This window comes from Protopterus annectens, chromosome 9.part0 (genome assembly GCF_019279795.1).
Source record: "Protopterus annectens isolate FY-2018-M chromosome 9.part0, PAN1.0, whole genome shotgun sequence".
Taxonomy (NCBI): Eukaryota; Metazoa; Chordata; order Ceratodontiformes; family Protopteridae; genus Protopterus; species Protopterus annectens.
Genome location: NC_056743.1, coordinates 420546199 through 420690377, shown reverse-complemented (window position 1 = coordinate 420690377; position 144179 = coordinate 420546199).

Genomic DNA, 144179 nt, shown 5'->3' with positions numbered 1-144179 from the left:
TAGTAGTACCTGATATATACTGTAATCATATGTTCCGATAAATAGAGTATTGTGAACTCCTGCTGAGGTAAACCATGCTACTGTGTCTTTGCTAACTTTTGCTTGCTCTCTAGCTCACATATTGTTTGCCTCACTACCTTTTTTTCTCTCTTTCTGCATGAACCAGCCTTCTGTTCCTGTACCTCCCTGTACTAGTTCACCTGAATCCTCCCAGCTGGACGCCCAAGGAAAATAGTCAAAATTAAGATTTAACCTACCAGCTCCTTGTGAAACCTTACCTTGATAAGAGACAGTGAAAGTATGTATTGTTATAGCTTCTAGTAAACTGTAGTAATAATAAGTTGTTATACATACTGCTAGGTAGGCAAGCCTCACAGTCAGGTTAACCAGCAGCCACCTCCCCCCATATTTAACATTTTAAATAAACTGAACCTCCAGCTCATTCCCTCTTTATCTCTAACTTGTTTTATCTCCCCCTCCCCCCTGGCCTGACATCCCCTTTAGGAGACCTATTTTACTGCATTATAGCATCTGACCACTAGGTGGTGCCTCTATATTAGCTTCTGAATATTAGTTTCTTCTCACTTGCTTATCCATATCTCCCTAACTCTCTTCCCAGATTTCTTCTGACTCACTGTTTTTCCATCTTTCCCTCGACCCAAACTATCTCTAGTCACACTCTACTCCTCATACAATCTACCTCTATTCCTGACAGCCTCTCAACATTCCTCTATATTTTCTTACCTTCAGATTTACCCTCAGAATTTCATACTTCACTGATTGTCATCCTTGACAATCTACTCTCGTGTCTCTACCCGCTCAATTCGCCCTGCGGGCTCATTCCGCTGCCCTACCCTGCCCCCAATTTCCACCCGCCCCCAGTGGTCCTACATTTAATCATCTATAGCCACACCCACATCAAATTCACTCCAATCAAGCTACTCATATCATTAACACCCCACCCCCCATTATCTCAACACACCTTCTGTTACCCCTCCTCTCATCCCTCCTTGTTACAACACCCTACTTATTGACAACTCTCCTAACCTGCTCACAAAATGCTACCACCCATTTTTTCTCCCACTTCTCAAACTGATATAATGCCTACTTCAACTATCCCACACCAATTACAAGTATTTTTCTTACTCTCTCTCTTACCTCTTCTAACCATTGCCTATCTCTTAACATCCTATGAACATCCACTATACTCTACTCTTCTCTTCCCCTCCAAATACACTTCCACACCACTATTAACTATCTATCCAAACCTTAATAACTTTACATTGAAACCCAGCTACCTACTAGCCAAATAGACTAGCTCACATTAAGTATACTAACCGAAATGCTAAAAAATTAATAGACTATTATTGTAAGCCTCTCAACCCTAAACACACAACACTCCTCCACTCCCTGCTAGATGGGAACATTCACCCTAACCCTGGCCCAAGCTATAACCTTAACACTCCAAACGGCAACCCAAATAAAACTAGTACCCTAACACCTAGCAAAACCTTCCAACTCACTCTCTATAGCTCACCTCAATATACGCAGCATTTGCATTAAAATTACTCAACTTCATGCCCTTTTAGATGTCCACCTATTTGACATCATATGCCTATCTGAAACTTGGCTTAAACCTACTGTTAAGGACAATGAAGTCACCCCACCAGGCTACAATATCATTAGACTAGACCGCACAGCCAAAAAGGGAGGAGGGGTAGCAATTGTCAATAAAGCAGAGCTACAAGTTAGCACTGTAAATCTTAGCCCACCTTCAGACAATAGTGCTGAAATACTTATCACTAAATTTCAAATCAACACACATAAGGCTATAAATATTATCTGTATATACCTTCCTCCAGGAAATAATATCAGTACACTCGAGAATATCCTTAACTGGCTTTCCATAAATTTCCCACAAGAAACCATAGTCCTAGGAGACTTTAATATAGACTGGAAGACCTGTAGTACTACACACCCAACCACCCATATCAACCTTTATGGTTTCTCACAAACTATTAACTCCCCTACCAGAACTAATAGACCCAACAACAAAGAAAGTACCTTGGACTGGATACTTACTAATAGTCCCCATCAAGCATACAAAGCAGGAATCCTCCCAGATGACCTAAGTGACCATTCACTAACCTATATTATCAGACATAAAATCAACCTAACTTTCCCTTTCTCATACAGAACAATATGCACCAAAAAGCAATTTAACCCGGAACTTTTCCAAACTGAACTCAAACAATGTAATTGGTCACCATTAAAATCTCTCCCAATCAATGAAGCAGTAGATTACTTCAATTCTACATTCCTAACCATTCTGGACCATCACGCCCCATCACGTTCTGTTAGAAATAAAACTAAACCAGCCCCTTGGCTCACTAATAATACTAGGCAAAAAATCTTTCTTAGAAAGAAATCCTGGGCAAAATGGCGTTCTACTAAAAATCCTTCAGATCACCAAATCTTTAGACAACATAGAAATAATACAAAAAAGCCATCCTGTTAGACAAAAAGAACTTTTACCTTCAAATACAGCAAACCTACCACAAGGAACCACAAAAGTTTTGGACTAGCATTAACAAACTTCTATACCCAGGCCAATCAATCACTCCCAACCCACTAACCCTGACAATCCCTCTCAAACTGCTAATGCCTTCAATTCTTTCCTCACAGACGCTATCCAAAATCTTGCTAGCCATCTATCTCCTGATACCTCAAATCTGCCTACTTCTACCACTATCCCACCCCCACCATTTCATCTACAACCAGTGCCTACTTCCATTTGCTCCCTTCTCCAGAGATTAAAACCTACCACCCCTTCAGCAGACCAACTCCCAAGCAGAATTCCTACAAAAAGGAGCTAAAGCCATTGCTTACCCCATTTCCATTCTGATCAACAGAACCGTAAGTAAAGGAACTATCCTATCCATCTGGAAAATTTCCCATATTATCCCACTACATAAAGGGGAACACTCCAATGACTATTCTAACTTTCGTCCTATAGCTCTGCTGTCTCCTCTTGCAAAAATAATGGAAAAATGCATCCATAAGCAACTACTTAACCACCTTCTCCATAACAACTTACTTGCCAACTGTCAACATGGATTCAGACCTTTCCACAGTACCACCATTGCCCTTCTATCCTTCACAGACAGCATCAATAAAAACCATAAAAATAATATTCTTTCCTCTGCAGTCTTCATTGATTTATCTAAAGCCTTTGACATGGTTAATCACCAACTCCTCCTACACATACTGAAGTCCCTTTCACTTAATCCCCTAGCCATAAATTGGTTCAAATCTTACCTTGAAAACCGACAACAGGCTGTACTCTGGCAAAATAAACTCTCTAATAACCTTCCTATTTCCCCTTGGTGTTCCACAGGGCTGCATTTTAGGCCCACTCCTATTTTCCATTTATATTAATGACCTTCAATCATCAATCCCACACACCACCTGCATTCAATATGCAGATGACTCTACTATTATCTGTACAGCCACCTCTCAAACTGAACTTAAATCTCTTACCTAAAAAGCTTTCAACACTGTAGAACAATGGTTCTCAAACCACTGCCTCCTCCTTAACCCCCAAAAAACTAAACTGTTACTCTTCACACCAACCCGAAACTCCACCCCTATTCATCTCACACTCACATCTAATGATGGTACTGTTATTTCCCCCGACACAACCACTAAACTCCTAGGAATAACAATAGACAACAACCACAACTTTGATAGTCATATAAACAGCACAATAAAATCAGTGAACAAAAAACTGGGATCCCTTTACAGAATCAAGCCCTTTCTTACACCAGTGGCTAGGACCACTATAGCCAGAACCCACTTAATCTCAACTCTACTCTATGCTTCCCCTATATACACTAACCTTTCAAAAATAACCTCAACAAACTGGCAATATCCTATAATAATATTGCTAGATTTGCTACAGGCTCTCCCTTCAGAACTCATCACTGTCTGAACCTAAAACAACTAGACTGGCTAGAATTTCTTAACCATCTTCAATTTCTCCAGCTTGCCATTGTCCACAAGACCCAGCATCAACCCACCAACACTCCAATACTCTCTACCATCATTACACCTTACAAAAATCTCAAGAACTTACGTTCCTCAAACAAACTGCTGATCAACTCTTCAAGATCCAATAACTCATCAGTTGACTCCCTGTACTCTAACTCTATAGGAAAGCGTTGGAATTTACTACCCACTGAACTTACAACTCAAATTTCTCTTTCACTCTTTAAAAAGAATCTAAAGCTATTTCTTAAGACACACTGGCTATGCACCTGTACTAACCCTGACTAGCTTTTTTCCTTTTAAACTAATAATTACTCTGAAACTTTATAATATTACCCTAGACTAGCAAAATACCATATTATTGCACATACCATTTTTGTATATACTGCATATTGACCACCTCCTGTACATTACCCATTGATGCTTATTGCTAATGTTATCCTCACTGACTATTGTATTTGTATATATATATATATATATATATATATATATATATATATATATATATATATATAATTTAAATGTTTTTGTTACAATTGTATTTTTTAGTTTGATCTGTTATGACTTTTATAATTCTTTTTGTATGTCTTTCTTGGAGCTTTTCTCCCCAGCCCTCTACTGAAAATGGACATGTATCCAGCTAGATTAGCCCGGTCAACAAATGTAAAATAAAATAAATAAATAAATAAAATAAATATTGCTTTCACAAACTTAGAAAGTTGATAGAATAACAAGTATTGCATTAGCATGAATTTTCTGAAGGGAATGAAGTCTGAGACTCAAATGCCTGTCTTTATTTTCTGACTTCAACCATTAACAATTTACAAATGATTTGCTGGAAAGCCACAATTTTATGAGAAACAGACCAAAAATATAAGGCAAAAATCTGGACATTCTGTGAAAATCTGTACTGTTGGGAAGTATGGTTACAGGTAGATTCAGTAAAGAGATGCTCTTTGAGTGTATCTCTGAAGCATTTAATGGTATCTAGATTTTTGATTTCAGTAGGCAGGTGATTCCAGGTAACAAGTCCCAGCCTAGAGAAGGCTCTCTTATCTACAGCACTTTCAAATGGAGGGCATGCTAGAGAGACATTGTTGTCCTGTGTACTTCTGAGTACAAAAAGGTTGTCTTCTAAAGGTTTTTTCAATCTTTGGGGCAGGGGACACAGTGACCATGTTTTAGCACCTTGTAAATTAGACTACTTATAAGAAAAGTGGCCATATGAGGCACTGAAAGCCATTGAGAATTTTTTAGCAAACTGCTATGGTGCATTTGGTGATCTGCTAATAGAATGAATCTGCAGATTTTATTCTCAGCAGTCTTTATTCTATTAGTATTGTGGGCTGAATGCATTATGAGAAAAAGAAAGCCATATTCAAGTTTAGGTATTAAAATATTTTTAGCAGTGACCTTGTGAGCAGTGGGTAAAATGAGGTGCATGATCTTGTAACATAGTTTTAGTTGAACAAGGACTTTAATAGTTACAAAATCTGTATGCCTGGTAAAGGAAAGGGTAGGGCTGAGTATTAGATCTAGTATCTCTGTTTAGTGATATTAGGTATTATGATCCTATTAAGATCTGTTAAGAAAATAAGAGGAATAGTGGGTAGATTCTTGATTAAGTGAAGGCCATAATGCAGGTCAAAGTGGATAGTACTGGACTGCAGGAACAGCATATCATCTACATAAATTATTCACTCAACATTTGGTAATTCTAGGGAGAGATCATTAACAAAGCGAGAGAAAAGAAGAGGAACTAGCACAGCCCCTGCATGGTAAATTTGTATTAAGTTTATCAGCAGTACAGGATGAGACATTTTTATGGACTTGGAAGGTTCTGTCTTTTGTGTTTGTTTCTTCATTAGCAAATTATCATATAGAGTCTGTGAGCTTCTTGCACAAGTCTGACAAAACTGAAATAACACCCTACATTTGTAAGAGAGGTAGATGAGTAGAAAAAGTGGAAATGTTCGTGAGTAGAACTGAACTGCATGCAGACTATCCCAATGCAATCAGATGCAGCAGAAATGATACTATGCATTCATTTCATACTGTAGCCAGTAATAGTAAGAAACACTGGCGAAAATGGATGATTAAGAAGAGCATGTGTGTGTTCTTAAATTTTATATAGGACTGCATGCAATATCCTGTCTGAATTTACATTTCGGGTTTTGAATCTAACTAAATAACATGTACAACTCCCCATACATGTATTTGGATGTATGCTGTGCACAGATACCTTTGGGAAGGATTTGGCTGGACTGTGATTGCATGTGAAAAGATATGGATTAATTTTCCAAGTAATGCTCTTGGAAAGTCAGTTGGAGCAACAAAACATTTTGGGCTGCAGTATTTGTGAGACACTTGGTATGATTAATAAAATTCATGCTGTGTATGTCTTCTTCTTTTTCTTTCGGCTGCTCCCATTAGGGGTCGCCACAGCAGATCATCTGTTTCCATTTCTTCCTGTCCTCTGCATCTTGCTCTGTCACACCAGCCACCTGCATGTCCTCTCTCCCCACATCCATAAACCTCATCTTAGGCCTTCCTCTTTTCCTGTTACCTGGCAGCGTCATCCTTAACATCTTTTTCCCAATATACTCTGCATCCCTCCTCAGCATATGTCCAAACCAATGTAATCTTGCCTCTCTGGTTTTGTCTCCAATCCTTTCAATCTGTGCTGACCCTCTAATATACTTATTCCTAATCCTGCCTATCCTTGTCACACCCAGTGCAAATCTTAACATCTTTAACTCTGCCACGTCCAGCTCTGACTGCTGCCTTTTTGTCAATGCCACTGTCTCCAACCCATATAACATAGCTGGTCTCACTACCCTCTTGTAGACCTTCCCTTTCACTCTTACTGGTACTCGTCTGTCACAAGCTGTGCATGTACTAAGTGGTATAAATTTTTCTGTAAAAAAAAAAAAAAAAAAAAAAAAAAATCTTTGCTTGTTTCCTGCCTTTCCTGTAACTAGTCTAGTCCAGATACAGACTTGCTATATCCAAGACTGTTGGTTAGCTTCTGAGACCCCCAAGCCTTTTTGTGTTGGAGGGAAGCCTTCTAGCTTATCAGTGGGAGTGGTAAGCACTAGGTAGCCTATCTACTATGGGAAGAGTGGGTTTTGGCCCAGAAATTGTAGTTCATTGGCTGTTTGGGCAGTTTTTCCATCTCTTTCTACTTTCTGGTTTAAAAGCCCATTTTGCGTTTGGTCCCCTCCTTTCCTGTAACTAGTGTAGTCCAGGTATAGATTTGCTGTATCCAGAACTGTTGGTAAGCTTCTGAGCACCCCAAGCCCTTCTGTGTTGGAGAGAAGCCTTCTAGCTTATCAGTGGGAGTGGTAAGCAATAGGTAACCTATCTATCACAGGAGGAGTGGTTTCTGGCCCAGAAATTATAGTTTATTGGCCGTTTGGGAAGCTTTTCCATCTTTTCAACCTTCTGATTTAAAAGCCTGTGTTTGCTCTTGTTTCCTGCCTTTCCTGTTACTAGTCTAGTCCAGGTACAGATTTGCTGTATCCAGGACTCTTTGTAAGCTTCTGAGCCCTCCAAGCCTTTCCGTGTTGGTGGGAAGCCTTCTAGCTTATCAGTGGGAGTGATAAGCATCAGGTAGCCTGTCTACCACAAGAGGAGTGGTTCCTGACCCAGAAATTGTAGCTATTTGCTGTATGAGCAGTTTTTTTCCATCTCTTTCAACTTTCTGGTTTGAAAGCCGTACTTGCGCCTGTTTCCCGCCTTTATTATAACTAGCCTAGTCCGGTTACAGAGTTGCTGTATCCAGGACTGTTAGTAAGCTTCTGAGCCCCCCCCCCCCAAGCCTTTCTGTGTTGGAGGGAAGCCTTCTAGCTTATCAGTGGGAGTGGTAAGCACTAGGTAGCCTATCCTCCACGGGAAGAGTGAGTTTTGGCCCATGAATTGTAGTTTATTTGGCCGTTTGGGCAGTTTTCCATCTCTATCAACTTGCTGGCTTAAAAGCCTGCATTTGTACTTGTTCCCCACCTTTCCTGTAACTGGTCTAGTCCAGATACAGCTTTGCTGTATCCAGGACTATTTGTAAGCTTCTGAGCCCCCCAAGCCTTTCTGTGTTGGAGGGAAGCCTTCTAGCTTATCAGTGGGAGTGGTAAGCATTAGGTAGCCTATCTACCACAAGAAGAGTGGTTCCTGGCCCAGAAACTGTAGCTATTGGCCATTTGGGCAGTTTTTTTCCATCTCTTTCAATGTTCTGGTTTAAAAGCCGCACTTGTACTTGTTTCCCATCTTTCCTGTAACTAGCCTAGTCCAGATACAGAGTTGCTGTATCCAGGTCTGTTGGTAAGCTTCTGAGTCCCACAAGCCTTTCTGTGTTGGAGGAAAGCCTTCTAGCTCATCAGTGGGAATGGTAAGCACTAGATAGCCTTTCTACCACAAGAGGAGTGGTTCCTGGCCCAGAAATTGTAGTTTATTGACCATTTAGACAGTTTGTCCATCTCTTTCAACTTTCTGGTAAAAAAAAGACCACATCTGCGCTTGTTTCCCATCTTTCCTGCAACTAACCTACTGGGTAACACTAGAAAGCCTTAAACTGATACAAGCCTTCTAGCTTAGAAGAGAGACTTTGGAGTGATTAAGTATCAGTTTTCTGTACTTTCTTACTGTACTTAACTGTTTTCCACCTAAATGCAGATTTCCAGCGTTTATTGTGATTTAAAAGCTTGTTTTTTCACATATTGTACTTATTTGACTGCTTGCACTTTTAAAAAGTCATTTTTTGTTTAAATAATTTGTTTAACTGTTGTAGGCTACACACTAAAGTGCAATAGCCTTTTCTGATCGTTTGTAGTCATTTAAAGTTGTTTTAAGTGTATTTTTTACTGTTTTTGCCTTATCTTTTTAAAAAAAAAAAACAAAAAAAACAAACAAATTCCTTGTTTCCCGCCTTTCTAAGCTAGTATACTCCAGTTTTTGGGCTAGTGCTGAATTTAGGGCTGTGATACTAGTTTCTGAGTTGCCCATACCTTACTTGGATAGAAGACAGTTTTTCTGTTCACCTGTGAGAGAGGGGAGCTTTGAGCAGCCTATCTGTCCCTGGAGGAGTGGTTCCAGCCCAGAAGTTAGTAGTTTATTGGCCATTTTGGGCTAATTTCCCTACTATAAAAACCACATTTGCACGGTTTTGCATGACGGGCAGCGCCGGTTAGCTACGGTTAAATTATTCCCGGCTCCACTAAATCTCCTCTTCAGTTTTTCCCTTGAAACTAGAATAACTCTCAACCTAAGCAGTCAAAAAGCATCCTGCAGCCCAGCACTTGCACAGACCTAATAGCAAGCACTAATATACCCTTATTCTTGATTGCCCAGTAGGGAAGGCTCTTTATTCACCCCTCACCAACCAAGCGACTAAGCAGCTCACCCTGCTATTCAGGCATGACCAAAGGGCAATTTCAGGTGCACTCTCCAGTCCAGCTGGTGAATCTGGGTATCCTGAGACAATGTTACAACTGCATCATGTACACAGACAACCCTCTCCTCCTACCACAAAACACTAACATATGCAAGAGATGCAATTATACAGCCAAACTGGAAGCTAAGCTGTCTCCACCCAAGACTGGAACAGACAGTCAAGAGGAGAAGGTTAACACTTGCACCACACCTCTAGCCACACATAGACCTACTAAAACAGCACTGGCAAAAAATACACATAATTACACAAAATCATATTCGGAGGCTCTAAATAAAAACCTGCAAAAGCATGAGAGACCTCCAAAGCAGACATCCAAACAGCCTGCTCCTCCCATCACAAACCAGACAACACATAAAACACAAAATCAGTGTGCCACACAATCACAGCCCTTAAGGTGAAATAACATACCTAACACACTAGTAATAGGTGACTCTATAGTCAGGCACACTGACGTCCCACTCACTAGGCTGGACAAGCAGAAGGTTACTGTTAGCTGCCTGTTGGGAGCCAGAATCCGCCACATAACACAAGCACATAGGTCACTCCAGAACAAGTACAAATATGACTCTGCCATTGTTCATGTTGGTGTGAATGACCTAAGATGTACCTCCCTGGACTACATGAAAAGAGACATGGAAGAGCTCTCTGATCATGTAGTCCAGGCTGGTATGACCCTGACCCTGAGTAGCATCCTGCCCTCACCAAGAATGATACCTCAGTATAAAGAAAAAAATTATCATTTTCAACAATTGGCTAAGCTTCTGGTGTCATTCAAAGGAGATCCAGTGTCTGTCAGCCTGGAACGACATGCTCGACAAGCTGCGTTGCTTCGCAAGAGACGGCTTGCACCTGTCACCTTCGAATACTGGCCAAGGCTCTTGCTGCCCCATAGTGCCTTTTTTAGGCAATGCTCAAAAGTCAAACCCACTTCCATAAACAGCACAATTAACAAAAAACTGAGGGTTATGCTACTCAACGTCAGGAGTTTAAATCTCAAAATGCACACGCTCGAAGCACTCCTCAGTATGGAGAACATTGACATCTGTGCAGTAACTGAAACCTGGTTCATGGCTCCAGAGAGCACCCCAGCACTACCAGGCTACAACTCATACCACACATTAAGGCCGCAGAACACGGACTGAAACAAAGAAGGAGGGGGTGTATCCATATTCATCAAGGATACCTACACCTCCAGGTTAGTGGCACAGCATGATACATCTGAGATCATCCATGTGTAACTAACATCTGACAAATCTGCAATGCAAATTGTGGCCTGCTACAGATCATGCTCCATGACCCAGGACCACCACTCCACCTTTCTGGAGACACTGGAAAACATGAAGGTCCTACCGAACACCCTGATATTGGGCGATTTCAATTACCCTACCATTCACTGGGAAAACTACTCGAGTACAAACTCCCAGGCCCAGTGCCTCCTGGAATTCATCAACTCAAATGCCCTGGATCAGCTGGTAAACTCCCCTACCAGAGATGAAAACATATTGGACCTGGTCATCACCAACATGGGCAACAGGTGTTCCACACCGGAGGTCAACCCGTCACTGGTTAGATCAGACCATAAACTAATCACTCTGGATGTCCACACCCCACCATCACCCCCAACTAAGGAAATCACAATAAAAAACTTTTCTAAAGCAAACGTCACCTTACTTAAGACAGAGGTGGTAAGTTTCACAGCCACCACGCTAAAGGATAACGCTGCCCAAGATGCAGAAACCTTTACAAATGCACTCTATGAGCACCTGCAAGGATGCATGGATCATGCCATCCCTAGCAAAACCAAGACACACTCCCCTAAGAGAAGGAAACTAGTTTGGTGGACCCCTGCCATAAACAAGCTATACAATAGAAGGAGGAAACTAGTTCAGAAAAAAAGCAAATCCCAAGAAGGAAAGACATCCCTGATCAGTATCAGTAAGAAACTAAGGTCCCTCATAAAATCATCCAAGGCTAACTTTGAAAGAAAAATAGCCAAGGATTCAAAAGATAACACAAAGCCTTCTTTAGCTATGTTAAGAATCTAAGTGACAACTCGCAGATATGCATTGAACTAGTGTAAAATAGCACAAAAATATACTGAACCTACTGATATTGCCAACATCCTGGCTGATAGATTCAGTGCAAACTTCACCCCCCTCTCACCCCAAAAAGGGCCCACAACAATATTGGAAAAGTGTAGTGTTCCGGAAATCACAGATGCACAGGTGAAAACAGCCCTTTCAAAAGCCAAAAACACAGCGTCAATGGGGCCAGATGGTGTCCTAGGCTGCATCTTGCATGAACTACAGAACAAACTAACCCCCCCACCTAAACACGCTGTTCAATCTCAGCATCTCCACAAGCTACGTGCCCATAGAATGGTGCACAGCAACGGTTATTCCCCTCCACAAAGGTGGGGCTACAACTGACCCTGGTAACTATCGCCCCATAAGCCTGATTAGCCTGGTCTGCAAGGCTATGGAGTGCATCATCATGGAACTCATTAAGAAAGACATTGGGAACCTCCAAACCCTTGACCCGACCCAATTCAGCTTTGTTAAGGGCAGATCATGCCTACTAAACCTGGTTGACTTCTTCGAGACAGTCACCAAGGTCATAGATGAGGGAAAGGTGGTTCACACAGCCTACCTTGATCTCACCAAGGCTTTTGACACCATTCCCCACTCTGGTATTACAGAAAAACTGACCAGCCTGAACATAAACCCTTATGTTATGCGATGGGTTGCCAACTGACTTACAGACAGAACTCACACGTTAAGAATAGCCAACTCCAGGTCCGACTCTAAACCAGTCACAAGTGGTGTCCCGCAAGGCTCGGTCCTGAGACCCCTACTGTTTGGCATATACTTCTCAGAAGTACAAGCAAACACAGGAGGACTATGGCTAACCAAGTTTGCTGATGACTGCAAACTGGGAGCCATAATTCACTCTCCGGCTGATACGGACATCCTCCAAAAGGGCCTTACTGAGACGGACACCTGGTGTCAAAGTCATGGCCTCAAGCTAAATGCCAAAAAATGCATAGTCATCCTGTTTGGGAAAAACAAAACACCCACGAATTACCACATAGGTGGCAGCCCCCTTAATACAGAAGAGGTAATAAGAGATCTGGGGACCCAGGTAGATAGTAATCTCTCCTTTGACAATCATATTGCCAAAGTAGTTAGGAAATCCTTCTATGTGGCCCATCTAATTACTAAAGGGTTTGCATCTAAAATTAAAGAGGTTATAGTGCCCCTCTACTTGTCACTCATCAGACCTATCATAGAGTACAATGCCCCATTTGGGATGTACCTCACAAAACACTTCCAACAGCTGGAAAGACCACAAAAGTACCTCACCAAGAGGATTACTGGCCTCAAACATATGTCCTATGTAGCTTGACTGAAAAAACTCCGGCTGATCTCTGCCTGACTTACAAAGCCATGTCCAACTCAGAATTGACGGACATGCTCCACCTAAAGAAATCCAAGTCACTGTGAGCCACACTATCTAGTGAGCTAAACCTCACCACAACAATAAATAGAACATGCTGGAGGGATAAATTCCTGTCACAGAGACTCCCATGCTTTGGAACAAAATTCCAAACTACATTAGGCAGAGCCCCTCATTAACATTCTTCAAGAGAAACCTTGACGAGTGGATGGGTAACAGAAAATACACCCCTGGGATCATTTCATTGGCTCTGCTTGACAGAGGATCAGTTAATTAATCAATGGGGCAGCGAAGGCCGACACACTCTGGCTAGACTTATAAATGCCCTCGGGCAGATAGCCTACCTATGAACCTATGAACATAAGAGGCAAAGCCAGTAGTTAAAGCAGTAAATCAGATATTCAGAAGATCTGCGTTGTTGCAAAGTCTATTTGCAAAGATACCTCATATGCCCTTACATCACCACAGACTATATTTCACAGATGGAGTCATCTGTCATCATATGCTTAACTACATGGTGTCACGGGAAAGATGCATGTTGTTAATAGAAATGAGGATGTGGCTAGAAGATGCATGACTGCAAGTTGAGAAACATAATTTCAAAGTACTGGAGGCATTTTGCAAAGTACTGAAGGCATTTGCAGAAGAATTCTGATTGTATAAAGGCTTAGGTTTTCTGCAAGGAGAATAACACATTAAGATTTCCTCTCAGACAATCCAGTAATTCATTCCCTGAGACGAGTTCAAGTTACAATCAGAGCTAGAAATGAACAAGAATTAAAGTGAATGGAAACCCTAGAATCCACAGTTAAGCAAAATAAACTGAGTGAATTTTTAAATAGCATGGTAGCAGTTTTGACGTGTGGTAGACTGAGAACATATATAAACACTCAAGGTTAGAGAAATAGATCAAATGGAACATTATTTGCTTCAGACAACTGAAGTAGCTGCATCCATGACTAATGCTAAGTACTTCTCTGTACTTGATACTAATTAATAGTTTTGGGAAATTAATCTAGATGAAAGTAGTTTACAGGTATACAAATTCAATATATCTCATGGTAAATAAAAAATTGAGGTTACCATATGGAGTTTCTTTAGCTCCAGAGGTGTTATACAGAATTAAAGCAGGAAAGCTGAAGGTCTAGATGGTGTAGGCAACATAAATGATATTGTACACTGCAGGTGTACCAAACAGCATCACACCCTATAGCTGGTGAAACTATTAGACAAATAAAGGCAAAGAGACTTGAAACTAAACAAAAGTAAATTTCAGGTCTACCAACATCTAAAAAGAACAAGGGATATATACTGACTTCAGAATGCCTTAACCCCAGTGCTGACAAAGTTAAAGCAAATATAAATATACAAAGTTCTCAGAATAAATAATCTCTTTGGCATTTCCTAGGTGTGGTGGATTATCTTTTCAAGTTCATCCCTAATATGCCATATATAACAGTACCAGTCATTATGCTATTAAAGCATTTTATGGCATTATTTCAGTCAGTGGAACAACAGAACAACTTTGAAATGCGTGGTCAATATGTATATAAATTATATCAATGTTCTGTAGATTGAAGCTAGCCAACAAGTTCTGAGTGCAGTGTTATTGAGGTAAGGGAGTCCACTAACGTATGAAAAAAGCTGTAACTCATAGTTAAGCTGACTGCGTTCAAACAGAAAAGGTGTTGTTAGCCATCATTTTTGATTGCCAAAAATTCACTAACAGCTTATTTAGCTGTTTACAGCTTATTTAACAAATCTAAACACAAGTTAATTGTGAGACTCCATAGGATGTTGCAATTCTTTAAAATATGTTCTGCAAGTTTATTACTTAACTGCAAAACTAATGTATATTTCTGATACCATCTCCATAAATGTGAGGAAAAATTATTTTAGAAAAATCTAGAAGTCCTGTGGATTGTTTCTCAATTATTTATGCATGTTGAAAAAAATAGAAAATCTTGAAATTATGTACAAAGGAAGATTTCAAACCTCATTTTCTGTGTAGTATGTTTATTTTGGGATTGCTAGATAATCCTTATTCATCACACCCAATCATCATTATAGTATTTTCCCAAGAGTCAAGCTTTGTATTATTCAAGGCTTACTACACAAGGTGACAAAGTTATAATTTCTACCAAACTGCACGAAAACATGTCAAACCAAATTCTTGAGTCATATCTAGACATGAACATGTGTAAAGAAAGGGTGTCTGATGACCTGCATTGGCTTAACATGACTGACAAATAGACAATAGTGCAGAAATGTGAAGTGTGTAGCACAATCAGAAACCAATATCATAAAGAGGGAATTATACTACATACATTCAGTACTTACTTTGGAGGAAAATGGAGAATAACTTATTTCAGTACAAAGATGCACATTATGTGTAGACTGTTGTTCAGAATTTCCAGAGGTTGTACACAATCCCACAAATCAAAGTGTGTTGCAATTTTGATGTCAGTCTGAGCTAGATGTGAAATTCTTAATGACATGATATTCAAAAATGATCCTTGGAGTCTAAGCCATGCATTTTGTGGATGGATAGGAGTTTACACATGTTATTTCAAGTCCTAGGTATGGATAGGAGTTTACACATGTTATTTCAAGTCCTAGGTATGGATAGGAGTTTACACATGTTATTTCAAGTCCTAGGTATGGATAGGAGTTTACATGTTATTTCAAGTCCTAGGTATGGATAGGAGTTTACACATGTTATTTCAAGTCCTAGGTATGGATAGGAGTTTACACATGTTATTTCAAGTCCTAGGTATGGATAGGAGTTTACACATGTTATTTCAAGTCCTAGGTATGGATAGGAGTTTACACATGTTATTTCAAGTCCTAGGTATGGATAGGAGTTTACACATGTTATTTCAAGTCCTAGGTATGGATAGGAGTTTACACATGTTATTTCAAGTCCTAGGTATGGATAGGAGTTTACACATGTTATTTCAAGTCCTAGGTATGGATAGGAGTTTACACATGTTATTTCAAGTCCTAGGTATGGATAGGAGTTTACACATGTTATTTCAAGTCCTAGGTATGGATAGGAGTTTACACATGTTATTTCAAGTCCTAGGTATGGATAGGAGTTTACACATGTTATTTCAAGTCCTAGGTATGGATAGGAGTTTACACATGTTATTTCAAGTCCTAGGTATGTTCAGAGTTAAGTGGACTGAATGGCTCAAACAATGAAAATCTCATTAACAATATGACAGTTTTGTGTCATCAGATTTTTTATCTGTTTTCAAATAAAGAAATATGCCTTTGTAGACCGTGGGGTCATCTCTGACACAGCTGTTGATGGGTAGATGTCTAACATCCAAATTCATAGACTCAGAAATATTCCAAGGTTACCAGGTCTTATGACCATTTAAGCCTTGCCAGTACTCTCCCTCAGGCAGCACCTCCTTTCTCCGGGTGAGCCATACCAGTCGATCCCAGAGACAATTTGTGGATAATCATATTGTCATACTGCTTAACATGCAGGGGAAGTTTGATCCAGATGTTTGTGAGGCACAGAGTTATAGACCAGTCACGCCACCATGTTGTACTTACCAGTTGGTGAAGATTTATATTCCTGGTTCTAAGACTGGTGGAATTATTGGTCTTACAGAGATAAAGGATCTACAGGACAACTGGGTCTCTATTGGTATGTTAAGTGAAACAAAGATCTCCCCTCAAACATCTGTAAGACTGAATAAAGGCATAAATGTTCGAGCCTCTCTTGAAAGTTCCGGGACTTTAGACTTGTAATTTTTCAGGTTAGGAACCTTTGGGGGGGGGTCTTTCCAATTGTTTGATATGTTTAGTGAGATAGAAGCTGAAGGCAGCATTTTACTTGATAACCGGTCTGATCAGTGCTGAGTATAAGGGAGTGATTAAATTTGTAGACATTCATGGTATTCATTTAGTTTCATAGGGATTTATTAAGCCATTGATCTGTGAGGAGCTTTGGCTGCCCAGCCATGCACTCCCACCAAGTTTCTGCCCTTAGCCGTTTAGTGCCAAGTTCTCTGTATTTTTCAGAAGGCTTGTATAATATCAGATGAGATATTCATTTATTCATTTAGTATTGTGTGAAAACCCTTTGATCCACGGTGGTGGTGCTGCAGTAGCATTGTCACCTCACAGTAAGACAATGTCCGGTTCGATTCTCAGCTAGAGCATCTTCTGTGTGGAGACATGCGTGAATGGGTGTACCTTCATTGAAGGTTGTGCGTCAAGGCTGGTAACTCAGCACGTAAATATCAATTACAAATTATTAGCGGACTGGAGTTCCGCTGTGCCGACCCCTAACTGGGAAAAGTTGAAAGACACAACAACAACAACATTGTGTGAAAACCCTTTGTGTACTAAATATGAATAATCATAACCATGGAACAGGTATTTACATGTTCTACCTGTACATAAGGCATAGGCATGCCAAACCACAGATGAACTTATGGTTTCCCATCCATGCATTCAGGGTGAGCTTGAATAAAGTAAGTGATGTTCATAACTTCACATGGACAGAAAGGCAGTTTCAGAAAAGTATTAGTCAATGTGAAATACATCTATCCCTCCAGCATGTTTTATTTAAGTATGTATGGAGACTGTGGTCTTTAGAGCAAGTGTTTCTGTCATGCTTGAATGGTAAAGGCTCTGTTTGTGAGGCAGAAATCTTCTGTTAGTAGCCTGTATGACACTGAGAAGAGGGCCAGTGCTTCGAGGTAGTCGCTGTAGCGTCTGTGATGTAGTCCCGTGATTTTCATAGTTGCTGGAAGTTGGTCAGGTGATTCTACAGGTACATGCAGAATGGGGCATTATATTCAATGACTGGCCTAATGAGTGCAGTGTACAGTGAAATAATCGCCTCCTTAGATTTGGATACCATAGCTTTGCTAATAAGCTGTGCTATAAAGAAGGACTTTCTAACAATAGTCGACATATGGTAGTTGAATGACAAATCATTGTCTACATATGTTCCCAGGTCTCTCACTACTGGTCAGTTTTCAGGGGAGTGTGTTGTCAATGTGATAGTTGCAGGAGACATCTTGCTTGTTGAATGATACAATTATGACTTGGTGCTTAGTTTTAGGTCATGGTTTTGACACCAGCTATTTGTTTGTGACAGGCCTTTCTAAAGCATCTTGGTATCTTCTGGAGAGTTTATGATGGGACCAAGTTTACAGTCACCAGCAAACTTTGTCATCTATAAACCCTCAACTTTTACCATGTTCTCTGAGAAGTAGATGTCAAAAAGGAGTAGCCAAAGGACCAAGCCCTGGGGTACTCAGCTAATGACTGATCTCTTGGTGGAGGTAGAATCACCCACCCTAATTTCTTGGGATCTGTTTGTGAGCTAGTCTGCAATCCAATGAGTTACATAGGTATTTATATTTAGCTGAATGAGTTTAACTATGCCTGAATGGGAGATGGTGTCAGATATCTTTGCAAGGTCCAGATAACCAGAGTGAACAGATTTTCTCCTCATCCATTGCTTCGGGGACTTTCTCAAAGACGTCATCCAGGTTGAGTAGGCAGGATTAGCTTTTGCCAAAACTGAACTAACTACGGTCAATAGTTTGTAGGTTGCCTATGTCTTTGTTTATTAAATCCATACTAATCCTCATTATAGACTCATAGGTTCATAAGTTAGTACTAGCTTAGCTGCTCTTAAAGGCCATTTTAAGCCTAGCCAAGTATCTCATTTGGTGCTTAAATTAGGCTATTGTGTTTGATGTTAAGATTCCCCTTATCTTTTCCAAGATCTATACTTATACATTATTCTAGTTTAATTACAAGGGCGGCCACAGTGGTACAGTGGTTAGCATTGCTGCCTCACAGCAAGAGGTTCTCCGGTTCGATCCTCGGCTGGGGTGCCTTCTGTGCGGAGTCTGCATGTCCTCCCTGTGGTCGCGTGGGTTTCCTCCGGTGCTCCTTTCCTCCCACATCCCAAAGACATGCTGCAAGTGGATTGGACACTCTAAATTGGCCCTAGGTGTGCGTGTGAGTGTGCCTTCTGTGGAAGGTTGGGCGCGCTGGCGGCAAACGACACCGTAAAACTCCACTGCCATTCAATGTGCGGACAAGGTGATCCGCTGTGGCGACCCCTAACCGGGAAAAAGCCGAAAGAAGAAGAAGTAGAAGAAGAAGATTCTAGTTTAATTACAGGATCATACCATAGATATTAAGAGGGGCCCAATGCATGGGTTAAAGCTCTGTCCATTAGTAGTACTGGGGCAGTCCTGGGGTAAAAATCCTATTTTCCATCCACTGATCCAAGCTACACTTGAGTGTGGACAGGGATGAGCTTTGCTTTATGTGGATGGGGAGTCTGCTCCAGAGTACTGGTATCCTCTGTCACATATAGCCATCTCTCTGAAGTGTACTGCTAATGTTACAGAAGAGGTTTGGGTCCCTAGACTGGTAATTAGGATACCATCGGACTTGCTCTTGTGAAGTAAACCCATCAGTCATGGGTCAGAGGATGACTTGTATGCTGAACATGAATCAACCTTACAGATGAGATTGGTCAGGCTAATACCTCTCAACCTCATATTGCAAGAAATCTGGACAAAGCCCAACAAAATGGGGGGAGAAAGGCCCAAAAATAGGGACATATTTTAAATACTGCTCTTATAAACTTAGAAAGTTGCTATAGTAACATGGTTTGTTTAAACATACATTTTCTGTAGGAATTAAAGTCTGAAACTCAAATGTATGCCATTATTTACCTCAGATCATCCCAGTGATTTGCCAGAAAACTGTAAGTTTTATGAGGAACAAACCAAAAATATGGCTAAAAAATCTGGACATTCTGTGAAAATCTGGACAGTTGAGAGGTATTATAGGTCATTAGTGCCTGGGTCGGTTGATGCTCCATCTTTGTGAATGACAGTCCTCTGTTCATTTGGTACAAGCCATATTTGGAGGCTAGTACTGAAAGGCCTCTGTAGGGTCATGTTTCATCCTGACCAACAGGCATCCTGGTATGTTATCTAGCCCCATAGAAGCAGTGCTCTTGTCCTTGGATAGTGCCTTGAGAACTTGTTCATGGGAGATTTGAGGGGGAGATGTGGATGCTAAGAGGTCAAGGTAAGAGGGGGAGAGGAGGGGTGAAGTTAGTTAAATGTATTTGCTAGTAAAGTTTTATATCTTCAGGCATAGAATACATGATGTTTTTACTATTAGCTCAGTGTAATTTTTAAATGTTATTGTCAAGGTTTCTGACATAGTTAAAAAGTCTCTATGATTGTCCTTTGCTGGCGTGGTTATTTTTACCTATTATCTTGCTTTGCTTGATTTAATCAGAGTCTGAAGTTCTGTGTTAGCCTTGTGAACAGCATTTCTGGCATTTGTAGAGTTAGACTTGTTTTCATATGCAAAGAGCATTTTCCTTTTATTATAGACCCTATTTATATTAGTTGTCCACTATAAGGGTTTATTATTAAACTTGATGTTTTATTTATTTTGGAGCAGGACAGGTGCTTCTATGCATTTAATTATATGCTCAAAATATCTGGAGGTGAAAGATTCTGCATTTGAAGCAGGGCCCTCAGGGTGGAAGGGAAAGCTGAATTTTACCATTTCAACACAGCTTTAATAGATTTACTTTTGCATAAGCTCTGAATAACAAGTTATTAAAGGATGTCTCCAGATTCAATTTTATGGCAAATATGACTGATTTATGCTCTGAATTGACAAGAGAGGATGTTACAACTGGAGGGGAAAAGAGCTGCCCCGTATTGGTAAGACTCAAGTCCAGGATTTTATCTCCCCTCTTTGGTCCAGTGGGTTTCTATTTTTGAAGTTCTGAAATCTCTGGGCATTCATTCTTGGAGATATATAGGTTTCCCAGGTAATGGAAGGGAGGTTGAAGTTACCCAGAGAGAGAACAGTGTTTGGCTGAATGCTTAGGGCTTTCATATTACATAGGTTGGAGTCACAGGCCATGGGGAACATGGAGGGGGTCCTATAATTGGTAAAAGTGTGATATAGGGTTTTGTTAATGGTAAGTTGAACATGAAGGTCATTATTCTGCTTAACAAGTCTGGAGGTATAATTCCATTTTACGAGTATAGAGACACCACTGCCTTTAGTGCCTTCACCTAGTGCAGTGGGTTTGAACATGTGGTAGGTGTTTAAACCCTGCATTCATGGGGAGCTGTCAGTATCCTTTAACTTGGTTTGTGGTAGGTGTTTAAACTTTGCACTCACTGGGTGCTGTCAGTATCCTTTAACCAGGTCTGTGGTAGGTGTTTAATCCCTGCACTCACAGCGAGCTGTCAGTATCCTTTAACCAGGTCTGTGGTAGGTGTTTAAACCCTGCACTCATGGGGTGCTGTCAGTATCCTTTAACCAGGTCTGTGGTAGGTGTTTAAACCCTGCACTCACAGGGTCCTGTCAGTATACTTTAACCAGGTCTGTGGTAGGTGTTTAAACCTTACACTCACAGGGAGCTGTCAGTATCCTTTAACCAGGTCTGTGGTAGGTGTTTAAACCTTGCACTCACGGGGTGCTGTCAGTATCCTTTAACCAGGTCTGTGGTAGGTGTTTAAACCCTGCACTCACGGGGTGCTGTCAGTATCCTTTAACCAGGTCTGTGGTAGGTGTTTAAACCCTGCACTCACGGGGTGCTGTCAGTATCCTTTAACCAGGTCTGTGGTAGGTGTTTAAACCCTGCACTCCTGGGGTGCTGTCAGTATCCTTTAACCAGGTCTGTGGTAGGTGTTTAAACCCTGCACTCACGGGGAGCTGTCAGTATCCTTTAACCAGGTCTGTGGTAGGTATTTAAACCCTGCACTCATGGGATGCTGTCAGTATCCTTTAACCAGGTCTGTGGTAGGTGTTTAAACCCTGCACTCATGGGAAGCTGTCAGTATCCTTTAACCAGGTCTGTGGTAGGTGTTTAAACCCTGCACTCATGGGATGCTGTCAGTATCCTTTAACCAGGTCTCCTTGGTGTTACACACTTTGATGCACTCGTTGAGCAGCAATATCTTCATGCATTCAGAATTTTGCTTTTCTACGCTGGAAGCTTTTGTAGACTGACTTTATCAAAAAAAAAGGCAATATGGGGTGGATAAGGTTTTCGCCAATATATGAAAGCCTTCAGAGGACAGGTGCATGCCATTGCTGGCAAAGCTGTTGGGACTGAATATCATGTCCTCACAGGCAGATATATGTTGTACCTACTTCATATGACACTAGAAGCCAAGCCAATTGTTAGTCAGTCATTTTTTTTTTCATGCTTTGGCAACTAGCTACACTAAATAAAAGGATTTCCTGAAGACCTTTGTCACATAATGGCAAAAAAACAGGGAATTGTCAACCTAATTTCCTAGGTCCCTATCTGCATTTCCATTTTGCAGTGTTGTGTATAGGACATGAAGAGAGGAGGTTGTCTAGGAAAAAGGATGATACTATACTTTTTAGCATTTACAGTCCATTTTTAGTATGAGAAAATCTTACTATGGAGAGTTCATTCTTAAGGATTTGTGTGTCAGAGGGTGACTTAATAGCAACCTCAGTTTGCAGTCATTTGCAAATGTTAAGAAATCTTGTCTCTCTCTCTCTTATTTTTCCTTTGTTGACCGGGTTTGTCCAACTGGGCTAGTCACTTGTTTTCAGGGGAAACATGAGGTGGCACTTATATTGCTAGAGGAAATTTGGCCAGGACACCAGGGAGCTTCCTTTAGTCTTTTCCTGTGGGCAGAGCCAGGCAGCAGCTGCAAGGAAGCAGGCAACATGAAGGAGCAGGTGGAGGAAACTGTTGGGAGTAAAGAATCGGAATGAGTTTTTTTCCAAATACAGAAAGGAGAAAATGACAATGTAATATAGAGAAATGGTTTCTTCATTATCTCTGAATTTATCTGAGTCACAAACTAGTCAGACTCAAGTTATTCATTTAGCTGGCTGTGATTTGGAAGACACTATACTTCACTCTATGATGTCTGAGGATGAACCAAGTGACACTACTACACTATCTTACACTGACATATAAACAGTACTTTCCAGAGTACTGAGGAAGAACTTACTACTCCAAGCCAGAAGAAGGTAGCAACAACTTTTACTACACAGGAAATGGCAGTCAGTGGTGACCAGCATGCTAAACCAACCTCCTTATTATAGGCCAAGAATCAGGAAAAGTTATCTTGTTGTCTTAGCAGAGGGAGAGCTGTATGTGAAATGGAATGATTATATTATTAACAGGTGTGTTATCTGGGACATTCTTGTTGCAACTTTAGGTTTCACTCCTTTTATGATCAATTCTCTTATTCATTTAGGAGATGAAAATTTCTCCACATTAACCTTTGACACTTTTGAGTTTCTGTATAAATTTATGACTGTGCTTGAAACAAAACAAACTGTATATCTTTGGAATTCTTACATTTCACAGCTGTTAAAAGACTGAGAAAAAGGGGTTAGTTTGCAGTTTAGAACAGTCTTTTTGAAGAGGAAATTTTGCATTATTTTCAGCCTAAATGTAAAACATTTCACAGCATTAAGAACATTTTTGATGACAGGATGTTATGGACTGGTGAATGAGAAATGTCTTTTTCCCATTACTTATTAACATGACCCACAACTTATTTACCTTGTGTTATAAAACTTGATGGTATAAAATGGACTCTAGGATATGTAGAACAGTTTAAATGTGTTTTTTTTTTTGTGTGGAGGTGCTGCATTTAAATAATGCCTGTTCTAAATGGACATGTTCTACATGTGGTGAAAAAGACTACACTCCTAAAAACTGTCAGCCTCACTGTACAAAATGGGGGAGTGGGGGGACTGGAGATAGTGTACTCTTACTGATACTGCCATATAGGAAGATAACCAGTGTGTTTGTGATGGTACTGAGTGCTTATCAATACTCTCTGCTGACAGCACTCTTAAGTGATTTTGAATAGGGAGATAATGCAGACATAGGACATGACATTTACTGTGCACCAAATGATAATCTTTCATCATGACAAACTTTGACATTAATAACATTTTTCTAATGTTTTTATTAATAGATGATGCAGAGAAAATGTCCAGAAACAGATCTGCTTCATATAATTGCATTACCAGAACATGAAATGCTAAACATCGAGACTACAACAACAAAAATCCATATCTGCGAACATTCAGAAGATCGTAGTGCAGAATATCGAACTTGCAGTAAATGTTGATAGGGTAAGTGATTTAGTAATGTGCTGTTACTTTGTGTTTATAATAATCATGGTAAAACTTATGGTGGTGCTGTATTTGGAAAAGTTTGAGTATGTGTAAGTTTAAAGTTAATCTAGAACAGAACTTTGCAATTAAGGCATGCCAGTTTTGGAAGCGATAAGGTTGTTGTTTATCAAGTGCTAGACTGTTTTTCCTTTCTTCAATGTAGTGTGATCTTGGAGTTGATATATTTAATTTGCCGGGGGTGTGGGGGATGCCCCCCTGCAAAAGTCATGAAGGATACATTTGCTATGTGTAGGTTGTATTAATGTGTTTGATGTTTTGGGATAGTGTCTTTTATACTTTCGCTGATGTATGTAGTCTTGATTTTTAGCATTCGATGTTGTGGTAATGTGATTATATGAAGTAGATCTCCAGAAACGGATACACTAGACAATCTCGATGTACTGAAATGTCGAAATTCAGTATGTCGAGACCAAATAATGGAAAGTGCATTTACCCGACACTACAGCATGCCGAATCTGCAAATGTCAAATCCGCCGCTATCGTGGTATCGTGTTCGTGATGTGTGGTGCAGTTTGTGGCTTTATCTGGGGTTTCAGGTAAGTTTTGTGTGTTTGAAGATATTGGGTAGGGATTTTAGTGTGATGAGTGTGTGGGTTGTTTTTTTTTTTGTGTGTTTGTGTGTTAGTGCGACCTCGGAGTTAGAATATATAAGTGGGGGGATGTGGAGGGTGCAGGGGGGCTTGCTTATAGGTAGGTTAGGTGTGTTTGTGTGTGTTATATTTGTTTAGTTAGGTAGGTATATGCGTGTGTGTGATTATGTCCTGGTTTGTGTGTGTGTGTGTGTGTGTGTGTGTGTGTGTGTGTGTGTGTGTGTGTGTGTGTGTGTGTGAATGGTCGTGGTTGTAGTATTCGTGATTGTGGGTTTTCGTATATGTGGGTTTTTGACTATTCAGTCTCGAAATACTGAAATTCGACATTTCAGTATTTCGAGATTGTATAGTGAATCCCCAGAAACATATCACCCAAAACAGTTTCTGTAGTGTGGCATAAAAGTAGTGAAAAATGCTAAGGGCACATAGTATATTCAAAGAAACTTACTTTTTGTCAGGGTTTATAGATGTAAACTACGCAAGCATACAGACATAACATATTGCAGTACATGTGCTAGAACATCTTTAACATAAATAATCAAACCCAGTATCTATAAAAACAGGTAAAGATTTTTTTTACATCCTTCTGTAACTCGTTGATTCAGGTTCAGCTTGAAATATCTAAGCACTTTCCTAAGCCGAGTGCAGATCTCGGTCTCTAGTGTGGACACAGGTGCATGCGCAGAAGTGTTTCATTCCCTTACTAATATGTTTTTTACCAGTGAGGATATCACAAGTGAAACTTATATTTTTTTATAGTCCATGAATGAGGAACATCTTGCAGAAAGTCTCACTACTAGTGTGTTGCCGATATTATTATTATTATTATTATTAGGGATTGTAACTTAGCCTATGATATTAACAGAACATTTTGGGGAGACCTATATATTTCTCTAAGGACAATGCAGTGGTAGCATTGTCACCTCACAGCAAGAGGTTCTCCGGTTCGATTCTCAGCTGGAGTTCCTTCTTTGTGGAGTCTGCATGTCCTCCCCACGTTCGTGTGGGTTTCCGCCAATGTTACAAAGACATGCATTTGGAGTGTTTCTCCCTGGGCCTCCACTGAAAATTGGCTTTGTTCCAAGTCAGACTTTCCTAGTTAATAAATGTTAAATAAATAAAAAAAATAAAAATCTCCCAGAGATTGCCACTCTTCTGGAATAAACTTCTAATTCACATGAAGCAGAGCTTCTGACTGACCCTATTCAAGCACAACATAGCAAATAGATGGGAGACCACAAATTCACCCCCGGGGTGGCATCCATGTCCCTCATGGACAGGGGTAGCTGGTATTGAGCAAATACTGGTTCTGTGAATTATGTCCATCTAACCAAGGACAGTTGGGGTGACTTGGTATTAACATGGCTAGGCTTGTAAGGGCTCTAGGGCCACTAGCCTAATAACCTGCTATGAACCTATAACAGCTTGTGTTCATTTAGTATGTGCTCTTTCACAGTCCCAGAACATGTGAAAAATTATCGGTCTTGCTCTTCCACATCTCCAGCAGTTGTTTGTATCACTTCTCCCTGTTGTGTAAAAGTCTGATTGGCATCATGTACCAGAGGTGTGACACTATTATGTGTTGATCCCATAGGTTAATACACTTCAACAAACCAGTTACTCCACACTTCTTCCCATTGTATCGATGCCTTCTTCCATTGTGCTATTCAATGAGAAATCAGGCCAGCCTCACCATCTAGATTTAACCACAACTGTTGCCAGCCTTCTTTACTGTCGTGTTCCCCTCTAATGGCAGTCTCTGTCATATTATTGAACAACATCTTGTTGACAGTGCCGACCATTGAGCTGTTCTGAGATCTCGTTATGGTAGGGATCAGGAAATGTGTCCTTTCCCCATTGTAGTGTGATCACAGAGTTGGTTCCTATCTTCCTTTTGCTCAGACTTCTCCTTTTAAAGAAATGCACAGTTACAGAATCCAACTCTCTGTACCACACTCGTTACTCCTCCCACACTTCCATTGACCACCAATAAAATCCACTCTCTTCAGCCTTATACTACTCCTACCTTTTTCACATGACAATGTATCTAGAAAATCAGCATTCTTCATATTCTCTAACAGCCTACAATAACTAATACAATCCACCTTCGTTAGTGTGTCACCCCACCTCACTTAACCTTCCTCTACATCCCCTTCAACATCCTCCCCATAGTCAGGCTATGTAACCAAATTAAAATCTTCTTATCTTTACAGTCCACCAACCACCCAAACACCAACACTTCAAATTTCTAAAATGCATGATTGGACTCGTAGATCTAATCAATATATTCCTATTTAGAAACTGTATAGAAGCCAAGTCTGCCCCTCCTCTGCAACTCACCCTCGCAGATTAGCATCACCTAATCACATTTGCCTTTCTGAATGCTGGCAATATCAAAAAGAAACTGGAGCAAAGTCATTCATTTTCAGCAATCCACAACTCTAACATCTTGTGGATTACACAACCTGGGTTAAGACTGATATCCCTTAACCTCAGTCATCACTTTCCAAATGACAACTACATTTTCAGCTGCAGACCTGGCTCTAGACAAGGCAGAGAGACACTACTTCTTAACATAAACAACATAAAATACACCCTTCTGGTCCAAAACGTCTCAAACAATGCACATAATCCCTAACAGACAACTCAACTTACCAAAAGGAAAAGCAGTCAACATGGCCATAGCATACTTTCCCCTAAGCAACTGCACCACACCAGCTCATGTCATCTCCACAATAGTCTCACACTCTCCACTATAAGGAGAGTTTAGCACACTCCTTCTTTCTCAATCTCACTCAGACACTGTAGATTTCTTATCAAATCAAAGCCAGACTCAAATAGTCAAAGCCCCCTTCCAGACCCACTCTCCTCTCAGGCAACCCTTCCTATTAGACCTGGTCATGACTGCCATTCTACGCCTCATTTCTGATTTACAGATTCATACCTTTTCTTTTAGTGACCACTGTCCTGTCACATTTAATCTCCCTAGCACTAGTCCAACAATCCACATGACCTTTCACCCCAAATCCTAAGAAAATGTTATTGCTATATTATTGCTTTTGCCAGTGAGCTTAAATATATCAACAGTTTACATGTCTTTCAAATCACTGACCCCTACTCCTAAACTATCACATTCGCTAACACACTTCTCATGCCCCAAACTAAGTTTCTTCCCTCGACAATCTCATGTTGTTTCAAAGCCAGTTCATACTAGATAACTAAAGAGTGTAAAGCATTCTATAAGCTGAGAGACAAAACATAGTACATCGAGAAAAAATAGCCCACCCAAGAAAATACAGATTATTACATCAGCCTTCAGAATCTGGCCAAAGAATGTCTCAAATATATAAGGCAAACTCCCTAAGAGCTTCCCAATAAAAAATGCTCCACAAATCCTAACAGTTATGATACCTCATTAACTGCATCACCGATAGTAATTAAAAAAAATCTTTCTCCCAAGAAAATACATCACCATAAAAAGCTGGCCCCCTAGATCCCTCTTTATCTCTACAAGAATTATTCCAATTCCCACCCACTCCACACTGAAAAATCTTCCCAAAGCACCCACACTACACCCCATCATTTATCTTCAAAAACTGTCAGAAATAAAATCCAGTCTACAATCAAAAGAATCCCCCCTGACTTCCCTCAAGGTACAGACTATACCCTACAATGGTTTATTTACCTTTGCCAAGAACAGCTACTACTCCCCTTCATTACTTGTACAGCATCTGCATCGTCACCAACACTATGCCAGACCTTGGGAAATTGGCTCAAATTACACCCACTCCCAAAGTGCCCCAGCTGTCACTGCTAAAGAATTTAGCTCTGTTTCAATCTTCCCCTGTCTGAGGGTATCAGAGTCTCCTAGATCTGCTAGCGAAAGTGATTTTATCTGGACTAATCCTTTATATTCTGTCTTGGAAAATTGTTTGCAAAACTAGTATACTCCCAACTTTCTGATTACTCCTGTAAAAAACATCATACATGTCCCCCAATAACATGGATTTTGTTGCAGTCAAAGCACAGTGACAGCCCACTTCACCTTCACTGACGACATCCTGCAGAACATACACAATGGGCATTCACTGGATCAGTCTTCATTAACCTTATTAAAGCTTTCAACTTTATTTGTCACAACCTGCTTTCCAACTCTGAAATATCCAGCAGGATCAGCCAACATTTCCTCCCCAGTTCAGTAGCTTTGTACACATATTCAAAGTCAAACTTGGTCACATTTGATGCCTCCATTTAACTCTCAGCACAGAAGTTCCACAGGGATCCATCTTGGCAACTTCTCTGTTCTCATTATTTATCAACAGACTTTCAGCAGACCACTGCTAGCTCAATTATTTTACATGCTGATGGCATTGTCATCCACAGAGGAAGCTGTGATCTAGAACATAAAAACACACTTGGAGCAAGAGCTAACTCTCTACTCCTGGCTGACCAACAAGAAAGTTATCCTCACCACTTAAAAAAAAATGCTCTTTGGCTGAAAGCACAAACTAAAAGCACTCCAGAGTAACTGGATAATTAAGCACAAATCCAACAAAACATTAGAAACAGCCTCCAGCTTCAAATACTTTGGGGAGAAGGGGTTACCAGACCAGTCACTAGACTTCCACATATATAAAACTAATCCAGAAATCTTAAGATCAACTCTCTACAATTCTGAATTTGGAAAATCTCCCACTTTTTCTCACCTGAGGCAGAGCCACTATCAGGATAGGAGTTTTCTCAGCCCAGATCGAATATGGATGCTCACTCTTTGCACTCACCTCTGCCAAAAATCTCAACACACTACAGGCTACAGCTAATAATATATTGTGAGTCACCAAGCACCCAAAATGAACATTATTGCTCAGATATAGGCCACAGAAATACCTCACAAAGAGGATTATCAGCCTCAAACAGATGCCCTATGCAGACCGTCTCAAAAAACTCCAACTTTACTCCGTCGCATATCGCCTACTCAGAGGTGATCACTGCCTAACTACAAAGCTATGTCAAACCCAGAGCTGTTGGACATGCTCCACTTAAAGAAATCCCAATCCCTCTGAGCTACACGCTCTAGGGACCTAAACCTTGTCACCACAATACACAGAACATGCCGGAGGGATAGATTCCTGTCCCAGAGACTTCCCATAATCTGGAATAAAGTACCTATCTATATCAAACAAAGCTCCTCATTAGCACTCTTCAAGAAAAATCTTGATGATTGGATGGGAAATGGGAAATTCACCCCGGGGATCACCTCTGTGGCTCTGCTCGACAGTACCTTTCTGGCTGGGCTTGTATAGACCCTAGGGCCGATAGCCTAGTACCTACCTATGAACCTATATAGAAAAAGCCTTATTCCCCCATCATATAAAGAAGCCAATTTTGGCATCTCTTATCTATAAACTCCTCAACCTAAACACATTTTTTACTTTTCCCAGCAGACTTACAAGAACAGAATCTCATTACAGAGCATTAAACAGAAGCATAGTAAGGTTAGAGAGAAGAGGATTGCCATCCCAGGTGCAAGGTTTTTAGGGTGTATAACACCCCAGGTGCAAGGTGTTGGGTGTATGATTGAGAACTCTAGTTTATACATTCCTAAGCCAGTACAGAAATCAGAAATGCACTTCAGTTTTCAGTGTCTCACTGCGTCATGTGTGGCAGCTCTGTAGCAAGATGTTTGCTACAAATATATCACTAGGCTTGCAACAGTTCATTTTCACTTTATATTTTGTTTTTATTATTGTTTTCTTTGCTGACAAGATTAGTCCCACTAGGCTGGCAACCTATTTTCATGAGAGACCCAATGCAGTATTTATACTGCCAAGGGTGCCCTTGAAAAATGAATTGCCTAGGTTACATTAAAAAATGTTAAGCTTGTAATATTGTAATAGGGAATGGGTGGCAATCTGATAACAGGTTAATGGTTACTAGGCATCTCATCCAAAGGAGGACACACTCAGGACTGCAGTGTCCCAACTCCCCTTAAAGTACAACACAGTATCAACAATCCTTTTACATGGTGAGGAAGTAGAACCCACAGCTTTCTGCATCAAACGCAAGTATGTTACCTGTTGTGCTACTAACACTGCTTTCAACTTCCATAGCAAGAACAGTGATGACCATTTGCTAAACAGAACAGTTGCACATTAAAAACAGACATAACTTGAGCAGCAATAAACATCTCTTTCCTTGAACTCACAATTCCTTGAAAATACACTGAAACTCAATACTTTTTGACTAGAGTGATAGTTGATGTAGAGGATTCAGTCTCTTTTCACCTGTAACCAAGGTACAGGGTTTGAGTCTGAGCAAATTAACTAACCTGCCATCGCTAATTATGGCATTTCATATGAAAAAACAAACCCTGATGGTTCATTTATTGAAACAGGCATACATAAGTCCATTCCATGTCCAGGCAGATGAAGTAAGTATGAAGCAGGCATAAATGCAGCAGGAACATTATGTTTAAATTGTGCATGCGGAAGTGGAAAAAAAGCGAGCAACAGCAGATGTGTGTGTTGTCACATGCAGGGACACGCAAAGGGCAATTGGTGTTCTTAAGGAAGAACAAATGCCTTTATAAGCAATGGCAGGTGTGTTCAGGCATGCACAGACATAGAGGGCATTCTTAAAGAACAAACATCCTTAAAGAAGACAAGTAATTTGTATTTTTTACTTTTTTAATTAAAAAAGTAAATAGCCTCCCCAGCCAGTGGGGCCTCCCTCCTAGTCAGTTCCTTGGGCAACTGCTTAAGTTGCCTAGAGCTGGATCTGGCTCTGCCTCCCAATTCACCTTTTGTTGTTGGTGCTTTAACAGTCAGCCAAGGTGTCTAGTGGTCACCCCCACCACATTCATGTTTGTCAGTTGAAAACAGCCTTGTGGCCATGCTCACTACAGCGATGTGGTGAGGACTGTGGTGCTAATATACATGGCTGAATGGTTTCTTGAATTGCTCGACCATGTAGATGCCTTCCTGAAGGCGGTGCCAGGGAAAGAACACATGGCTGTTTGGCATATACCTCTCTCCCCTAGAATGTCATGGTGCTAGCCCTTGACAGTGTTGCACATCTTCATGTTGCAGGATAGTGCAGCACCATGTAAGGGTGGCTGCTGAATACAGAGGTGCATATGTCATGGTACCTTCATGAATCTGGCCCATAATGTTTCTGCCCTATTAAAGATGAAGCTCAAGGACCCCAAATTAAAAGACTATCCCTTTACCCACTGCAATGACCCATGTCTTGAAAAAATCCACACAAAGATAGTCCTATGGTCCAAAAATAAAAATAGAAGTTTATTTTTACATGAGCACTTTTTCCTTTGAGAGGTCTTCTTCCAATCCTTCTAGTATAGGGCTGGAGAACCAGTACAATTTAGTGGCAGGATCGTAGTATTGCTAGGAATAATCTAATTTAACTGTTATCCTCTGACCACATTCAGTTTCTCAAGCCATTAGCCAGAAGCATTGTTGTCAGAGTTGAAAGAACCCAGAAGATGGAAACACCAAAACTACCTCTTCCCTTTGAATAAGATTAAATAACAAGGTAAGGGTCTGGGGTATTCAGCACCCCTCACTTTTGCTCCCAATCATAAAAGTAATATTTTGTGTTTCCATCTTGTTTTCAAGAAACAGTACATTTGGGGAATGATTGAGGACCCATAACATGGCCTATATCCAGTATTTTCTAAAATTTATACTTAAATGCATTATTTTATGAACTACTGCGTAGGCAATATAATGGTGAACTTTGACTGTGATTTTCTGAAATGTAATTGGCATTTAATTCAGATTCACTGGAAAATTAATTTTAAACATTCATAATCATATGTAAAGAAGAAAATCTTACGGCAGAAAACGGCAGCCAAAAGCGTGCCAAATTCAAAAAGTCACCAGTTCCGTAACAATATTTCTTTATGTAGCTTCTCGTTATCAACACTGTCCCATTCTTCTCATACAACTCAACAGAATAGTGTGATAAATTCTTTGATAGCACACCTCTCTTTGGCTCCGGCAGTATTCACTTCACCGACCATAAATATCCAACAGATTATATTCCAAGGAACGCAAGAAGACTCTTATAATCTCTAAAAAATGTAAATTTATTGTTGTACCAACATACGGCTAGCGCTTTCACCCGTAGGCTTCATCAGGCCATGCATAATAAAATAGTGATGCTCTTTTATACTTTAATGAATTCTGACATCACTTCCTCTCATGAACCAATTAAAAAAAAAAAAAATATATATATATATATATATATATATATATATATAAAATATATATATAAAAAATTCAAATGCACTCGTAAATAATCAAATAGTACATATCTATTATATAAATACATTTACCAATGTCTATTAAAAATCAGTCCATATACTGAAGTTCCTAATATTATTTACATTATCAGTAAACAGTATATGATACCAATTGAGAATATTTTTCAATGTGCTAGGTATTCATAACTAATTGCAAAATACAATCAAATATGTATAAGAAATTTTTAGATAAAAGTTATTAAAAATACATAAGAAATTTTTTCACGCTTGCAATAGGCTGCATTCACCGTTATTATGTACACCTCACAAGTTAATTTAGTATAAATAGATACCCTCTGTGTAGCGCTATATAACAAGCGCCATGCAAAGGGCTATTTCTGCTTAAATATCAAGGGTTGTAATGGTGCTCCTATATATTCTACCAAACAATGATAAATAAAGATAGATAATAATAAAGATAGATAATAATAAATAATAATAAAAAACTAATACAATATATTAATGTTATATATTTTTTAAAAAGCTCAAAACATATACAACGTAAAACAATATAGCATTAAACTTCTATTATAATTTCATAAATTAATATAGAGTTCATATTAATAAATAGTGTTTACATACATCAATAAATAACTTATATATATATGCTATATGAACTACTATATATTAATTTTTAGACTCCTGGCTTTTAAAACGGGTCTAATGGGAATACGGTCATTCAAACCAGGTTTGTGATCTGCTCTAAGTCTTATTATCCACTTAGTCTCATGTTGTTCTGTAATATTACGTATGGGCCCTCTTCTAATAGTAGGATAGTTCACATATAATACCAAAAATTTAAAATGATGTTGTATAGAGCTATTGGCCACATGTTTAGATAAAGCATTAGTTTCTGAACCTATCCTTATATTATATAGATGTTCCCTAATTCTTTTCCTAAGGCGTCTGTCAGTCTTGCCCACATAAAAAGAGGGGCAGGACTGGCAGACTGCCAGATATACAACATGTGAGGTGTCACAATTAGCTATACAATTAAATTTAAAATATTGCTGTGTAACTGGGTGCACAAAGCTTGCTGACTGATCTATTACTGAGCAAAAATTGCATCTTACACAAGGTCCAGTTTTAGGTTGTAAATGATGTGTATGCATCCCATAATCCAGTCGATTGGGTCCACAAAGCATTCTATATAAATTTAATTTATTTTTAAAATTAAATTTGGGTGTTTCCCCTACAATTTTGGATATATCTGGATTCACTTGCAACAGGTCCCAATGTTTCATATAGGCAGTTTTAATTTCTTTAACATCTTGTGTATAATAAATAGCTGGTATAATTATTCTATCTATAATATTTTTAACATCCATATTTTGCTTATTACTCTGATCTGCAACGTATGGGTAGGCACGGTTATTCCTATAGCTATCAAGGTCCATGATGCTTGAGTTAATTTCATTTATGTTATATGATCTCTGTAGAAACTGTTGTCTTAGCTCTTCTATTTCTCTATTATATCCTTGGATAGTAGGATTCAGCCTAGATACCCTCATTGCTTGGCCCCTAAATACATTTTTAAAGATACAAGATGGATGCATGCTAGATCTATGCAAACATGTACTCCTATGGCAGGTTTTTCTATAAACTCCTGTATTCAGGTATCCATTGAGTATTTTCTGTATATAAACATCCAAGTAAGCTACTTGGTTTTGAGATGCAGACATAGTAATTTTTAAATAATATGTTAAAGAATTAATTTTGTCAACAAAGGAGTTTAATTGTTCTTTATCAGATTTTCATATCAAAAAGAGGTCATCTACGAATCGGACATAAAACCCTACATATTTCTTGAACATGTCCAGTTGAAATAATTGTTTATCTTCCCAATCCGTCATTACTAGGTTGGTGTAGCTATTGGCACACGAAGTGCCCATAGCTACGCCATCCCTCTGAATGTACGTTTTACCATTAAATGAAAATACATTATTATTTAATATTATATTCATAAGTGAACATAGGGTTTCAACTTGAGGTGGGCTATATAAATGCCCCTGTATTAGACATCTATGTATACTTTCTATGCCTTCTTCGTTAGGAATACTTGTAAATAGTGATGTAACATCCAATGTAACTAACCAATAGTTTGATATGGTTCCTTCAATCTGCATATATTCATATAATTTAAATAAAAACTGCTTTGTATCTCTTAATATATGTGTATATTTCTGTACCATAATTTTCAACTTAGATTCCATGTATAAAGATATTGGTTCCGTTACCCATCCCCTACCGGCCACAATGGGTCTCATAGGTGGTAATACAGGATTTTTATGTATTTTAGGAACCCCTTGTATACATGGAATTCTTGGATTCTCAACCTGAAAAAATTCAAATATTTCCTGATTAATTTGTCCTGTAGAATATAGGCAAGATATCTGAATTTGAATCTTACTTATTATTCTATCAATACATAAAGAATTAATTTGTTTATAATACTGCTGATCAGCTGAACATGTTCTGCATACTAGATATATATTTATCCATGTCCATTATAACCGTAGGGCCTCCCTTATCAGCCGGTCTAATCATTATGCTTGAATCATATTTTAAATCTTGCAATGCCTTTCTAGCTTTATATGTTAAATTCCCAGTACCTTTTTTATTTATATGCTTTTTACTTTGCTTATAAATCTCCTCTTCTACCAATTTTGAGAATGCCTCTAATAAAGGATGTAACGGTGGTATATAGGTACTAGGTTTTCTATATGCTTTTGAATGACATCCCAAATTAGCAGTCCCAAACTCAATTTTCAGCTGTATATTTCTAACAAATAATTTTAACTCAGTTATAGATTCTGTGACATCACTAACAGTAGAAGGTATAAACGTGAGGCCTTTCTCTATAACTTCTATTTTATACTTAGTAAGTTTCTTACTTGATATATTCCAAACTAATGAATTGGACCCTTGTTCCACATTTTCTTTAATGTCGGACCTACTGGTTCAATATCTACAATCCTTAATTTCTGTCTGCCCCAACTCATGGACCTGTTTCTCCCCCCTCCTTTCCATTTCTCCCCTATAGGGAAAGGGACCATATTGTTATTATCTGTTCTATTATTAGTAAGCTTTCTCCTAACTACCAGATTCTCCTGGTTATGTTGTATATTTGGGGATGCTATAGGTGTACCTTCACAATCAATAGATGTGAGTTCCCTATCTTCCCTAGTGTCACTTGATATATCTACATGACTACTGATAGCATTTGGCTCAGTATGTACTAGGGCTGTAGTCGTTATCTGGTTATTATTTCTTGTTCTTTCTTGATTTATAGGGTCATCTATCATGTTACCAACATTAGGTTCTATGGTAACTAGACTGGTTGGTATATTCTCTTTAGCTTTAGTTGTCGTTATAAAGCCATTAACATTCTTATCCTTAGGCATAGCATTCATACTACTTTTCACTTTAGTGTCTTTAGATTTATTATCAACAACAGTCTTTTCTTCCCTGGGCCAAGTGAACACTTGTCCCATTGCAAAATCGTTTGTGTCTCTATTAATTTTGCTCTGTTTTTGCTCTAATAACTTCTTTTCATACATATACACATTATCCAATAATTTTGTAACAGCTTTTTCAGATACATGTTTAGGGAACATGGACTGTATAGTCTCTTCTTGTTTAATTATTTGTTCCCGTAAACTCTTTTCCTCAGGCAAAAAATAATTATTAAGTAAAGTCATGTATTATATGCTCATTTCAAGATTTATCTTCTGCCATTGATACAATAATTCAGGGTACCTGTTGCCCGTGGTAGGCATTTTTAATATGCGCAGACCCCTCGGTATTATACGCCGCTCTATGCAAACCTCGAAATGCTGTCTTTGCAGTTGCAAGCGTTTAAGTTTTAAAAAGTCCACTTCCATCTGGTTCATCATGGACGATAATCCATTGCTTTGGTTGTCAAAGGAAAAAACTTCAAAGACCAATACATGTAAGGTTCAGTTAAGGCACTTTTAATTTACTTGCAGCAAGGAGACAAAAACATGCAAATACAAAGATTTGTCTAACTACTAACATGAAGTATGTTCATTCTTATACTGTTTTACAAGACATGGCCTTCTAAGCTGATGTAATCAAACACAACTTTCAGCATTGTTCTACAGCAGATGTTACTTCAGATTTTCTGCTGACATGACTAGATTTGTGAGAAACTTTTCAGAAAAACAACCTGGCCTTGGTGACTATTAATCTGTTTACAAGCGTCTGTTGTACAGTGTTACATTTCAAGGTACTCTTCTAATTCAGATACAAGCAAATGCTGATTGCAGTTCATATTTTCAAGCAGGCTTTGTACTAATTATCTATAACTTCTACAGCTGTGTATTTTCTCATGGCACAGCGGAACTTCTTGTCTAAGTTTCATACAAGTAGTATTGTTCTATTCATTATTTTCCTAATGCAAGCAGAAATCACCTGCTTCTCAGTAAATTTCCAAGGCACAAGCAAGATTTTAGCTAACAGTACAAGGTCAGAAGGCAACTGCAGTTTGTATAGATTTATGCAGTATGAAATAGAATAAATGTGTCAACCCTTCTCAAGCACTAAATGCACTAAGCATATTGCTAATACACACATTAATACATATTTTTCTAACATTTCCCCCCTATTAATACTTTTATTCTACTTTCAAAATAAGCATAAACAGTTTGTTTTCTTCTCCTAACCTCTTCCATTCAGGATTTGCAGTTAAGAGAGTCATTCAGTTTAAACTTTTAACAGTTCTTCAGACTCAGTACTTTGATATAAGGTTTCAGAAACTGAAATGTCTATTAGGTCTTTAACCAGTCTTTTCATGCAGGGGATACCACAACAAACACATACTTCCAGTAGGAGCATTCCTACACAAAAGGCAATCAAGATGTTCATTAGGATGGTACCCCACCCCCCAAGCCATTTCTGGAAAAAGTCCATCAGTGGGTTTGGGCCTGGTTTGGTCATGGCCGACACTTGCTGAATTACCTCAAGATGATTGTCTATCTCGTGCTTATGGTCAGGAATATGCAAACAGCATTCTTCTTGGATTAAAGTGCACGTACCACCTCTAGCCACTAGGGTGAAGTCGAGAGCCATGCGGTTTTGGAGCACTACAGTTCTCATAGCATTCAGTTCATCAGTCGCTAATTCGAGAGCAGAAAAAGTTGCGTTGCTCATTACTTCGAGAAGTTTTGACAGTTTTCTCAGCTCCCAGATCGATTTCATTGCTCCATATGCTGGTAATATGCCTGCCCACAATATAATGCTATCACTCAAGTCCATGTGTGTCAGTCCTTTGCCTAGAGAGTGATGGTCTTTCCAATGCGCATCGATTTGTCCCACTGGATTTACAGCTTTCCTGATGACTTCTCGGACATTTCGAATTTTCCCATGAGGCAAAACTGCAGTGTGTCGTATGGCCGGAACCAGGTAACCCAAAAAACAACTGCCGGACCAATTCTCAGGTAACCATTTGTATGTCTTTCTACCACACACAAAATAACAGTCCTCTACTTTAGTAGTAACCTTGCTATAAATATACACTCGCCCTGCATGAAACATTTTTCTATCAATTGTAGACAGCTGTTTATAAAGAACAGAATTATGTTTTACTTCATCAAGTGTTTTGTGCATCAATCCAAGAAATGAATCATAGTTTGTATTACAATAAAGATCTACTTTGTTACCTTTAGTGTAACATCTATAAGGAACAGTTACATTGCAATTGCTCCAACCCACTTGAACAGTATCATTTTTATAAAAAACACACAGTTCCCTTTTGTGGAACAGACAAGTGTAATGCTATTAATGGTTGAGGTATCATAAATCAAGTTCTCCCAGGTCTCATTGACCCCTAGGGGACTGTAATCATTAATAACCCCCCATATGCTGTCGGCAAAGCTGTACAAATCCAGCAATTCGAAACATTGAAAGTCTCAGCATACACATATTTAATTGCCTGGTAAGTGTTGTTTGGATGCCAGTTTATGAGTAACGCTTCATGTTTATTCAGTTCAGTCTGTGTGGCTGGGAAAAGAAAAGGCCACAACAAAAAGATTATTGTCATTAGTACAGTTAACAGGATGATTATGCAACACTTCTGAGGAAAGGGTTGTTCTGCATTCCTGTTTCTTCTGGACTCTAGCATTTTTGCTCTTGGCATGTAACAAGATTTTTGTCCAGTTCAAAGTTTTTAACTAATTTACAGTGCATCAGGTGGATCCAGGAGGTACGCTCCGCAATTTTGACTGCAGTGGGTGTTGACAAAAGCACTTAATATGGACCTTCCCACTTCGGAGATGCCCAGTTTTTTCTCTTAACTACCTTCAGCCAGATCCACGCTCCAGGGGACACTGCCACTTCTGATGGTCTTGTTCGTTCTTTATCTGAAACAGAATTTAACTGCAACAAATGTTTAGAATTTAACAAATTACGCATATACTCTGCTAATGTACTGTCAGCTTCCTGGTCTGCGGGCATGAGAGATTTCCACTGAGGTACATAGTAAGCCCTCCCAAAGAGCTTTTCAAAAGGAGTCAATCCTTTTGCATTCGGAACAGTTCACATGCTCAACAGTGCCAGGGGCAGAAAGTACACCCAATTTCTCTGCGTTTCTGTTACTAATTTTCTTAGCTTACTTTTTAAAATTCCATTATGCATCTCTACTAGCCCTGTTGATTGAGGGTGATACGCACAATGATTCTTTAGGAAAATACAAAAATGTTTACTTAACTGCTGTATGGTCTGATTTACAAAGTGCGTGCCGTTGTCACTGTAGATCCTTTCCGGAATGCCGAATCTAGGGATGATTTCTTTAATAAGAACTTTGGCCACAGTCATAGCGTCTGGATTTTTAGTCGGAAAGGCTTCCACCCATCTGGGAAACATATCTACAATGACAAGACAATGCTTCTTATTTTCACATTTGTTCAGTTCTATGAAATCCATACCGATAGTGTGAAACGGATATGGTGGTGCAGGGAAACTCCCTTGCTTGTGCTTTAACGCCCCTTGTGCATGATGTTTATTACAAACATGGCACATCGAACAGAATTTTTTTAAGTAATTTAAGAACCCATATGTCTTGAACACTTGGTTCACCAGCTATACCATCCCCCCTGTTGAGACATGGCACTGCCCATGGCTCAACAAGGCTGCATATCTAAACAAATTAGATGGCAATATCGGTTTTCTTTCTTTAGAGATGTACAGCCCCTTTTTGAGAATTGCTCAGCTTTGTTTTTCAGCTTGCGTAGTAAGTGTCTGCATTGTCTTTAACATTTCTAAGTCTAAAATCTCAGGGGCTTGTAATTCCTCATTCAAAAGAAATACTTCTGAAGCTGCCTGCTTTGCAGCTGTATCAGCTCTCGCATTACCTTTTGAAATCCTATCCTGTTGCTTGGTATGAGCTGTGCATTTACAAATAGCTACTTTCTGAGGTAACTGAATAGATTCTAAAAGATCTAAAATAAACTTTGCATGATTGATTGGTTTGCCAATAAATGTTATCATTCCTTGATTTTTCCACTGTTGCGCAAAAACATATACAGTAGAAAAAGCATACTGGCTGTCAGTAAAAATGTTCACACATTTACCCTTTGCTAAGGTACATGTCCGTGTCAAGGCAATCAATTCTGCTGCCTGTGCAGACAAATTATGTGGTAAAGATTTTGCTTCTATAATGTCTGTATCAGAAACTACTGCATATCCTACTAGGTTCTGTCCTGCAGGACCCCTTTTGCACGAGCCGTCCACGTAGTATGTCACATCGGCATCATCCAAGGGAACATCCGTACGGTCTTTTCTAGGCAGTGTCTTTTGCTCAATTACCTGCAGGCAGCTGTGTGGTGTGCCATCTGCAGGGATTGGGAGCAAGGTTGAAGGGTTCAAAGTCGTACATCGTTCAGTTGTCATATGAGGTTGGCTCAATGGTATAGTCATACAGGAAAGATGCCTAGCAGGGGAAAGATATGCTACCTTCTCTTGCAGTAAAATAATTGCGACTGCATGAGGCACTCTCAATGTGAGAGGGTGGAACAACACTACTGAGGCCGAAGCCTGTACTGCCATTGCAGCTGCAACTACTGCTTGTACACAGTGAGGTAAAGACCGTGCCACTGGGTCCAGTTGTGATGAATAATAAGCAATAGGGCATTGCTTGTCCCCATGCTGCTGTGTTAACACTGATGTCATATAACCTTGCTTACAATCTACAGTTTGGAAAAAACGTTTATGATAGTTTGGTAATCCCAAAACTAATGAGGACGCTATTAACTGTTTCAGATTGCAGAAAGCAGATTCTGCTTCTGGTGTCCATTGTAGCAAATCCTGTGCTGCCATAGGCTTTTTATAAATCAGGTTAGTCAGCGGTGCAGATTCCAGGGTATAGTTTGGAATCCAACTCCGACAAAAATTAGTTGTACCCAGGAAGGACATCATTTCCTTCTTGGTAGTGGGTTTTGGTGCTTGCAAAATCGCTATTTTTCTGTCCTCATCTAATGTCCTACCTTCCTTGGATATCACATATCCTAGGTATTTAACTTGTTTTTCCAAAGCTGCAGTTTATTTTTGTTTACTTTATGTCCTTCAAGTGGCTAAAAATTGTAATAATAGCGCAATAGTGTCTTCTTTACAATCTTGCTGGGTGGGGGACGCCAGCAGGATATCATCAACATAAATCAAAATCTGGCTACCTCTTGGTGGGGTAAACCCCGCTAAGTTGCTTGCCATTTCTTGTGAGAATATTGTTGGGCTTTCACAATACCCCTGTGGTAGTCATGTATCTGTATACCTTTTCCCCTGAAATGTGAATGCAAACCAATGCTGACTGTCAGGGTGTATCGGTATCGAAAAAAACGCATTGCTGATATCTACCACAGAAAAATATTTCTGTTGAGGTTTTAAATCATTCAACAGGGTGTGTGGGTCTGGCACCGTAGGTGCCCTTGGTATTACTGCGTCATTTACTGCTTGTAAATCCTGGACCATATGCCATTCTCCATTCGGTTTCTTAACAGGCAATAAGGGTGTGTTACATGGTGAATCAGGAGATTCCACCAGCACCCCTTCCTTAAGTAAAGCTGCTGTAATAGGTTTGATTCCTACCTCTGCATCTTTTCTTAAGGGATACTGTCTCTTTTGTGGTCTAAATGCTGACTTTGGCGTAATAGTAACTGGTCCCGCTGTACGAATAAGTCCTACATCTGATTTTCCTGTTGACCAGAGATTTTCTGGTATATTCTGTAAGGCATTCTCTTCCTCCTTCAATAGGGGGGCTAATCAGCTGTCCTCGCTAGACTGTAAGTGTACAGCTGGGTGGGTCTGAGTTATCCAATTCAGCTTCTGCATTTGTATTCCCTGTTCTGACAGTTCTAACTCTGTCTGTTTTTCCCATCTCGTGACTTTTTCTCCTAAGTCTACCCATTTTACATTCTTGTCCTTAGTTAAGTTAACATGTGGTAATCGATTAGATTTATAAAGTGCAAAGAACTCCTGGGGCAATGAACAGCTGGCTATACTGTTCCCTTCTGTGTCCCAGTACAGATTACATAATACCAATCTGTTTGCACGATTTCTGAACAATTCTTGCTCATATTCCTTATCAGGTCCTGGTGTGTTACAATAATACAGAGTACAGTGCAACAAGTGCTGTTTATCAATGTCAAGGGAGGGAAACTTGCTGACGGCTACGTTCATCGATTCTTCGGTCGCTGCCCCTGGACCAGTCGTAACCAAGTCCTGGCTGTACCAAATAATAAATTTTACCCTCCAATTGCACTGCAAAGGTATCAATTTGTTGCTGTGCTTCCATACCCTGCATAGTCGGAACTACTGCTATACCAAATAGCTGCATAAGGTCTCTGCCCAAGAGGTTTACTGGGCATTTTGCAGAAACAACAATTTTACTTTTCTGGGTCAGTCCTGAAACAGGATCAGTTATCACAATATTATGGGAGAGGGGCTCCCGATACAGCTGTCCATTAGCTGCTTTCACTAATATGTAATCAGGTGACTCTGAATTCTCTGGCAGTTTGGAGGGATGTACCAGGCTCCATGATGCCCCTAAGTCACACAAGAATCTGACTTCCCTCCCTTCTACCAGGAGTGTAACTTCTGGTTTTGTGTCTGCTAAATAGAGCTCTAAGCTCAATAAAGCCAAATCCAATATTTCATTTTCTTCACTATCTGTGACTTCTTGCACTTCTTCTATTTCTTCTGTCACATTCTCTACTCCCTTTATCACATACTCATTTGTCCTTTCTCTGCCACCCCCTTCTAGTGATTCCTGACTATCATATAGTCAAGTCCTCACCCTCCTTATCTTCCGTGGTTGCCTTCTTGTTTTTCCTGCAATCCCTTGCCAAGTGTCCCTTCTTACTGCATTTAAAACATTCACCCCTTTTTTTCTGCCCTTCAAAGTCCTCTGATCATTGATCAGATTGGTTGTTTCCCTGGGCATTTCTCTTGCCCTTTTTCCCGGACTGTACTACATATACTTCTGCTCCATCTTCTACAGAAAATATGGGCTTTCTTTTTCTTTTTGCTATTAAAATGCCTTTCGGCATGCCTAGCATATTCAAGTAATGACTGTAATCTGCTTGTACGATGATCTACCATGTGCTTTGTCATAAAGCTGCTGATGGGTGCAATACTGCCTTTCAAAAATGCATTCTTTAACTGCTGCTTATATGGGGAATCATGTGTCTGATCTTCAGGAACCTGCATTCCACAATGGTTATTAAAGCATTCTAATAGTCTGGCATAATACCGGTCAATAGCTTCACCTTCCTGTTGGATGCATTGATTAATGCAAGTCCAGTCTGCCCTAGGCTTCCATTTCTCAGAGATTCAGTCTGTAAGACCTTTCACTCTGTTGTCTAATTCTGCGCTACTATGTGGGAGGGGCCTGAGCGCAATATCACGGGGATTCCAGTCGCAACTAATCATGTGCCAATCTGGTCCCACAATTTGTCTGACTACGTTTTCTACCTCTTCTCTGTTTAAATTATAACTTAGCCTCATTCCTTGCAAATCTTCTAAGAACTTTCTAAAATTAACTTTTGGATGGGGAATTCCCTCAGTGGCTTTCCGGATGTCTTCCGGAGTCCAGGGTCTATACACTAGAATAGTTGGGTCCTGACCTTCTTGCCGAGCCTGAGGATTAGGCACTTCTGTAAGTGGGCATATTTCTTCTTCACTCATAAATCGTGACTTTCTACCCATTTGATATAACTCAATGTCCCCTTTTGAGTTTCCTGCCTGTGTTCGAGACCTGGTCTCGATGGGATCTCTAATAAACAGTGTTGCTTTTGTAGTGTCTCTACTTACAGTGATAGCAGGATATCGCAGGGGTGGACTAACTTGTTCACTTGCCTTATATTCTGGTAAGGGAGGTGGAGGGGCTGATGCTATTACTAAGTTATTGTCCTCCTTATCTAAAAACATTGCTTTTGAATTATTATTATTTTGTTCCCTTCGGTTTACTTCCTCAATCCACCTGTGTGCCTGAGGAATTCCAAATTGATGTTGCTTTTTTACCTGACCTTTAGAATCGGTTTTAAGCTGTTTGACAAGCAAGGTTTTTCTAATTTACCATCAAATTCATACTTATTAACCCATTTTGAGTAGTATTTAATATTATCAGCACGCTGTGACTGCATGTATTTTGCGTCTTTGGTTAACAGTGGATTTTGGGACTTTTTTGTACAATTATTACCCATTTTCTTCTACCCTTTTAATTGTTACATAACACCTTGTTTTTAACATGGTACCACAGATGTTTTTATAGTCTCTTCAGAATGACTGCCTACCTGCTCTGTTTCCCTGATCTATGACAAGACAGTAATCTTTCTGTCCCTGACTTATAACAAAGTCTCTAACAGAACAAATGCAAATCTAGTCCCTGATCTAAAACAGAAAAAAAGAAGGTGGATTCACCTTACCTGAGCCTTCTTGATTGATCACCTGGTTCAAGTAAACCCGTCCTTCAGTCGCAGATCAGAAAGTGGCTGGCCTCTTTTGTACGACAATTCAGTCGGTGGACTTTTCAAATAAGAAGAACCGATGTGGTTTCTTCCCCGTACGGTTTCAAGCCACCTGGCCTGTCTGATCTGAGGCGAAGTGAAGGTTTCCGGTCCGAAGGACCAATCTGTCAAAGGAAAAAACTTCAAAGGCCAATACACGTAAGGTTCAGTTAAGGCACTTTTAATTTACTTGCAGCAAGGAGACAAAAACATGCAAATACAAAGATTTGTCTAACTACTAACAGGAAGTATGTTCATTATTATACTGTTTTACAAGACATGGCCTTCTAAGCTGACGTAATCAAACACAACTTTCAGCATTGTTTTACAGCAGATGTTACTTCAGATTTTCTGCTGACATGACTAGATTTGTGAGAAACTTTTCAGAAAAACAACCTGGCCTTGGTGACTATTAATCCGTTTACAAGAGTCTATTGTACAGTGTTACATTTCAAGGTACTCTTCTAATTCAGATACAAGCAAATGCTGATTGCAGTTCATATTTTCAAGCAGGCTTTGTACTAATTATCTATAACTTCTACAGCTGTGTATTTTCTCATGGCACAGCGGAACTTTTTTATTTATTTTTATTTTACATTTGTTGACCGGGCTAGTCTGGCTGGATACATGTCCATTTTCAGCAGAGGCCCAAGGAGAAAAGCTCCACTATATATTAGTAAATAACATAAAAAAAAAACGCACAGTAAGATACAAATTATATGCATCTAGAGAACAATTCCTATGTAGCATAGTAACAGTACAGAAGCACTTTAACAAAAATATAAAATAAAGTGAGGATTCCCATTCTCATATTCTATGCAAAAGCAGGAGTAGAAATATTGAAAGAAAGTGAAAATAGTAAGTCACACAAGAGTTTGTACAATATTTACAGTATTAACAATTAGGATAAATATTTTGTGTACAATATTTACAGTATTAACAATTAGGATAAACATTTTGTGTACAATATTTACAGTATTAACAATTAGGATAAATATTTTGTGTACAATATTTACAGTATTAACAATTAGGATAAATATTGTGTACAATATTTACAGTATTAACAATTAGGATAAATATTGTGTGTACAATATTTACAGTATTAACAATTAGGATAAATATTGTGTACAATATTTACAGTATTAACAATTAGGATACATATTGTATGTACAATATTTACAGTATTAACAATTAGGATAAATATTGTGTACAATATTTACAGTATTAACAATTAGGATACATATTGTGTGTACAATATTTACAGTATTAACAATTAGGATAAATATTTTGTGTACAATATTTACAGTATTAACAATTAGGATAAATATTTTGTGTACAATATTTACAGTATTAACAATTAGGATAAATATTGTGTACAATATTTACAGTATTAACAATTAGGATAAATATTGTGTGTACAATATTTACAGTATTAATAATTAGGATAAATATTGTGTACAATATTTACAGTATTAACAATTAGGATAAATATTGTGTGTACAATATTTACAGTATTAACAATTAGGATAAATATTGTGTACAATATTTACAGTATTAACAATTAGGATAAATATTGTGTGTACAATATTTACAGTATTAACAATTAGGATAAATATTTTGTGTACAATATTTACAGTATTAACAATTAGGATAAATATTTTGTGTACAATATTTACAGTATTAACAATTAGGATAAATATTGTATACAATATTTACAGTATTAACAATTAGGATAAATATTGTGTGTACAATATTTACAGTATTAACAATTAGGATAAATATTGTGTGTACAATATTTACAGTATTAACAATTAGGATAAATATTTTGTGTACAATATTTACAGTATTAACAATTAGGATAAATATTTTGTGTACAATATTTACAGTATTAACAATTAGGATAAATATTTTGTGTACAGTATTTACAGTATTAACAATTAGGATAAATATTGTGTACAATATTTACAGTATTAACAATTAGGATAAATATTGTGTGTACAATATTTACAGTATTAACAATTAGGATAAATATTGTGTGTACAATATTTACTGTATTAACAATTAGGATAAATATTTTGTGTACAATATTTACAGTATTAACAATTATGATAAATATTTTGTGTACAATATTTACAGTATTAATAACTAGGATAAATATTTTGTGTACAATATTTACAGTATTAACAATTAGGATAAATATTTTGTGTACAATATTTACAGTATTAACAATTAGGATAAATATTTTGTGTACAATATTTACAGTATTAACAACTATGATAAATATTTTGTGCCAGGGCACACATTTTAAGAAATAGATTTGCACAGCAGGGAGCAACATGTAGGTTTAAATAAGAGGAGAGATGACAGGTTGCAGTAGTGTAACAAGTAAAAGAGAAAATGACGTTATAGGAAAAGTAGTATCCAAGTGGATACAAACTTCTTGTCTAAGTTTCATACAAGTAGTATTGTTCTATTCATTATTTTCCTAACGCAAGCAGAAATCACCTGCTTCTCAGTCAATTTCCAAGGCACAAGCAAGATTTTAGCTAGCAGTACAAGGTCAGAAGGCAGCTGCAGTTTGTACAGATGTATGCAGTATGAAATAGAATAAATGTGTTAACCCTTCTCAAGCACTAAATGCACTAAGCCTATTGCTAATACACACATTAATACATATTTTTCTAACAATGGTAAGCCTATCCAGATTGAAACAGACCACCAATCTCTAGTCACTATTTTGAGAAAGGCTATGCATTCAGCTCCACCCAGATTACAATGCATGATGTGGAGATTGCAAAAGTATAATTTCACTCTTGCCTCCAAGAAAGGCAAACATCTTTATCTTGCTGATACCTTATCCAGATTGTCCAGAAACACCACAGAACAGCATGAGAATGAGAACCTTGATTTTGAAGTCATGGAAGTGAGAAATTTTTCTTCCACACATCTTGATGAGCTGAGAGATCACACAGCCACACATCCAGTTTTACAAAGGCTCAAGCACTTTGTCAATCAAGGATGACCATCAAAGCAATGTATTTTACCTCAAGAAGTGCAACCTTATTTTCCATACAGAGATGAGATTTTGTCCGACAATGGTATCATTATGAAAGGTCCAAAAGTAATTGTTCCAAAGTCCTTGCAACAAGAGTACATTACTATCTTGCATCATATTCACCCAGAAACTGACTCTACCAAAAGAAGGGTGAGAGGGCTAGTATTTTGGCCTTCTATGTCACAAGACATTGAGACAGTACTTTTATCTTGTTTTGTGTGTAATAGTACAAAGCCACATCAGCAGAAAGAACCACTTCAGCTAAACCAGATTCCTGAACTACTTTGGTTGACAGTAGCCACCAACATTTTTGAGTGGAATGGTCAGCCTTATTTGGTGTTAGTAGACTGTTACTCCAGTTGGTTCGAGATTGACCTAATTCCTAACCTAGCATCCAGTACTGTCATTACTAAGATGAAGCGTCATTTTGCAGTCCATGGTAGTCCGCACAAAGTTATTTCTGACATTGGCATGGTAGAGCTAATTTACTTTCAAAGGCAGCTGTAATCCTGATCCCTACATTGTGGAAGGGGTGTCTGCGACTTCAGTTTACAGAAAACCTAAGTTTTGCAATACCTTTTTGTACTATTACCAGCTGTCAACCTTTACATCAAAAGAAAGGGGTGATAAAAAGTCAATTTATTAGGATTAGCTTCTGACAACAATACATGTATTCAACAGTTAAACAAGTTGAAATCTATGTTCCTTGACTGTGGTTACCCTGTTTCTACGATAGATGAATTTTACAACAAAGTCTTACTTGAAAGGTATGGAAAATATGTTCCTATTATCAAGAAGGGCTTGGAGCAGCATAAAACTAACACCAGTGAAGTGGCCAAGAGGTCTGATTTGGGCCACAATATTTGTTCTTCTTCTAATATGGTTCTACATTATTTTCATGATGCGGTTTATTTTTGGAAAATTCTTTACAAAAACTGGCCCCTTTTACAGTGTGATGATGAACTGAAACTTTTATTTAAAGGTCCTCCCAGTATTACCTTCAAAAATAAACCCAGCAGTAAGAGTTTCTTAGAGAGACTGGTCAAAGAATGCAACAGCAATTGTTTTCAGACATCTAAATGTGGCCGTTGCCACCAATGCCCCTGCATTGAAACTAACACTGAAGGTGTCCTTTCTGAAAAATTTTGAGCATGAACCCCCATGGAAAATATAATTGTTTTACTGAGAGGGCTGTTTATGTGACTAGATGAGACTCGTGTTCTGCCTTGTATGTTGCAAAATGAAGACTGTGCTCAAAAACAATCTACCAGCATCGGCATAGTATTACCAGGAATGACAACAAGAGCACACTAGCCAGGCTTGCCTCAGTTTGTTTTGGTTTTGTAAATTTAAGTTTATGGTGCTTGAACAAGTTGATTCTGCAATGTATTAGGTGACTGGCAGAACTGATTACTTCACTAAGAAATGTTTGGCAGCTCTGACTTGATGCTGCAAATTCTCCAGGTCTCAATGAGAATATATCAGTTTTTAGTGAATTAAAACTACAGGCTGCCAGACTTTGATTTGTGTTTTTTTTTTATATGAACTGCTTTTGCTTGTTTATGACTGGTGTGTATTACCTCATCATGTCTTTTTAAAAATGCTGGCAGACTTTTCAGCTAGGTCTATTTCTGATTAGTGCTTGGTAGGGGTAAGTTCATTTTGCGGGTTCCTATCAGCACACCAAAGATGCATGTTTTCGAATGCATCTTGGTCGAACTGACAACCAAAACTGCAAAATATTGAAGCGGCATGTAAGCAAATTCTTTCCCTGGGAAAGAATTTGCTTGGCCGCTTCAGTAGTTTGCCATTTTCGGCACTGTAGTGTGGTCTTGGAGTTGATATATTTAAGTAGGGGGTGTGTGGGGGGCACAGCCCCCTCGTTGGGGGTGGGGGGTGACCCCCACTTAATGTGCTTACTTTTTTTTTTTTGTAACAGTGATTTTTTTTTCCCTTGGAAAAAAATTGTTGTTCCGACAGTTCAGTTTTGTAAGCTTTTGCTTACATGGGGTCGATTTAATCACCGTTCGCTTACCTAAGCGTTCGGTGATCTAATATAGACCACTTTTTACTACACTTTTCAAATGTGAAGCAACTTGATTTTATTCATGATTCTGAAGAAGTTTAAGATGAAAGCGCTTAACCTTAATTTATTTAACATTAAATTTATTCCTGCGTCTTGGCTACCTTGTCAGTTTCTTCCTTTTTTATTTTGGAGTTATGATTTGTTTTAGGTCTTATGGAATGGTATTACAACATTTGGCTAGATATGAGGACTACGCTGTGTTACTGTGTTTATTGTTTGGTCTATGGACATGGGCAATATGTGTACACTTATGCCCGAGAGATCTATAAGGGGAGTGCCATATCATTACTGTCTTCAGTGCTGGACATTTGCTTGGGTGATGGGGAGTACCATAGCATTACTGTCTTCTGTGCTGGACATTTGTTTGGGTGATGGGGAGTACCATAGCATTACTGTCTTCTGTGCTGGAGTACCATAGCATTACTGTCTTCTGTGCTGGACATTTGTTTGGGTGAGGGGGAGTGCCACATCATTATCTACTCAGTGCAGGCCATTTATTTGGGAAGTGGGGAGTACCACAGTATTACTCTCTCTTCATTGGTGGACATTATGGGTGATGGGGAGTACAACAGCATTATGTCCTCACTACTGGACATTAGTTTGGGTGATGGGAAGTACCACAGCATTACTATCTTCAGTGCTGGACATTTGTTTTGGTGAGGAGAAGTATACTTTGGACAAGTTTAAGTTGAATTAATTTTTTGATAGTTGAGGAATTCCTACCAGTTTAGTTGGCTGAGTGGTAGTCAGTGATGCCTTTTACTTGGAAAGTGGGTTGCAAATTTTGCTGCTTTATTATAACATTGTTCTAGTTTTGTTAAAAGGGAGAAGTTGACATTTCAGAGGAGAAACATAGGAGGGAAGTGGCATTATATATGAGAGGGCATTAGTCTTTCTAGATTGCAAAGTGAAGTAGGGAGACGCTTAGTAGAGGAAATATTCTTTTATGTTTTTTATAATTTTTTTGGATCAAATTTTAGATCATCATCTATGGTGATTCCAAGTAATTTAGTATGTGTGACAACCTCAAATCTAATGTTTTGCATTGAAGTTATAATAAACATATGTTTGTGATCAATCTATTGTTATGGGATGAAAAGTAGAATTTTTATTTTGTGTGTGTTCAACAAAAGATTAGACTGGTTCAAAAAAGATTTGATGGAGAAGTAGGATTGCTGTTTAGCAGTTTGCAATGATGGCATGATTGAGGTTGAGCAGATAATGATGGTATGATTGATGTTGAGCAGATAATAATGGTATGATTGACGCTAGCAGATTAAAGAGGAGTTGTCTGTATACTGAACCAAAGAGGCTTGCCCCACTGCAGTATGGTTGTTTATAAAAATATTGAAGAGAGGAATTAGGATTGAGCCTTGAAGGACACTAGTGATTATTGGTAGGTAGGATGAGTAACATGTTTGCCATTTGACACATTGTGTCCTATATAAGAGAGAGCTTTTAAACTATCTTTAAGGTAGAGGTGGAGAAACCAAGAGAGAGTAATGTTTCTAGTAGTTTAGTATGGGAGACTGTATCAAATGGATTTGGTAGATCCAGGAATGTGGAACAGACTGGTTTTCCTTCATCTGAAGCTGATTTACGGTGTTGTGGAAAGTGAAAACAGCTGTGGTGTTGTTATGTAAAGGGCAAAAGCCATGTTGTGTGGAAGAGAGTAGGTCATTATCCGGGAGATACTTTAGCAGTTGGGAATGTACACATCTTTTAAGGATTTTTGACAAAGGAAGGGAAGGCTGTTGGTCACTAGATGGATAATTCCACTGATCTTCCTCCCCTATATAGTGGGATAACGCATTCATTTTTCCATAGTTTTGGCATCCTTATACCTGAGAGATCTATAAGGGGAATACCATAGCATTAGTGTCTTCAGTACTAGACATTTGTTTGGGTGATTCTAATATGGACATGCTGGTTAGTATCGATTTGGGGTAGGCTATGGCATCAGTGGCAGATTTTAAGTATTCGACAGGAAGTTGGATGGTTGCTAATGTTGTAGGTTTCAGTTGTGATAGATTCTGTATTATGAATATTGAGAACTGACAGAATGCAAAAATGCAATTACTTAATCTAGAGGAAAGGTTTTATAGGACTGATTTGTGTAGAGGTAAATGAGCATAAATTATAGTTTGGAAGGTTTCAAACTAGATTGTATGCAATATTTTCAGAGTGTTTGGTACATTGTTGGATAGCATATGTGGGGTTATAATCACTGTGGAGTTTTGAAGTGAGTCTATAGCTGAAATTTTGTCAGAGGTATCGCTTAATATCCTGTAAAGGATTGTAGTCATGTTAGTTTTTTAATGAGTCTGGGGGATTATTCAATTGAATAAATTTGTAGAGTGATGGTGTTAGAAGCTTTATCTTTTTTAATCTAATCATTGTGAAAGTCACAGAGTATAATACTTTCTAGGGTGACATTATGTGTGATCCATGATAGTATATCTTCAGTTATGCAAGAACTGGTATTTGATGAGACATAGTAAGTATACACAGTGACTTCTTTGCATTAAACTTTATTAAGGTAATCAGAATTTCAGTTTTGTCAAATTTGGGTACTGTATCATGGTAGATATATAGTTCTAAGGTGTTAGCATACATAATAGCTAATCTACCATCTTTTTTGTTTAATTTATCAAACCTGATAACATTGTAGCTCTGTGGGAGAAATACATCATCTTCTTTAATGGTGGGTTTTAACCAGATTTTGGTAAGGGATAAAGTATCTGGTTTAAGTAAGGAGGCCCATGCTTACAATTCTGGCACTTTATTGGAGACACTAGGATTATTTTGATCAAAAAGCTTGAGACCTCAGAGCACAGTGATTGAGATGGCTAATTTTGAATTTTTTGCAGAAATATGGATGTGATGATTGAATTGCCTAGAGGTTTGGTGAATATCTACACACAGATATAGCACTGATAGTAGTGAAAAGGGACTGAGGGTAGCATGTGTCATTGATTTTGTATGTAACTACATATTCTTCTTTGGTGCAATTATGGGGAAGAGAAGATAAAAAGTAATTCTGATGTCTAGGTATTTACTATTTTGTAATTGTATACACTGTAATTGTTAGTAATTTTACAGTTATATAGTGATGAGGATATAGAACTGTTGTGTGGAGCCATGTGTCAGGTTGGTAGCCATGACCGAGTTTGTAATAATGTTATGTGGTGCAAAATAGTAATATATAACATCAAGATTAGTACTGAAATTAAAATAAAATGGAGGAGCATACTGTTGGGAGTGCAAGATACAGCTGACTGGTAGAGGATATTGAGAAGTGAACCCACACCTTCAACTAGTAATCTCCCCACTGCCTTCTCTTTTTATCCTGTACCTACCTCCAACATAAAAAAACTCTTAACTAAACTTAAGCCCACCAAATTAGCAGCAGACAACCTCCCAAGTGAATACCTACAAATCGTAGCTGATGCTCTGGCCTACCCAGTATCCATCTTGATTAACCGATCTCTGTCAGAAAGTTACGTTCCCACACTGTGGAAAGTATCACATATAATTCCCCTCCACAAAGGTGGCCCATCCACAGAACTAAACAATTACTGCCCCATAGCTATTCTCTATCCACGCTACAAAATACTAGAGAGATGCATACACTCTCAGGTCTCAGACTACCTCCTTTCCAATACTCAGCATGGTTTCCGACCAAACCATAGCACCACCACTGCCTTACTCTCCTTTACTAACACTATCCTTCAGCATAAAAACAGTGGCTATCTCTCCTCTGCTACTCTCTTAGACCTATCTAAAGCATTTGACATGGTCCCACACAAACAACTCATCTCTGTCCTCAATAACCTATCCTTCTCTCAATCAGTCACCAACTGGTTTCAGAGTTACCTGTCTGACTGCCAACAATCTGTTGTATGACAGAATGACATATCTCCCCAACTACCTGTCTCCATAGGGGTTCCCCAAGGATCCATCCTTGGACCCCTACTCTTCTCTGTTTTCACCAAAAATCTAGCCTCTGCCACCAAACATGGCACACTCATACAATACGGTGACGACTCAACCATCATCTGCTCAACCCAGCCCCTACCCAAATTGCAAAAAGTCAAACAGGAAGCCTTTTCCTCTGTTAACTTGGTTATCTGATGCCCAATTAATACTCAACCCAAACAAAACTAAACTACTCATCTTCCAACCCACCAAACATACTCAAAACAACTCTCACTTTAACATCGCAGCAAAAAGACGATACCACTATGTACCCAACTGAACACACCAAATTGCTAGGAGTGGAAATAGACAATAAACTAAAATTTGACATTCACATATCTATGACCATAAAAAACGTCCACAGAAAACTAGGAGCGTTATACAGAAATAAGCAACTTCTCACCAAAGCAGCAAAGATTTCAATAGCAAATTCCCACCTTACCTCCACCCTACTTTGTCTCTCCAATATATACCAACCTAAGGCAATGCGATCTAAACAAGCTAGAGACCTGCTACAACAAAATTGCCAAATTCGCCACAGGGGCATCCTACCGTAGTCACCACTGTGTCTCACTTGCTGAACTGGGCTGGCTTGAACTCCCTCACCTCCTTCAATGGTATCCACTCTCACTCACCCACAAACTAGTAAACCATCCACTAAATGTCCCATCCCTCCAGAATCTACTCCAACCGTCTCGCACCACCAGACTACTAAGATCCAGCAACAAAAATCACTTGCAAATAACTAAAGCCAATAACTCTGCTGGTGAAGCACTATTCTCTTGTACCATAGCCAAATTATGGAACTCCCTCCCTCCAACAATTACCTCTGTACCATCATGCACCCACTTCAAAGCTTTACTAAAAGCACACCTAAAAACATGCTGGATATGCCCTTGCAACTCCCACGCTAATATTACCCACCCCATCCAACCACTACCTTTCTTTCCACCCCACTAACTACCTTGATTATAGCAAGTTCAGATACTCATAAGCCTAGTACTTATTATACCGGAGGAACTTCTTATTGTAACATTCGTTAATGTCTGTTATGTACTTCGCAGATAAAGATTCTAGTTGTCTACTGATGTACTATGTTCTTCATCTGTAAATATGTTTGTAACTAATTGCTATGTTAATCAAATTGTTAATCGCTATGTAATCCAATGTAACTACTGTCCGTTTATTTTAACTGTGGAGCTTTTCTCCCCGGGTCTCCACTAAAAATGGACCTACGTCCAGTCAGACACTCCTGGTCAAATGTAAATAAATAAATAAAGTATGATAAATTTTAATAGTTACTGACATTAGCTGAATTTATTGCTGATTGGATGATGGATGGATGAAGATGTCCATGAGTGGTACTGGCTAGGAATATATAAATGTAATGATATGGGGTGGGTGGCAATGGGGGTAGGGTGAGAATTGAAGTTAAGCTGTGCATAGTGCAGAAACAGTGGCAGTATGTTTTATGTAGTTAATTTTTCAAAGTAGGACAAGCTTCTCATGAGTAAGAAAGCCATACCTATCAAGATATAATGACTTCAGCAAGCCTAAACTACATTAATACATAACATGTCATTTTCTTTAATTGTAGCACTGGCTGCAAGCTCAGTGATTCAAATAATTTAAACAGCTTGCCTAGTGGCACCCAAAGGTATCAAGTCTATTTATTGTCTGCAAAGAAGATAATTTTTTTAGGGCTACAAACCCTCATAGCAGAAGAAAGATAATTTTAAACAGAATGGAAAACCAATGACTTTATTATGGCTACATTTTATCCATAAAGCTCTGCTACACATAATTCTATTTTTCCATCCATTGTTCAACACTGTAAAGTGCTTCTTGAATTAAATGTTGTAGCATATTTTTGCATCTGTAAGTAGGTATGTATATTTGTTTTTTAGCCTATCTTTGTAATTCTTATGTGATCTTATTCATCCAGGGTATGTCTACAAATGATCTATTGGGATCAGTGCACAGCCCTGGTAAGTAAATATAAATTAATGAATATTCACCCAATGTGTGCCTGCAAATGGGCCGTTGAGATCAGTGTACTACCCTGGTAAGTAAATATAAATCAATGAATATTCACCCAGTGGGTGCCTGTAAATGGTTCACTGAGATCGATGTACTACCCTGGTAAGTAAATATAAATAAATGAATTAATACATTTTTGATATTTTGTGGAAGAGGCAATCTTGTAAGCTTATAAAAAATAAAGTTTTTGAAGTGAACAAAATGTGTGTAGATTTCTAAGCAAACAAACATTTTAACTTAAGTTTTATTGCCAAATCTGTCAGTCAAGACTTGTTTAAATATTTTGCTTACCATTAATAATTCTGTTTTATAGGTCACTGTGCATACCCCTAAATTTCAGATTTGAAAAAATAATCTTACTTATAAAGCACATCAGTTTTTTCAGATAGTTGGCTCCCAGAAAAAAATTCAAACCGATACTTTGTAGCATTAAACTCTTTAACTTCCAACAGCAGTGTATCAGTCAACAGCTATTAATGATCTTTTACAAGTTGTCTTCTTGTATAACATAAAAAGCAGTAGCGAACAGTGGTTCCTTTTAGCAGTACATGTAATAGTTTGCCAGCTTTCTTGATGGAGAAGAAGTTGTAATCTAAATTAACATTGCAAATTACCCAGTTCTAACTGCCTCACAGCGATCAACTGAAAAACATGAAATGTCTAGATTCAGTTAAATTCTTTCATTACCACCCAAAAAGTAATCCAGGCAAAATTTGGAAACAGAACTGGAAAGTTACAACATAAAAAAACAGGGCAGTCATGCAGTAGTACACACTGTAGCTCGTTTAGATGAAGGACATAAAAGCATTTAATTTCAAATACAAGCTGCAGCTTTCATTAACAAGGATTACTTCTAAACTAATTTCAAGAGTAACAGTGTTCTCTAGTTGCATAAAAGCAATTTCACATCAATACCTGAATAGTTTTAAAGTGCTGCAGATGCACTTATTATTTCACCAGATTCACAAGAAATACACTCTTATGTTAGAGAACCCACAATACGATACCAGCATTTGCAAATCAGCACATGAGATATATTGTTACTGCTCAAAGTGTGCTGAATTAGTAGCACTCACTATTCCAAGCATCTGGAATACCTCCATAAGCAGGTGTGTGCAAGCAGCAACTTTGTAAATAGCGCAATCCTTAACTACTACATTAGAAAAACTCCAAGTTATACATTATCATTTTTACAAAGAAACAATCAAAAAAAAAATCTCTTAATTTATACAATAATAACATATAGATAGATAAATAAATATTGACATTTCAAAAACTGATGTTTTTTGGCAGCATAAAAAAATAAAATTGTAGTCTTGTCATAAAAAGAGAAAAGAACATGCATCATTCAGAACAATATTTAAGTAATGTGCTTATAGAGAAGAGTAACATATGATGGAGTTTAGATAGTAAATAGGTGGGGTGGGAGTGGTAGAAGTTAAGGTTGGAAAAATGTTTACTGAGGGTGAATACAGTGGTAGATGCAGATGGAAATTCCAGTTCACTTCAGAGAGGAGGGATTTGAAAGTTTTGGGGTGGAAGTTAGTTAGCATGTGACATGTTATAAATGCATGTGGTTTAGCATAGTGAGGGGATAATCTAATCACTTTTATTGGGGTGTGATCACTTAGGGAGTATGATAAGGTTTCAGGGTTATGGTAGTTGGAGGGGTTAGAGACTAGTATTCAGTCAATAAGCGTACTAGTTTCATGTGAGTTGTTGGTGTGTGTGGGATCAGAGATAAGTTGTGTAAAGCCATACAAATCAATGTGTAAGGGAGAATTTGGAGGATAGGGAGTTAACCAATTAAGATTTATGTCACCAAGAATGATGGTTTCGTTGGGAATATGTTGAGAGAAGTATGAGAGTATATTTTCCAGAAGGGGAATGCTATCCCTGGTAAAATGTAGATGGCAACTTATTAAGTTTAAGATTGGCTGTCAGTATTTCAGCCAGGGGGAAGGATGGGATAGGATTCTTAAGATCTGAAAGAGTAAGGTGGTTGGAGTATGCAACGGCAACCCCCCCCCCTTTTTTGTCACTCTAAGGGAAGTATACTGTAGCCAGGAGGGAGAAAGTCTTTATCTAGGTGTTGGGGGTTTAGCCAAGTTTCTGTTACGGTGATGACATCAGGGGTGTGGTGGGAGATCCAGGCATGGAATTCACTAACTTTATTTAGAATACTTCTAGTATTTATTGAGTAGGAGATATGTTTGTTTGGAGGGTCGAGATGTCTGAGTTAGGAACTAGCATTACAGATAGAGGTGAGATGTGTGGGACCAGGATTTGGATGGCTGCCTCCTGCGAGAAGAATGATATTAGGGAGGTAGTAGAGTTTGTATATGTATGGATGTTAGGTATAGCATTTTGTTTTCTTTTTAGGTAAAGAAGTGTGGGTGGGTGTAATTTTGATTTTAGGTAGTGGAATATTCATAGGAAAGATGGAAGAGAAAATAGTGAAAGGTTGATGAGGAGGTAGGGGATTAGTATTATGGGGATCTGTAGGAACTTTATGAATGGGAGATAACTGAGTATTAAGTGAGGTGAGTGAGAGAAGAAGTAATGCAAGTAATATCAGAAGAGCAATGGTTGAGAAAGTCATAGTTGGTATGATGGAGGAGTATTTAGGTTGCAACGATTAGAGGATGTGAAAACTTGTAGTTGATATATAGCAGGAGTGTATGTGAGTATGTGTTGTATCGGGTGATGTCACCAGTAGGGGGAGTAGGTGATGTATAGGAGGCAGAAGGAGAAGTAGCAGCTTTACAAGTTAAGTGTGTGTGGTGGGGAGGGGTAAGGAGTGGGATCTCTATGGTGTAACAGGAGGGGGAGGGGATTAAGGAAGTGGGAGGTCCAGATGGTTAAGTATAAAGGAAATAATTTGGGGGTGGGTGGGAATGGGGGTGGTAGAGAGCCTAGTGAGCCTGAGCACAGCGAGGACGAATAGACCGGTGCTACACCTAAGGTGCAAGACAGCTCAAGAAACAATCATTCAGTAAGTATACACCAAAAGTACAATAGAAGGTAGTTTATCAGTCAGGTACTGCTATACAGAGAAATCGGGCAAGCTAAACAACACAGGCGATGGATAAGTTAGGGGCAGTAGAGCTCAGGGCAGATGGTTACAGTAATTAGAGACTAGGGAGAGTTCTTTGGGACAGGAATGTAGAGCTTTAGAAAGGATGCAGTACAGGCAGTTAGAATTAACATATATTCACTTAGGAGATGAGATAGGGCCTTTGGTGTTCAAGGTGGGATTGAGGATCCAGCAAGGATTGGAGGAGGGAAAATAGCATAAATATAGTAACAGAAAGTTCCCTACCATATGATAATGTATATGCTTTTTAGTTATGCTGTAATAACATGTAATGTATTGATCAGCCTGAACTTAAGTCAAATAAGCACACCCCTGACTGCAACTGTTGATTATATTGATTGTCACAATCTGACTGCTTTTTTCATTTGATAAATGACTGCTTGCCTCTGTACTCCCTAAATGACTTCTCAGCTCAAAAGTGTTTTGACCAAGTGTTAAATAAATAAAAAAATTAATTTAATTTATTTATTTATTTTTTATTTTTGTGACTTTTTTAGTTATAGTGATACTTAGTCTCCGAGGGAAAGGCCCAAAACGAAGTAAATATAGTAAAAAACAACAAAAACACATATACAAAAATTATATATACAGTAGAATTGTAGCAGGAAATAACAGAGAGAATTAAATTATCATTTCAATACGACATATACATAAAAAGATTAGTACAATACAAAATGTAGTTGCAATACATCATAAAGAAAAAGATGGCAGCTGCATTATACAATATATTAGTATGCAAGTAGTCATAAAGAAAAAGTAAGAGCTGAAATTTATACAATATATTAGTAAAAGTAGTCTCCTTAATGAGTTTCTGAAGTTGTAAGTAATAGTATAGAAGGACAAGGTAAGTTGTTATTAAGAAAAGGAACTTGATTACTGAGAAGAGGGGAGGGTAGGATGAACCAAGTAAGAAGAGCTAGTTGATCAGTCAGGTTTAGTACAGGGGCACAGCCAGCGTGTTATGAGGAAAAGTTTAAATTTGGTTTTAAAGAGTGATATAGAGGGAAGAGAGGAAAGTTTGTTAGGAAGAAGGTTCCAGGATTTTCCAACAGTATTAGAGAAAAGAGAGTACCGTGCTGCGGTAGCGTTGTCGCTTCACAGTAAGACGCTGTCCGGTTCGATTCTCAGCTAGAGCGTCTTCTGCGTGAAGACATGTGTGAATGGGCATACCTTTGTTGAAGGTTGTGTGTCAGGCCTGGCAAGCCAGTACGTAAAAATTAACTGCCAATCATTAGCGGACCGGAGTTCCGCTGTGGTGACTCCTAACCGGGAAAAGCCGAAAGACACAAACAAATTAGAGAAAAGACAGTCCCCAGCCCTGTTATTTGATTTACAAATATTTAGAAGAAGTTTATGTGATGATCATAAGGTCTTTAGATTGTTGTAGGGGGTAATGAGGGTAGAGAGTATAGGGGTATTGGTAGGTTGGTAAAGGGTTTTATGGACAATGGTCAGTTGGTGGAATTTAAGCTGATTTTGTAATTCAAGCCATCCTAGCTGCTTTAGATGCATTTCAACTTGTTTCTCTAGCTCTTTTACACACAATCTTTCTGTCTGTCTCTTGCTTTGTCACACACTCACAAACATACACACATCTACACTCTGCACTTTATAACCCACATTGACAACCATTTAACTGTGTCACAAAGTTAAACAACCAGTTGCTTTCATATACAGCCCACCCCTCATTTCCCAAAAAATAACAAGAAACTGACTTCTTGACACACTTTGATGTTTGACTGTGATCATTACTACACACTTTGATGTTTGACTGTGATCATTACTACACACTTTGATGTTTGACTGTGATCATTACTACAGACTTTGATGTTTGACTGTGATCATTACTACACACTTTGATGTTTGACTGTGATCATTACTACACTTTGATGTTTGACTGTGATCATTACTACAGACTTTGATGTTTGACTGTGATCATTACTACACACTTTGATGTTTGACTGTGATCATTACTACACACTTTGATGTTTGACTGTGATCATTACTACACACTTTGATGTTTGACTGTGATCATTACTACACACTTTGATGTTTGGCTGTGATCATTACTACAGACTTTGATGTTTGACTGTGATCATTACTACACACTTTGATGTTTGACTGTGATCATTACTACAGACTTTGATGTTTGACTGTGATCATTACTACAGACTTTGATGTTTGACTGTGATCATTACTACAGACTTTGATGTTTGACTGTGATCATTACTACAGACTTTGATGTTTGGCTGTGATCATTACTGTGAATCTTTGATAGAAAAAGCAGCTTGCTGGTCATTATTTTCTCCTTCCTCCCTTCATTTGCTGCTGAAAAAAAAACATTGATATTGGTGTGGGGAGTATGTCCTGTTAACAATGCAGATATAATTATTAGGTGCCCTTTCAGTGTTTTCATCTTTAATTGATAACTCTTCTTGAAGATTGTGCATTTATTTGGATACCTCTCTATCCAGCCTGCTAGTTCTTCTCTAGATTGAAAAATGTTCCCTACTCTCCAACCCTTTTGCTGTGGTTGTTTTATAAGACTGTGTGTCTCGTATCCACCCCTTATGGTAATCTGATTTCCAAAACCCCCCTTGCCCTCTTTCGTTGTCTGCTGTGTAACCTATTTATGTACTCTTCCCATCTTTTGTTTTCCGTAGCTCATTTATAATGAGTGCCCACCCAGCAAACCCATATTACATTTAATTAAACCTGCATTGCTACATATCGGCTCCTGCTCATTTTCCTAGAGCTCAACAAAGCTTGGAGTCCTAGCCTGTGTTCCAGAAGTGTTTTCCTTAAATCTAATGCCATGCAGACAAAGTTAAGTACCTCTGATTGTTAAATCACACTTGCTTAAGTTATTTTGAGTGATTACCACTGCTTCCTTTTATGTGCATCTCCCTGTATTTTTGTAAAGAGAAACAAATTGCTCTTCCTCTCACTGTTACTGCTGTAAGACTGTCTGGAAATCACCGTTAGCAAGGGATTTCCAGCTAGCTGTTTACTTGGATTGTGGTAGCATTGCACTTGTGGGTCTCTTCTACTGTGTTTTTACATTAGGAGGGCTGGGTTTATTCATCTTGTGGGAAGAGGTGTTTGCCTGATCTATCTGACTTGGAAATTAAACAAAAGAAGTTGTATTGCTGTTATTAGCCAGGGGGCTCATCAGTTAATTTTCTGTTTTTTCTGTGCTGTTATAAATTTTGCACTTTTTTGTAGATTTGCAAACACATAGAAAGTAAATTTTCTCTGTATAACAGTTCATAAAACTGTACCCTGTAAATCAGTAATATAGAGCAAATACCCTGAGTGCTGACTATTTTAGAGCAGCTAGCTGGGCATCGAGTGACAATGTCTACAGATCTAGTAGAATTCCATGTTTTGTATATGTTTTTGGATATGCGCATCTTAAGACAATGATGCAATTGTCTCATGTTTACCGGCAACAACCTAGTCCTTAAAGCAGCAGACAAAGTATGTGACAGAGGTGCCCTTATACACTGACACGGTCATATACAAGCATGCAGCAAGTTGTTGAAATCGCACACACAACACCCACCTGTCATAGAACCTAGTCCTTAAAGCAGCAGACAAAGTATGTGATAGTGGTGCCCTTATACACTGACACTGCCATTGTTCTCAGTATGGAGAACATCGATATCTGTGCAGTGACAGAAACCTGGTTCAAGGCTCCAGAGAGCACCCCAGCACTACCAGGTTATACCTCATATCATGCTTTTCAGCCCCAAAACCCAGACCGAACCACAAAAGGAGGGGGAGTTTCCATATTTATCAAGGATATCCACACCTCCAGGTTAGTGGCATTGCATGAAGTATCGGAGACCATCCATGTGCAACTGACAGTGGGCAAGACTGCTTTTCAGTTTATAGCATCCTACAGGCCACCCTCTCAAAGTCAGGAATCCCACTCGGCTTTCCTGGAAACATTGGAGAACATGAAGATCTCTCCGAACACCATTATATTGGGTGACTTCAACTACCCAAACATAGACTGGGAGCATTACTCAAGCCCCAGCACCTTAGCCCAAAGGTTCCTGGAATTTATAAACTCAAATGCTATGGAACAACTAGTCACCACTCCCACAAGAGGGGCAAACATACTAGACCTGATCATTACCAACATGGGGACTCTATGCTCCATACCAGAAGTATATGCCTCATTGGTAAGATCAGACCATAAATTAATTTCACTGGATATCCACATCCCGACCCCACCACAGCCCAGAAAACCACAGTGAAAAACTTCTAAAAAGCAAACTTCACACTTCTCAAAACCAAAGTGGAATCCTTCAAGGCCCCAGAGCCAGTGGAAACTACTGCCCAAACTGCAGAATCCTATATAAACGCATTCTACGGACATCTCCAGGAATGCATGGATCATGCTATCCCAAACAAAATCAAGACCCAATCATCCAAAGGCAGGCGTCCAGTCTGGTGGACCCCAGCCATAAATAAACTGTACAACAGAAGGAGGAAGCTACTACATGATAGAGCAAAATCCCTAAAAGGGAAGGCATCTCTGATCAGTACTAATAAAAAATTACGATCCCTCATAAAATCCTCCAAGGCCAGCTTCGAGAGAAAAATTGCACAGGACACTAAAGACAATCATAAAGCTTTTTTCAGTTATGTTAGGAACCTGGGATGCAACTCCCAGACTTGTTCTGAGTTGATTCTAAATAACAAAAAATACACTGAACCCACAGACATCGCCAATATCCTGGCAGACAGGTTCAGTGCAAACTTCTCCTCCCAAACATCTCTGATGCTCAGGTGAAGGCCGCCCTCTCCAAAGCAAAAAACACTGCTTCCATGGGACCAGATGGCGTCCCGGGTTGCGTCCTACATGAACTCCAAGAAGAACTAATCCCTCAAGTAAAACTGCTGTACAATCTCAGCCTCACTATAGGATATGTGCCCAAAGAATGGCGTACAGCAACAGTGGTTCCACTCCACAAAGGTGGCACCTCTGTGGACCCTGGAAACTATCGCCCCATAAGCCTGACTAGCCTAGTCTGCAAGGCTATGGAGAGGATCATCATGGAACTCATAAACAAAGACATTGGGGACCTACAGACACTAGATCCTACCCAATTTGACTTTGTCAAGGGCAGATCCTGCCTTTTGAACCTGGTCAACTTCTTCGAAACAGTCACCAAGGCCATAGATGAGGGGAAGGTAGTCTACACAGCCTATCTGGACCTCGCAAAGGCATTTGACACAATACCCCACTCGGGCATCATAGATAAGCTATCCAGCCTTAATATATACCCCTATGTCACAAGATGGGTCGCAAACTGGCTCAAAGACAGAACCCACAGAGTCAGAGTTGCTGGGGCCATGTCAGACTCGAAACCGGTCACAAGTGGCGTCCCACAAGGTTCTGTCCTGGGACCTCTCTTGTTCGGTATTTACTTTTCTGAGGTACAGGCCAATGTGGGAGGACTATGGCTCACCAAGTTCGCAGATGACTGCAAACTGGGCGCCATAATCGACTCTCCAGCTGATACAAACATCCTTCAAAAAGGTCTCGCAGAGATGGATAACTGGTGCCAGAGCCATGGTCTAAAGCTAAATGTCAAAAAGTGTATAGTCATACCCTTTGGCAAAAACAATGTGCCCACAAATTACCACATAGGTGGTAACCCATTAAGTACAGAGAAAGTAATTAGGGATCTGGGGACCCAAGTTGATAGCAGTCTCTCTTTTGACAACCACATTGCCAAAGTGGTTAGAAAGACCTTCTACATAGCCCACTTCATCATGAAAGGATTCACATCTAGATCAAGAGAGGTAATCGTGCGCCTTTATTCATCCCTCATCAGGCCCATCAAAGAATACAATGCCCCCTTTGGGATGTACCTTACCCGACACCTGCAGCAATTAGAAAGACCCCAAAAGTACCTCACCAGGAGGATCAAGGGACTCAAACAGATGCCATATGCTGCTCGGTTAAAAAATCTCCAGCTCTACTCAGTTGCTTACCGCCTACTTCGAGGCGATCTATGCCTGACATATAAAGCTATGTCCAACCCAGAATTAATGGACATGCTCCACCTCAGTAAATCTAAATCCCTTAGAGCCACGCGCTCGAGGGGCTTGAACCTCAGCACAGAAATAAATAGAACATGCTGGAGGGACAGATTCATAACCCAGAGGCTCCCTTTGCTCTGGAATAGAATTCCAATTCATGTTAGGCAGAGCACCTCACTGACTCTCTTCAAGAAGAATCTTGATGAGTGGATGGGGATCGTAGGTTTGTCCCGGGGATTACTTCCGTGTCACTATTAGACAGAGGCACAGTAAACTAAACTTTAAAAAGGGCACAGTATACTCAAATCAAGGGGTGGCGTAAGCCAAACACAATCAGGCTAGGCTTATAAATGCCCCAGGGCAGATAGCCTAATATGAACCTATGAACCTATACAAGCATGCAACAGGTTGTTGAAATCGCGCACACAACACCCACCTGTCATAGTACACAACACACACATAGACTAACCTATGCTGCAGCACTTAAAAGTAATCTTTCTAAACAACAAATATTGTCTAGACCACCCGTTTTCAAAGCTAAGCCTCAGCAAACCAAAAGGCACTCGGAAGAAAACGCCACACATACCATCTCTCTCACTGAAATCCCAAATGCTAAGCCCCCTAAGGCAAGCAAACACACTTCCCAGGACTCTCATCATAGGGGACTTCATTGTAAGATATACTGATGCCCCTCTAACCAGGCTTAACAAGGAGAAGAGAACGGTTAGTTTCTCATCTGGAGCCAGGATCTGCAAATCACACACACAGACACTCAATTCATTACGCCACAGGTACCAGTATGATTCCACCATAGTCCACGTAGGTGTAAATGACCTGAGATGTACCTCCCTGGACTATATGATAACAGACATTATGGAGATTTCAGACTGTACGTCTCCGGCTGGCATAAGCCTAGCATTGATCAGCGTATTACCATCACCAACTTTCTGATTTAGATACACATGATCTGCTGGATAAGTGTCAGCCAACAAAGGTTATTATATTTTATTTATTGCCTTTGTTTACTGGCAGAGTCCAGTTGGGCAGCAGGTCTCATTTTCAGCAGAAGTATGGGGAGTAAAGCTCCAGTATTAACCTTTAGTTACCAGATATAAACACACAGACAAAATATACAGAGGAGCATGCAAAGGATTATGTAGACATTTTTTTGGTAATGCAGTAAAGTAGGTTCAGAGCTAGAGAAATAAAATATACATAGGTACACAGGTTTGGGTAGGGGTATATACAACTTAAAGCTTTAAACATCTTTAACAATGAAAGTGTATACTTTTGTAAGGTTGAGAAATACATGTGGCAGTAAAGCAGGATACTAGGAAGGAATGGTATAAACAACAGGTAGAAGAAATAAGAGATACAGAAATAAGATGTAGAGAAATCAGGATAGTAGGAAGAATTTGTTTAAGGAAACAGGTGGAAGATAGGATGTAGAAAAATATTTAAAGTGTAAGGGGTGGAGATGCTGCTATAGATGTTGAAAAGGAAAATAAACATAGGGGTGGAGGAAGATGAGGGGAGTGGGATAAGCCACATCTGTTAGAATGATATGTGTTGTATGTGGGTGAGGCGACTGAAGAAAGTAGTACAAAGCTAAGATTAGAGGACTGCTGAGGAGACATGAGATAATGAGATTGTGGTGTGAGATGAAGAGTGATAAAACGAGATTGGGAGGTAAAGGGATAGTGGGGTGAGGGAAGAGAGTGTCAGAATTGTTGTAATACAAACAGTGGTGATCTTTAGGCCTCACATGTGGTAAATTTGAAAGGATAACTTAGTGAATAGTACTAGGCATTTGGAACTAGGAAAGCAATGGAAATCTCTCTGCGTGCCATTTCAGTGAAGTTTTCCCTGTTAAAGCATTCTGGGGTACAAGGTTTTTTATAACATCATGTCCAGATCTGGACCACTGGTCTGTAAGTAGATCTCATATTGACAAAATATTCTCCTCTTTCGGTTTGCATCTTTCCATAGCCTGAGAGGTCATTTTCTGTCCTTTTCGGCTAGATAATATACTGGTCTTGGGCAGCATATTAATGTTTAGGTACAGGCCTGAAACTCTAGCCATCTCTGATGATTGTTAAAGCTGCTTTGAAGTTTGCTTTGAGCTGTCTACACTGAGGCAGCCCTGCATCTCAGAGCATCATCATCAATTCACTGCACTGTGTAGGAGAGAGAAAGTCGTATCTCTTAAATGCTACATACAAAAATGGAAAAAAACAGGGAGCCAAGCACTGTTCCTTATATAACACCATCTGAGTTGATGGCAGAAGAAAACATGTTCTTTGTGCATAGGGCTACGTGTCTTCAGTTGTGCAGGTAGCTATAGGTTCATAAGTGATTACTAGGCTAATGACCAGAGGGAGCCTTTTTAAGCCTAGTCATGCTCTCCAAAGGTGAGAATCAAATATTGCACTTTGTGTCTGTAAGGTAAACACGTTAACTACTATGCCATCCCCCAACTCCTACCGTATTGTTTCAGATGAGACTGATAGATGATACATTCATGTTGCTCTGACACCAACACTTTATGAAAACAATAAACACCTTATAGAAGTCTGGGAACAGACCTCCTGCCTTGTCACTGCTTGGATCTCTACTGCATGTTCATTGAAAAGCAACAGGGCTCTTGGGGTCCCAAGAGCAGGCCTAAACATAAGCTTGGTGTACTTTAAGTGACCATTGCATTGAGGTACTAAAGCAGTTGCCAATTCACTGCTTTTCAGGGATGATTGGCAAGTGGGAACAGCAAGTCTATCAATCTGCAGATATGAGGCTTACTTGAGGGGAGACCACCTTTTGTAGAATGAAACTGTAAAAGTGACTTTACATATAGAAGGTGTATTTTGTTCTTATAGACAATAGTTTATCAGTTGTGTGACAGGACAGCTAGGACCTTAACTCCAGGATTTACAAATTTAGGGGGACTTCTGTCAACAGCAGCCCCCCCTCCCATATTTATGATGGTAGACAGCATCTTACATAGCTGATAGTGTGTTACCTTATTTAGAATGATAGGAGATAGTATTTGGTGGTACAAAATAACACTTGAGAGGGGAGGTAAATTTTTATTACATGAGGTGGCTAAGGTTTGGAAGGTGGTCCAAAATTGTAGTGTTCGAAGGTTCAGAATTATAGCCAAGAAAATAGTTAAGTGGTATAGGATCCCCAGCAGAGGAAAAAAAATGCCTCACTTTAAAATGTGTTTTACCATTTCACTGCCTACTATGTACCAGAAACAGACAAACTAAAAAATATATAAAGGCTACTCCGATAAATTGATTTAAGCAGGATTAAACTCGTTTGTATGATACCCATCCAAAAAGAACTGAAATTCTGCCTCTAACTCAAGGGTAAGCATACACAGTCAGAATCCAACAACACTTGCAAGATGACAAACCAAAATGTGCAGACCACTAACGAAGTTGACTTATAAACTCCTTTATTGACCAAGTTAAGCGCTTTTGGCCACTAACAATTGTGGCCTTCTTCAGAACTACCATCAATCTAACAAACTGTTCTTAAATACCCTTCTCTATTAAAAATTACCCAATCATTTGATTAGCTAATTATATTCAAAACACCTAAAAACTGTAATATTACTTACACATAATGCCTTTCTATGCAAAACTACTTTGTAATTAACTCCACTATTCAATCCAAGTTTATTATAGGCATTGAGCAGAATCTGCCATTTTAATTCTTTAAATTCTAGCTCTCCTTCTTTATCACCATTTAAGTCAAGGGGAACATTTTCTACTACCGAAAACAAAATTTTTTTGCAGTTTACAACACTCTAAAGTGTGTTTGAATAACATATGATTGTGGTCTCTCTTTTTGATCCCATAATAATGCTCATAAATTCTTCTTCTAAGGGGACTATTAGTTTTTACTATGTAGAAGGAATCGTATGCTGAGCACTTATCCACATACACACAAACTCTGAACTACATGTAAACCTTCCTGGCACTGTCAAAATTTTGTCATAAGTGCATATCTCTAAATAGGGATCCTCCGCTATATATCTACATACTTTACAATTCAAACACTTGTACATGTCCTTGACAACTTGGCTGCTAATTTTTAATGCTCACTCCAGAATTTCCTTGTGATTCTTAGCTCTTTTGTTAACAAATGTAAGCTTATCCCCCAACACTGCCTTAACTTCTTTGTTTGCCGCCAAAATCCCCAATTATTCCTGATAACTCCTTTAATGGCTTCACTATCCACTGTAAAAACTAAAAGGCATGGCAACTTGCCATTTTCTTGTCTCCTTGCATGTTTCTTCATTCCCCCCTACTTCACCCTCTAGACTATCAACTTCCAATAATTTTCTCACTACCCTAGCAGGATACCTTTTATTCTTGAATCTTTGGCGTAATTCTCTCAAAAAAAAAATTCATCTTGTTGACATCACTTGTTAATCTTTTAAGGCTAACTAACTGCCCTTTAACAATGTTGTGCTTGACATATGTAGGGTGCATACTGGAGTAATGAAGTAAACTGTTACTTGCTACATTTCTGTAGCTGACAACTGAACCTAATTTATGTTCCCCTTGTTCCTTGATTATATCTAAATCTAAATAACATATCTTGGAAATACTGTAATCAAAAGAAAATTTAAAAAAAGAAGTACTATTGTTCATTTTTGTGACAAACTCCTTCAATTCCATAACCGAACCCCTCCACACAAAAATAACAAATCATCAATAAATCTATAAGAGCATAATATATTACTATACCCTGCTATATAGGGCAAGAAATTGGTTTCCCAAAAAGCCATAACTAAATTAGCATAATGGGGAGCCATCCTTACACCCATAGCAACACACCTGGTTTGTAAGAAAAACTTCTCAAATGCAAAATAATTGTAAGACAGGATGTGATCTATGCATTCCATTATAAACTTGCTCTCCCCACCTCAAAATGTTGACTAACTTATAACCTACCCACTCTAAACCCATTTTGTGGGGGATGGAAGTATAAAGAGACTGCACATCTACTGTAACTAATATGTCTATTACATATTACATATTGTGTAAAATTGGGTTATATTGGCTATAGTCTTGTAAGGGCTCTTAAGCTGTTAGCCCAGTATTCTTCTATGAACCTATGAAACAGAACTATATTTACAATACAAACAAGATGTGCAATCCAAAACCCTATCAAAACCATCCTTATTTTAGAGTCCAACTTCCCATCATTACAGCTAAAATATGACCTTTTCTTATTACAAATGGTCATTAAACTGATGGTACTCCCACAGTTTTGTTTTCATTCTCTGCAGGAAAAAACAAGACAAACACCTTGCAGGATGCAGTGTCACTCCTGTCTGAATTTAGACAAGTCAAATAATCCAGCAACAGCGGGAAACAGCTTGGATATATGCACAACTCAGTGAATGACACTGACAAAAACACCCCTACAGAAAATGAAGCAGTAGACTGATCTACACACAAGCTACAGGCAGTGTTCAGAGTCACAACGACAATTATAGATTGTCCTTAAACTTAAAAAAAAAAAGTTCATCCAGTAATTTACAACGTGGTCTGCCTCAAAATGTTATGAGCTATTATTCTGTCATTGGTGTTGCTTTCTGTGAAGCACATTACAGATTTAACAGTTTTTTGTAAAAATTCTATCGTAAGACATACCAGGTTAAAAAAAAAATAACATTGCCTGTCTTAACATTTATCTATGCCCAACTCTGCTATCGAAATTCTTTACAATATTTTGATGCATAGTTGGTTTAGTACAATTATCTTATTAGATTTGAACAATTATTTATTATTTATTTATTTGACATTTGTTTACCAGGAAAGTCCGACTTGGAACGAAGCCAATTTTCAGCAGAGGCCTGGGGAGAAATGCTTCAGATGCATGTCTTTGTAATGTGGGAGGAAACTGGATCATCCAGAGGGAACCCACACGGACCCAGGGAGGACATGCAGACTCCGCACTGAAAGAAGAAAGAACCTCTTACTGTGAGGTGACAATGCACCACTGCACCGTCCAGGCTTATGACACATGATCATGAATTTCTGCAAGAAAAATGTAATATTCATGTACTAATAGTGGAATATTGTTTTTCTTTTGTCTATCCTGTCCCTATCATATTTTAAGCATTTGTAATTACATGTCCTATACATTACAACGGGTAAAGTCCTAATTTTTGTCTAGTCAACAGATCAGCATGTTTTTTAAAATATCATCTGGAGCCTTTAAACTCAAATATTTGTATTTTCTGATCCCATTTGGAGGCATCACAGACTGTGTTACATGAGTATGTGAACCATCTGCCTCCAAATCTTTGAATTAATGCCTCTGAGGTCATGCAAATCATTTGTTTCACAAACGTGCAAATCATATTCACTGAGAGTATGAACCATAGTTAGCGACAGTCTGTAAATCATCATGGTAGAACTGACTGACTGCCCAGCCAGTCATTAACAACTGCAGGTGTGACAGAGATCAGGAAAACAGCAAGTGCAGCATCCGTATCCTTGTAGAAGGCGGAACAGAAACAAATCCAGGGAACTACAGGTCTGTTTGTTTAATAACGGTAGTGGAGAAAGGCCTAGAGAGAGATGATCTTGAGGGGAAGGCTTTCAGCATTTCTAAAGGGCAACGGTCCTGAGGACAACAACCAACATGGTTTAATGACCAGACTGATTTCTATAAGGGCTTGACTCATTCCCAGTCAGGAGACTGATAGGAAAACAGGCAGGATGAAGGCAGGAACAAGACAGCGAAAAAAGTGGGGCATGGTGACAGGAACAATGTCAAGTATTTGTAACGTGACTTGTGTACTGCAGAGATCTGTCCTGGGTACAGTATCCCTCAGTCTGTTGGTCATAGACATGTTTGAGACAATAAAGAACAAGGTCAACCAATTTATTGATGACACAAATATATGTGCAGCAGTGGATTATGGGGAATTGTCTACTGAAGGAATTGGAAAGGATGAACAAGTAGGCAGAGTTCACATTAAGTTTGAATGCAAACTACTGCGCTTAGGCTACAAAAACCTTGGTGTAACATATCAACAGACAGTGAGAGTGGAACTGATGTCAGCAAAGCAGGAAAGGGATCTGGGGGTGTAGATTGCACCTCTACTGGACCACTAGGAACAGACGAAGAGGGCATTGGATGCAGCAAACAGAAAATTGGGGAGTATCCTCATCAATTACTTTTCATGAGCACAGAAATAATGTTTCCATTTTACAGGGCCATTGTCAGATCACAACCTGGGTATTGTTTCCAGTTCTGGAAACCATATAAGAAAATGACATCAGAATTATGAAAGAAATATGTGGAAAGTTACCAAACGTTCCTTAGCTTGCCTCTTTACCACTCACTCACCTATACTATCCTACCCCTTAATCTTACAACTATCTATAACACTACGTAACAATGCTATATTTACAACTAATAACAACAGCTTTTGTAATCTCACTTACACACATCATAAGCTTTCATACACACACATACCTACTCAACAAGTCACCCACTGCCCGATGTTCACACACATTCTTAAACATAACTCATTTCTTACTATAACGACCAAAACAGAATGACCAGTGTGTGATTTATGGTTTAATGTGCCCTTGTAATAAATGTTATATAAGGGAAACAAAAAGATCTTTGGCAAAACGAATAAAAGAACATGTGAGAGACATCAGAAATAATAAAATTCTCAGTCCTGTAGCTGAATACTTTAATAAAGAACACACTGGTGATATAAAAACCATGAAAGCAACAGTGCTGGAACAAGTAACATTACAATATGGAAATGTAGAGTTATTAAAATATGTATTAAGACAGAAGGAATCTATTTTAATAATGAAATATGACACACTTATACCTAAGGGTATGAACAAGGAATGCAATTGTCATAGTTTTATATAATGTTTTTTTAACTTTAAGAAGAGAATTGGATAATTGTGATAACCTAATTGTTAATTAATTAATTAACACAAAGTGTATAAATAAGAAACCTTTTAATAATGAAAGTTTTTACTCTGTAAGGGCTACGGCCGAGGCGCTAAGAGAAGTGTGTTTTGTGATTAAAAGTGTTTGGAAAATAGAGCTGTTTTTCACTGGTCATTCTGTTTTGGTCATTATAGTAATTTTCAGTTCTACAAAGAGTGTTTATAATAGTTACCATGACCAGTGAATCTCTGTGCTCCTTTCCTCGAATATTTCGGGAAACAGGACTGGATTTTGTTAGTAAAATGGTGAAAACAGTAACAGAAATGTGTTACCAAGTATTAGTGGAAATAATGAAGTAACAACAATAGGAAATATGAATGGTGTATCTGAATCTACAGAAGCACCATTACCGAGTATTTACAAGAAATGGGAAGATTCCAGGCAATGGACAAAAACTAACCCATTTGCTATGGTGGGTAAGAAAGCACCAATATCAGACATTCCATCAGCACAGGATTTGTGCACTAAACTTGAGAAGTTGATTTTTAAAGAGACTTCAGTTTACTACAATATTGGTAGTCTCTAGAGATATGAGGAATTGGAGATAACACCAAGGGGTTTGAGGTCTATTAAAAACCCCTCGTCTCCATTTGTGTTAACTGATGAATTGGAGACAAAATTTCATGAGCGATGGATAGCAGCGGCACACCGGTGCAGTTTGGAGTGGGTAACGATTTTGATTGAGAGAGACAGTATAAAAAGAGAGAGACTTCTGATGGAAACGAAACAAACGTGAAGAAATTGCAAAAATGACTTCCAATTCGGCTTTAGAGACCTTTTTGGTGAACATCAATAATAAAATCATGTCTTATGAAAAGGATTTGATTGATCGTAAAAAGTATAAATTGAATAGAGACATTAAAGATTACGAGTATAAGAGAGCTTTTGCTCTCACAACCAATCAGCGACCAAAGAGAAGGAGTGTAACTTTTCAAAAAGATGATGCTACTTCTGGTCCACAGAGGAGCAGGAGCGTTATTTCAGGAGAGAGTGGAGCGTTTTCGTACGACTAAGAAGAACAAATAAATGATCATTTTCCGAATTTACAGGGAGCAGCAAATCCGGAATCTTTTCGGAAGACCTTCAGAAGACCTAATGAATCGAATTATACTACCAGGAAGCGAGGTTGGCAGGGACCAGATCGGAACAGAGACCCGGGAGAAGGACACTTCAAAAGAAGTAAATGGACTGTGTAAACAGGTAGAAAACATTATTACGGGGGAATATGTTGTTAATTTATCAGACTATGTGTTGGATGAGACAGAAATATTAGTTTTAAATAGGGGTATTAAATTTATACCGACAGTTTTACCTAGGATGTATGAAGTGAAGGGTGAAATATATACTTTGGTGCGTAAAATGTGTTTAAAGGAATATTTTTTTCTTATGCAAAATGATGAAAGAAATGTATCAAATGAAACATGTGAATCTGATTCTGATAGCTATGATGATTTTTATTTTTTATGTGAATCGGAGACAGAAAGCAATGCCTATAGTTTATTGGATACAAGTGGAATTAAGTCGCATAGTACGTTTATGCCACCGAATAGAAATTCATTCATTCAAAGTTTTGACAAAGCAGTTAACTTGATAATTGATACAGAATTTAATAAGTTTAAAAAACAGGAGAAGAAATATAATTTAACAAGGAATGAGTGGATCAAATTGCAATATCTGAGTAGGAATAATGAAATAATTTTTAAACCATCAGATAAGGGGGGTAAATTAGTAATAATAAATTCTAAGGATTATTATATGATGTGTATGCAACATTTAAATGATCAGAATGTATATAGTAGAATAGACACATCAAATTTAATATGTGCACAAAATGAGTTTCAGAAGTTGTTAAATAAAGGGGTAAGATTACATTATTTTACAACCTATGATGTAACACATAAACTCAAAGTTAGGAGAAGTACAATAGCAAAATTCTTTTGTGTTCCTAAAATTCATAAAGACCCAGTAAAACCACCTGGCCATCCTATTGTGTCAGCTACAGGTTATTTCACATATAATTTAAGCTGTCTTTTGCATGAAATCTTAGTGAAGGAAGTAATGAAGTTGACATCCTATATTAAGGATTCTTTTGATTTTCTGAGCAAAATTGAAGATGTGATATGGGATGAGAACATGTATTTTATAACAGCAGATGTAGTGAGTTTATACACTAATATATCACATACTATGGGTTTAGAAGCCATAGAATATTTTTTAGGGGATAGTCCCAAGACTCAATATATCAAAGAACTACTGGATTTTTGTCTTAAAAACAACATGTTTGAATTTGAAGGTAACCTGTATAAACAGAACACAGGTACAGCAATGGGAGCGGCATTAAACTTCTCCAACCAGGCAAATCCACTACTCCGACCCCAGGAACATTATCTGACAAGAGCCAAGAAGATATAGCCAATTCATTCAATACTTTCTTCACAGAAACCATCCAGTCATTAGCTAACCAACTTTCTCCTCCCCACACTTCTATAAACACTATACCCGACTCACCACTCTCTTTTAACTTCCAGCCAGTGTCCACATCCTTTATCAGATCCCTTTTGAAAAAACTGAAGCCAACCACCCTTTCAGCCGATCTTCTGCCAGCTGAATACCTGCAAATTGCTGCAGATGTCGTAGCCTACCCTATCTCAATCCTAATTAACAGAACCATAACCGAGACCTCAATCCCCTCAATTTGGAAAATATCCTATGTCATTCCACTCCACAAAGGAGGTTCATCCACAGAACTATCCAACTATAGACCTATAGCCATACTATCACCACTTGCCAAAATTATGGAAAAGTGCATGCACAACCAACTAATGCTCTATCTAACCCAAAATAAACTACTCACAGACTCTCAACATGGATTCAGACCCCATCATAGTACAACCACTGCCCTCCTCTGTTTTACTGAAAACATTAATCTTAACCGGAATAATAAAAAAATATCCTCCGCTCTCTTCCTGGACCTATCTAAAGCCTTCGATATGGTAAACCATCAGTTACTTCTATATACTTTAAAACCCTGTATCTAGATACTCCAGCCCTTGACTGGTTTCAAGCTTACCTCACTGGGAGACAACAAGCAGTAATGTGGCAAAACAAGCTCTCCTGCCTACTACCAAATACCATAGGAGTTCCTCAAGGTTCCATATTAGGACCTCTCCTCTTTTCAGTCTTCATAAACGACATCCAAACAGTCATCCCTAAAGCCACCTGCATTCAATATGCAGATGACTCGACTATAATATGTTCCAATGCCTCTCTTGCAAATCTACTAACTACCACCCAACATAGCTTCACCAAAGTCGAAAACTGGCTTGCCAACCATCTCCTGATCTTAAATCCAAACAAAACCAAGTTACTTCTCTTCTACCCAACCAATAGATCTCAGACTGAAAACTTCACTGTAAAATCCAATAATGGGACCATCATCTCCCCAGACACCTATACAAAGCTATTAGGAGTAAACATTGACAATAAACTCAGATTTGATATACATATCAACCAAGCCATTAAGTCAGTCAACAAGAAACTTGGGACCCTATATAGAATTAAAGCCTTCCTTACCCCGAATGCCAGGGCAGCCACAGCCCGTTCACACCTTCTCTCTACCCTACTATATGCCTCTCCTGTCCTCACTCACCTTAACAAATCTGATCTGGCCAACTCTCATCCTGCTATAATCACATTGCCAGGTTCGTTACAGGCCTACCCTACAGAACACACCACTGTACTAACCTGAAAAAGCTTGAATGGATAGAATTCCCACACCTTCTTCACCAGTCCCAACTCATAGAGGCCTTTAAAATCCTTAAACAACCTGAGAATACCCCAGCACTAAAAAACTTAATGACTCCCTACTCCAATCTAAGCTGCCTTCGCTCAGCAAACAGACTCCTTGTCCAAACAACTAAATTTCTCAACCTAGGTGGTGACGCTATTTGCCAACACCACTGGTAAAATATGGAACTCTCTCCCAAATAACATCACGCTTGCAACTTCTCTAAGTCAATTCAAAAATAGTCTAAAACTCCACTTCAAGTCACACTGGCTATGTCCTTGCTCAAACCCAGACTAGCTCTGTGCCATTAACTAAAACATAAACAACTAGCTAAGATGATAAGTACTTTGTATACTGTGATAAAGAAATATGTATCCTGTCTAACTCTATGTCATTATACTGCCTACCGTCCTTGCTAATATGTTATTAATGTTACATTTGTAGTAATCTCAGAAATAGTAATGGCAGTCTTGTACTTGTATGTAAATAGCCTATGTTTTTGTTACGTTCTTTCAGCTCATTTACTGTACCTAATTATCAATGTAACTCTGTTGGAGCTTTTCTCCCCGGGCCTCCGCTGAAAAAGGACATGTATCCAGTCGGACCATCCCGGTTAACAAATGTAAAATAAATAAATAATAAATAAATTTGCCCCAGTATATGCCAATTTATTTATGGGGTTGATGGAGAAGGTACATATTTATAGAAGTGAATTTTTTAGAAAATATGTAATAAAATATTATCGATTTATAGATGACTTGGTTTTTATATGCAGAGGGGGAAAATAAATTTCATCTGGGTTTACAGAGTATTTAAATATTAATAAATTTGGTATTAAATTTGATGGTATACAGAGAGGTAGAATGATTAATTTTCTGGATATTACACTTAGAGGTGAAAAGAATAAAAAAATACATACTAATATATACAGAAAATTTAATTAAATAAATTTGATGTTGAATGCTACAAGTTGTCATCCTAAGCATACAATAGAATCTATTCCATATGGAGAAATGCTTAGGATTAAAAGATTGAATAGTGACATAAAAGAAGCATATGAAGAGGCTCAGAGGGTGGCTGTGATGTTTATTTCAAGAGGTTATCAGATGAATAATGTGTACGGTAGTGTACAGAAAATATTTAATAAAAAACAAGGAGGGACAAGAGTCAATGCAGGTGGATATAAAAAAAAAAGAAGTTGAAGAAATGACATCTGGAAAGGAGAACATGTTTTTTGTTACTAAATATAGCTTATTTTCTCAGAGATTGACAGAAGTGGTTAAGGAATACTGAGAACAAATTAGAAGGGAGGTTCCATCATTATCACAAATAGAGTTAGGAATTTCTTACCAAAGGGGAAGAAGTTTAAAGGATTTTCTGGTGCATGCAAAATATAGAAGACCTATGGAGAAAATGCTGGAGAATGTGGAAATGAAAGGAACATTTCCCTGTGGTAAATGCTCTGTATGCCAGCATATAATAAAAATAGAGAAAATAGGGGGAAAAAGATTTAATACACTGGGAACGTATTCTTGTCATAGTAAAGGTGTGATTTATGGTTTAATGTGCCTTTGTAATAAATGCTATATTGGGGAAACAAAAAGATCCTTAGCAGAACGAATAAAAGAGCATGTGAGACATATCAGAAATAATAAAATTTTCAGTCCTGTAGCTGAACACTTTAATAAAGAACACAATGGTGATATAAAAACCATGAAAGCAACAGTGTTGGAACAAGTAACATTACAATATGGAAATGTAGAGTTATTAAAATATGTATTAAGACAGAAGGAATCTATTTTAATAATGAAATATGACACACTTACACCTAAGGGTATGAACAAGGAATGCAATTGGCATATTTTTATATAATGTTTTTTTTAACTTTAAGAAGAGAATTGGATAATTGTGATAACCTAATTGTTAATTAATTAATTAACACAAAGTGTATAAATAAGAAACCTTTTAATAATGAAAGTTTTTACTCTGTAAAGGCTACGACCGAGGCGCTAAGAGAAGTGTGTTTTGTGATTAAAAGTGTTTGGAAAGTAGAGCTGTTTTTCACTGGTCATTCTGTTTTGGTTGTTATAGTAATTTTCAGTTCTACAAGGAGTGGTTATAATAATAAAACTCATTTCTTGTTTATATATTTTCTACACCTATGCACAATACAAATACATAAAAAACAATTATACTAGACTGCATCCCACCTTACTAATCACAACCAAATCCAAGTTCTACTATCCATTCCACAGCCCCTTCACCAAACTTAAACTCAGTGATTGTATACTTCCCAGTCCTGGCCCCTCTGCTATCAAAGTCTGGGAATGAGTTCCTGGGATAGTGACATTAACATCTGGAGGGAGAGGTAGGTTGTTAGTTCTTGTAGTATGTGTACTAGATTACAGGGAGAGGTAGTGGTGGATGGAGTTGAGTAGGTGGAGGTAGTTAGTCTGGTTGGGGCTTACCTGGTTAGGAGGTGTTTTTTAGTAGAATGATTGGATGGTGATTGTGGTTTTTAGTATTTTGAAAGGGTACTGATGTGCAGAGCTGCAGCTGGCTTTTCTAGCACTCGATAAGTTTTCCTGATCTAGTGCCCCTCGCGTATAAGTTGAGGGCAGCAAATAAATTAAAAAACAAAAAGGTCTGCAATCCAGCTGGCACTCCTAAAAACTCAGGAGCTAACCAGATCCCATCCTATTTCTGCACTCCATTCTTCAGTTCAGCTGATGAGAAAAAAGAGCTTGTTGCTCGAGTAAAAAAGCTCTTTTCTTTTAAACTGTAGCAGACTGCTTACTACAAATGTAGTGAGCAGCTGCTACAGTTTTCTACCCACATGCTGAGTGCCGCAGTACTTCAGTTTACAGTGCATAATGCAATACTAGTATGCACTAGGAAGCAATTCATTTCAGCCGATCATGTCCCCTAACACTCTGTACCCAGGGCGATTTACCCGCTACCTCACCCTAGCTACAGTACTGATGGGGTGCTTTGCTCTACTTAGGAACTGCAGGAGGACTTCAACCCTGCAAAGAAGGTGGTTATTAACAAAATTGTTTTTTGAGTACTTACATTCAGAGAATTTTCCTTTTAACTAGCATGAATCTCCCGGGTACTACATACAAAACGGCACGCAAGAGTCTTAAAGGTGTGTCTGAATAATATATGAAACACAGTAAGTGCACAGAGTAGCATGCAGGGGGAGTTTCATCAGTGAACTCTATCACTGAGCATCCAGTGGAGCCAAAGCAGGAAGGTAGGCACTTCTAACGAGAATGGTGTGTCGGATACTCTGTCATCTGGATGAGGGCAGCAAATCCTGGTCTTCTACTTCATTAAAGTCTACCCTGTAACAGAAGAACAAGGGTTAATTCAAAATATTTTCCAGAACTAACTATGAAAATTCTTAGTAAATGACATCCTGCATGTAGCACCCCTGATGTCAGAGGGTAAACCACTTTTTGATTATGGCCACAAAGCTAGAAGGCCTGGAAAATCAGCTCTAGCACAGGGCAAGAACATCAAGGATACAATCTGATAAGACTGATATAGTATGGTATACTTTACAGGAAGTAACTCAACAGAGCTAAAGTACTTGTAAACATATTCCAGCTATCATGGGTCAGACAGCAGAGCAGCAATTGTTAAGGAGTACTAGTACCTCAATGGTAATGGTGCCGACGCTCGAAGAAGGTGGAAGAGTGGCATTGATTCGACAGAGAGATGGTGATAGTTGACATGGCACCCTGACCCCATGTAAAAAATGGGAAAAAGGGGGATGATGATTTAATAACACCTCCCAGGCATGTAATGTCAATTTACAGCACAACCAATCTGCTTTGCAGACACTGGCTAATCAAGCCTGTCCATTTATACTTTCAGGCAGGCTGAATGACTCCTATCTGTATAAAAGAACATCGGCTTCTTTGTATCCTAGTCTAAAAATATATGTTTATGTACCACTTACAAGCAGGCTGTTTGTTAAAGCAGAACACTACATAATTGTATCATTATTAATAGGGAGGCTAGTGACCAAGGATGTATAATAGAGAGACTAATTACTCACTTTCAGTCTTTGCACCCTCGACAGTGGATAATCTGCCTGCACCAGCAAGAGATGTTGAGACACAGCCTGTTTAGCTGTGCATTCATAAATGTTCTTGTTTGCAGATTTCTCAACCCAGTGTTTGCTGTCATCCTTCTCACTGATCCACTGATAACTTAGTTGTTCGTGCTACCCATCTGAACTCAAAGCAGGGCGTGTTATATATATCTATGCCTTATTCTCCCAGTCCATTCAGTCACGTACTTTCTCTCTAACATGAATTGAAAAGTCACTTACTTATAACCTACTGTATTTATTTTGCTCTTCCCTTCTATTTATCACTTTAAATAGCTCCTCCTATACATTAGCCTGTATAGGCAGGAGATATGATGTTAACCCTGTGTTACAGCTGTGGGATGGGTGTTAGTTTTTTACTTTAACTACTGATGGTTTATTCTAAATGTAAAGTTAATGTTACTCTTTTGTTCTACTCCACTGGGATGTTGTAAATGATATAAAAATATTTAAACATCTTAATGTTATTTCTTACTACTTGATTTTGTTCCTTGTTTTGGTATTGTGGATGTTGACGGAATATTTGCATTTACCACTTTGTATTGTTGCCTTTGTTTAGCATGGATCATGTCTGAAATGCTTCCACTTTGCATCCACCACACACCACAGGTTATCAAAAAATTTTAAAAATCATTACTAGTACCTAAGCTAAACACTGAGTATAGCTTAGATTTTAAGTTTCATTTGTGCTGCTACTTGTGTTTGCTTATATTTATTTATTTTCTATTGATGTTTCTTGTGTTGCATATTAAAAAAAATGTTTATTTCATTGCTGTAGTCTACATCTTGTTTCTACATGCCACCTGTGCGTTATCACCATCACTCGTACACCACAATACACAAACACATCTAACATATAATCATACAATCACACATATACATATACCAACCATATCTCTCAAGTTCTTAGAGCAAGAAATCTAGGCAAAGCAAAAAATAATGGAGGGACTGAGGCCCAAAATAGGGACAGGTTTTAAATATTGTGCTTATAAACTTAGAAAGTTACTAGGATGCAGGATTTGTGTCGGCATACATTTTCTGAAGGATATGAGGTCTGAAACTCAAATGTATTATTTAGTGACTTCAATACTCAGTGATTTGCCAGAAAACCAAACCTTTAATGAAGAATAGGCCAAAAACATTTGGTAAAAATCTGGACATTCTGTGAAAATCTGGACAATTGAGAGGTATGGTCATATACATAGCTGCTCCATCCTTGTAACTAGTGCATGCTATGCTGTCCTTCAATGACTTGCCAATCCCTGCACTGTAGAAATAAAGCATTTCATATTTAGGTTAAGTTAAGTTCACTCTATAATTATGATGTATTAAACCTAGTAATGGTGATTCTGCACATTCTTATTCCAGTGTGTTGCTTTACACATTTTCTGCTCTGATAACTAAGAATGCCTCTTTAAATCACGCTGTGTACCTTGTGAATCATCATACAACTAGGTGAAACACTTTCCTCCTTTGCAGTCAGTATATCATCATCTCTAATTCAAGTCATTTGTTTTCACTGTGATGCATACAGCTCTGATTAGCAGTTAATTATGCTTTATCAATTACTTTCTCATTACTGTCTGAACAACAGTATACGTCCCCTATGTATAATTATTTTATTTTGGAGACGTTACATTACATGTATAAAGGAATAACTATGCTAGGATTTCTTCTGTTTGGATAAAGACTAAGGAAAAGTTATTTATGAAATGAATGAACATGACTAAATTATTAAACAGATATACACAAAACAGTTTGCTAAACATTACAAATGGTTATTGTATTCTTCAGAAATAATTCTGCCATAAGATGAACATTATTGATAGCCCCTCCCTTTCCTTTCCAGTTTCTATTTGTTTTATTTTTGTGACTTCAATAAAATAAAAAACAACAGAAGAAGATGAATGAATGACAGCACTGTATGTACTTGTGGGTAGATGTCTGTAGGGAACATTGTCATTTTTGAGTGGAACTACCATTTGTAGATCTGGATAAACAGAGTTACTAGCACGTGAATCAGCTGTTTTGTAACACTGTGTGATTCAGCAAGATAATGCGGGAATGTACCACAGTGTAATGTATGTCATGTGCTTACCATTAATCATTCTTTATGACAGGAACAAAAGTACAGAAACCCAGGGAGTGGTTCATAAGTTCATGCTTCATATATTCTGCAGTAATCCTTTCTGTAACTGAGTTAAGAATATACATATATCCTTTCAGGTGTGCACCAACTTTCTGTAGCATGGCTTGGCAAACAAATATCGCAGGAAGGCAAACATATATATCTCATTAACACAGATTGCAGGAAGTGCCTTTAGTAAACCTAATGAGAGGACTATTTGGATGATGAGATTTAGGTAAATATCAATGTCATATGGATGATTAAAGTTATGATTTTCTAACAAGCTTCTTTGTAGAGATAGTATAAGGTTTGATTCCTGCAGTTCCACGTTGTGTAGTGTGTGATTCTTAGTAAGTCAACCAGACCAAGGCTTCTAGATCACCCCTGAAAGATGGCATTTATGTCTAGTGAGTAGAACCAAGCTAACAAAAAAAAAAAATACATTCATTGGGGGTACATGCAGAAGGACATAACGGAATCAAAAATATACTTACCCAGTTCAGGATAGAGCATTACTTTTGTTGTGTCCATAGGTAAGAAATAAAAATATTTAATAGCATTTAGTGAGTACCAGTTAGAGTGGTACAAAGGCACCATCCAATAAGATTTCAAGTACTTGAGTGAAAAGAACACAAATGTTGAGTGAAAAAAAGTAAACAGGAACAGCAGGCTAAGGTATGTTAAGAAAATGCTGTCATCTCATTTTAGCTATGCATTCCTTAGGTATGCATTCTTCTGTGGTGGGGGCAGAATCAGAAGGTCAGAAACAAAAGACATTAATGGGACCACACAAAATCACTGTCCATATATGATCATTCTAAAGAACCATGTTTTGTGTTCACTATCTTGGGTTAGTGGCTGAGTTTGCTACTTAATAGTGATTATAAAACATGGCTATTTTAAACAGTAACTGTTTATTAAAAGGGGCAGTGCAGCAAATTTTAGATTAACATTATGTAACCAGGGAAACAGTTGGCTTGTATTAATCACTTGCAAGTGATAATTAGTAACATACAAAGTAAGTTTATAAAACATAAAGTTGCTGGTCAAGGATAGTCAAGCCAATCCGGCATTTATATATGCTGATTCGGACCATTTATGTTTATGGCAACAATAGTCAGTTTTGTAAAATGCCTCCCTTCTCTTTTTTGAAATAGCGGTGATGCTTAACATAAATGTAGCAGTAACAGTATGAGGCAAGGATATCTGATGTCTACACCTCTGTTCATGCTATCAATGTAACCATTACTAGGTTTAATACATCATAATTATAGAGTGAACTTAACTTAACCTAAATATGAAATGCTTTATTTTTACAGATTACTTAATTCTGAGTGTAACAAAATTAAACTCATCAGCGTGTGTGTGTGTATTTATTTTGGCTAGGGAGCTACACCAGATAACAGCACACAGGGTGAATGAAAAGAAACGTAAAATTTTTGATTCAGAACATGTGCAATACATGTTATCGGAAGTGTTACTCATCCCTGCATAGCTTTTACCCCAGTGAGCAAGTCCCTCTTGATATGGCTATAAACTCAAACATAAAACTACTATTCAATCTCAGCCTTACTACAGGATATGTACCCAAAGAGTGGCGTACAGCAACAGTGGTCCCTCTCCACAAAGGTGGTGCCTCAACGGATCCTGGAAACTATCGCCCCATAAGCCTGACTAGCTTGGTCTGCAAAGCTATGGAAAGGATCATCATGGACCTCATAAATAAAGATATTGGGGACCTACATACACTGGATCCTACCCATTTTGGCTTTGTTAAGGGCAGATCCTGCCTCTTAAACCTGGTTGATTTCTTTGAAACAGTCACCAAGGCCATTGACAAGGGGAAGGTGGTCCACACAGCCTACCTGGACCTCGCAAAAGCCTTCGATACAATACCCCACTTGGGCATTATAGATAAGCTCACCAGCTTAAATATAAACCCCTGTGTCACTAGATGGGTTGCAAACTGGCTCAAGGACAGAACCCACATGGTTAGAATTGCTGGAGCCATGTCAGACTCCAAACCAGTTACAAGTAGCATCCCACAAGGCTCAGTCCTGGGACCTCTCTTGTTCGGTATATATTTCTCGGAGGTACAGGCCAACATGGAAGGACTGTGGCTGACCAAGTTCTCAGATGACTGCAAACTGGGCGCCATAATCAACTCTCCAGCTGACACAAGCATCCTCCAAAAGGGCCTCATAGAAACAGACAACTGGCGCCAGAGCCATGGCCTCAAGATAAATGCCAAAAAGTGTATAGTCATCCCCTTTGGCAAAAACAAAGTGCCCACAAATTACCACATAGGTGGTAATCCATTAAGTACAGAAGAAGTAATTAGGGACATGGGGACCCAAGTTGATAGCAATCTCTCATTTGACAACCACGTGGCCAAAGTGGTTAGAAAAACATTTTATATAGCCCACCTAATCATGAAAGGATTCACATCTGGATCAGGGGAGGTCATCGTGCCTCTTTACTCATCCCTCATCAGGCCCATAATTGAGTACAATGCCCCTTTTGGGATGTACCTTACCAGACACCTGCAGCAACTGGAAGGACCCCAAAAGTACCTCACCAAGAGGATCAAAGGGCTCAAACAGATGCCATATGCTGCCTGGTTAAAGAAACTCCAGCTCTACTCAGTGGCATACCACCTGCTCAGAGGCGATCTGTGCCTGACATATAAAGCCATGTCCATCCCGGAATTAGTGGTCATGCTGCACCTCAGAAAATCCAAATCCCATCGAGCTACGTGCTTGAGAGACTTGAACCTCAGCACTGAAATAAATAGGACATGCTGGAGGGACAGATTCATAACCCAGAGGCTCCCTTCACTCTGGAATAAAATCCCAGTCCAGGTTAGGCAGAGTCCCTCATTGACTCTCTTCAAGAGGAATCTTGATGAGTGGATGGGAGATCATAGGTTTACCCTGGGTATCACTTCTGTGTTACTGTTAGACAGAGGCACAGTATACTAACCTCGAAAAAAGGCATAGCAAAATTAATTTAAAATGGGTGGCGAAAGCCAAACACACTCTGGCTAGGCTTATAAATGCCCTAGGGCAGATAGCCTAGTATGAACCTATGAACCTATATACTTAGTACAGCAAGAGAGAAGAGCCAGGAAAATATTTCCTGGAGATTGAGTTTAACCAGAATCACGTTGGAATTTGTCATAGCCGATAAAATCTCACTTAGTCTTTGCTAGATTTGGGCAGATATATTTTAGTCCAGACTGTAGCCAATAATTATTGCTGGAATGCATTTCATCTGAAGCTTTCAAGACCACATATGACAACTAAATTAAAGTTGATAGACCAGCAAATGTAGCGGTTTAAGTTTAAGTTATGAGGTGTTTAACGCAGTGCTTTTTATGTCAATAATATAAAGAAAGTGTAAGTATATTTCTTATTTGACTTCCATAGGTTCATAGGTAGGTACTAGGCTATCGGCCCAAGGGCCTACGTAAGCCTAGCCAGCAAGGTACCATAGCGTACGTCACCCAAGAAATTTTCCTGTGCCACTGTCCAGCAGAGCCACAGAAGTGATCACCGGGGTGTATTTCCTATTTCCCATCCACTCATCAAGATTTTTCTTGAAGAGTGCTAATGAAGAACTTTGCTTGACATAGATGGGTAGCTTCCACCCAATCTGAACTCCAGTCACTCACACAATCTACCTTTTCTACTGTCGAACAGTGGTTCTCAAAAAGATGTCTCCTCCTCAACTCCAAGAAAACAAAACTATTACTATTCTCACCTACCCACAAATCTTCTCAACTAAACTTTACTATTACTGCAGGTGATAATTCTCTCATCTCCCCAGACTCTACTACCAAACTGCTTGGTGTTACTATTGATAATAATCTTAACTATGATTGTCACATCAATAACACTATAAAAGCAGTAAATAAAAAGATTGGTTCACTGTACAGAATCAAAGCCTTCCTTACACCAGAAGCACGGACCACCTTAGCTCAATCACATCTTATCTCCACCCTACTGTATGCTTCCTCTATTTACACCAATCTCACTAAAAGCAACCTGAAAAAACTAACTACATCCTACCACAATATAGCCCGTTTTGCCACAGCATCCCAGTACAGAACTCACCACTGTCAAAACTTAAAACACTTACACTGGTTAAAACTACCTAACAAGCTTATCTATCAACAACTTTTAATTACACATAACATTCTATATCAACCAACAAAAACACCTGCTCTCAGTAACCTCTTGACCCCCTACAATAACTTGAAACAGCTGCGATCTGCCGAAAAGCTACAAGTCAACACAACTAGAATTACAAATTCAGCAGGCAACTGTCTATTTTCTAACTCCGTAGGGAAAATATGGAATAACCTGCCCTCACACATTACCTCACTAGACTCCTTTCACTTTTTTAAAAAACAACTTCTTTCACATCTGAACAACTTCTGGCTCTGCTCCTGTACCAATCCAGACTAATCTACTTTTTTCTTTCTTCAGTCATATTTCCCTATTTAAATATGCCAATCTTTCTCTGTTATCACAAATTACTTAATTAAAAAAAAGGGGTACCAACAATTTCTTCAACAATTATGTATATACGGCCTTTCTCAATATATAGATAGTACTATGTGTTTTTTACCTGTTTTTTTTTTTTTTTTTTTAGGTGTTTTTTTACTAGACTAATATGCATGCATTGTTGCTTAAATGTTTAACCTTTATTTGTGGAGCTTTTCTCCCCGGGCCTCCACTGAAAATGGAAATTATCCAGCTGGACTAGCCCGGTCAACAAATGTAAAATAAAATAAAAAAAATAAAAATAAATTGTTCCAGAGTATAGGAAGTCTCTGGGACAAGAATCTATCCCTCCAGAGTGTAGCTTGGAGGGATTGGGATTTCTTTAGGTGTAGCATGTCCAACTGCTCTGGGTTTGACATAGCTTTATATGTTAGGCAGAGATCACCTCAGAGTAGATGATATGCTACGGAGTAAAGCTGGAGTTTTTTGAGGCGGTCAGTGTAGGGCATTTGTTTGAGGCCAGTAATCCTCTCAATTCCTTTCAATTATGCAAGATTAAGTAGCAGTAATCTCTGCAGAGACATGTGCTGGGAAAACCTACTGTTTTAGAAATTGGATTTGGACTGTCTTAAAGTTATATAATTGAGAATAAACTCTTTATTTTATTTTATTTATTTTACATTGGTTGACCTGGCTAGTCTAACTGGATACATGTCCATTTTCAGTAGAGTCCCGGGGATATAAGCTTCAAGAGATTACTATACTAAAAAAAATTCTGGTAACTAGATGTTATACAGATAAATACTACAAATTTCAACAGTTCAGAAGTTTGCACAGTTTATAGAAAATCTTGTTTCAAGCATTAGTAAGATATTTTAGACTTTATATACAAAAAGGCTTTACTAGTAACTAGTTGTTATACAGATACAGACTTCAAGTTTCATCAGTTCAAAAATTATCACAGTTTATACAAATCTTGTTGCAAGCCTTAGGTAAGATATTTTAGACTATATATATAGAAGATTTTGTTTAGTATGAAAATGTTTTACTTAGTGTGAAAATGTGTTTTTTATATTAGCACCTAAGCTTTTTTATATATATTAGCATCTAAGATATGTTTTTAACATGGTGAGGTTCTTTATGATGTTTTTCTGTTTTGAAGTAGTTTGTGCACCAATGGTATTGTTTTTAGTAGTCATGTGTTTGAAATCAAGCTTTGTATAGGTGCAATATTGGTATTTAAGCAGCTTTGAATTCAGGGGTTTTAATTCAAGTCTGATGAAGTGTCCTGAGAGACGTGAAAGCGCTTACTGATTCGAATAAAGGATTGTTTTTACTTCAACCTTGGACATTATCATTTTATGCATTGATTTTATCTGGTTTGCTTCGACTGCCGTGGCGTATCTCCCTCTCTTTCTTTGGTTTATATATGCAGAAGACTTGAACTAGGTATGTTAAATTACCTCTATTAGTATAAGATATATCTTTGTCAAGGATAAGCATTGATAGAGAAAGACACAGACAGAGCAGGTATTAGGTCTGTAGTGAGGGTAAAAGAGATTAGTCTGGATTTGTGCAGGGACATGACCAATGGGTTTTAAGATAGAGTTTCAGATTGTGCTTAAAAAGTGTAATAGAAGACAGTGATGTAAGTTCATGAGAGAGTTGGTTCCAATATTTTCCAACTGCATTAGAGAACAGAGCATCACCTGCAATGTTGTTAGATTTACATGTTGATACAAGTAGTTTATTAGATGAACGTAAAGTCTTAAGGTTTTTATATTGGGTAATGAGGTTAGATGGTACTGGGGTATTGGTAGGTTGGAAGAGGGTCTTGTGGGCAATGATGAGTTGGTTAAAATGAATCTGATTCTGAAACTCTAACTAACCTGTTTCAGGTTATAGCAGTGATTGGTCCTGAAGGGGGAAGCAGCAGCAAATCTTGCAATGCTATTGTATGAGTTGGCTTGCTTGTTAAGGTTATTTTTTGACAAGTTAGTATATATTGTAGAAGCATAGAGAAGTGTGGAGATAAGGTGGGAATGGGCAATAGTGGTTGTAGCTAGTGGAGAGAGAAAGGGTTTAATCATATAAAGGGAGCCTCATTTCCTGTTGACAGTTTTTATGGTATTGTTGATGTGGGTTTCGAAGTTCAGCTTGTTATCAGTGATTACTCCTAGAAGTTTAGTTGTTGGATCAGGAGATATGAGTATACCATTATTGGATAAGACTGAAAAATTCAATGGGAGTGACTTACGGGTAGGAGTGAAGAGGAGGAGTTTAGTTTTTTGGGGTTCAGGAGGAGGCAGCGTTGTAGAAACCAGTTTTCTGTTATATTAAACATTTTCTGAGTTAGAGTCTGCAGTTGGGATTGAGATTTAGCTGAGCAGATTATTGTTGAATCATCTGCGTATTGTATACAGTTAGCTGGAGAAATACCTAGGTTAAGGTCATTGATAAATGATGAGAATAGGAGGGGGCCCAGTATGGAGCCCTGAGGAACACCTAGGGTAACAGGGAGATGGGGTGATAGGTTGTTGTCACATAGCACTGCCTGTTGCCTATTGTTCAGTTAGGACTGGAACCATTTTATAGTCATTGTATCCAGAGAAAAGGATTTTAGTATATTAATAAGCAGATGGTGATTGAACATGTTGAATGCCTTTGAAAGGTCAATGAAAAGTGCTGAAGAGAGAAGATTATTATTACGGTTATTATTGATGCAGTCAGTGAAGGATAGGAGAGCAGCAGTTGTACTGTGGAAAGGCCTGAAGCCATGTTGACATTTGGCCAGTAAATTTCTTTGAAGTAGATGGTCTAGAAACTGTTTATGGATACACTTTTCCATTATTTTAGCTAATGGGGAGAGTAGTGCTATAGGATAATAGTTAGAATATTCTATGGAGTTTCCACCCTTGTAAGGGGGATAATGTGGGAGATTTTCCATATGGCGGGAATAGTGCTTTCTTGTATGGTTCTATTTATCAACAGTGATACAGGATATGCTATGGCTTTGGCTGCCTTTTGCAGATATTCAGCAGGTAGCTGGTCAGCTGAGGGTGTAGTAGGTTTTAGCTTATGTAAAAGGTTGCAGATGAGGGAAGTTGGGACAGGTTGCAGGTTTAGTGTTGGAAGAGAGTTAGTAGTAAAGGTTGGAAGGGCAGAACTATCGGCTGTTAGTTGATTGGCAAGTGTTTGGATGGTCTCTGTGAAGAAGGTATTAAAAGCATTTGCAGTTTGCTTTGGATTGTTGGGATTTGCTCCTATAGGGGGTGGTGTTGTGGATTGGTCTGGTCGAAGTAGTCTGTTTATGGTAGCCCAGAATTTTTGTGAATTGTTTTGTTGGTCTGTTGGAGGTGGCAGTAAAAGTTTTTTTATCTTGAAGTATAGCTTTTTTTGTCTCATTTCTCTTTTGTCTGAATTGTTGTTGGTCTATGAGGTTTTTAGTTGTTCTTCATAGTGTCCAGACTATGTCTGTGTTGAATTTTTTGCTTGGTTTCCCTTGTAAGCCATGGAGTGGGTTTAGATTTAATTTTGATGAAACGTTTTGGTGCATGGTGGTCAAGGATTGTTAAGAATTTTGAGTTAAAGTAGTTTACTGCTTTGTCAAGTGGGAGGTATTTTATGGGTGACCAATCACATGCTTTTAGTTCAGCTTGGAAGTTATCAGGGTTAAAATTTCTGTTGCTTCTTATTGTTCTGTATATGGTTGGATTGTGTGAGCTAGACCTTTGCCTGATTATGTAAGTGAGAGAATGGTCACTTACATCGTCAGGGAGGGTACCTACATTGCAGAGTTGTTGGTGATTATTTATAAGAATCCAGTCTAGGATAGATTCTTTATTGTTGGGTTTATTAATTCTGGTTGGGGAGTTGATTGTTTGTGAGAAGCCATAAAGGTTAATAGGGGAAGGTGGTGTTTCAGTAGAGCAGTCATTTCAGTCTATATTAAAGTCTCAAAGAATTATTGTCTCTTGGGGAATTTTTGAGGAGCGCTCAGCAAGGATACCTTCCAGAGTGCTAGTGTTATTTCCAGGGGGCAAGTAGATACATATTATGTTTAGGGATTTACTGGGATTAAGCTGAAATGTAGTGATAATGATTTCTGCATTGTTTTCTGAAGGGGAACTAAAATCTAGTATTGATATTTGTAGCCTTTCTTTATAAAGAATAGCAACTCCCCCTCTGTTTTTTTGCTTTGTGGTCTTGTCTTAAGATGTTGTACCCAGGTGGAATGATTTCAACATCTTGTGTAGTGGGTTTTAGCCATGTTTCTTTTAAAGTATGTCAAAGGAATGAACATCCAGGAGAGCATGTAGGTGAGCTATTTTATTATTTATGCTGTGAATATTGAGGTGGGCTATATAGAGTGAGTTGGGAGATTTAGATGGGATATTAGGGGAAGAGGGAACATGAATTTGTGGTTGCTTTATGTCCTGCACCTGGGTTAGGATGGATGTCTCCATCTAGTAAGGAAAGGCATAATAGTTTGTTTGAGGGATTGTGGAGGTTATAGTAATGGTGGAGATGTTTTCTGGATTTTAGAAAGTTGTATTTGATATGGGTCAGTCTGTGATATTTTGCGGGTAAATAGCCAGGTAGAGATGTTATATTTATGTGTTCTGGGGAGTAAGTAAGAGGTATAATACTTGTTTGCTTATTAGGGAAATTTGGCTGTAAATGTTTTGACTGTTCATAAGAGGTTAGCAAGTAGACTGCTGTTAGAGAAGGTAAGAGTATAACAAAGATTAGGAGCTTTAGCTGGATTTGGGAAGTTAGTGTTTGCATTGTGACTAATAAGCTTTACAGGTATTATTTGGAGGGGAGGAGTTATACCAGGGTGGTTAGAGAGAGGTGTCTATAGTATGTTAATAAGAAGACTGTTGTGATTGGTTAGAAGAGGAAGAGGGTGTGGCTTGGATGTATAAGTTTAGGAGTATCGGGGTGGGTGGGAATTGGGGGTAGGATAGGGGAGCGGAGTGAGCCCATAGGGCAAACAGAACGGGTAGACTTAAGTGAAGGAAACAGCTGAGAAAATCAATCTGTGAGAAGCTGACTACAGAGGTAAGTTAAAGAGTGGGTAGAAGGGGATGTAAAGCAGGGGTAAATTGAATATGCTTGCCAGGAAAGTTTGTTTGTGTCTTTCGGCTTTTCCCAGTTAGGGGTCGCCACAGCAGAACTCCGGTCCGCTAATGATTGGCAGTTGATTTTTACGTACCGGCTTGCCAGGTCTGATGCACAACCTTCAATGAAGGTACGCCCATTCACACATGTCTCCACGCAGAAGACGCTCTTGCTGAGAATCGAACTGGACAGCGTCTTACTATGAGGTGACAACGCTACCGCAGCACCACCACCGCAGGTTATACTTGCCAGGAAAGTAAGTAGCTGAAATGTGGCAGTAACTGGGCAATTCTATAGTCAGGAGTAATGGGAAGAATTAAGCTACAGGACAGAAGGGGACAAGCTGGGTTAACTACAGGAGCCAAGATTAGGGTGCCACCTAGTGGGTAAAAATGTTATTACAGCACAATGTAGTAATAGAGAATAGCAGGTAAGGATTTATGGAAGGAGAGTTGAAGAGGCTTTACATAGGAGAGAAAGGTAGAATATGAAATGGGTCACCACAAAGGAGAAACAGAACAATTTCTGAGTGGAAGTGGGGGGTATGGCTGCTGGGTGTCCTGACTAAGTAGCGTAGCTATAGACAGAGGAATGTAATAAATAATACAACTACACTTTACTGCTAGTTATTTCTGGCTAAAAATAAATAGATCTCAAAGGTCTAAAAATATATTGACAGTATAATGAATAGTGTACTGGGGAAATATAACAGCCAAGGAGAGGTAAAGTTTTTTCTTGACAATTTGCAGTACTCTTAATAGAAGAGAAATAACACAAGTTATCCCCCCTTCAGTCTCAAAGAATCAAGATTTAAAAATCAATATATTTTTAAAATATAAATTAATAGTTTATTAAAAGGTCAATAATATGGAGAAGGTATAAGAAATTTTCCTCTTCCAGGAACACAGCAATCCAAATAAATATGTTCTTTAGAACTCACTTATTTCTGGAAAATTACAGACAAGAAGCAACACCATCAGTTCATGCTGTTGGCACAGATGTGGCCAGATAGCAGCTTGGTTTTCCTACTGCTGGCTTTGTCCAATTCTGACACTTTGGTGAGAGAGAGTACATCAAATACTAGAGAATGTATTACTGCAATCAGATAAATGAATCCCAGCGTGAGCACTCATAATGTAACATAAAACCTTAGAAAGGGTGGAACAAAAATTAGTTCATTTGGTGTGTCTGAATAGTAAAGGAATAAAATTAGACTTTGTAGAGTTTCCCTCAAATGGTGAAAAGTAGTATTTCCAATCATAAGAATTCAAGTCCTCTGTATAACGTATTCCGGGGGGATACAGTCTTTTTTTTCTTCTGTTTGTTTTCATATTTACTGTATTTTTACTGAATATCTCACTGTTTTCTCTTTACCATAAACTAGTGAAGGTTCCTTGATAGGAGTATTTTTGTCATATTCTGATAGTGGGCAACCTCCTAGCATTTTGGGTGTATGTTCTTTATTTGTGGACTTGGTGGGGTTGTAATTTGGAAAATGTGTAATAAAAAAGTTTTTAAAAAACTCTAAAAGAACAGTGATTAGTATTAAAATTCTCTGCATAATATTCTTTATTAGTTTATTGTTTTTTTTAAAGCTAGTAGACCTAACCACATCAGAGACCCTTTCTTAGCAACAACCCAGGAACATGAGGAAGTTAAGAGACTTACACAGGGTCACACATTAGGCAATCTGGGGCTGATACAATTCAAGTCTAGATTTCCAGTGACTGTAATATATCAGGTCTGTGAAAGATAATTTAACAGACATCTGTGATACATGATGTGCCAAATATGTTTATCTAAACTATGTTTGTCTAAAAGATATATGAGCTGGTATAATCTTCTATGTTGAAGTGGAGAGTCTTCCTTATACCTTGCAAACTAAATATAACCTGATCCAAAGTCATATAATCTTTGGGAAGGTTGTACTGTAATAAGGGACTACTCATGTTTTATCAATTCACTCATCAGCCATCTGTTAAAAATGTGTCACCTTGCTGGAATAAATGTGTAATACAAAAGCATTAAAAACAAGATGCTATAAGAAGCATGAAAGAGGAGGATAAGTCCGTAATTATATTTACTCAACTCCAGGTTACTCATGGAGGTGTTAAGGGAAACTTGACTGAAGGAAGGAAATGCTGGAGCAGCTGGAGAAAATGGTTCCACAAAAGCATGTGCAGAAAGATTCCATGATCATGTGCAGAAAGATTCCACGAGCATGTGCAGAAAGGTTCCACAAGAGCATGTGCAAAAAGGTTCTACAAAAGCATGTGTGCAGTGGTTTCCCAAGAGCACTGTACATCGATGTTTCAAAGTGTAACAGTTTTGTTCACCACAATATTCAGGTTTAATGCTCTATAGTTTACACCATTTGCAGTGTTTATGCTTAGCACACTGTACTCTGTAACAGAGACTAAGAATACAGTGAAATGAAAGACAACTTTCAGTCTCAGTACTGTATATTTTCTGTGATTCACAAGCATAAACTTGTGTAATTCATTGCTGTGTCAGACAGCCATGAAATAAAAATAACAGTATAGGCAACAAAACTGTTCAAAGGGAAATGTTTAACTTGTAATATCTTTAATGTTCAGTGTTCATTATTGACACAAAAAAAAACACAAACTACTCATAAAAACAAGAAGAAATCCGGAGGCACCAGGACGAAAAGTGACACAATTTAATAAAGCGCTTTTCATTTGATACCAAGTACAAACTTCATCAGATAAAAACAATTAGTCAGTATATCCTTTTAAAATATTTGCCAACATCATGTGACAAAGAAACACAAATCAAGGTTAAGATAATGGCTAAGTAATTAAATAGTGTTTTTTCTTCCAGCCCATCTCATTCAGAAAACCTTGAGGCCATACATAATACAATGACTCCACTTTAGAACGTAAAGCTTTGTTAAACACCTAGAGAAGGCTTCAAGGAGCTTGACTCCAGTAAATACAGGGTCAAAAGCTTTAGTAACCACCCAGCAGTATGAACTATACTTAGAAGTGACCGAGTCTAATTTGCTTATACTTAAGGAAATAGAATTCCACTACCTACTAGCTCCCCCTTAAAATAGATTCTGCCTGACATTAATATCTAGTAATAAACACAGTTCACCTGATAAGAGCCCATTCATCTTATAAATACAAATTATCATCATATAAAATCACCAAAAATAACAGGAACCAGCACCAAAAACCTACACAATTTGTGCTGTAATCATTCTTTCCTCAGATATAATACATCCATTTATATAAAAAATTATTAACCAATAAAATTTTGCATTCAATGATTCAATCAATCAATTAAAATCTTAAAATCCTGAAAAAACTTTTTTAAAAAGACAATATAGTTTGAAAAGGTTAGATTTCCTTTTAAAAACATAAAAGACAAAAACACAAAAACATACAATTTATTTACATAATTTTCACATATATAATAATTGTACATACACAAATATTAGTTTCAATCAAATTTTTTCCAAACATTTATTAATACTGAGTTTATCCTCACTCCTATAATGTTTCAGATGTTTACGAGGCTTTGTTTTGATGTAATACAGAATTAAAAGTAGTTTAGCAGTTTTATACCTTTCTATATAATTCCTACAAGGACATTTTTGTTTTTTAAAAAAGTTTTTTTTGTAAGGAAATCCAGTACTAATGATGGTAAGAAGTGCACCTAATAGTCAGAAGGCAGGGACCCAAGAAAGTTCAGTCAGGAAATGAGCAGTGAAATACAGTCACACTGGTAGCAAATACCAGGCTTTTCAGTGTCTTTCAAAATAATATTTCTATGCAATCAAAAGTGTCTGTGTTTTTACATTACAAAAATATCTGGAATAAAGAAAACAATCAAGAAGGGCTGGAGACAATTTACAGGAATCGGAGGAAATAGCAAGGGCTACAGTACAGGGGTTTCTATGTGATGTATGTTGAAGGACATGGTGGCCATTTTTATGATGAGAAAAATGTGGAAATGATCAGCAGTAATCAAGCAAAAGAGAGACCAAGAACAAACTAGACATATTAAGCCAACGGTATCAGGGCATTGAGATGAGACAGTAGATAAAGTCATGTGTAGAGTGGGGTACTTAATTTAAAGAGGTTGTAATTTTACCTGGGAGCAGTACAAAGAAAGTCTCCATGCAGAAAACAAGCGTCCCAGATAACACAAGCCGTGGGACAGTCTGCAATGGTCCATCACTGAAGATGGACTTGATGAACCAGCAGGTAATGGTGTATTGGTGAGGCACTTTCTTATAGTGGCAATCATGCATCATTGAGGCATGTTCTTTATAGTGGCAATGGTGTATTAGTGAGGCACTTTCTTGTAGTGGCAATGGTGTATTAGTGAGACATGTTCTTTATAGTGTCAATGGTGTATTAGTGACACACGTTCTTTTGGAGGTAATGGTGTATAAGTGAGGCAAATTGTTTTGGTGGTAATGGTGTAGTAGTTGACTACTTTCTTATAGTAGTAATGGTGTATTAGTGAGGCACATTGTTTTGGTGGTAATGGTGTAATAGTTAAGTACTTTCTTGTAGTAATGGTGTATTAGTGAGGCACATTGTTTGGGTGGTAATGGTGTAGTAGTTAAATACTTTCTTATAGTAGTAATGATGTATTAGTGAGGCACATTCTTATAGTGGTAATGGTGTAGTAGTTAAATACTTTCTTATAGATGTAATGGTGCATCAGTGAGGCACATTCTTATAGTAGTAATGGTGTATTAGTCAGGCACGTTCTTGTAATAGTAATGGTGTATTTGTGAGGCACATTATTACAGTATCGACTTGATTAATGCAAGATCCACATGTAAGGATATCACCAGGATGGGAGTGTCTAACCATAGATTTAAAAGACTGGATAGAGAGGTGTAGCACAACAGAAGTACAAATAAAGGCTAGATATGATGATAGCTCTGAAGGAAATGTTGTTACTACAGTCAGATGGTTATTATAGTATGCAGACTTTTTCTGAAATGCACTTCACTTTACCAGAATCTAAATTAATGATTGTACAATGCTATAAGCACTGAAGCATATGTGTCAGTTATTTTATGTAATTAAAACTTAGTAAAACAATGAATAACAGAAGATAAAAATAATCTTAATATTAAGCCATAATACAGACAATCTGTGTAAAATGCTTTACAAAAAAGAAAGTGAAGTATTAGGTAACATTTCTTTACAAATTATATATATATATATATATATATATATATATATATATATATATATGTGTGTGTGTGTGTGTGTGTGTATTAAATTTACAGAAGAAAGTAAAATAAAAAAACCACCCGTACACATTAATTGTAAAATACTTGGGGGGGGCATACTCTCCTCTAAGAACAAGAGTTCAAGTTTCTTCAGATACTTATGAATGACTGTTAAAAATAAATAAATAAAAATGTATAAAAAAATAAGCAAAGAAGAACACAAGCAATTGTAATGCAATTTTGAAAATCAATAAAATAATGGTGGCTCATATACCAGCATGTAGAGATGAGTCTTCAAGTAGCTTCTGAAACTGACCATTGCCAGGGACTGTTAACCCACCTGAGGGAGGCGATTCCAGACGTGTGGTGCTTATTGACAAAAATAACAAATATTGGATGACACAGGTGCAACCTCATGAAAGAGGAATGTAAAGGCCTAGAACATAGTAAGTTACATACAAAACATAGTTGCCTCATTGCCCTATCTTGCTGAGGTGGATAATGTTTTGGGGGGGGAATCTCATTCAAAGTTGAAGAATGAAAAATAGAAGCATATGTCCAAGATGTATGCTTTTTTTATGCACTTCCTCAGTTGCTTCTTTTTCCAGGTGACCAAAAGTTTCTTTGTCTATGTAATGTTTTTCATGGATCTAATGTATTAATGAACACAAATTAACATTTGAATCTTTTGACAGTCTTTCTTGTGCAATGATTTTTTTTTCCTCTAACTTCTCTCTTAATCTTTCTGAACATCTTTTATCTGGAAATTCTGGGCTTCCGGCATAATAGTGAAAATACATAATTACTTCCTTATCCTCAATACTCCACTCTGTCATCTTTATGGCTTTTTTTTGGCCTGTCAGTTTTTGTGATTTTTTTGGATTACTACCTCCTTCTACAACAATCAGGTAACTAAAACATGACAAAGAAAAGGTTAAAAAAGCTACCAGGGTAACATAAATGAGGGGGTAACAGATGAGGAGAACATACACCCTTCATAAAATTTACATCCCAGAGATAGCTGGGGGGTTGCACACAAGAGCAAAACAATTATATATATATATATATATATATATATATATATATATATATATATATATATATATATATATATAATCTATATCTTAAAATGAATTCTAAAATTCAGGCAGCATATTAGCTCTTAACTAGCTACTGAATGCATTTAGGATACAGATCTAAGAAGTTTTGCAAACAGTCTGAGATAATATTGAATTTCTATACACATTATTATGACAGCATCCAAGTGAGAAACTGTGACACTTCAGCTGATGTCTTAGGATCCAGTGGAACACTATAAAGACTGATAATCTGAAATATACTGCAATAAAATAAAAACAGAAGATACATATGCACACACACACAAAAATGCATGTGCACTTTCCCTCTTACACACACACACACACACACACACACACACACACACACACACACACACACACACACACACACACACACACACATACACACACACACACACACAAAAGAATGTACACATACCCCCTTACACACACACAAACGAAAATGCATGTACTCTTTCCCACTTTACATACACACACACAAACACACATGTAAAAATGCATGTATACATTCCCCCTTAGATATACACACACACGCACACATATACATTATACATCACATGATCGTGTTTGGTGAAAAATCCCAACCTCCCATGTTGGGGAGAGAAACTCCTCTATTAATTTTACATACCACCTTTGAGTTACAGGTGCCAACAGTAGCACACAAAGCTTGTTCTCTTGCTTGTGTGTCAGATATTACAGAAATTCAAACCATCAATTTGATATGCTGATTCTGTAATACAAACAGCAGTGAGCTTTAAAATGGTTCCTGATTAACTTGATGCATTTTATTCATATCTGCTATTCTTAACATTTTAGACAAGGAATAGAGGAACCAAATCAGTAAAAAGAAGGATGCTACAGAAGGAGTTTTAAGAAAATGTTATTATTATTATTATTATAGGGTATTATAATTGCTACGTTATAATACCCTTTTGCTTTCAGAAAAACAAAATCTGTGTTTTATTCCTTGTATAATGATGCTTTTATTCAAGTTCCCTTCTACTGTGAGTAGAAGAAGATAAACCTACCAAGGATCGGAATCCCCAAATTGCATTTCTTGAAAAAAATGGCTAAAGTGTTTTTTTTGTTTTTTTTTAGTATGGGGGACACCCCCCCCCCCAGTTTATATGTACCAACTCTATGGTGACACCAACTTGAAGCAGGGGAAAATTCCCCCCAAAAGGACATCACACTGCTGGCACAACTCACAACAGTGATTTCCTTTGTAGGTGCTCCTATCCTCAGCAAGTTAAATTTTGAGCAAATGAGACTCAAGAAATCAGTCTTCATTCACCCATAGGTAAACAGACAGATTCATCTGTAGCTGAATTTTAAAAAAGGATCCGTTAATGTGGTTACATTTGTAACTTGTTTCTTCCATCCAATAATAAGCTCCAGAAGTATTTGAAGAACTTACAAAAAGCCCTTGAGCTTAAATTGTAAGATGGTGAGGAGGTCCTGTTTAGGTATAGAAGTCAATGAATTGCTTTGTTATATTCCCTGGGAGTAATGGAACCATCCTGTATCTTATGAAAAAGCTATGTTTGGATTTATGACTGGCTCTGGAGCCAAAGGCAAGATGTTTGTTGCCATAGAACTTTTTTAATACTACAGGAGATATCTAATGAGTGAAGTGATGCTTCACTAATGCAAGATTCTCAAAAATATTCAATAATGTTTTGTTAAAGTGATTACAAATTTACTCTATAGCTATGACAAGGTCAGTGAAGGACAAAAGAGTGCTGTTCAGGAATTAAAAATAAAGGTCGGTTTTGAGAAGAGACAAGCTGCTATAATTTGATAAATTTGTTATATCATTGAAATTTGGTGTAGCCTTCAGTAGAAAGCACCAGCCAGTATTCTTGGTGTGGAGGAAAGTGCCCAGCAAGGAATCCCTGTGAGCTGGCAAAGAGGTCAGTCCTGCCTGGCTTTGCAGTCTTGATTGTTAATATCTATATAGCATGCCCATTCTAGCTTAATATCACCCTCAATAATTTCCTTATTATCAGCCTTCCAACACAATAAGGTGGTTTAAGATTACCGGATTTGAAGGGATATCTTAGAGCTACACAGTTAAGGCTCATATACTTAACAGAAGCAAAAAGTTATAATTTAAAGTGGAGAGGGATGATGATGAAACCAAGGAAAATCAAGAAATAACTAGAGAGTGGGATTTTGGATGCAGATCCTTAAGGAGGATAACAATAACTGTACAGAATATTATATTCATAAAGTATTGTAAGAACTAAGCCAATACAAGAATGGAGAAAGGAGATTTTGATTGAGAAAACTGAAAAAGTAACCAAGATATTGTGAGCAAATAACCAGAGGAAAAGATAACAGAATGGGAAGAGGCCAAGAAGATATTTAGACTGCAGGCCAATAACTACATTCCCTTTAAGGGATTGCTATCACTGTATAGGCCAAAAGAAAAGGATAGGGGAATCTTATGTGAAAGACCTGCTCTGTTAGAGTTTATACTTGAATCTACAATGGAAGCAGCTGTTAAAAATAATTAGTAGAGCATAAACAGTGTTGCACAATAACTATAGGAATCCATCCGAGGATGTTAGAAAAGATTGGGAACAGAGATTGGATAGGCAATTCACAAGGAAAGAATGGAAGGACATATGTCGGCTCCAAAGTATGCAACAAAGTCTAGAAGATCTGGGATTTTTACTCAGCAGTGTTTGCATAGGTATTTTTATACCCCAAGCAGATTCTGAAGAATTTTTCCTTGGGTAGATGGCAAATGCTGGAGGTGTAATAGGGAAAAAGAGAGGTAACTGAGAACATATGTTTCAGGGGTGTAATAGAGAGTGCACTGTCAGAAATATTGGGTGAGTAAATGGGTGCAAGTAAGGAAATTATTTTTTTTGAGCTAGGATACAATATCTGAATTGCCTAGACATAGTAACACCTTGTTAAGTTTACTTCTGGTGGCTGCCAAAAAAAAGAAAAGCAAATTACTAAAAAATGGAAATCAAACTCAAAACCAACTGTATTTGAAGTATTGAATATTGTTACAGCGATAAGAGAACTGGAAGTGGTAGCTTTAGAAAAGGGTAGGAGCAAACTAAATAGAAAAAAATGGGAATTATGGGAACAATACATGCAGCATAATGGTTTGGAGGAGGAGTGAGGTTTAAAGATAGGCAGGAATTGATCAATTTATGTAATGCTGGATTGATGCTATTGCAACAAAAAGCATTTGTGTTGTGTAATGTTTGTAACTAGGAAATGTTAATATGGTTTGTTTTCTTTCATATAGATGTATGTTTGTTTGTGTCTTAAGTGATAACTCAATAAGGATGTTAAAAACTACCTTATGAATGTGTGAGATAGATCACTATAGTTTTTAGCAGGTGAGAAATCTACAGGAATACAAATACATGTACATGCTATTTTTATGGTTTTGTTTTGCCTCATATGTATAGGAACAACAATATATTCACACACCTTTGCATGACAATGGCAACACACTGCCTGAAGAACAACTGAGCACATCTCTTATGTATATTTCAGTTTCTTCAGAATCCCCAGTCAGCCCAGAAGAACTGACTATCTGGCGAGACCTGTTCTGTATCTAACATGCCTTTCTTCACTCATGTTTTATAGGTGCAAAAGGAAGTAAAGGGTGACAAGCACATTAATTTAATGTAGCATATTGCATGTGTTTTTGGCTTATAGGTGTATAAACTTCGTTATGTTTATTATTATGCATGGTGTCGGCAATATGATTACAACATGTAATATTTATTCTACTAACAGGACGGCAGGGCTGGACAGAATGTAGATGTACATCACCACAGGCGACTAAAGGCTATTTAAAGGGTATGGGCTGGCCAGACTGTAGGAGTACGTTAGGAGTACATCACTGCAGGTGGCTAAAGGCTACTTAAAGGATATGGGCTGGCCAGACTGTAAGAGTACATCACCACAGGCGACTAAAGGCTATTTAAAGGGTATGGGATGGCCAGACTGTAGGAGTACGTTAGGAGTACATCACTGCAGGTGGCTAAAGGGTATGGGCTGGCCAGAATGTAGGAGTACATCACTATAGGTGGCTAAAGGCTATTTAAAAGGGTATGAGGCTGTCACAAAATTGACACTTTAACTTCATGTGATCAATAGCAGCAAATACTTTTTTCACCTTAAAATCACTGTACATAAAATCTTTCTTGAAATTATCTAATTCACAACCCCCTGCCTGAATAACCAAAGTCTAGGTTTTGTATAATTAAAGGCGTTTTGAGGCATGATAGTAAGTTAGAAAATAAAGCAGGAAGTCAAAAATCCTGTGTTTCAGTTAAGAAGTAAATAAGACATATATAAAGAGTAAGGTGGAAAGCAATAAAAGGAATCCTAAGGACAGATTTGTGGATTACATCAAACGGTTTGTGAGTGGATTAAGTAAATAAGGTTGTTTAAAGTATGTAATAAGGTTACATAGAGATGGTCAAAAGCAATGCAGTGATAAACGAATTAGAACTCCACAAAAAAGGAGCTTCGGAGCTCATGTAATAGCACGACTGCAAAGATGCACAAAACTATGGTGGTTACAGTTCAGAGGTCATAACAACATAGCCTTAAAGCAAATTTGTCCGGGAGCTTGTGGTAATACGGGTTATACAGCATACCTCAGCAACAGGCTAAGAGAATGCTACTACAGTCTCTAGTTAGCTATCCTTAGATCACCAGTTACGTAGTTTAGAAAAGTGTTTCACTTTGTATTAGATGAAAGTAGAGGCGGGTATTTTCAGGATCAGCAACATCTCTAAGTCATTTTTAAATGAGTTTGTGCTTTGTGGTATATCTATGAAGGCTCTAATAAGCACAAAAAGGCACATAGAATAGGAAATGTGCATATATGCAGAATTAGTGCTGATGAGATATGTCCCCTGGTTCCTCTTCTCAAGAATTTAGCTTAAGTTTTCAGGGTAACCAAAGGTCATCAACAGTCGGCATGAATTCTACAGTCTGCACTTTTCTTCACCCTGTATTGGGTGCAATCTATGACAAAGTACTGAAATATAAATACAAGTCAGATTTAATTAAATTTTTTCACTACTTTGTCCACAGTTGTTGATGTTCTAACTGAATAATCTGTAGACTAACATCTATAACTGACTCACCCATGGCTGCAGCTACAGTTCTCATTGCCCCTCATTCTCACATTTTTTATTACTTCTTTAAAGAAAAGCAACTGTTTCAGACTTCCTGTCAGCAGTCACTCTTTCCTGCAAATAATGCAAACATGCACAAGTATCCTTAAAGTGGTCCTCAAAAACATGAAAATACTGATCCATAAGTCTGAATATTCTCATATACAAGGCCATGGAAAGAATTATCATGAATCTGATAAAAAATGACATAGGACACCTATGGAACCTACAGCCTGTCCAGTTCTGTTTTGCCAAAGGTCGGTCTTGTGTACTTAACCTGGTGGACTTCAAGAATGTCTCTAAATGTATGGATGAGGGCAAAACAGTGCACATTGCATACCTCGACCTGTCTAAGGTGTTTAACGCAATACCTCACTCAGGCACAGAAGACACGCTTTCAAAGTTTAGCATAAAACCTGTATGTTGCTGAAAGGATAGCCAGCCAGCTCACCTATAAGACAAAATCAACCTCCACAAAAAGGCCAGTGTCTCTAGCAGAGCTCCATGGGGATCAGTGCTGAGGTCTCCCCTTTTTGGCATCTATTTCTCTCAAGCCAAGGCAAATGCCAAGAGACTCTGGCTGACCAGGTTTGCAGACAACTGCAAGCATGGCATGGTCATTCAGTCCTCTAAAGACAAATACCCTTCAAGAGGGCCTAACACAGATAAACAACTGTTGTCATGTATAAAAATGTATAATGGTACCCTTTGGAAAGACTGCCATCCATGGAAATTACAGCATTGATAATACAACCCTAAAAATACACCCAGTCATCAGGGATCTAGGAAGGCATGTTGACAGTAACCTGACCTTTGACCATCATCACGTCTAATGTGGTGAGAAAATTATTCTACTTTGCATATTTTATAATTAAGGGCATGGCATCCAGGTCCAAGGAGGTCATTGTTCCACTGTAATAGGCTCTCATCAGACCAATCACCAAGTACAATGCCCCATTCAGCATGCACCTCACCAGACACTGCAGCAGCTTGACAGAGCACAGATGTTCTTCAGAAAAAGAATGCAGTAACAAGCCAAGTCCTATGTAGACAGTATTAAAACCCTATCCCTGTACTCTGTCTCCTATGGACTGATGGGCAATGATCTATGCCTGGACTACAAGGCATGTTTTGATGTCACACTGATAGATTTGTTGTACTCACAAAACAAATAACATCAGAAATACATGTTCTAAGGACCAAAACCTTGCCTACAAATAAACAGGACATGTTGAAGGTACAGGTATATATCTCAAAGATTATCCCTTTTCTGGAACAGGCTTCCAGTCTATGTGAAGCAAAGCTCATCCCTAACCATAGTCAAAAGTAACTTGGACCAATGGATGGAAAATTAGAAATTTACTCCTGGTTTGGCACCTATGTCCCGAATGAATGCCTGGGAATGCTTGATGTGTACAAGTCAATATCCACCCATAACCCCTTTTTCCCATTTTTGGGGTGTCACTTCCAATATCATAACCATAAAATGCCCTGTGGTATTGACACATACCAGCAATATTTTTTTTAAGTTTGGGCTAAGCTTAGCTAGGCTTAAAATGCCTCTTTGGACAATGGACTAGTAACCACCAATGAACCTATGGCATGAAACGTAATAATTCTGTTATACTATTATCAGCAGTGCTTTACTCAACCACGTATACACAGTGGCGGCTGGTGACTTCAAATCAAAGGGGGGCTGCAGGAGACAGCGGAATGGGTGGGGTCAAGGGGAAGGGGTGTGGCCATCTAGAAAGGGGAGGAGCTATGCTCAAATCCACAAAAACTAACTTTAATTAAATACGCTGCCCTGGGTGGCAAACCATAATTATGAGAGTCCAATCAAGACAAAAATAAGTGTAGAAGAATAAAAATATTTCAATGCATTGGTTGCATGACAGCTTACTTAATATCTAGATGGAAACAAAAGGTTGTGAGGCATGAAAAAATAAATTACTTTTAAATACATTACTGGAATGCCAGTCAAAATCAAGTATAAGACAAACCAGAAGCATTCAACTCAAACCACTTCTCCTTGCACTGCAGTTCTAATTATAATTTATATTCAGCTTTATTAAAGTACCAAGTAACATGCTGAAAGTAGAAATCTCTGTGATGCCCCCACTTGTAAAAATGTTTCTTATCCAAAAAAGACCTGCTGCCTGACAACTACCTACTTGTTTCATGGGGAAAACATGATCAAAGTAAAAAATGAAAAGCAAACAAGAAACACGCTCAATATACATTGCTTAAAGGATTACTGTACAGGTTATGGACCACACATGATTGGCATTCTGTTTAGTTTACAGGTAAAGTCTGTAGAGATGACTGGAAGTCTCCAACAAGTGTAATGAGCTTTTAAAATAATAGAATCCTGTCCTTGAATACCCAAGGCTTATACATTATCTAGTCAAGTATTCCCTGCATGGCAACAACAGAAAGGCTTTCAATGTTGGCAATTCTTTAACAGTATGCTTATTAAAGCTTACTTGCATCTTACGATCTCAGACAAGCTTACCTTATGGTCATTAAAGCATTGCTACTTAAATACAGAGCAACAGTCACTTTCTGAGTAATAAGCATAAATCTGAGTAATAAGCATAAATCAATAGTACAAAAATATGACAGAAACCAGACCGTTCTGCAAAATCAAGGACAGATGAAAAGCCACTGTAGTACTTGAGTCTACCTTGGATGGGGGGACACACTGCACATTTACACTGCATAACTACTCCTTGCCTTGCTTGGACACATCCAGAGTCACTACATGGGGAGTGATGCAACAAGTATGTCACATTTGAAATGTCTCTGGCTGACTGAGCCCTGACACATTTGTCATACCTCTCAACCTCAGAGCAAGAAATCTGGACAAAGCCATACACAGAAGTGGGACAAAGGCCCAAAAATAAGGACAATTTTTAAATATTGCTCTAGAAAGATAATAGAATAGGTCTTGCATTAGTATGAATTTTCTGAAGGGTATAAGATCTGAAACTCAAATGTCTGTCATTATTTCTAACTTCGGTCTGTAGTGATTTGTCACTAATTTGCCAAAAAAACACAATTTTATGAAAAATGGACCAAAAATGTGATACAAAAATATAAAATAGCCACACAATACAGCTGGGAACCTGTCAAAGAAGGGACACTTTAATATTAGTACTGCTAACTTGAGCAGCTGACAAAATAAAAGAATCTACATGCATTTCAAGTAATCTATAACTTTTTATTACAGTTATTTCAATTGTAAACCCTCCATGTTTTCTTCCAAAATTGCTATTTTGCGGAGGGATTATTAGGGGAAGAGCAACATTTTGAGCCAAAATCAGAGACAGTTGAGAGGTTGGCTATTCCTAATTATATAAAGCAATTTATTTGTGTGTACCCTCAATCTGTTAGTGTATTAAATCTGAACAAGGCCAAATATATTGGGGGAACATATAAACAAACAGTACTAAAAATTGCTCTTGTATAAATTGAGACAGTTGATAGAATAACAGTTCTTACTTTAGCATGCATTTTTCTGAAGGTTATGAAGTCTGAAAGTCAGTGTATCATTTAGTGACTTAATTCCTAAATGATTTGCCAGAATACTACAAATTTTATGAAGAATAAACCAAAAATAAGAAGCAAAATCTGTTCATTCTTTGAAAATCTGGACAGTTGGGAGGTATAGTTCAGCTGGGCCTGTCTGAGTTTAATGCCCTTCCCCCCTGACAAAATCATGGTTGAATGGAGCCTCTGCAGCCATTCCAATGAACCATTACTTGGCTATTTCACCCATTTGCCATAAACACTAATGTGCATACTGCTTTACTTCTATGATGAGTTGGACTTCATTTGAAAGTTTTGTATTTTACAGCACAAACACTAAGTCATCTGCTAAACAAAGCAATGTAGTCTCACAATGAAAACTTAGCATTAAAATTTCTCTGCCCTTGAAACTCACATTCATTGAAACAGCATTGAAACCCACATTCAAAGAAAATACATTTTGCCAGTGGCAGATTAATTTTGGGCTGTTTTCAAATCATAGACCCCTTACATATGAAACATACATGTGCTCTTGATACACCTTCCTCATTGTACTAAATTATATTCCTTGTACAATACAGTACAGTTGTTAGAGGTCGTTTTAAATTTGTTTTGAACATTTTTCCAGTAAGCAATGAAACAAAACGCGATGCACCCATAATGGCAAAACTGCCCAGTTCAGAACATTTATCACAAAAGTCTACTCAGACTTCCACAGTCCACCATTATCAGTAAATATGCACAATTCTACAGTCCACCATTATCAGTAAATATGCACAGTTCTACAGTCCATTATCAGTAAATATGCACAATTCTACAGTACATTATCAGTAAATATGCACAATCTCTGAAGAAGTAAAAGTCATCTAAATAATTCCACATTAAAGAAAATTTTTGCCTAGACATAGTAACACCTTGTTAAGTTTACTTCTGGTGGCTGCCAAAAAAAAGAAAAGCAATTACTAAAAAATGGAAATCATACTCAAAACCAACTGTATTTGAAGTATTGAATATTGTTACAGCGATAAGAGAACTGGAAGTGGTAGCTTTAGAAAAGGGTAGGAGCAAACTAAATAGAAAAAAATGGGAATTATGGGAACAATACATGCAGCATAATGGTTTGGAGGAGGAGTGAGGTTTAAAGATAGGCAGGAATTGATCAGTTTATGTAATTCTGGATTGATATTGCAACAAAAAGCATTTGTGTTGTGTAATATTTGTAACTAGGAAATGTTAATATGGTTTGTTTTCTTTCATATAGATGCATGTTTGTCTGTGTCTTAAGTGATAACTCGATAAGGGTGTTAAAAACTACCTTATGAATGTGTGAGATAGATCACTATAGTTTTTAGCAGGTGAGAAATCTACAGGAATACAAATACATGTACATTGCTATTTTTATGGTTTTGTTTTGCCTCATATGTATAGGAACAACAATATATTCACACACCTTTGCATGACAATGGCAACACACTGCCTGAAGAACAACTGAGCGCATCTCTTATGTATATTTCAGTTTCTTCAGAATCCCCAGTCAGCCCAGAAGAACTGACTATCTGGTGAGACCTGTTCTGTATCTAACATGCCTTTCTTCACTCATGTTTTATAGGTGCAAAAGGAAGTAAAGGGTGACAAGCACATTAATTTAATGTAGCATATTGCATGTGTTTTTGGCTTATAGGTGTATAAACTTCGTTATGTTTATTATTATGCATGGTGTCAGCAATATGATTACAACATGTAATATTTATTCCACTAACAGGACAGCAGGGCTGGACAGAATGTAGATGTACATCACCACAGGCGACTAAAGGCTATTTAAAGGGTATGGACTGGTCAGACTGTAAGTGCACATCACCACAGGCGACTAAAGGCTATTTAAAGGGGATTGGCTGGCCAGACTGTAGAAGTACGTTAGGAGTACATCACTGCAGGTGGCTAAAGGCTACTTAAAGGATATGGGCTGGCCAGACTGTAAGAGTACATCACCACAGGCGACTAAAGGCTATTTAGAGGGGATTGGCTGGCCAGACTGTAGAAGTACGTTAGGAGTACATCACTGCAGGTGGCTAAAGGCTACTTAAAGGATATGGGCTGGCCAGACTGTAAGAGTACATCACCACAGGTGACTAAAGGCTATTTAAAGGGTATGGGCTGGCCAGACTGTAGGAGTACGTTAGGAGTACATCACTGCAGGTAGCTAAAGGGTATGGGCTGGCCAGAATGTAGGAGTACATCACTATAGGTGGCTAAAGGCTATTTAAAAGGGTATGAGGCTGTCACAAAATTGACACTTTAACTTCATGTGATCAATAGCAGCAAATACTTTCTTCACCTTAAAATCACTGTACATAAAATCTTTCTTGAAATTATCTAATTCACAACCCCCTGCCTGAATAACCAAAGTCTAGGTTTTGTATAATTAAAGGCGTTTTGAGGCGTGATAGTAAGTTAGAAAATAAAGAAAGCATGAAGTCAAAAATCCTGTGTTTCAGTTAAGAAGCAAATAAGACATATATAAAGAGTAAGGTGGAAAGCAATAAAAGGAATCCTAAGGACAGATTTGTGGATTACATCAAACGGTTTGTGAGTGGATTAAGTAGATAAGGTTGTTTAAAGTATGTAATAAGGTTACATAGAGATGGTCAAAAGCAATGCAGTGATAAACGAATTACAACTCCACAAAAAAGGAGCTTCGGAGCTCATGTAATAGCACGACTGCAAAGATGCACAAAACTATGGTGGTTACAGTTCAGAGGTCACAACAACATAGCCTTAAAGCAAATTTGTCCGGGAGCTTGTGGTAATACGGGTTATACAGCATACCTCAGCAACAGGCTAAGAGAATGCTACTACAGTCTCTAGTTAGCTATCCTTAGATCACCAGTTACGTAGTTTAGAAAAGTGTTTCATTTTGTATTAGATGAAAGTAGAGGCAGGTATTTTCAAGATCAGCAACATCTCTAAGTCATTTTTAAATGAGTTTGTGCTTTGTGGTATATCTATGACGGCTCTAATAAGCACAAAAAGGCACATAGAATAGGAAATGTGCATGTATGCAGAATTAGTGCTGATGAGATATGTCCCCTGGTTCCTCTTCTCAAGAATTTAGCTTAAGTTTTCAGGGTAACCAAAGGTCATCAACAGTCGGCATGAATTCTACAGTCTGCACTTTTCTTCACCCTGTATTGGGTGCAATCTATGACAAAGTACTGAAATATAAATACAAGTCAGATTTAATTAAATTTTTTCACTACTTTGTCCACATATGTTGATGTTCTAACTGAATAATCTGTAGACTAACATCTATAACTGACTCACCCATGGCTGCAGCTACAGTTCTCATTGCCCCTCATTCACACATTTTTTATTACTTCTTTAAAGAAAAGCAACTGTTTCAGACTTCCTGTCAGCAGTCACTCTTTCCTGCAAATTAATGCAAACATGCACAAGTATCCTTAAAGTGGTCCTCAAAAACATGAAAATACTGATCCATAAGTCTGAATATTCTCATATACAAGGCCATGGAAAGAATTATCATGAATCTGATAAAAAATGACATAGGACACCTATGGAACCTACAGCCTATCCAGTTCTGTTCTGCTGAAGGTCGGTCTTGTGTACTTAACCTGGTGGACTTCAAGAATGTCTCTAAATGTATGGATGAGGGCAAAACAGTGCACATTGCATACCTCGACCTGTCTAAGGTGTTTAACAGAATACCTCACTCAGGCACAGAAGACACGCTTTCAAAGTTTAGCATAAAACCTGTATGTTGCTGAAAGGATAGCCAGCCAGCTCACCTATAAGACAAAATCAACCTCCACAAAAAGGCCAGTGTCTCTAGCAGATCTCCATGGGGATCAGTGCTGAGGTCTCCCCTTTTTGGCATCTATTTCTCTCAAGCCAAGGCAAATGCCAAGAGACTCTGGCTGACCAGGTTTGCAGACAACTGCAAGCATGGCATGGTCATTCAGTCCTCTAAAGACAAATACCCTTCAAGAGGGCCTAACACAGATAAACAACTGTTGTCATGCATAAAAATGTATAATGGTACCCTTTGGAAAGACTGCCATCCATGGAAATTACAGCATTGATAATACAACCCTAAAAATACACCCAGTCATCAGGGATCTAGGAAGGCATGTTGACAATAACCTGACCTTTGACCATCATCACATGTCTAACGTGGTGAGAAAATTATTCTACTTTGCATATTTTATAATTAAGGGCATGGCATCCACGTCCAAGGAGGTCATTGTTCCACTGTAATAGGCTCTCATCAGACCAATCACCAAGTACAATGCCCCATTCAGCATGCACCTCACCAGACACTGCAGCAGCTTGACAGAGCACAGATGTTCTTCAGAAAAAGAATGCAGTGACAAGCCAAGTCCTATGTAGACAGTATTAAAACCCTATCCCTGTACTCTGTCTCCTACGGACTGATGGGCAGTGATCTATGCCTGGACTACAAGGCATGTTTTGATGTCACACTGATAGATTTGTTGTACTCACAAAACAAATAACATCAGAAATACATGTTCTAAGGACCAAAACCTTGTCTACAAATAAACAGGACATGTTGAAGGTACAGGTATATATCTCAAAGATTATCCCTTTTCTGGAACAGGCTTCCAGTCTATGTGAAGCAAAGCTCATCCCTAACCCTATTCAAAAGTAACTTGGACCAATGGATGGAAAATTAGAAATTTACTCCTGGTTTGGCACCTATGTCCCGAATGAATGCCTGGGAATGCTTGATGTGTACAAGTCAATATCCACCCATAACCCCTTTTTCCCATTTGTGGAGTGTCACTTCCAATATCATAACCATAAAATTCCCTGTGGTATTGACACATACCAGCAATATTTTTTTTAAGTTTGGGCTAAGCTTAGCTAGACTTAAAATGCCTCTTTGGACAATGGACTAGTAACCCCCAATGAACCTATGGCATTAAACGTAATAATTGTGTTAGCTTTACTCAACCACGTATACATTTACATCAGTAATAGTTGTAAGAATGTCAGGTATGTTTTTAAACATTATCTGTTTTGTAATACTTTCAAGGTTGGGGCATCGTTACATTAAGTGACAGAGTGGTTTCTGATGGCCATATTACCGATGACTGAGAGCTGGATTTCACACCAGATTTACCATTTACTCTGAAAGAAGACAAGAGTTGTTAGATAAGCTGAGACCTGTACACTTTAACGCAAATGGTTTAATGAGTACACAATGCATTTCTTATATTCTTGATTTATAGGTTCATAGGCAAGCTGCCCGTGCTGGCCATTTTAAGTCTAGCCAATTTCCGTTTCCAAGGTGAGAATCAAACCCTGTACCATGTGTTTGTGAGGCAAACACTTTAACCATTATACCAAACAATCTCTGATGAATTGATGGTTGTGCTTTGCTAGCTAGTAATGTAAGTGCTTACAATAACTCTATGATACAACTAATGAAGCACAGTCACATCTATCTATGCTCTATACAGAATTCTAGAAATGATGTGTTTTTGACTACATCATAGAGCAGGGACTTTTTTGATAATTGGCACAATTTGAAAATTGTTAGTTTAATGGACAGTTCTTTTACACTGCAGTTCAGTTCATTGCCAAAAAATATAAAAATATTTGACTCTAATGGCAGAAAAGGACACATATCCCAGCCAGTCTCTGTAACTTCCATATTTTGCAAAATCTTCAGTTCCAGCCTTGTCATGACGTATAATTTCTCTGCATATGATTTATTTGTGTTTGCCTCATAGAATCATAGAATATACAAGGTGACTCAGCCAAGTGGCCATTTATACTTTGCCAGTACCCACCCTTCAACCATACTACCTTTTTCAAGGAGGAATAGGCCTGTCATATTAGGGGTGAATTTATGGCTACCCATCCAATTGTCTAATTCCTTCTGAAAGGATTATAGTGTATCATATTGCTTGATCTCTACTCGAAGATTGTTCCAAAAGAGGTAGTCATTGTGTGACAAGTCTGTATGTCCACTCTGATTTGTTTATCTACTGAAGCAAGTTCAGTCTGTGGTTCTAGTGTTCACTGGACTGTTTGACTTGTGGACAAATAAGAGGACACTGCTGGATCCTTAATGTACCAGAAGGCAAGGCACACATTACTCCCTAAGGAATCTATAGAACACTAAGTAGTGGCACCAGGATGCCTGCTTCTCCTGGTAGCTTAGGTCCAGTGGACCCATAATCTTTGTCAGGACTGCTTAATATGTTTAATATGATACAGCCCAAAGGGGGAACACTGTATTTGATATTGGGACTGATCAGTACAGAACACAGAGAGATAAGGACTTCTTTGGAACTAGAGGAAATGCCCTTTGTGGTCAGCTGCTCAGGACAGGAGGAGTTCCTGACCATTGATGCAACATAATGATTAAAAGACAGAGAGTTATCTATCCATGTTCTAAAGTCTCTCACAACATCTTCATGCCCTACTGAATTTGTAGGTTCATAGGTAGGTACTAGGCTATTGGCCCTAGGGCCTATATAAGCCTAGCCAAAAGGTACCCTAGCTTTTGCCACCCAAGAAAATTATTTTCCTGTGCCCCTGTCAAGCAGAGCCACAGAAGTGATCCCTGGGGTGAATGTCCTAGCTCCCATCCAATCATCAAGATTTTTCTTGAAGAGTGCTAATGAGGAGCTTTGTTTGATATAGATAGGTAGTTTGTTCCAGAGTATGGGAAGTCTCTGGTACAGAAATCTATCCCTCCAGCATGTTCTGTGTATTGTGATGACAAGGTTTAGGTCCCTAGAGTGTGTAGCTCGGAGGGACTGGGATTTCTTTACGTGGAGCATGTCCAACAGCTCTGGGTTTGACATAACTTTGTATGTTAGCCAGAGATCACCTCTGAGTAGGCGATATGCGACAGAGTAAAGCTGGAGTTTTTAGAGATGGTCTGCGTAGGGCATCTGTTTGAGGCCGGTAATCCTCTTTGTGAGGTTTTTCTGTGGCCTTTCCAGTTGTTGTAGATGTCTTGAGAGGTACATACCAAAAAGGGGCATTGTACTCTATAATGGGTCTAATGAGTGATGAGTAGAGGGGAACAATGACCTCTTTTTTCCTGGATGAGAAACCTTTTGTGATGAGGTGAGCCACATAGAAGGATTTCCTGACTACTGTGGCAAAGTGATTATCAAAGGAGAAACTACTATCCACGTGTGTCCCAAGGTCTCATATCACACTTTTGGTGTTAAGTAGACTACCGCCTATGTGGTAGTTCATGGGTACAGAGTTTTTACCAAAAGGGATGACAGTGCACATTTTGCATTGAGCTTGAGGCCATGGCTTTGATACCAGGCATCTGTCTCAGTGAGGCCCTTTTGTAGGATGTTCACATTGTTAGGAGTTTTGATTATGGCTCCTAGTTTGCAGTAATTTGCGAACTTTGTTAGCCAAAGACCTTGTGTGTTAGCCTGTACTTCAGAGAAGTAGATACCAAACAGGAGAGGACCTTGGACTGAACCCTGTGGTACTCCACTTGTCACTGGTCTGAAGGTGGACTTGGAGTCTGCTACTTTCACAGTGTGGGTTATGTCAGTGAGCCAGTTGGCAACCCATCTTGTGACATAGGGATTCTTACCGAGTTTAGTGAGTTTGTCTATAATTCCAGAGTGGGGGTTGGTGTTGAAAGCCTTGGCGAGATCTAGATAGGCTGTGTGAACCACATTACCCTCATCTATGGCTGTGGTGACCGCTTCAAAGAAGTCTATCAGGTTTAGGAGACATGATCTGCCTTTTACAAACCCGAACTGGGTAGGGTCCAGAGTTTGGAGATTACCACTGTCATTGTTTATAAGTTCCATGATGATATGCTCCATAGCCTTACAGACCAGGCTCGTCAGGCTAATGGGGTGGTAGTTCCCGGGGTCTGTATTGGCTCCCCTTTTGTGGAGTGGGATAACCGTTGCTGTGCGTCATTCAGTGGGCACAAAGCCTGAGGTAAGGCTATGATTGAACATATTACTTAGGTGGGGTGCCAGTTCATTCTGTAGTTCATGTAGAACACAGCCTGGGATGTTTTCAGGTCCCATGGATGCTGTGGTTTTTGGCTTTGGAGTGTGTGTTTTGTACTTGTGCAGCCGTGATTACAGGAACTTTGCAGTCTTCCGGTATAGAGAATTGCAGTACAGTTCCTAAAATTTCCACCTTATATTGTTGGATCCCTGACTTGTTGCCATTACTGTAAAGAAATGGTTCCTCACATTGCTTGTATTCTTGCTCTGTGTATTATTGAAAGCAGCAGGAGCATCACTTCCAATGTAACAAGTTGGAGGGCAGTCTATATGGGTGTTATAAACATGGACCTTCAAGATTCCCCTATATACTTATGGTCAGGTCAGCGTGAAAGGCATTGTTATTGTAAAGACTAAACAATCTCCTAGTGTCCAGGCCAAACTTTACTCCTAGACAGTATGAATACCAGCCTGGGTGTCCAGGTTCTGTTGGCTCTTACCATTCAACAGTAGGTAATAAATGAGACCTCTGCTGTCCGTGGGTTGAAGATGCTTGCTACAACAGTACTTTGATAAATGAGACCTCTGCTCTCCGTGGGTTGAAGATGCTTGCTACAACAGTACTTTGATAAATGAGACCTCTGCTCTCCGTGGGTTGAAGATGCTTGCTACAACAGTGCTTTGATAAATGAGACCTCTGCTCTCTGTGGGTTGAAGATGCTTGCCACAACAGTGCTTTGATAAATGAGACCTCTGCTCTCCGTGGGTTGAAGATGCTTGCTACAACAGTGCTTTAATAAATGAGACCTCTGCTCTCCGTGGGTTGAAGATGCTTGCTACAACAGTACTTTGATAAATGAGACCTCTGCTCTCCGTGGGTTGAAGATGCTTGCTACAACAGTACTTTGATAAATGAGACCTCTGCTCTCTGTGGGTTGAAGATGCTTGCCACAACAGTGCTTTGATAAATGAGACGTCTGCTCTCCATGGGTTGAAAATGCTTGCTACAACAGTGCTTTGATAAATGAGACCTCTGCTCTCCGTGGGTTGAAGATGCTTGCTACAACAGTGCTTTGATAAATGAGACCTCTGCTCTCCGTGGGTTGAAGATGCTTGCTACAACAGTGCTTTGATAAATGAGACCTCTGCTCTCCGTGGGTTGAAGATGCTTGTTACAACAGTGCTTTGATAAATGAGACCTCTGCTCTCCGTGGGTTGAAGATGCTTGCTACAACAGTGCTTTGATAAATGAGACCTCTGCTCTCCATGGGTTGAAGATGCTTGCTACAACAGTGCTTTGATAAATGAGACCTCTGCTCTCCGTGGGTTGAAGATGCTTGCTACAACAGTGCTTTGACTTACCAGTCTTACGTCCACACTTGGAAGGGTGGAACTGTACTGCATATGCCTGTCAGGAGGTGGGCTGCAGGGGTAAATTTTGCAGCCCATTTGTCTTCTTCTCTGGCTCCCAATTTATTATGTTTCATAGACTTTCTAGGGTCCTGTATTTGGAAGATCTATGGAACTTTGGCAGACTATCTTCACTGATTTCTGAACCATTGTGGAAACAGCTTTCCCAGGTTGTTTCCAAGATCCAGCTACCATGGAACAAAACTTTCCATCTTTATTATTATTGTCTTTCCATAAGGATGGAGATGCACCTATCCTGCTCCTCCACCTTGATTATGTCTCCTGTTTGTGCTGTCTAATGAGTATAATGAAGGAGCTCTACCTGCAATCCAGCTGTTCATGCAGCATTGTGTGTCTAATGTAGACACTGCTCTGTGAATTTGTTGTAAAATCATTTTGGATCTGTCCTGGTCTTGTTTAGGTCTGTAGAAGCTGCATCTTGACTGATGGTCAATGCAACCACAGCCCGGTGCCAAAGAAGGTTTCATACATCCCCATTCTGTATCTCTGTCACCAGGAAAGAATTCAGTGGTAATTTAGGGACCTTCAGGGATGTGATGATGTGTGCACATTAAGCAGCATAAGATTTGTTGTCCTCTTCCATTTTCAGCTTTTATGCAGCAAGATTCTTCTAAGTTTGGGTTGGAAATGTTGAGGTAATGTTGATGTGCACATCAACTGAACAAACATCCTGCCTGCACCTCAGTTCAGAACTGGCTAGAGATGCACCTCTCAACCTCTAAGCACAAGAAATCTGGACAAAGCCCAACATAATGGAGAGACAAAGACCCAAAATCAAATGCAGCTTTTAAATATTGCTGTTATACACTTAGAAAGTTGATGGAACCATAAGTTACTAAATACAGATTTGCAACTGACAAAATCATACATCAGAGATTATTGGCACTTATAATGTTTGAGTATACAGAAAATGACTTTTATGATAGCTGTTAGTTTATCACTTTAGATATCAAAGACCTGTATATGGTTCAACTTCAGGAGGAAAGGTTAGAACTAGCGAGGCACTTATAGTTTAATTCCATCTTCTCTACTGATACTAAATGTGAACTTAGACCTGAACAATTTCTTTTGTTTAATAACACATTTTACCAACAAGCATGTGGCGTGGCAAATATAGTGGCAGCAGCTTCCACTTTTGCCAGCTTGATTTTGAACTACTAGGGGGAAGACGTGATTTATGGATCTACATTTAGACAACATATTAGGTTTTATGTTATACTCATAAACAATTAACTTTTCCTTTGACAGGGTAACAAACAGAATTTACGTCAGTTTGTTTCACATCTAAACACTTCAACTTCTTTCCTTTAGTTTACTGCAAACTGATCAACATAGACCATAGAATTGTTGGCTATTTGACTTGACATAGTTTGACAGGCTGGTGTTATAAATCTTGTATCTGTTGTAAACCTGTAATTAGTAATTCTTACTTCAGGGGAAGAAATAATTGAGGGCAGTGAGTCTAAATCTGAAGCATGGCTGTGGAAAAGTGCCGAACTTCCATTGAAAGGAGAAATGTGGACTGTTTTAATGACTGTGGTAAGGAGAGTAGAACACCCACATCCTGCTTTGCAAAAATTGAGGTAAAGCTACTAAGCATCAAAGGCAGAGGCTGGCTATATACTGGAAACGAGGTTCTTGTGTAGAACATGGACTCTCAAAACGCAACAGAAGGAACAATGAATGAACAATGAATGGCTAGGAGGCCACATAGGCATTCAATGAACACTTCTTGCCTTAATCCACAATTCTTTTTTTTGGGGGGAGGACATATGAACATAAAGTAAAAAAAAAGGTTTATGCAAAACTGGCTAGACATTGCAAAAGATAACAAACCCTACTAGAAATCTTGTGATCAGTGTGAAAAGGTTAAGATAGGAGTGTAGCACACCATGGATGCATAGAGAACAGCAATCGGCAAAAAGGCAAGAGCTGATTATCAGGGTAAAACGATGCTAAGTAAAAAGAGAAGTGAATGTGAAGTGAAATGTATCATTTTAGCTCAAGATTTATGTCTTGAGAGTATCACAACAAAACTTGAAAGGGAGGACCTCTGCAAGAAGAACTGTGATACTGTTGGCAAATATTTCTGTTCTTTGAAAAATGCATAAGCTGTTGTACCAATGCTGTACTGCAGCTAGGTAGAAGTAAAAAACTGAACAATACTTGGATTTTTGTGACGTGTAATATGTAATGCAAAATGTGTAAAATTGTGAATATCTGCACATTTTCTACTATGGAACTGTATTACTGTTTCAAAACATAAACTAAATTCTTGTCTCTTGACTGTGTAAACTTTCAGTGCAAATCTCATATTGCTGACTTAGTTTATAAGAATATTTTCCATATTTGGACACTGGCTTGCTTATCTTATCTTATCTTAGTCTGTGTTGGAGATGCAACTGTGAAAACAGGAAAGGCATATTCTAATATTCAGATTAAAACTACAAGAAATCCTGTTGGGAGAATTATAAATACAGAGACTGACTGCTAATTTCAACAATGAATAGTTATAGATGTACAGAAACTACAGGAGTTACTCCTGGAATATATATACATCTGAAGTGAGAGTTCGCCTGTAATGAGTGAGTGCCAGGACTCTTACTTAAAACCTAGAAACAGGAAATTAAAATGTATCTTTGGACAGAAACAGATAGTTTCTAATTTAGGTGTTTTCAGTCTTTTTCAGTCCAGTATTTGCTCCTTTGAATGTTTTATTTTCAATGTCATCTGCAAACCTTTTACTGTTTGCTTATTTTCTTGGAATAGAAATGATTTAACCTATTTACTTCAAGTAAAGAATTGATTTCACTTTGCGTGATCATGATTGATTTTTTTGCTCATTGGTTAAAGGGGTTTTGAATTTTCCATGTACTTTAAAATGGTATCTAAACGCTGGCTAATTTTTAAGTCTAAGCAGTAAGGTGTGATGTTCATCGTGTTTCACTGTTGCAGTCATGACTGTAGGGTTCTCCCCTGCCAGCAGGCAGTCCTCGGTCGGCCAGAATCCCAAAGTCTGGGTCCGGCATCGGCTGTTCAGCCATGCTCCCTGACATCAGAGCGCCAGGAGTACAAAGCTGACAGCCGACGCCATGTTCTCCAGTATGTCTTGCTGTGCGGTGATAGCAGTTCGCAAGTGCCGGTCGGCTGACTCCTGACAAGCTTTTCTGAACAATCTTCAGTCCGAAGACTCCTTCCAAATCAAAGACTACAACACAGGCCTCTTCTGATCCGGCTCCCAAGTCACAGAAACAGTTACTTAAGATGGCGGAGGACTTACTCACTATGATTAGGGGTTTACATCCCCCTCCAGATAAAAGGCCAAGGCAGGAAGTTTATTATGACTCCTCTGATCAGGCTTCTGTTTCTTCAGTTTCTTCTTCTGACCAGGATTACTCTTTCCCTCCTTATGAGGATTCTGATGCTGAGGAATCCATTCCCTCAGCTTCTCCCCCTGAGGATTTCTCTTTTGGGGAAACTTTGCATGAAATGAGGGAACATTTTCACTGGGAAGGACAGGAGTATTCAGAATCTAAGAAAAGACTAAGGGATTTTCTTCTTCTTCCCCAACATAGACCCCTGGCTATTCCTCCTGTTTTGGATATTGTGGATGATGCTTTTTTGGAGGCTAACTTAACCCCTGACTCTTTTCCTCCAGCTCCTGTTAAGCCTGACAGATATTACAGGGTTCCTGACTCCCATCAGTTTTATACAAGAACCCTACTGCTGACCCTGAAACCATTTCTCAGGGTCCTAAGGGAGTTAATGCCGCTTCTGCTAAGAACCCCATTCCCACTGAGAAGGATTCCAGATCTTTAGAAAGATGGGGCAAAAAAGTGTACACTTCTGCTACTTTATCTACTAGGGCTTTAAACTGTCAGTTTCATATGCTGAAATACCAGCAATTTCTCCTGTCTGTTTTAAAACAAAAGCTAACTTCCATTTCCGCCTGTGCAGATGATAAGGAATTACTTGATTTAATGCATGCTACTGAACAAGTTGGGAAGCATGGTTTACACTGTGGTTTTGATGCCTTGGAGGCTTCTTGTAGGGCTGCTGCCTCTGGTACAGTAATAAGAAGGCATGCATGGTTAAAGGAACAAAATTTGCCGGATCAAGTAAAATCTAAATTATTGGATGCTCCTGTTCAGCATAATGTTTTGTCTGGATCTAAAGCTGAAGAGGTGATTAAAAAGATGGAGGATAAGGCTAAATCCATGCAAACAGTTAAAGATTTCTTACAAGTACAGCCACCCAGATTTAGTAGGAATTGGCCTACGAAAAATTGGTCCTTTCCCAATTCAGACAGGCCTCAGAGGGGTAGATACAGACGCTCACGAGGAAGGCCTCAAACACAAGCCCCTTATAGACCAAGACAGTGGACTGCTTCCAACCCTAGGGGAGGAGAGGACAGGATGCAAACTCATAGGAAACAGACTCAATAACTCCCTCTGTTGGGCTGCAGGAACTTCTTGCCTGGAAGCCCCTCTCGGAGGAAAACTTTCTCTTTTTCACCTAAATTAGACTCATATAACCCAAGACAAGTGGGTTCTGGATGTGGTTTCAAGAGGTTATAAATTCCATTTTCATACCCTACCAAGGCCAAGCGGATGGCCAGATCTTCCAAAACATCAATGGACAGAGGCCTTAAACCAGGTGGAAGCTCTTTTGGCTATGAAAGCCATAGAACTAGTTCCACTTTCAGAGATGGGACAAGGCTTTTATTCAAGGCTCTTTCTAGTCCCCAGGAAACAAAATTCATGGAGACCCATTCTAGATCTGTCAGTCCTGAACACTTTTCTAGAGATACCAAAATTCAAGATGCTAACTCTGCAGCAGCTGCTTCCAATGCTGACCAAAAATGCATGGATGGTAACTTTGGATTTAAAGGAGGCATATTTACACATTCTCATCAGGCAGGAGCGCAGAAAATACCTCAGGTTCAAGGCCGGATCGAGGCACTTTCAATTCTCTGCGCTGCCCTTTGGATTGTCTACTGCGTCCAGGGTCTTCACCAAATGCTTGGCTCCAGTAGTAGCTTATTGCAGACTCAAGGGAATTCTAATCGACCCTTATGTGGACGACTGTCTTATTCAGGCAGACAGCAAGGAGGTCTTACTACAGCATCTACAGTTTGTTCAAAATCTTCTCAAGTTCCTGGGATACACTGTAAGCATAAAAAAGTCAAATTTGACACCCTCACAACAGATAATTTTTCTGGGTGCTTCTCTAAACACAACATCCCAGATGGCATTTCTGACACACAAAAAACAGTTACAGCTGGCTCTAACTTTCAAAACCTTGGCAACTTTAACTCAGCTATCTGCAAGGAGATTCCTGCAGGCTTTGGGTTACATGGCCTCCTGCATCCTTCTCATACCATATGCAAGGCTAGATATGAGGAAAATACAGTGGTACCTAAAAAGTGTATGGTCGCAGCATTGCCACAGTTTAGACATTCTGATCTCCGTCCTGCCTTGTCTTCAAAAGGAATTCCTTTGGTGGTCCAAAGCATGCACTCTAAACAAAGGAAAACCCTTCTGTCTGCCTCCGGCCACTCAGATACTAACCACAGATGCCTCGGATTATGCATGGGGAGCCCATTTTCAGGGCAACTGTCTGCAGGGCCTTTGGACAAAGGATCAGAAGCACCTGCATATCAATTTAAAGGAAATGTTAGCCGTTCAGAAAGCTCTATTGGCCTTCAGGAATCTTCTACAACCAGGACAACTACTGATATGGACAGACAACACCACAGTTGTGTGGTACATAAACAAGCAAGGGGGATCTCATTCCTACCCCCTTTGCAGACTAGCCATGGATCTGTGGAACACAGCTCTAGCTTGCAATCTGGACCTTCAAGCTCAGTTTCTACCAGGGAAGCAAAACTTCCTGGCAGACAGTCTGAGCAGAAACCTTTCAGACCCACACGAGTGGATGCTGGACACCGAAATATTCAGGATGATAACAGCAGTCTGGGGATGTCCTCACATAGACCTCTTTGCATCCCACCTCAATCATCAACTACAGATTTTTTGCACCAGGACTTTCCACGAACAAGCTTGGAAAGTGGATGCACTATCATTCAGTTGGAGAAACCTCTCGGGATATGCCTTTCCGCCTCTTCCTCTTCTTCCACGGGTATTATTAAAGATCAAACAGGACAAGCCCAAGATGATAATCTTGTTGGCCCCAAATTGGCCTCGACAGTTTTGGTACCCAACTCTGAAAAACCTATGTCGGGAGCCCCCTTGGGTTTTGCCACAGACTCCGAACCTTCTGTCCCAGCACCAGGGTCAGGTTCTACACTCCCATGTCAGAACTCTCAGCCTGGTGGCCTGGTTAATCCAGGGTCTTTGATACATTCTCTCCTACCCAAGCAGGTTATGGATGTCATTTTGGAAGCCAGACGTCCTAGCACTAGAAACTCTTATGCAGGAAAATGGAAAAGATGTTGTTCCTGGATGCAGGCTCAGGATTCTAATCCTCTTCTTCCTAACATTCCTTTGATTTTACTTTACCTGACGGATCTCTTACATAAGGGTCTCTCTTTCTCTTCCATTAAGATACATGCCTCTGCTATTTCTTCTCATTATAATACAGATCCTCCAATCTTTTCCCACCAGCTCATGAGACAGTTTCTCAGAGGAGCTAAGAACTTAAGACCTCCTAGATCTCCTCCCATTCTTGCTTGGGATCTCAACTATGTTTTGGAAAAGCTCACCTTGCCTCCTTTTGAGCCTGCTGACTCTTCTGACATCAAGTTTTTATCTTGGAAAAGAAACAGTTACTTAAGATGGCGGAGGACTTACTCACTATGATTAGGGGTTTACATCCCCCTCCAGATAAAAGGCCAAGGCAGGAAGTTTATTATGACTCCTCTGATCAGGCTTCTGTTTCTTCAGTTTCTTCTTCTGACCAGGATTACTCTTTCCCTCCTTATGAGCATTCTGATGCTGAGGAATCCATTCCCTCAGCTTCTCCCCCTGAGGATTTCTCTTTGGGGAAACTTTGCATGAAATGAGGGAACATTTTCACTGGGAAGGACAGGAGTATTCAGAATCTAAGAAAAGACTATGGATTTTCTTCTTCTTCCCCAACATAGACCCTGGCTATTCCTCCTGTTTTGGATATTGTGGATGATGCTTTTTCGGAGGCTAACTTAACCCCTGACTCTTTTCCTCCAGCTCCTGTTAAGCCTGACAGATATTACAGGGTTCCTGACTCCCATCAGTTTTTATACAAGAACCCTACTGCTGACCCTGAAACCATTTCTCAGGGTCCTAAGGGAGTTAATGCCGCTTCTGCTAAGAACCCCATTCCCACTGAGAAGGATTCCAGATCTTTAGAAAGATGGGGCAAAAAAGTGTACACTTCTGCTACTTTATCTACTAGGGCTTTAAACTGTCAGTTTCATATGCTGAAATACCAGCAATTTCTCCTGTCTGTTTTAAAACAAAAGAAATCCAAATCAACGGCTTACTTCTCCACAATATACCAAGAAACACAAACAAGAAGTAATGAGGAGAAAGTATGTTGTATTCCACAAAATGAACGCTTTAATAGTAAATCCGCGTTTTCGTCTGTATAGACTTCATCAGATTAAACACTAATTACATTTCCTTTTACCACTTTTATATACATTTGAATATTCACAACCAATCCTTGCTCACCATAATTAACATTTAACAAATCAGATGTCTCATAAAATTTCTTAAAAATCTCATTAATATATTTCACCTTAAAACCCTAAGACATTTAAATTAGTATTCATATAAATATTATTAAAAATTTTTTAAAAAAACATTTAATGTTACTTATAGTTCATATTATTTATTTCATCATCAGTTAAAATTAAAAACTCATAGTATTTATTTGGAATGTTAGTTCAGTGAAACATAAATATAAATGTAAATGAGTGAGATTACTTTAAACACAGTGTAGCCCCATCTGCTGGCCTTTTTAAGAAATGACAGGAAAAACTAGAATTTGATAAGAAAAAATACGGCTATATTCTTGCTGCCCTTAATTTTAACAGTGGCAGTATAGAGATATACTCATTTAAGCCTGGGGTCCTGTTGGCTTCTAAGGCTACCTGCCACCATAATTCTTTGTAGCCTATGGTCTCCTCCCATGGGCCCCCTCGGATGTCTTCTTTTACTTGGTCCAATACAAAAAAGTAAAATTGATATTCTTTACAAATCTTGCTATGCCTAAAAAGTGCATTTGTTTCTTTACTTTTTTTAACATCGTACATGTGTTCGTAGATCCTTTTTCTCAAGGATCTCTCGGTTTTACCTACGTAAAACGAATTACATTTTTTACAAATTACCAAGTATATCAGACCTTTAGAATCACAGTTAAAGTAGCCTTTGCTGTGCAACCACATTTCCCTGCTTTCCAAATGTATCTTCTCAAGATTTATTATGTGTTCACATTGTTTGCACTTGCCACATTTAAATGTCCCCACCTTACTTGAAACTGCCCTGTCACCTATCTTTCTTTCCTTTCCATTTTCTAATAAATTCTTTATATTCATAGGGTTCTTAAACACAATTTTTGGATTAGATTCTGCTAGTCCCTCTAAATCTGTGAGTGATTTAAATTTCTCCCATTCTTTTAAAAAGAACGTTTTTACTTTCTTGTTTAAACTGTTATGCTCCAATACAAGTGATTGTTCATATTTGTCACCATCTTTTTTCACTATTACTGTGTCATTGTCTATATTTTCCATTTCTCCCAAAATGGGCTTAAACCTTCCTTTTCTTGCCTTGGTAACTTCCATTCTAAGTTCTTTTACAAACTCTGTGGGGTATCCTCTGTCTGTAAACATTTTTTCCAAGATGTCACATTCGATGTTAAAATCTTCATCTAAACTTGTCATCCTGGATCCCCTTATAAATTGTCCCTTCACAAGATTCTTTTTACAATAAAAGGGGTGCGCACTTTCGAAATGGAGGAATGAGTTGACGTATGTGTCCTTTCTATATACTTTTGTCTCAAACACCCATGATATGAACAAATGGCTCAAAGAGTCATATTCATTTGGACTTAATGAAAATAATAGCAAACGAACAAAATATTCTGTGTCTTATGGTAAAACGATTGAGAATATGTTTAATTTAATGTATAAATATAAATCGATTACCATTGAGAACGGGTATTTAAATGAATGCTTACACAGGTGCATAGTACCCAAGGGGCTACGCACCTGGAAATACCCAAACAATGTCCAAATTGGATCGGTATTTCATAAAGAGCTAATAAAAGTATTTAATAGGAGTGGCTTGGAAATGATAAAATGCATTATAGATGAAAATGAGAGGAATTTAATATTACTTGGTGAACAAATCAATGAACTTGATGGTCGTATTAAGGATGATTTAATTTTTCAAATTAAAGAAGAGAAACAAAAGTATTTTAACATAAAGGGTGAGATTGACAAAAAGTGCAAAGGCCTAGTTGAAAGGAAGATGGAAAAATTAAGAAGGGACATAACAGAATATGAGAATAATACCTGTTACCCAAATCCAGTTAATAACGGAGTCCCCACATACCAAAAATATAGTAAACAGAAATGGACAAAGGGAACTAGTGCAAGGGATCATGAAACCCATAGGGAAAACTACAACCCTGATTATGATACAGACTTCCCACCGATAGAAAGGTATTACGAGGATTCTGAGTTTAATGGTAGAAATTCAGGAAATTTTCACAGGAGAGGGGGGCTAAGAGGAAGGGGGAAATACACATATTAGAACCCCCAACCGAACTGGATGACCCCAGAAATAAAAAAATAGTAGACGGGGTGAAACACAGTTTAGATGGATTTACTATCTATAATTACAGTAATGTGGAACTAGATAGGGAACATTTTTCTTTACTGAAGAGAGGTTTTAAATTTATTCCATCAGTAAAAGGGAACAGAGTGCAATCATTACTTGACATAAAAATGTTTATCAGAAAGATGAATCTAGAATTACTATTTAGAAAGGAGGAATTTGGATTAGATAGGAACAATATACAAATTAATGAAGAACAAAAGGCCCTGAAAAATAAATCTACTTTCAACCCTCCCATACATGCACAACTCAGAAACTTTGAAAAAATAATGGAAGAAGGTGTTAAGAAAATTGAGAAAAAGACTAGGTACATATACAACATGGACAAAAAAGAAAAAAAGACGTTGGAAGAACTAAGACATAATAGTCAAGTCAGAGTAATGAAGCCTGACAAGGGAGGGGGAGTAGTAATAATGGATATAATACAATATGAGAGCAAGATGAATGACATTCTTATGAATGAAGCCAAATATAGGATAACATCACGTAATGAAATTAACTTGGCATACCAAAGGATAGATATGGTCCTGGAGGACTTGGTAACAGAAAAGGTTATAGATGAGAAAATGTTGTCTTTTCTTAAAACTAACAAGCCGAAAATACCAGTTATTTTCGGCATACCTAAAACACATAAGAATTGGGAGGATCCTCCCTTAAGACCGATAGTGTCCTCTGATGGGTCCAAAACAACACCATTGGCTAAGTTTGTGGACATTAAAACAAAGCATATTTGGATAAATAAAAAAGCCATATTAAGGGACTCCTGGGATTTTCTAAGAGCAATGGTGCCAGATTTATTTGACAAGGACCTAATATTAGTAACTGTGGACGTAGTTGACCTATTTGGGTCTATTCCATATGAGGAAGGAATCAGAATGTTTGAAAATGAGGTATATGGTGACAAAAATCTAAGTTTTGAGGATAAAGTAGCCTGTATAAGTTTAATGGACTTAGTCTTAAGAAACAACTTCTGGTATCATCACGGAGAGTACTTTCAACAGACACAAGGAGTAGCAATGGGGGCCATATGTGCCCCTACATATGCTAACCTTGTCCTTGCTAACTGGGAGGAAAAATTCATATTCCCCTCAGCATACATGAAATATTGTAAATTGTATAAAAGGTTTCTGGATGATATAATAATTTTCTGGACAGGCGGATATGATAATTTAGACATGTTTATTAAATACATAGGAGAAACTACGAACTTCCTTAAGTTTACACACTCAACATCTAACAATAGTATAGCCTTCCTTGATATTGAAATTAAGAAAGCTTCGGAGGCCTTTGAGACAAAAGTATATAGAAAGGACACATACGTCAACTCATTCCTCCATTTCAAAGTGCACCTTTTATTGTAAAAAGAATCTTGTGAAGGGACAATTTATAAGGGGATCCAGGATGACAAGTTTAGATGAAGATTTTAACATCGAATGTGACATCTTGGAAAAAATGTTTACAGACAGAGGATACCCCACAGAGTTTGTAAAAGAACTTAGAATGGAAGTTACCAAGGCAAGAAAAGGAAGGTTTAAGCCCATTTTGGGAGAAATGGAAAATATAGACAATGACACAGTAATAGTGAAAAAAGATGGTGACAAATATGAACAATCACTTGTATTGGAGCATAACAGTTTAAACAAGAAAGTAAAAACGTTCTTTTTAAAAGAATGGGAGAAATTTAAATCACTCACAGATTTAGAGGGACTAGCAGAATCTAATCCAAAAATTGTGTTTAAGAACCCTATGAATATAAAGAATTTATTAGAAAATGGAAAGGAAAGAAAGATAGGTGACAGGGCAGTTTCAAGTAAGGTGGGGACATTTAAATGTGGCAAGTGCAAACAATGTGAACACATAATAAATCTTGAGAAGATACATTTGGAAAGCAGGGAAATGTGGTTGCACAGCAAAGGCTACTTTAACTGTGATTCTAAAGGTCTGATATACTTGGTAATTTGTAAAAAATGTAATTCGTTTACGAGTAAAACCGAGAGATCCTTGAGAAAAAGGATCTACGAACACATGTACGATGTTAAAAAAAGTAAAGAAACAAATGCACTTTTTAGGCATAGCAAGATTTGTAAAGAATATCAATTTTACTTTTTTGTATTGGACCAAGTAAAAGAAGACATCCGAGGGGGCCCATGGGAGGAGACCATAGGCTACAAAGAATTATGGTGGCAGGTAGCCTTAGAAGCCAACAGGACCCCAGGCTTAAATGAGTATATCTCTATACTGCCACTGTTAAAATTAAGGGCAGCAAGAATATAGCCGTATTTTTTCTTATCAAATTCTAGTTTTTCCTGTCATTTCTTAAAAAGGCCAGCAGATGGGGCTACACTGTGTTTAAAGTAATCTCACTCATTTACATTTATATTTATGTTTCACTGAACTAACATTCCAAATAAATACTATGAGTTTTTAATTTTAACTGATGATGAAATAAATAATATGAACTATAAGTAACATTAAATGTTTTTTTAAAAAATTTTTAATAATATTTATATGAATACTAATTTAAATGTCTTAGGGTTTTAAGGTGAAATATATTAATGAGATTTTTAAGAAATTTTATGAGACATCTGATTTGTTAAATGTTAATTATGGTGAGCAAGGATTGGTTGTGAATATTCAAATGTATATAAAAGTGGTAAAAGGAAATGTAATTAGTGTTTAATCTGATGAAGTCTATACAGACGAAAACGCGGATTTACTATTAAAGCGTTCATTTTGTGGAATACAACATACTTTCTCCTCATTACTTCTTGTTTGTGTTTCTTGTTTTAAAACAAAAGCTAACTTCCATTTCCGCCTGTGCAGATGATAAGGAATTACTTGATTTAATGCATGCTACTGAACAAGTTGGGAAGCATGGTTTACACTGTGGTTTTGATGCCTTGGAGGCTTCTTGTAGGGCTGCTGCCTCTGGTACAGTAATTAGAAGGCATGCATGGTTAAAGGAACAAAATTTGCCGGATCAAGTAAAAGCTAAATTATTGGATGCTCCTGTTCAGCATAATGTTTTGTCTGGATCTAAAGCTGAAGAGGTGATTAAAAAGATGGAGGATAAGGCTAAATCCATGCAAACAGTTAAAGATTTCTTACAAGTACAGCCACCCAGATTTAGTAGGAATTGGCCTACGAAAAATTGGTCCTTTCCCAATTCAGACAGGCCTCAGAGGGGTAGATACAGACGCTCAGGAAGGCCTCAAACACAAGCCCTTATAGACCAAGACAGTGGACTGCTTCCACCCTAGGGAGGAGAGGACAGGATGCAAACTCATAGGAAACAGACTCAATAACTCCTCTGTTGGGCTGCAGGAACTTCTTGCCTGGAAGCCCTCTCGGAGGAAAACTTTCTCTTTTTCACCTAAATTAGACTCATATAACCCAAGACAAGTGGGTTCTGGATGTGGTTTCAAGAGGTTATAAATTCCATTTTCATACCCTACCAAGGCCAAGCGGATGGCCAGATCTTCCAAAACATCAATGGACAGAGGCCTTAAACCAGGTGGAAGCTCTTTTGGCTATGAAAGCCATAGAACTAGTTCCACTTTCAGAGATGGGACAAGGCTTTTATTCAAGGCTCTTTTTAGTCCCCAGGAAACAAAATTCATGGAGACCCATTCTGGATCTGTCAGTCCTGAACACTTTTCTAGAGATACCAAAATTCAAGATGCTAACTCTGCAGCAGCTGCTTCCAATGCTGACCAAAAATGCATGGATGGTAACTTTGGATTTAAAGGAGGCATATTTACACATTCTCATCAGGCAGGAGCGCAGAAAATACCTCAGGTTCAAGGCCGGATCGAGGCACTTTCAATTCTCTGCGCTGCCCTTTGGATTGTCTACTGCGCCCAGGGTCTTCACCAAATGCTTGGCTCCAGTAGTAGCTTATTGCAGACTCAAGGGAATTCTAATCTACCCTTATGTGGACGACTGTCTTATTCAGGCAGACAGCAAGGAGGTCTTACTACAGCATCTACAGTTTGTTCAAAATCTTCTCAAGTTCCTGGGATACACTGTAAGCATAAAAAAGTCAAATTTGACACCCTCACAACAGATAATTTTTCTGGGTGCTTCTCTAAACACAACATCCCAGATGGCATTTCTGACACACAAAAAACAGTTACAGCTGGCTCTAACTTTCAAAACCTTGGCAACTTTAACTCAGCTATCTGCAAGGAGATTCCTGCAGGCTTTGGGTTACATGGCCTCCTGCATCCTTCTCATACCATATGCAAGGCTAGATATGACGAAAATACAGTGGTACCTAAAAAGTGTATGGTCGCAGCATTGCCACAGTTTAGACATTCTGATCTCCGTCCTGCCTTGTCTTCAAAAGGAATTCCTTTGGTGGTCCAAAGCATGCACTCTAAACAAAGGAAAACCCTTCTGTCTGCCTCCGGCCACTCAGATACTAACCACAGATGCCTCGGATTATGCATGGGGAGCCCATTTTCAGGGCAACTGTCTGCAGGGCCTTTGGACAAAGGATCAGAAGCACCTGCATATCAATTTAAAGGAAATGTTAGCCGTTCAGAAAGCTCTATTGGCCTTCAGGAATCTTCTACAACCAGGACAACTACTGATATGGACAGACAACACCACAGTTGTGTGGTACATAAACAAGCAAGGGGATCTCATTCCTACCCCTTTGCAAACTAGCCATGGATCTGTGGAACACAGCTCTAGCTTGCAATCTGGACCTTCAAGCTCAGTTTCTACCAGGGAAGCAAAACTTCCTGGCAGACAGTCTGAGCAGAAACCTTTCAGACCCACACGAGTGGATGCTGGACACCCGAAATATTCAGGATGATAACAGCAGTCTGGGGATGTCCTCACATAGACCTCTTTGCATCCCACCTCAATCATCAACTACAGATTTTTTGCACCAGGACTTTCCACGAACAAGCTTGGAAAGTGGATGCACTATCATTCAGTTGGAGAAACCTCTCGGGATATGCCTTTCCGCCTCTTCCTCTTCTTCCACGGGTATTATTAAAGATCAAACAGGACAAGCCCAAGATGATAATCTTGTTGGCCCCAAATTGGCCTCGACAGTTTTGGTACCCAACTCTGAAAAACCTATGTCGGGAGCCCCCTTGGGTTTTGCCACAGACTCCGAACCTTCTGTCCCAGCACCAGGGTCAGGTTCTACACTCCCATGTCAGAACTCTCAGCCTGGTGGCCTGGTTAATCCAGGGTCTTTGATACATTCTCTCCTACCCAAGCAGGTTATGGATGTCATTTTGGAAGCCAGACGTCCTAGCACTAGAAACTCTTATGCAGGAAAATGGAAAAGATGTTGTTCCTGGATGCAGGCTCAGGATTCTAATCCTCTTCTTCCTAACATTCCTTTGATTTTACTTTACCTGACGGATCTCTTACATAAGGGTCTCTCTTTCTCTTCCATTAAGATACATGCCTCTGCTATTTCTTCTCATTATAATACAGATCCTCCAATCTTTTCCCACCAGCTCATGAGACAGTTTCTCAGAGGAGCTAAGAACTTAAGACCTCCTAGATCTCCTCCCATTCTTGCTTGGGATCTCAACTATGTTTTGGAAAAGCTCACCTTGCCTCCTTTTGAGCCTGCTGACTCTTCTGACATCAAGTTTTTATCTTGGAAAAGAAACAGTTACTTAAGATGGCGGAGGACTTACTCACTATGATTAGGGGTTTACATCCCCCTCCAGATAAAAGGCCAAGGCAGGAAGTTTATTATGACTCCTCTGATCAGGCTTCTGTTTCTTCAGTTTCTTCTTCTGACCAGGATTACTCTTTCCCTCCTTATGAGCATTCTGATGCTGAGGAATCCATTCCCTCAGCTTCTCCCCCTGAGGATTTCTCTTTTGGGGAAACTTTGCATGAAATGAGGGAACATTTTCACTGGGAAGGACAGGAGTATTCAGAATCTAAGAAAAGACTAAGGGATTTTCTTCTTCTTCCCCAACATAGACCCCTGGCTATTCCTCCTGTTTTGGATATTGTGGATGATGCTTTTTTGGAGGCTAACTTAACCCCTGACTCTTTTCCTCCAGCTCCTGTTAAGCCTGACAGATATTACAGGGTTCCTGACTCCCATCAGTTTTTATACAAGAACCCTACTGCTGACCCTGAAACCATTTCTCAGGGTCCTAAGGGAGTTAATGCCGCTTCTGCTAAGAACCCCATTCCCACTGAGAAGGATTCCAGATCTTTAGAAAGATGGGGCAAAAAAGTGTACACTTCTGCTACTTTATCTACTAGGGCTTTAAACTGTCAGTTTCATATGCTGAAATACCAGCAATTTCTCCTGTCTGTTTTAAAACAAAAGCTAACTTCCATTTCCGCCTGTGCAGATGATAAGGAATTACTTGATTTAATGCATGCTACTGAACAAGTTGGGAAGCATGGTTTACACTGTGGTTTTGATGCCTTGGAGGCTTCTTGTAGGGCTGCTGCCTCTGGTACAGTAATTAGAAGGCATGCATGGTTAAAGGAACAAAATTTGCCGGATCAAGTAAAAGCTAAATTATTGGATGCTCCTGTTCAGCATAATGTTTTGTCTGGATCTAAAGCTGAAGAGGTGATTAAAAAGATGGAGGATAAGGCTAAATCCATGCAAACAGTTAAAGATTTCTTACAAGTACAGCCACCCAGATTTAGTAGGAATTGGCCTACGAAAAATTGGTCCTTTCCCAATTCAGACAGGCCTCAGAGGGGTAGATACAGACGCTCACGAGGAAGGCCTCAAACACAAGCCCCTTATAGACCAAGACAGTGGACTGCTTCCAACCCTAGGGGAGGAGAGGACAGGATGCAAACTCATAGGAAACAGACTCAATAACTCCCTCTGTTGGGCTGCAGGAACTTCTTGCCTGGAAGCCCCTCTCGGAGGAAAACTTTCTCTTTTTCACCTAAATTAGACTCATATAACCCAAGACAAGTGGGTTCTGGATGTGGTTTCAAGAGGTTATAAATTCCATTTTCATACCCTACCAAGGCCAAGCGGATGGCCAGATCTTCCAAAACATCAATGGACAGAGGCCTTAAACCAGGTGGAAGCTCTTTTGGCTATGAAAGCCATAGAACTAGTTCCACTTTCAGAGATGGGACAAGGCTTTTATTCAAGGCTCTTTCTAGTCCCCAGGAAACAAAATTCATGGAGACCCATTCTGGATCTGTCAGTCCTGAACACTTTTCTAGAGATACCAAAATTCAAGATGCTAACTCTGCAGCAGCTGCTTCCAATGCTGACCAAAAATGCATGGATGGTAACTTTGGATTTAAAGGAGGCATATTTACACATTCTCATCAGGCAGGAGCGCAGAAAATACCTCAGGTTCAAGGCCGGATCGAGGCACTTTCAATTCTCTGCACTGCCCTTTGGATTGTCTACTGCGCCCAGGGTCTTCACCAAATGCTTGGCTCCAGTAGTAGCTTATTGCAGACTCAAGGGAATTCTAATCGACCCTTATGTGGACGACTGTCTTATTCAGGCAGACAGCAAGGAGGTCTTACTACAGCATCTACAGTTTGTTCAAATTCTTCTCAAGTTCCTGGGATACACTGTAAGCATAAAAAAGTCAAATCTGACACCCTCACAACAGATAATTTTTCTGGGTGCTTCTCTAAACACAACATCCCAGATGGCATTTCTGACACACAAAAAACAGTTACAGCTGGCTCTAACTTTCAAAACCTTGGCAACTTTAACTCAGCTATCTGCAAGGAGATTCCTGCAGGCTTTGGGTTACATGGCCTCCTGCATCCTTCTCATACCATATGCAAGGCTAGATATGAGGAAAATACAGTGGTACCTAAAAAGTGTATGGTCGCAGCATTGCCACAGTTTAGACATTCTGATCTCCGTCCTGCCTTGTCTTCAAAAGGAATTCCTTTGGTGGTCCAAAGCATGCACTCTAAACAAAGGAAAACCCTTCTGTCTGCCTCCGGCCACTCAGATACTAACCACAGATGCCTCGGATTATGCATGGGGAGCCCATTTTCAGGGCAACTGTCTGCAGGGCCTTTGGACAAAGGATCAGAAGCACCTGCATATCAATTTAAAGGAAATGTTAGCCGTTCAGAAAGCTCTATTGGCCTTCAGGAATCTTCTACAACCAGGACAACTACTGATATGGACAGACAACACCACAGTTGTGTGGTACATAAACAAGCAAGGGGGATCTCATTCCTACCCCCTTTGCAAACTAGCCATGGATCTGTGGAACACAGCTCTAGCTTGCAATCTGGACCTTCAAGCTCAGTTTCTACCAGGGAAGCAAAACTTCCTGGCAGACAGTCTGAGCAGAAACCTTTCAGACCCACACGAGTGGATGCTGGACACCAAAATATTCAGGATGATAACAGCAGTCTGGGGATGTCCTCACATAGACCTCTTTGCATCCCACCTCAATCATCAACTACAGATTTTTTGCACCAGGACTTTCCACGAACAAGCTTGGAAAGTGGATGCACTATCATTCAGTTGGAGAAACCTCTCGGGATATGCCTTTCCACCTCTTCCTCTTCTTCCACGGGTATTATTAAAGATCAAACAGGACAAGCCCAAGATGATAATCTTGTTGGCCCCAAATTGGCCTCGACAGTTTTGGTACCCAACTCTGAAAAACCTTTGTCGGGAGCCCCCTTGGGTTTTGCCATAGACTCCGAACATTCTGTCCCAGCACCAGGATCAGGTTCTACACTCCCATGTCAGAACTCTCAGCCTGGCGGCCTGGTTAATCCAGGGTCTTTGATACATTCTCTCCTACCCAAGCAGGTTATGGATGTCATTTTGGAAGCCAGACGTCCTAGCACTAGAAAGTCTTATGCAGGAAAATGGAAAAGATGTTGTTCCTGGATGCAGGCTCAGGATTCTAATCCTCTTCTTCCTAACATTCCTTTGATTTTACTTTACCTGACGGATCTCTTACATAAGGGTCTCTCTTTCTCTTCCATTAAGATACATGCCTCTGCTATTTCTTCTCATTATAATACAGATCCTCCAATCTTTTCCCACCAGCTCATGAGACAGTTTCTCAGAGGAGCTAAGAACTTAAGACCTCCTAGATCTCCTCCCATTCTTGCTTGGGATCTCAACTATGTTTTGGAAAAGCTCACCTTGCCTCCTTTTGAGCCTGCTGACTCTTCTGACATCAAGTTTTTATCTTGGAAAACAGCCATCCTCTTAGCTCTGACCTCTGCCAGGAGGGTTTCAGAGTTGCAGGCTCTTATGGCTGTAGAACCTTATATTATTTTTCATCAAGACAGGGTGTCTTTAAGGACTAATCCTACTTTCATGCCTAAGGTGGTTTCCAAAGTGGCTTTAAATCAAACTATTCACTTGCCAACTTTTTTCCCTACTCCTCAAAATAAAGGGGAAAGGATCTTACATTCCTTGGATGTACACAGACAACTACGTTTTTACCTGGACAGAACCAAGGACATCAGAAAATCAGAGCAATTGTTTGTTTCTTATGCTTCAAGTTCCCAAGGTAAAGCCATTTCAAAACAGACCATTTCTAAATGGATTGCTCATGGAATCAGATTTTGTTATTCACACCATGGAAAGCAAATCCCAGGGAGTATACATACTCATTCCACCAGAGCTGCTGCCACTTCCACTGCCTTCCTCAGGGGAGTTCCTACCAAAGACATTTTGGAAGCTGCAACTTGGAGTTCAGTGCATACTTTTTCTAAGCACTACAATCTACCTCTCTACTCTAAGTCTAGGACAGGCTTTGCTTCTGCAGTCTTGCAGGGCCTTTTAGCCACCCCTTCTTCTTTATGAGCACCTCCCTTTCATTCTGCTTTGGGATTCTACCCTACAGTCATGACTGCAACAGTGAAACACGATGAACATAGTACAGTTGTGTACACTTACCATAAATGTAGATGTTCGAGTGTCTTCACTGTTGCAGTCTGGGTTTCCCTCCCTCCTGTCCCCTCTTATTTTTACTTTTGTGTGGTTCCTTTTTCCTCCATTCTTCTGAGGTGTATTTGCAAAGGTTATGGGACCTTATTCATTTTGGGACTCCTGACATCTGGGGCAAGAAAAACCGGAGAACATGGCGTCGGCTGTCAGCTTTGTACTCCTGGCGCTCTGACGTCAGGGAGCATGGCTGAACAGCCGATGCCGGACCCAGACTTTGGGATTCTGGCCGACCGAGGACTGCCTGCCAGCAGGGGGAACCCTACAGTCATGACTGCAGCAGTGAAGACACTCGAACATGTACATTTATGGTAAGTGTACACAACTGTACTTTCTTGCTTTGATTGTTTTAACTAACTGTTGGCAGCATATTTTAAAGTTGGGAAGGAGGATATTGGTGCTGGAGAGTTACAATTTAATCCCCACATTCTGTAAAATATTGTGTGTGTGTGTGTGTGTGTGTGTGTGTGTGTGTGTGTGTGTGTGTGTGTGTGTGTGTGTGTGAGTGTGTATGTGCGTGTGTGTGTGTGTCTGTGTATATGTATGTAAAATAATTGTGGTTAAATTTTAATTAGTGTTGTTACAGTTGTAATGAAGTGATTACCATGCTAATCTACAGCTCTGCATTGTGAAGGTCATTTTGGTCTGGCAGATGTTTGCTGTTACCCAAGGCAGAAATTGATATTCATACATTAAGGCCTACTGCACATTATAGGTTAATTAATGCAAGTTGTGGAAAGCAAACCCCATACTGCTGGTTCAATTGCCTCAAATAAAGATGACAGTGGTGCAGGAGTTAATCCTCTATCCATCACATATTAATTGTTGGTACACTGTAGCAGTGGAAACTGTAACAATCTATTTAGAAGAGTTTTTAAAGAGTTATTCGTTTTTTGAGCAAAATTATCGAACTCTGGCAGTATGAGAAGTTTCTACTCTGTTCTATCTCCTTGTTCACAGAAGTCAGTGCAAAATGAAAGTATCTGATAGTATTCAGTTGATGCAGCAATAGTAGTGATACAGTTAAGGACAGCATAATGTCAATGAAGATTGTTTACTCTGCTCCTATCTCGGTGTATAGATACTCTGCCTTGTAATGACTATAGCATAGTATGTAGCTTGTCTACACATTAGTCAGTAATGACCTACTGAGAATTATACCAAATAATTAGATGGCTTTAAAAAAGGGGAAAAACATTGTACCAATTATGAATTTATTACATCCTGTCAAAATTATACCATACAAGATCAGGTTGAGTACTTACAGGTTACAGTTATTTCCTACAGATACTACCAGGAGACTTTATAACCTTATTGCTGCAAAGTATAAAATACATATATAATTTGATTTTGCTAAAATACTGAGGGCATCAGAAAAGTGATTGGCGTCTAAGCTTTATCTTTGTTAAGAAGAAACCGGAATATAGGTGTACAGGGCTGGCTTAAGGCAGCATGAGATCAGGTAGGTGTTAAGCAGACGGAGTGATGACAGCAGGAAGAGATTAGGCAGGTTGAAATTAGAAAAGTTAACAGTAGAGGGCGGTATAACGCTTGCCACCAGCTTGGATGAGCAGCAAATAAATAAATAAATACAACAGGAAAACTGATTGCAGGTCACTCTGTTGTAGCTAGTGGTAAAACAGCTCAGCACATTTAAGTGCCTTTACATAAGGTGGCTGTTCTTCCATATAGGAGGTATCACATATAACCCTCTTTCTAGGGGTGACAACACAAGTGTTTGCTGGTTTTCTCAGAAAACATGAACAGTGAAGAGTGGAGACATAGCAACTGGGAGTATATGAAACAGACTAGAAGTGCATTAAGAAGTGAAAGAAAAGTGAAAGAATTGCTGTGGTGGTTTTCAAAAATTTGAAGCACTTTCTCAGAAACAGTACTGTAGCCATGTCTCTCTTGGTACTGTCTCTAGGTGGTGGAGTAAATGCTGATGTTTGGGCAGAACTAAAAGGCAAAGTTGCACGGTCTATGCTGAAAGGCTAAAACATTATGACTGACTGTGTAGAAGTTGAGTCCAGTATAGCGAAGAAAACTCTAATAGTACATTTCTGCACACGGGCTGTCACTGAAATGTTGCATGGCAGGTTAAGAGCATGGGGATGAAATGTTCATAGGTTCTGTAATGCCCCTGTACTGGCCCAGTAATCAAGGAGCCTCAATTCTCACCACTGGCAACAGCGAGGGATGTACACAATGGGAGGATTACAAGTACACACACAGTAAAGTGCAGTTTCCCTTAAAAGCACACAGAGATCACAGTCAATCTGGGGTCGTTTCTCCCTCTTTCTCCAGATCCCCAATAAGACTCCCCACTGGCACAGCTATAAGGTTGAGATCTCAGCCGAGTGGCCAAGCTAAGACTTCAGCACCCTCTCTGTCCAAGCAGTGCTTTGTGTTCCTGCCCAAGTAGCACACACACACACACACACACACACACACACACACACACACACACACACACACACACACACACACACACCTATGGAAGGCTGGTACAGGTTTACTGGCTATGCCCCTTCTGCCCAGACTATAAGGTATTACCAGCTGTCACCAGTCACCCTTACTTATCAGCCACTATAAGTCACTTACAAAGGGTGTCCAGCCCTACTGTGTAATGTTACTATTATCCAAATTGTAGTTTTGACCTAGAATTGCAAGGCTATTTAGGAGTGGCCTGTACAGTGTCACAAAATACATATGCAAGTACGCTAAGAGCTTAACTATGTCTCACAAATATCAGCCACAAAGATAGGTTTAAATATATTTAATAATAAATAATAAAAGAAGAAGACACAACTAAGAAAATGAACACAGTTACTTCAGAGTTAAAAGTCACAGAAAATATTTTAAAACAACATTGCAGGACAGTTTCAAATAAATACAGAAAACATCTAAACTAATCTTTACTATATTCCTATCTATATCTAAAAGAGATACTATGCCCTAAGTCTTACTTACAGACAACACGCAGGCAGAAGAGCTGAGTGGATGTTTCTAGGTCCAAGACAAGATACAAAATGCATAGCCTCTCTCTGAGAGAGTTCTTAAATTAATATCAGACATTATTGCTGGGTTAGCCTGGATGACATCACTTTTTGTTACCTGACTTCAGTTCACAGGCTAAAACAGAAACTAATAGAATTTTAACATCTCTGTGTGAGAAGTACAAATCTCTCAGAAGTTTGCAGAACTTGGAAGTCGTAAAACAATAAAACACATTTTAAACCTAGTAATTATTTCTGTTTCAAGATAATACAAAAACTACTAGCTCTAGACATTGTGTCTGCTTGCTGCATTGAAACTAACTTTTATAGCACATCATAAAGCACTTCATTTCAACTTATTTTCTTGTAAGTTAATCTTCTATGTTCCAGCAGGGTATGCTGTGGTTACATTCTTGAAACTCAGTATATAACATACAGCTCCATATAAACCATCAATATTCACAAATGACATAGAATTATTTACAAAATTCCAGATAGCTGGGCTGGCAGTGTCACTGGTTCATAAGAGTTACTAAGTTAATGGCCCTACAGCCTTTACAAGCTTAGCCATGTTATACCCATGTTCCCTAATTGACCTTGGTTAGATGGCTGTTATTCAGCATTAGTCTATAAGCAGCACCGACTGCCTTGTCCATGAGGCACATTGGTATCACCCCCTGGGGGAGTTTATGGTCTCCCATCCAATTGTCTCAGTTGCACTTGAATATGGGCATTGAGGAGGTTTGCTTCACATGAACTGTGAGTTTATTCCAGAAGAGCGTCAGTCTCTGGGAGATATATCTGTCTCTCTAGCATGTTCTGTTAATGTCACAGGCTAGGTTGAGACCCCTGGAGACAGTGACTTTTTTCCCATTTGAGTTGTGGATGTGCAGTATTTTCATTAGGGCAGGGTCAGCGATTGTTCTGTAAGCCAGGCACAAGCTGCCTCTAAGCAGCCTGTAGAATACAGAGTATAGAGACATGGCTATGTCTTTCCATGTAGGTCATGTTTTGGAGGCTCTGAATTTCCTTGTTGAGGAAATTCTGTGGTCTGTCCAGCTGCTGCAGGTGTCAAGTGTTGTACTCTATTAGTAGTTAGATGAGGTTTGAGTACAGAAGAGTTATAACATCCTTGTTATCGGATGCAATGTCCTTACTTATCAGATGTGCAATGGAGAAGGCTTTCCTTGCACTGTGGACATATGGTGATCGAAGTTTAGATTGATATCAACCTGTGTTCCCAAATCTCACATCCCTGGGTTTAAACTTAGGGGGTGCTGTCAGTATTGCAATTTGCAGGGCCTTCCTCTTTGCCAAAGGGTATAATAATGCACTTTTTTGTGTTGAGTTTTAGTTTATGGCTTTGGCACCAATCATTTGTCTGTGTTAGCCCCTTTTGTAATATGTTAACATTGTTTGGAGTCTCAATGATTGTGCCAAGCTTGCAATCATTAACAAACTTCGTAAGCCACAGGCCATTTACTTTTGTCTGGACTTTTGAGAAATGGATTCCAAATGGTAGAGGGCCCAACACAGATCCTCATGGTACACCACTGGTAGAGGTGGAATCCCCAACTTTGACAATATGCGTTCTGTTGGTGAGCCAGTTGGCAACCCATCTAGTGATGTATGGGTTAATCCATAGCTGGGAGAATTTCTCAATGATACCTTGTTGATAAGGTCCATGATGATTCTTTCCATGGGCTTGCAGATAAGGCTGGCTAGGCTTATGGATCTATAGCTCCCAGGGTCAGTTGATGGACCCACTTTGTAGAAGGGGATTACTGTTTCTGTTCTCCACTCTGCTGGAACAAAGCCAGTGCTCAAGCTGAGGTTAAAGACAGTGCCAAGTGGTTCCACTAGGTCTTGTTTTAAATTGTTTAGTAAGCAGTCTGGGATGTTATCTGGCCCATAGAGGCCATGTTTGTGGCCTAGGAGAGCATGGATATGACCTGCTCTTTGGAGATACTAGGTAGAGGACTAGTGTCAGGTATGCTTTGGGGTATGGCTGGGGGGGGGGCAGCGGGGTAAAGTTTGCACCAAATCTATCAGCTAGCAGGTTGGCAATTTCCACAGGTTCATTATGAGAGGTACCATCCACTATAAGTTTGCCACATAGTTGGGCATTCTCTTTTAGATTTCGGACATAGCTAAAGAATGCCTTATGATTATCCTTAGCTAAGGATGCTAATTTAGCTTCGTAACTAGCTTTAGATGACTTTGCAAGATATCGGATTTGTTTGTTCAAGCTGTGGAGGGTATTCTTCTGTTGCTGAGTAAGCTCCATCTTGTTCTTTGACATCAGTTTATTTCCTTTTGTTATATAACCTATTTATACTTGAGGTCCCTCAGGATGGACTGTTTTTTGGGTGGACCTGGTTTTGATCCAGTCATGTACAGCTGAGTCTCTAAAATTGTTTAGGTGGTTATACAGGGCATTTGTGTACTCCTCTGCATAGGAGTCATTGTTGGCTGTGTTAGTAGGGAGTCTGAACATTTTTATACCATCGCCTAGTCAGCTGTAGTTTGCTGTGCTGAAATTTTTAAGTTTTTTTTTTTTTTTTGCTCCTGTTGGGGTGTCAGGTCTGAGCGTTATCAAATGAGACAGATTTATGGTCTGACCTTACCATGGAGGGCAACACACAGGAGGTAGTGCAGTGAATCCCCCCCGCGTGTTGGTGAGTACTAAGTCCAGGAAACTTGAGTCCCTTGTGTGGGTGCAGGTTAACTGTTCCAGGGCATTTGTATTGGCAAAGTTGAAGAACCTCAGGGGGAGAATATTTGTTGTCATGTATGTCACTCAATCGATGGAAGGATAGTTAAAATATCCCATGAACAAAGTGACTCTAATAAGTCCAGGTAGGTCGGGTACTTCTCTTGGTTCATGGTGGGGGACCTGTAGCTAGCAATGATGTAGTAGAGTGTTTTACTTATAGTTAGTTGGAGCTGGAGTAGCTCAAGAGAATAATACTGTTTAACCAGTCTCGAGGTGTATTTGGATTTAATGAAAATGGGTACTCCTCCATCTTTGGATCTTTCACTCTTGTTTTGGGGTCTGAACATGTGGATGGCATTGTAGCCTTGCATGGATGTAGTGCTCTCTGTGGCCATGAACCATGTCTCAATGACTGCACAGACATCAGCATCTTCCAAAGTGAGGAGTGCTTCCAGGGAGTGCAGTTTCCTGTTTAGGCTCCTAGCATTGAGCAACATAACCTTAAGTTTGTCTAGAGTGGATTTTTTTTATGTCAAAAATTTTGTTGTTTTGACATTGCCTAAAAAAGAGACTATGGGAGAGGCAAGTTCTTTTGTTAGTATCCGAAAGGCTAGAGGAGACAAGTGAAGACTACCTCTGGTGTAGCAGCATGGTTTGCCATTCATATCTTCCCAGGCTGACAGATACTGGATCCACCTGGATTGACACCAGAAGCTAAGACAACTGTTAAAGTAAATCAGTTTTTGTCTACAGTATATTGGGCATCATCCTAGGTTAAGGTAGAATGCTGCTTAGAGCTAGGGACGTACTTGCCTGGGAGACACAATCTGAGAGTTCAGTCATGTCTGTCTTCATATATTCCACAGAGGTATGTCTCAAGTCATTCACCCCAACATGTACTATGACAGAGTCATAACTGTAATTGTTTTTGAGTGTCTTGAGTGCATGCATGATTTGACAGATCCTGGCATCTGACAGGCAGCTGACCATGACCTTCTTGTCCAGCCTGGGGAGGGGGACATCTGTGTGTCTGACTATTGAGTCACCTATGACCAAGACATTTAGTTTTGAGGTGTTTTGCCTTACAGGCTTATTTGCTGAGACACTGGTGTGTGTGCTATGTGTAGTCAATTCTATTTGTTTTACAGTGTGTGCAA